The 144,179-nt window shown below is 42.8% G+C and overlaps 2 protein-coding genes and 1 pseudogene across 4 annotated transcripts; 2 read left to right on the top strand and 1 right to left on the bottom strand.

Annotated features, from left to right (window-relative positions):
- Nucleotides 1–10,660: 10,660 nt before the first annotated feature.
- LOC147451890 (uncharacterized) lies at nucleotides 10,661–11,592 on the top strand (annotated as a pseudogene).
- Nucleotides 11,593–38,460: 26,868 nt separating this feature from the next.
- On the bottom strand, nucleotides 38,461–117,024 carry LOC147451891 (P-loop containing nucleoside triphosphate hydrolases superfamily protein). Of its 3 annotated transcripts, none has more exons than XM_086517778.1 (10): nucleotides 116,716–117,024; nucleotides 104,105–104,198; nucleotides 103,270–103,383; nucleotides 103,035–103,172; nucleotides 78,396–78,500; nucleotides 41,534–41,692; nucleotides 41,095–41,163; nucleotides 40,871–40,960; nucleotides 40,594–40,746; nucleotides 38,461–38,758 (listed from the first exon to the last, which is right to left on the bottom strand). In XM_086517778.1, exons 1-10 carry the CDS (start codon nucleotides 116,967–116,969, stop codon nucleotides 38,663–38,665), a joined length of 1,272 nt encoding a protein of 423 aa, XP_086373904.1. In that variant the 5' UTR covers nucleotides 116,970–117,024; the 3' UTR covers nucleotides 38,461–38,662. The 3 variants fall into 3 exon arrangements, with proteins under 3 accessions (XP_086373904.1, XP_086373902.1, XP_086373903.1); XM_086517776.1 differs by lacking the exon at nucleotides 38,461–38,758 and adding an exon at nucleotides 39,485–39,890 and having other exon boundaries at nucleotides 116,716–117,022; XM_086517777.1 differs by lacking the exons at nucleotides 38,461–38,758; nucleotides 78,396–78,500 and adding an exon at nucleotides 39,485–39,890 and having other exon boundaries at nucleotides 116,716–117,023.
- Nucleotides 73,114–74,253, top strand: LOC147451892 (uncharacterized). The gene is made up of 3 exons (XM_086518738.1): nucleotides 73,114–73,413; nucleotides 73,504–73,665; nucleotides 73,786–74,253. Exons 1-3 carry the CDS (start codon nucleotides 73,114–73,116, stop codon nucleotides 74,251–74,253), a joined length of 930 nt encoding a protein of 309 aa, XP_086374864.1.
- Nucleotides 117,025–144,179: the final 27,155 nt, after the last annotated feature.

Genomic DNA, 144,179 nt, shown 5'->3' on the forward strand with positions numbered 1-144,179 from the left:
ACAATGCCTCAACGGCAGTAAAGCAAAGATGCAATCCCAACTGTCTAACTCACAGTCAATACATCCTAGCTGCCTATCTAAGGGTGCTCGAGGGATCGCTCCAAGACCTGTATCACCGAAAGGATCTCAACATTCGAGAATCCCCCAGCTCAATAAAACCTCACTCAACCCTCAACAAAGGCTATAGTAAATCTGACAGTACATAGACTTCCCACAAAGTCATACATCCACAAATTTCCCACTGTATGTTGTAACCGCTGCGGCGGTTGTTTGCTGCGTGACTCACACCCAGCAAACCCTCAACAGACATACATCATCTCTGACAATACATCCCATGTGGAAGTACCTGCAATGTGAGGATGAAATCTGGAATATCAAGCAGCAAACACAAGCTACCTGATGAACTAGTGGATGTCGCCTACAGTCTATGTGTAGATGGGCCCGTGTCGTATGTGACACGCCTCCAAGAACTGTGAGCCGTCCTTCGATGTGTAGACAGCCACAAATCAACACTCTGGGAGTGTCGATATCCTCAGCACCTGCAGTCGTAGGCCAAAAACCCCAAATTTGCAGAGTCGGATCTGCAGCTGCTGAGACCACGTAGTCGAAAATGGCATGCGTAGAACTTTGTCGAAGCCGAACGGTGGTCGAGATGACCTCAGAATGAAATTCTGATAACACCAAGCCTCTCGGGCCCTCCCACGAGATTTTGGGCCGTGTCTTCGCCTGTCTAATTTCACTCCAATCTGAGCTGGTGACTCTAGCTTCCTGCAGTGCTGCCCCGAGCTTCGATCTGAGCTCTGATACCAATTGAAGGAGTACGAGCGGAAGTGCGACACGAGAGAGAGTGCGAGAAGAAGAGCACGATGATATGGTGAACTTGCTCTACTGTAATGTGTAGAGCATAGTGAGTTCTTATTAGGTTTTAACAAAAGAATATGTGTACATACCTAGCGGTCCGCCCACTTACCTGGGCGACCACATTGGGCTTTATACCCCAACATTGTGTGTGTACAAAAAAAGTCTTTGCAATCCCTACATAGGAGGGGGCGAGCCTTGGGAGTAGGGGATGAGAGAGAAAGTCACACACGCACACACAAGCTCCCTTTACACAAAGGGAATGAGGGACACATGTCAGCTCCCTAGCCCAGATGCCCACAAGGTGTACCCAATTCCTATTGGATGGCCTTGGAGGTGGACCAATGAGAATTAGGCTAGAGTAAATCTAGTTTAATTAATTTAAAAACACTTAATAAAAGAACCAATGAGAATTAAGTCCTCTAAAAGACTATTGGACAGTCCCCCAAGGGGTCCAATGAGCATTCAGCAGCCCAATGGCTTGCCTGATTCCTATTGGCGAGGAGGCAAAGGGGTCCAATGAGAGTTTAGTTGAATTATTAAATTACCTAAAGCTCTCACAAAAGGGGAAAGGGGGACACATGTTAGAAGGCTATCACTTATGCTGCTTAATTGTCATTGGCTAGCTCTAGGGAGGTCCAACGGGAAGACAGCAAGAGCACATAGCAAGGGGGCTCGCCCAAGAGAGAGAGGGGGGGCTGATTTTTGCAAGGCATTATGACACACACACTCACACAATCTCATGTGTAAAGAAGACTCTCTCTCCTTCTCAAGCTTTAATGGAAAGCTTACCACCTACTCCAAGCTTGTGAGAAGGGAGGCCTACACCAACTACTCTTGGCTTTGTGATGCAAATCCAACCAAGAGCCAAGCTTCAATGCATGCTCATCTCCTCTACCATGCTAATTACTGAGCTAAGCTATGCTAATATGAGTGATTATGTGAGGAGATGTACATCTTTCTCGTAAGATACTCCTTCTTCCTCTCAATCTACTCTCATACCCTGCTAGCTCTCACCATCTTCGAAGGTGTGTGAGGTCTTGGGTCTGAGACCGGGGATAATTGATGTTTTGTTTGCTAAGTGTTTTGCTTAGTGCATGAAGCTTTCATCTTCATTGCACTAGCTAGTCTTGAAGGAACACAAAGAATTGTATTGTACAATGTCTCTCTTGATGGGAGAAACCATAATACAAAGCCTTTTGGAGGGGGGACCGGCTCCATGCAAATCCGGTCCTCAATTGTTGTCTTTAATAGCTTCATTTCTCTCTCTTTTGAGAGTATTGTTCATGCTATCTAACTAGGTGTTATGCTTTTTGTTGCTCTCTCCACCCAAGCACTCTTGTAATTCTCATTAGGAATCTATTCTAATGAAATGCCCACTATGTTCATGCTAATTTCTACTACACACAAGTTCTTAGGCCATTAAATGTTACATTGGTATCAGAGCACAAGGTTTCTCTTTTCTTGCGCAAGAAGGGAGGTCCTCAAGCTAGCTATAAATGGCTGGTATTATTAATTGCCTGTGAGTAAGTAGAATAGGGATTTTTCAGCCTTGCAGTGTGCCTGCCTTCATGCAGTTAACGGGGCATCACCGTCGAGAGCTATGGTCTTAATAGTGGAGTCCTACGGGGCTTGCCTACGGCTTAACCACTATTGAGCTATTAGAAGCTTGACAGGAGCCAATGCTGTTTTGGTGTTGAAAGACCCTCTCTTCTATTCCTTGCAATTAATGGTATTCGAGCCACGGGTACAATAGCTAGAGTGCTTTTTCTAAAGGGGTAAAGAGGAGTAGCAATTAGGGCTTGAAGTGCCAAAGTACACCTAAAAGCTGTTAGAATGGCTGACAATAGGCAAGAGAGTGAAATTAATGTTGATAACTTTGATTTTGCTAATGAGCAAGCTACTAATGATGCTCGGATGCTTGTTAACTATCTTGTTTCTAGGCTTCAACAAGCCATGGGTAATCCATCTCTCCAAAGTGAAGTGCGATGGTGGCAGCTACGTGATCACGAGATTCTCCAAGCTCATCACCATGACGAGAGAACACCTAGGAAGCCTCCTTGTGAGACTCCCAAAAGAGGTCTCTCTCCGATTCGGGAAGAAGACGAGAATCCATACGAAGGGCTCAAGAATTTACTTCTTGATGATGCATCTCCTTCCCAAAGGAGAACTCAAGAGCCTCCGCTGAAGAAACGAGAAAGAAGTGAGTCTCCCGCCACCTCGACGGAGATGACTCCACAAATAAGGCGGGCTAAACGCTCTCCATCACCACCAAAGCGGAGAAGACCATCGCACTCTTCTCCACACCATAATTCAAAGAGGGATGATACAAAGGAAGAGAAGAAAAAGGCGAGAAAGAGGACACCCTCTTCTCCATCTTCTTCATCCTCTTCCTCTTATGAAAGTGATGGTGAAGACGCCGAAGATCAAGACAAGAAAAAGGCGAGAAAGAGGTCACCCTCTTCTCCACCTTCTTCAAATTCTTCACCTTCTGAAGAAAGTGATGGTGCAACTTTTGAACCATCAAAAAGAAGAGGTCGTCCAAGCTGAAGAAATTCAAAGAGGGAGGGAAGAGCATCTCTTTCCTTACCTATGATGGTACCTTTGGTGCTACGGACAAAGTCTTGACCTTTATCCAGCAATTTGATGCGGCGTTTGGAGATGAGTGCTTCATGGAGTCCTCTAAGCTACGCCATGTAGCTATGCACTTTCAAAAGTCCGCCAGGCAATGGTGGTCTAGCCTACAAACCAACGGTGAAGCTCCACGAACATGGAAAGCTTTAAGAGCTTCCATTATGAAGCAGTTTTTGGCCACCGATGCCAAAGACAAAGTACTCACCGAATGGCGAAGCTTAAAGCTCTCTCCCTATGAATCCATCCACAAATATGTAGACAAGTTTTGGGACTTACACTCAAAGCCACTGTCTTCAAAAAGTTGGATTTTGGAGAGAAAAAGCAACAATTTTGTGCGGGCTTAACCGAAGAAATGGCGGAGTATGTTAACTCCCAAAGGCCACGTACCATATCGGTGGTAATACACCATACTATGGTGGCCTCTCGAATCAATTTCCAAACGGGGGCTAAAAGAAATAATAAGCCCACGGAAAACAAGGGTTCCAACAAGCCTAACAGGAAGGACAATGTCCAAAAGTCTCCTAAGGGCAACTCCAACAAAGCTAAAGAGAAGGGAGTTTAAAAAGGTAAAAACAAACTCTCTCCTGAAGAGCTTAAGCGTTATCGCAAGGATAACCGGTGTTTCAAGTGCGGCGAACAAGGGCATGGGTACCGCGCTTGTCCCCAAAAGAACAACCGCCAAGATCCTCCTAGAGCTTCCTTGGTTGAAATCCAAGAGGAGGAGACTCATCAAACTCACCACAAAGGATCTCCTCTATGCCATGCTTGGGGAAAGGTAAGAGAACATGATGCTTTTATTCTCTTTGACCCTGGTTCTACTCACAATTTTATATCTATAGAGTTGGCCACCAAGCTAGGCATACAAGCCTACGAGATGGGAGATGTCCTACCCGCCGCAGACAGTGCTTTCAAGGAGCAAGAAGCTTCAGTCACTCCCTTAATCGGGAAATTGAGGCTTCATTTTCAAAGCTATGTGGACAAAGAGGACTTCTTTATCTCTCCTCTCAAGCAGTAGGATGTAATCCTCGGGGCACCATGGTTTGATCGCCTGGCTGCCAATGTTAAATTTCCTGAAAGGAGAATCTCCTTTAAGTTCAGGGAAAAAGACATGTATATAGATGCTAAGGAAATGGGTAACACTATCCCCATTGTACATACACCAGCTTTCAACAAGTCAATAAAGAGCTCTATTTCCGTGTACATGATTTTTGTTAAAGATTCTCAAAATGAACCTAATGCTTTAGCAAAAGAAAATATAAGCAACCAAAAGGAATTATATTTATCCAATTTTCTCAAGGGGTTTCAAGATGTTTTTATTGACAACATCCCTTGTGAGCTACCTCCTAAACGAGGTAATGATGACCATGCAATTGAACTTCTTCCAGGAAGTTCACCGCCTAACAAACCTCCTTATAGAGTTTCTCAAGCTCAACAAGAGGAGATTATGCGGCAAGTGCATGAGTTAGTTGAGAAGGGCATGGTTAGGCCTAGCTCATCTCCATTTTGCTCACCTGTGCTATTAGTGCAAAAGAAAGACGGCACATATCGTATGTGTGTCGACTATAGAGCACTAAATAGGATCACTATCAAGAATAGGTTTCCCGTTCCATGGGTAGAAGACCTATTTAATAAGCTACACGGATCGACCTACTTCAGTAGGATTGACCTAAAAAGTGGCTATCATCAAATAAGGATAGTTGATCAAGACATTGTAAAGACCGCATTTCGCACCACATTTGGTCTTTACAAATACATTGTCATGCCTTTTGGCTTGACCAATGCACCAGCCACATTCAACTGCTTGATGGAGAAGCTGTTCAGGCCTCATCGAACCTTCACTGGAGTGTTCTTTGATAATATTATCATCTGCTCTAATTCATTAGATGAACACAAGCAACACCTCCAGGTAATATTTCAAATCTTAAGAGAGAATAAACTTTATGTTAATCGAAAGAAAAGTGAATTTTTCTTGCAAGAGATTCAGTATTTAGGTCACATTATCTCTCAAGATGGCATCCAAATGGATCCATCAAAGTTGGAGGTAATAAAAGGATGGCCTAAACCAAAGAATCTTCATGAACTAAGAAGCTTTATAGGTATGTGTGCATACTATAGACGCTTCATAGAAAAGTTCTCACAAATTGCGGGACCATTACATGACCTAACAAAGAAAAGCGTTAGGTATACATGGTCTGCTAAGGAGAACAATACTTTCAAAAAGCTTATCTCTCAACATGTGCTTACACTACCGGACCTCTCAAAACCATTTGGGGTCCAATGTGATGCTTGTGGTGATTGCCTTGGAGCTGTTTTGCTTCAAGAAGGGCACGCCATAGGCTATGAAAGTTGAAGGCTCGACCCTGTTGAGCAAGCTCTAGGCATATATGAAAAGGAACTCCTTGCAGTTCTACATGCCTTAGACTCATGGAAGCACTATTTATTGGGGACTCCTTTCATTCTACGAACGGATCACCAAAGTCTTAAGTACTTCATGACGCAGACCAAGCTCTCTGACAAACAAATGAGGTGGGAAAATTTCCTTTCGCAATTTCATTTTCATATTGCTCACATTGCTGGCAAGCATAATCAAGTAGCTGATGCACTCTCAAGACGACCGAGAGTGAATGTGGTTTCCATAGCAACTCACAATGATCTATCTTCAATGATAGATGAGTATGCTATTGATCCCGATTTTAGAGATGTGATTTCAGCCCTTGAATTAGGGAAGAAAGAAGAACCATTTACTTTACAAGATGGTTATCTTCTCTATGGCAATAGACTATGTGTTACTAACTCACTACGTGAGAAAGTAATGTATGAATCTCATGCTCCACCTTATGCGGGGCATAGAGGGATTCAGTCTACCTTAAAGGGAATTGAAACATATTTCTATTGGCCTACCATGAAAGTGAACATACAAGAGTATGTTTCTAAATGTGTGGTATGCCAAAAGACATAATTTGATAGAGGGAAGCAACTTGGATTGCTTCAACCCTTGCCAATCCCTAATTCACCATGGGAGAGCATATCCATGGATTTTATCTTTGGATTGCCTAAGTCTATCCATGGGAATACGGGAATATGGACCATAGTAGACAGGTTCAGCAAACAAGCTCATTTTATACCTGTCAAAAATACTAGCAAAGCCCATCAAATGGCAACCCTCTTCATTTCACAAATTTTCAAGTACCATGGCTTGCTAACGTCCATAGTGTCGGATAGAGATCCTAGAATGACCAGTAATTTCTGGGAGGGTCTCTTTGAGAATTTAGGGACAAGGCTAAACTTCTCTTCGGCCTATCATCCACAAACGGATGGCCAAAGTGAAATAGCTAACCTAACCATTCTCGATCTACTAAAAGCCTATGTAACGGAAGTAGATTAAAGATCCCAATGGGATAAGTACTTACCCTTAGTGGAGTATGCTTACAATAATACTGTACATACTTCCACGGGAAAAGCACCTTTCGAGGTAATTGAGGGGAGATCAAAAAGTCCCTTGCTACTTAAGGTACATGGAAAGATCTTCGCTACAGATGAGTATAGCCGGGACCTACAAGAATATTTTCAAAAGATTAAGGATGCTATCTCTATCTCACAGCAAAGGCAAAAGGCTGCTGCTTGACAAGCACAGAAGAGCCCAAGCCTTTAAATAAAATGATTGGGTCTTATTAAAGTTTCCCTAGGCTCGATTAAGGCACATGACGGGCAAGAATCCTACAGGACACCAAAAATACTATGCTAAACTAGCAAAAAGGTACTATGGTCCCTTCCAGATTCTTAGGCCAATCAATGAGATGGCCTATCAACTCAAGTTGCCCAATTCATACAAAATGCTTTCCATGTGAGCCTATTAAAGCCTTACAAAAGAGAGCCACCTCAAGAACCAACAATTGAAGACCCACCGGAGATTGAGGACCAAGAGGAGTTGCTACAGCCCAAGTCCATTCTTCGACATGAAGACAAGGTACTAAGAGGCGGTAAGACTATCCGACGATATCTTATTAAGTTTAAGAATGATCCTTTTGAAGATGCTAGATGGATGCAAGGCATACAATTAAAGGATAACCTAAACCTTGTCAATGCTTACAATGCTTCCCAAGAGTAAGCAAATGTACAAAATGTTAAAAATGAAAAAAAAAATTGTCTTATAAGACTCTCTTTTTCTTTATTGTGCACAAGAATGAAGTAGTATGCATGCTTAGATCAAGTTTGCGGAGAGGACGTCTCCCAAAAACCAAGTAGAGCTTGTCACTCTACTATGGAAGATTGATAGGACTAATGTGTAGACATGCTTGCGGCAGCCTCAGGCTCTCAAGCGCCAAATGGACTTGTCATCCATTGTGGAATGATGTCGTAGGGTAACATAGGGATCCTCTACCCGCTAAGAAAAGGACTCATGAATATGCTTTATCTTCTCTACACCATAGTCGAGGACGACTATGATTTCAAGAGAGAGGTAATGTCATAATAATCAATATCTAATTCTCCTAAATGATTTTCTCATGTTAAACTGATCATTAATATGGGGAAGTGCCAGGGGAGAAAAAGCTAGAATATTGGTTAAGCTAGCAGACCGGCCACGGTAGGGATCCACAGGAGGGAAAATAGGGATCCAAAGGGGGGGCCATCTGCAAAAGATACATGTGCAACAATGGGCTAAAAAGACCCTAAGGTTCAGCCCATTAAGACTTCCAAAATGCTAAGGTTCCAAAATTCAAAGGTTGTGTCCAAAGGTCAACCATAGGGGAATTGGATGCTTTGTGTGTGTACAAAAAAATTCTTTGCAATCCCTACATAGGAGGGGGCGAGCCTTAGGAGTAGGGGATGAGAGAGAAAGTCACACGCACAAGCTCCCTTTACACAAAGGGAATGAGGGACACATGTCAGCTCCCTAGCCCAGATGCCCACAAGGTGTACCCAATTCCTATTGGATGGCCTTGGAGGTGGACCAATGAGAATTAGGCTAGAGTAAATCTAGTTTAATTAATTTAAAAACACTTAATAAAATAACCAATGAGAATTAAGTCCTCCAGAAGACTATTGGACAGTCTCCCAAGGGGTCCAATGAGCATTCAGCAGCCCAATGGCTTGCCTGATTCCTATTGGCGAGGAGGCAAAAGGGTCCAATGAGAGTTTAGTTGAATTATTAAATTACCTAAAGCTCTCACAAAAGGGGAAAGGGGGACACATGTCAGAAGGCTATCACTTATGCTGCTTAATTGTCATTGGCTAGCTCTAGGGAGGTCCAACGGGAAGACAGCAAGAGCAAATAGCAAGGGGGCTTCGCCCAAGAGAGAGAGAGAGAGAGAGAGAGAGAGGGGGCTGATTTTTGCAAGGCATTATGACACACACACTCACACAATCTCATGTGTAAAGAAGACTCTCTCTCCTTCTCAAGCTTTAATGGAAAGCTTACCACCTACTCCAAGCTTGTGAGAAGGGAGGCCTACACCAACAACTCTTGGCTTTGTGATGCAAATCCAACCAAGAGCCAAGCTTCAATGCATGCTCATCTCCTCTACCATGCTAATTACTAAGCTAAGCTATGCTAATATGAGTGATTATGTGAGGAGATGTACATCTTTCTCGTAAGATACTCCTTCTTCCTCTCAATCTATCTCACACCCTGCTAGCTCTCACCATCTTCGAAGGTGTGTGAGGTCTTGGGTCTGAGACCGGGGATAATTGATGTTGTGTTTGCTAAGTGTTTTTCTTAGTGCATGAAGCTTTCATCTTCATTGCACTAGCTAGTCTTGAAGGAACACAAAGAATTGTATTGTACAATGTCTCTCTTGATGGGAGAAACCATAATACAAAGCCTTTTGGAGGGGGGACCGGCTCCATGCAAATCCGGTCCTCAATTGTTGTCTTTAATAGCTTAATTTCTCTCTCTTTTGAAAGTATTGTTCATGCTATCTAACTAGGTGTTATGCTTTTTGTTGCTCTCTCCACCCAAACACTCTTGTAATTCTCATTAGGAATATATTCTAATGAAATGCCCACTATGTTCATGCTAATTTCCGCTACACACAAGTTCTTAGGCCATTAAATGTTACAGGGGGTATACAAATTTTTGTATGTTGTTGCAAACTCTACTTCCAATGAAACAAACAAGACCTTTCTTTCCTTGCCATCACTTTGTTCGGGCCTCCAATGTATACAGTCCTTATCGCATGCCAATTTTCTTGAGCTTCATCAGTCATGAACCCTTTGAATTCAAGTTTGTTGTATCCTTCCTTTTTCATCACTTTATTTAGAAGGCTCCAAACTAATGTTTGTGCTTGTGTATCCTCTACTTTGATATCCCCAATAGCAATAGTTTGCAACTCTTGGACAAAAGCATTGTAAACATGGCAGGCCATTACATCGTCCAATCACTCATTCTTTTCACAAAATCAAAGCATAACCATGAATTTCCAAGTTCTCCTATTGGTCTCGTTTTGTTAACAAGTTCTACACCATTTCCAAGCCCCTGTGTGGACATTTTAAATATATGACATTTATCAAATCCTGAGAAGTCCAGCTGCCCACGAAAGGCCATTCTCTGATAGAAGCTGAACTACAATCCTCTTTTTAACTTGAAAATTCCATCATAATCTCCCATTGCTACCTCTATGAGAGCCTCCTTTGTCCATCGTGATAATCTTCTCTTGTCTAGCAAAGGTGCCAGCTTTGCTAACAAATCACTCAGATTCTTATCTAAAATTCTCTTTCCTTTTGAATGGTCTCCAATGCCTTGTTTTTAATGGTAGGAAAAGTGAAAAAAAGGATTATGAGTCGGTTTGTAACAAGATATCTCCAAATTTACCAAAGAATGAGTATTTGAGGGAAACTATTGCAACACAAAAAAGTGTGATAAAGACTTACAATAGAAAAATGACACAGGTTAGTTTTGATAAAGTGTGATAAAAACTTATAATAGGAAAATGACACGAGTGAGTTTTGAAGTTTTAAACTTGATAAGAATGCGTTTCTCAATTTATTGGAATGTTTGTTTTTTTTAATTGTAGAATCTCATAGTGGTTAATTCTGCTAATGGAAAGGAATGGTTTGAAATATTGTGGAAGCTTTCTTTTGGAGATGAGAGATTCAAAATTTCTATTGAAAGTTGTACTCCATTTCATCCACCTCATGTTCAATTGAGCTAAAATTGAGGATGCTAAAAATGTTGGGCCAAGATGATTTTTTTTTCAAAGCTACAGTATGCCACTTGGGGACCATCAATACATTTCTTAGCTGGCCAAAGAGGTATGGATGGATCAACTTTTAGAAGATGCCACTAGACTTTTGCAACAATTCTTGGATTCTACTATGGGAGCTAATAAACTATTTTATGACTTTCAAAAAGAGATGAATGTAGGAACCACTCCAAGTAAGCATGTAGATTTGAATAACTCTTCATGTCAATTGGTCTATAGGTATGTTTTACTTGTCTAAGCTTCACTAAGTGATGCTTGTTGAGATCTTGATTGGTAGGTGTCACTTGTAGGTTTTTGATGCACCTTTGGTTTACAAAAAAGATACAATGCTTGCCAAAAATTTGCAAAGCTTGGACAATCATCTCTCCACCCACGTATTGTATGTTTACATTGACCATATCTAGGGAGAATGGCTCACTTGATGGAGCCATCTTGGTGGATGCTTGGGAGCGTAAGCACTATCCTTGGTGGCTTGACATGAAAAAAAGAGAGTATTTGGAAGAGGAGTAAGAGGCATATCCTAAACATATTAAAGGGGAATGCAAATCAAATTTTGAGTCTATGGAAGAAATGACTCATGATAAAAGGAAAATGGTATATGAGGAATTAAAAGCACTCAAGGACAAAGAGGATCAATATGCTCAAACTGTAAGAAAGAAGGGTGGTCGTTCACCATCCAGAAGCAAAGTAGGAAGTTCTGTGAATGGTGAGTTCCCAACTATTCGAGAAAGATGATGACTAAGTTCTATTATATCTATCTATGCTTTGAGCATGCATATGTTACATATTGTGTTGTGTGATTTTTAGTAATTAACAATTTATGTTAAAATGTGTAATTGCTTTTTTGTGTAAACATGAAATGTTTGGTTGGTGGAAGCATTTCCACAAAGAAGACTAGCAAGGGCTCAACAATCGACATCTCACTTGCTAATTTTCATTCATTTGATAACAGAACTTCATTGAAAGAAGTAAAAGTATGGAACTACAATTTTATTGTGCTAGGAAAAGTGTCCATAAAAGGGAACTTCAACGAGGGTTTTGCAGTGATGCATGAGTTTTATATAAGCGTAGGAAGGGATGGAAAAATGAAAAATTCTAAACCATGTGCTTGGAGTGTGGATTTAAGTGTGATAGATCTTCCTACAGGTTTCTTTCAAACCTCCACTCGATGTTATTGTTTCTTTTTTTTTTCATGCCTATAAAAATTAAGATAACTTTTAGGTGACAACATTATTGGATTTGATGGCTGACCTACTTGGAATGCATTGTCTGAGGATCATGTCAAGTGCTCTTTTTTGGTGGCAATCACAATGGTGGATGACATGGGGTGGATATTAGTAATTTTCCCACTTTCATCCATTGCTTTGGTGGAGCGTAGGAGTTCACTTGCAAGCTTAGTGGTGGGATTGAGATGGATCTTAGATTGCTCGGAGCCATACATGAAATCTACAAAGTATAGTCATCCATTCAAGGTATGCTATTTTCTCATTTCATTATACACAAAAGCATTACATATGTATGGTAGGTGTTGAGGAATTTCAAGACGATTGTCATTGTCTTGTTTGGGTGACCACATTTCTTGTATTGGCATTGCATAAAATTGGAATGCCACCCTCTTTCAATATGGAAAGAGGAAATAAGGTGAATTGACATCTACAATTTCTAATTTATGCACTCTTTGAATAACTAAATTTCATTTGAGCACTAACATCTCAAAGGTGGGAAATGTGCTCCAACAAGATCTCTCTTTGGAGATTGTTGGTCATTACATGCCTTTGTCCATCAAGAGCACGATGTGAAGGGAAGAGTGGAGGATGGAGGGGTGTTCTTGAGAGGAGTGAATCTCATATGTTACTCATTTTAGAAGCATTGTGTCCCTGGAGATTGGTGGAGGCAAATGACCTATGTTGAAGGCTGCCATGCACACATGACGTCCTTGTTTGCTCATTGATAATGATGGACAGATATGTAAAAGATATCTTACTCCTTTGGTTACAAGTTTTTATGGCAATATGGGTGGAGTAAATATGCATGAAAGTGGAACTTTTACTAGTGATGATGATGATGATTTTGTTCTTAGTAAGTGACATTTTTTGTGTGCCCTTGAGATAGCATGAACTTTTTGTGTGAGAATTGTTTTTTTTGCTTTATCAAATCATAGTGAGTTTCCTTGTTATGCAGAGAGTATGGCAAGGTGTATGATATCAAGTTCATTTGATGGCCATTTACCAATACATCGACAACTTGCCAAGCAATGCATATACATCGATGATGAGGTGGACATTGCTTAGTTGCTTATTAGATGAGAAGGAAATATGGATATTTTTTGTTCCATCCATGTGAACTTTATTGGGTTTTGTTCTAAGTAGACTTATTTGGATTTTGCGAATAATGTTTTGGTGTGTCTTTGTACCTGTGATTTGGTAAACAAACTCAATTTGCTTATGCCTTAAGTGAATTGCACGATAAAAAAAGATTCTTCGTGATTTGACATAATGATGAGAAGGATATAGGAATATCTATTTCTATGTCCATGTAGACTTATTTGATGTTCTATCCATATGGACTTTTTTATCAACATGATTTTTTTTGGATTTTTCAATTATGACATTGTACTTCAGTTATCACTTATGCTTGAAGTGGATTGCACAATAAAATGAGATTTCTTTTGGTTTGACATTATGGGTGCACTATTGATTGTTTAATGGGTTGTTTGTTGCTTCATTATTATGCTTAAACTCAATGCGCGCGCGTGTGTGTGTGTGTGTATGATTTTGCTAACTTTTTGAATATGATGTGGGTGCACCATTTAGATGTTAGCCTAATATATTTCTCTATGAAATACTCTTAGAAAAGAAATTATATTCTCTCTCTTTTCCCATTCCTTGCTCATATCGCTCATACATTTTTGCTTGCCAGATTCATACGTTCCCTAGACACTACCTAATCCCTTGAGGTTGTGTCAAGGACGACCTAGTCTAGGAGGGGGGGAAATGTTAGCACATTGATAACATCGGGAGCCTGCATGCAGCCTTTGATGTAAATTTTTATGTAATTTTTCACTATTTCGATCATTCTAGACACCCATAGCCCTAAAGCACCAACTGATGTTGAGGATGAATTGCCGATTATGCATTTGTTTGGAGAAAAGTTTGGAGAAGATGTAATAGCTATAGAAAATATTCAAAGGGACAAAACCACTATGAATCTGACATGGTATGAGGAGATGATATTCTTTTGGTAAGAAGGCATCATGCCATCCCACAACTATGGATCCAAGAAAGAGGGTGGCATTGAACAGTAACAAGTTTGAAATTTTATTGGGCCAGCTATATTACAAAGATCTATGGGGAGTGCTATTGTAGTGTGTGCTTAAACTGGAACAAGGAATAGTCAAGGAAGATCATGAAGGCATTGGTGGCACACATTTGTTTGAGCCACTAAAAGCAAAGAAAGTGTTCCAACTGGGCTTTGGTGGCATACAATCCATGTGGATGCGATCAAATATTTAGTTCAATGAGATGTATATCAAAGAATCTGTTAGTCAGTAAATAAGGTTAGATTACTATTTAATCCAATAGCACCATTTGAACCATTTTCAAAATGGGGTTTGGACTTTATTATTCCAATCAAACCTACGATAAAATAGTCAAAATGTAGATGCATTTTGACTTGTATGGATTACTATACAAAATGGATAGAAGCTTGGGTATTAAAAGAAGATAATGCAGTTTCAGTTGTAGACTGTCTTTGTTGGGATGTGTTCCCCAAGTTTGGTTTGCCAATGGAGCTTGTCGATGATTGGGACACACATTTTTTGAATAAAGGGATTTCGGAGTTTCTCCAAAATTTTCAGATTATGCACAAAAAATTACCCCTTATTCTCTGCAAGAGAATGGATTGGCAAAATGTAGTAATAAGGTGATCATGCAGATGTTGACAATGTTAGTTACAAAATGGGATGATTGGGATTTAAAGCTCCCTACAGCACCTTGGACATATTGCATGTCATTTAAAGTTGCTACGAGGTGTACTCCCTTTAAGTTGGAAATTGGAATAGAAGTAATTTCCCCTTTGGAATTTTTGGTTCCCAACACAAGCGGATTGCGGTGTCTAAAAGAATGTTATCAGTGCATTTGATGGTCTATTAGATGGATCAATTGCTGAAGTTGGAAGAGGATAGATATACTAGTTTTATGTTGATGAGAGAGCTATAGGTGAGAAAGAAGAAATAGATGGATAGATGTATGCAGTTAAGATATTCAAAGAAGGCAATCTTGTCTTGATATTCAATTATTGGCAAGGGAAATATAAAGGAAAGTTGAAATTACAGTGGATAGGACCCTATGGTGTTCGTGAAAGTGCAAGGGAAAATGCGTTCTTTTTGTGGAACATGGACGAGACAATGGTTCCAAGTTCGGTCAATGGCTTCAAATTGTGGCATTACCTTGGGACAGTGCCCATTCATCATGATGAGGATATTGAGACAACATGTCAAATCTCAATAATTACATTAATAACTATGATGTAGGATTATGAACATGGTATAAAGTCTTGTGTGGAGTACTTGAGGCATGATGAGGAGGATCTTGTAATGAGTGGGTTAATTGTGACAAGATATGGCGGTTCATTGATTGTCACACATGTGAACCCGAGACCATATGCATGGTGTTCGAGTTTGGACATGCAAAAGGGTTACTATATAAGTGCAACGTTTACCTCGGTCCTACTTTTACTTACCATTTTCTCCTCTACTTCCTCCTCATACACTTCACTTAATTTTTCTCACCTCTTTTCATTGCCAAGCTTTGCACAGTCTGTTGATTTCTTTGGAAAAGCTTTCAACTTTGAGAGGGATGGCACCAATTGTGGGCTATGTGAGCACAAAGGATCTTACTCCGCTCAACCACCAAATCACTAAGGCAATGAAGGTGTGGTTGGAGTGCAGAGCATTTCTTGTGTACACGCTCATCGATTGGGCATAGGTACAACCTCATCCTCACACCCTATTAATACTATAAGAGTTAGCTACAAAGGATAACCATGACATTTTTCACATCCATGGCTAACCTAGGCAGCTGACTACACAATTGGTGCAAGAAAGATGTCACCTTCCCTACACAAGTGTTACAATTTTGACAAAAAAACGACCATGCAGGATATAGTAGCAGCATATGGTACTCTAACTAGTAATGAGTTTAAATTTCATGGTTGTGTGGATGCAAAAGTGCAAGAATTTATTCATTGGGTACCGAAAGATGTTTGGTTGATGGACAAGGCTTACAAGATTTACTAGGCTAAAGCAATGATTCAACAATTGTTCACTAAATCCAAGAGGGTAGTTAGCACTATGCATAGAGAGCATGCAATTAATACCAAAGTGGGGCAAAATTTGTTGCTTCTTTTTTTGGAGCTAGGCTTTGAAGGGCCTACCGTTTGGGTTTTCACTCCTACCACTCCGCATGTGCCCTTACCCCTTGTTGATGTGTCGATGACATCAATGTTGCTCACTTTGGGACTCAAAGATTTCATCTAGCTCAAAGCAACTGGCACAGCCCCAAGTTCTATTGCTACCCCAAGTACTTTGATTTTTATTGTCTCGAAGACAGTGGTATCTTCCAATGTAAAGGATGGGGTGCAGTAGCCTCTGTTGAAAAAATGGAAACTGGAGATGCTAGAGAGGAGGTTGCAGGCATTATCATCAAGCCAATCCATCGTAACTTCTACTGGTCATACTACAAATGTAGGTCAAATGGTGTTGGTACCCATTTTTGTTCCATCATTGACCCCTTGGTGACAATGCCAGTTACAATAAGACCTGTGCAAACTTTTGTTATTGTAGTGTTGACCCATTCAGCATCATGACTTATACCTTGTCAAACTACAGATGCAGGTTGGATGGTGTTGGTACCCGTTTTTGTTCTAGCATCGACTCCTTCGGTGACAATGCCAGTTACGATATGACCTGTGCAAAAATTTTCTATTTTGGTGTCAACCCATACAACATCATGGAAAGGAGCAATAAGTCAAGGAGGAGTACCAAACACTAGAGTGGCTACTTTTTTCTCAAAGTCAAGCTAGTTAGCCTCTCTTTCTTGTAGCAATACGTAGTATCCATGGTTGAAGACATGATACCAGTAGTAGGAGCAACATGTTGCATATTTCCTTTAATTTATGTAGTAATTCAATCTCCATTGGCATGAGCAAAGACAGTAGCTGCAAGTTATTTCGTGCCAGCAACAATAGATTTTTGATTTGAAAGCCTAGAACCAGTCCTTAATCAATAGGATTGCTGAACTAGAAGGACATTTACATCAAGCTAACATGCAAGCACTATCCACAAAGCAAAGGGAAGAGCAAGCCTAGGCGTTAGGTCCATGAGGCAATAGAGGTCATCCACTTTGGCCGAGGAGCACAAGTGAAGTTTGCACAAAGTGCCTCCGAGGAGCTGACTCATTATCGGGTGGACTATTATTTGAAAATGGCATACTGTTACCATACATAAGTGGTATGATGTGTGTGAACACATCACTACCACTTATGTGAACAAACTAAAGATTTTCGGGGAATTTTTCCCTCACTAGGAGGTTTTTTTTGCCGTGCATTGTATATACGACCATCACTCTAGAGTTAACTTATCTTTCATTGTGCACTAAGCAATGCTACTCTATGTTGCATGCCTTGAGCTTCCTTATCATTTCCAAGCTGTGTGTGTTTCCATACAACCCTATTTCCAACAATTGGTATCAGAGTAGGTTGTGTCCTCTCGGGCTTAGTCACCAGCAAACGGCCGCTCACTTTCTCAAATTTTGATTCGGGCTCATTTTGGCCTCCATTTCCACTACAAGCAGTACTACGCATGCAATTTCATCCTTTTGTGCAGAATTTTGATCTGTGCCATTTTTTACACAACAATTCCCTTATAGTCTTCTATGGGTTGTGCTACATAGCACATGTTGGTCTTGCTTTCTTTCTCCTCTTTTTGGCTAGTTTTCACATCAAGTGTGCGCACTCGCCATGGCTGATAACAACACAGATGTGTTCAAGATGTTTGCTATTGAGGATAAATTGGATGGGGACAATTACCCAATGTGGGCTTACATAATACAACATGTTCTTGTGTCAAAGGGAAATTAGAATGTTGTGCAAGGCATTGATCTACGGCCTAGTTCTTAGGATATAGGTGATATTGAGGATATTGCAGGTTTTGTAGTAGGGTTGTAGGTGCTAGAGTTATTTTGCCTACGACTGAGAAATCTTGTTGGGATATTAGAGATGTGCAAAGTCATGCACTGATTTTGTTATCTGTGAAGCGCACTATTACTCTAAAGAGGCAAAAGATGATAAGAATAAAGAGGCTAGTTTCACTACAATTGCAACAATTGTAGAATATTCTATGAAAGGAGATTGTGATGATGATGTAGAAACAGAATGGAATTTTAGTGCAGAGTACACTTATGATTCTTCTGTCCACAATGCATGTATGTCGATTGTTGTAGATTTTCATGCGTGGTACTTTGATAGTGGTGCACCTCTCATCATGACTTGTTTACCTCTCTCAAGAATGTCTCTCATGGGAATACAGTCACTTGTGCTAACAATGCCACTTAGCCACTCAAGGGAGTTAAACAGATTGTGTTGACTACTACGAATGGCAGTTCTTTCACACTTTTTGATGCACTTTATGTACCTTGGTTAAAAAAGAACCTTTTGTTTGTATTTGCACTTGCTAGACTTGATCTTGTTGTCAAATTTGTGGATGACAATACATGATCTTACTTTTGGTGATGAAATTATTGCATTTGGCATTTTATGCCGTGGGCTATATAAGTTCACTTTGTATGACAAGTGTGGGCTAAATTTTGCAAATGCATTTGTGGATTCAAAGTCTATTTCAGATGCAAAAGCATGCACATTTTGGGTATCTTTTTTCCACTTTACTGCGTTTGCAAAAAATCTGATATGGTTCCTTATTTGCCCCCTCTTGAAGCACCTGTGAAGCATCTCTATGAAGGCTGTATTTTGGATAAGATGCATCGTTCAAAGTTTCCGAAGGATGGTTGAATAAGGGCTACATGCATGTTGCAGCTTGTGCATAATGATGTTTGTAGGCCAATGCAAACTCCATCCTTGGGCAATTACCTTTACTTTGTGACTTTCATTCATGAATACTCTAGGCATGCATGGGTGTATTCGCTTATGTGCTTCAAGAAATTTTTGGCTATGGCTGAAAATGTCTCTAAATGTACTATGGGCACCCTCCATTCAAGTACATGTCTCATGCGTTTTAATGCATTTCTGGTTATGTGACAAAACACCAATATACTGTGCCATATTCACCTCAACAAAATGGTGTTGCTGAGAGGAAAAACAGGTCACTTACAAAAATGGCACGATGTATGGTCAAAAGTCAAGCTTTGCCACATTCTTTTTGGCTTGAGGCTATCATGTGGGCCGCTTATGTCCTTAACATGTGTCCTACAAAAGGTTTGCAGTCTATGACTCCTTATTAAGCATGGCATGATAAAAATCCATCTATTGATCACATGCATTTTTTTGGTTGTTTGGATTATGCTTTGGTGCCACAAATGCAACACAAAAAATTGGATGCTAAGGCTGTCAAATGCAATTTTGTTGGTTATAGTAATGAAAGAAAAGGCTACAAGTTGTACCATCTGCAAACAAAGCGTATCTTGTTTCACAGAATGTTGTGTTTGTGGAAGGTTTTGTTCAGTCTTTGTTGTCATGTACTAGAGACAGTAATGTAAGATCACATGACATTTATGGCAATTTTTTACCTCTTTTCAATTGTGGAAATTTGAATGTAAATTCTAATGAGGAAAATGTACAGCTCTTGGGTTTCAAAAAATGCTACGAATCAGCCTGTTTTACTGATGCATATGTACATGATGTACTTGATGTGGAAAGGGCTGAGAATGAGTAGGCTAGAGGTATGCCAAAATGGCTGGTGCATACTTTGTGTGACAGCAAATTGGATGCACGTTTTTCTAGTTGTACTTGTTCAGGTTCGCGCCATGCATCTTATGCATCAGATTGTTATGCCTTGGTTGTTTCTGGTTTATGTGACATTGAGGAGCCTTTGTCTTTTGATGAAGCACAAAATTTTGAGAATTGGATGGCTACCATGCAATCAAAATATGATGCACTTATAGAAAATGACACATGGACTTTATTTTATTTGCCTCTTTGCAAAAAGGCCATTGATACGAAGAGGGTTTACAAGTTGAAATGTAAGCCGGATGGTGAGAGTGATCGCTATAAGGCTCGACTTGTTGCAAAAGGTTATGCATAGAAGAAAAGCATAGATTATGAAGACACTTTTGCTCCCACTTTTTGTATGACTACTATACACTTTCTATGTCCATTGGTAGCTCATTTTGGATGGGATGTACATCAACCATATATTGGTACTGTTTTTTTGAATGGTGACATATTTGAGGAAGTTTATGTATCACAGCCTCATGGTTTGGTCAAGAAAGGACAAGAGGATATAGTGTGAAAATGTAAGAAGGCTTTGTGTGGGTTGAAGTAGTCTCCTTATGCTTAATATGAGAAAGTTGACAATCATTTAGTCAATCGAGGCTTTCGTAACAGTCTAACAGAGTGCACTTTGTATGTATAGCGTGAGGGTGCTATACTTCTCATTATTATTTTATATGTGTATGATTTGTTGATCATGGTCCAAATGAGACACACATTGCTAAGCTTAATACTAATTTGAATGTTGCTTTCAAGATGAAAGATTTGGGGTTGTTGCATCATTACGTGGGCATAAAGTTTAAATAGTGTGATGGTGGTATTGCCTTGTGTCAAATAAGATTCATAGAGACATTGCTACATATGTTTGGACTTGAGGACTACAAACCTATTGCTACCCCCATGGAAACAAGTTTGACGTTAAGTCTTCATGATGCTACTGATGTCACTCTTTACCAAACTGTTGTTGAATGCCTTATTTATGTATGCAATATGAGGCATGATATTAGGTTTGAAGTCTCATAGGTCAGCAAATTTATGCATGGACCAGGGTCTAGGCATTGGCAGGTTGTCAAGTGGATCTTTTGCTATTTTAGTGGAACTTTACATCTTGGTTGTTTATCCTAAGGGGGGATCATTGCCACCAGATCTACATGCTTTCTTGGACTCATATTGGGCTAAATGTTATGACACGCGAGTGTCCATGAGTGGTTTTTGTTTCATGCTTGACAATTCATGTATATCATGGTTGAGCAAGAAGCAACCAACTGTGGCCACTTATAGTTGTGAGGCTAGGTATAGGGCAGTATTCACAACTATGGCTGAGTGTATATGGTTTAGACGCCTTATGGATGATTTGGGTGTTGGACACAACAGTGGCAACATCATCCACACTATCAATTAGAGCGCATTGGCAGTTGCAAGGAGCCCAATTTTTCATGCTCTCACAAAGCAAATTGAGGTGCATTACCACCATGTCAAAGAGAGACTCTCAGCAAGAGAGATCAGCTTGGCTTATATGCCAACACAGGACAACCTTGCATATCTTTTCACAAAGGCATTATCTCGTGAGAAATTCGAAGCTTTTTGCAAATCTTTGGGCTTACTTTCCTTTCTGAATCGATCATGTCCTTAGGGCATGGAACTTTTTGATACTCTTTCCTACACAGAATTTGACTATGGCTTGCTTCAATTTTGACCAAAAAAACCCTTCTAAAACACCATGAAAACTTGTTACAATGTGGTTCCTTTGGCACGACCTCGATGAGCGCAACAAAACTTTGGCAGTCCTTGGCTTTGAAGACCTTTGTGTTTCTCTCCTCATAGAGAGATGCAAAAAAACCTCCTATTGGTGCCCTCGTTGGTCCCAAAGATGTCCAAAAATTCCTCCTCTGAGTGCTCCTCTGAGCCTCCTACAAGCTCTATTGAGAACCCCTCAAATTGGCAAAAAACTGGCCCTCTATGGGCGTGTGAGCCACCGCTCTATTTTTATTGACCCTTTTTCTATTTTTGACTTGCTCTTTGCATGTGAAGGTTCTCTTGCTATTCTCGACTTTGCCTTGAGGCCCAAACCACTGTGAGAGCAACCCCTCAGTAGGAGCGTGGACGGCGCCGTCGGCGCTTCTAAGTTTTCTTGTAAAAATAATTTTCCCCTTAGGACGTGTGACCGGCCTCTAGTGGGCATGCCATGTCACCAACCCACGGCACATTTGGATGCCACCATCAATGGCTATCACTACCCAAAACCTCCTCAAGCTCCACCCCTGGTGACAACCATAATAGCTGCGTGTGCGGAGCAGCACCACCGCCTCGCAGGCTCATCATTGTATCCATGGAGCTCTAAGCTCTCTCCACCACGTTGTCTTATGACCAGAGAGCCATCCACTATATCTACCATCATCTCCTTGTAAAAACACCCCATGTGGGTTTATTGAAGCTTCTATGTGGCAAGCCCTCATTACTTTCCCTTGAGGGCTTCCCTTTGAGCTTCAAAAAAAACACAAAAACTCTTTTTTTCCCCACACTTTAGAGTGCTACCATCTGCTGCTCACATCTGTTGTGAATGGACCGTAAAGACCATTCAAAACTCATATTAGCCGACTTCAAAGTGTGCATACCTCACCATGTTTGGGACTTCTTCAAACCCTTCGACCAAGCCGTCCAAAACGGATAAGATTCAGCTGGCACCCCCGGCTCATAACCGTCACCAACTTCAACCTTCAGTATCTTGCATATCCGATTGGACATGTTGTCAAATCCTTTGGCCTTCATACACCACATAATTCTCATACAAATCTTGGAGAGGCTCCAAAAATCTCAGATGAAACACCGATCGAGGCTACCAAAACTTGCACAGACTAGTCCCCCGTGAAACTTCAAGTGGCAATATCTTGGCAGCCAAGACTCCGATTGCCAATATGAAAAGACCATTATGCTCCACAAGATGAGAACTTTAGGCTTATGAATTCACTTCATCTCTGACCATCTGTCTCCACCTGCCCTATCTGTTTAGGATCTGCAAACCATTCCAGCTTCAAACAACCATAACTTTCACACCGTAGCTCCGTTTGAGGAGCCATCTAGACTAACTTGCATAACATCTCAAGCTCCACACTCCAATGCAAAAAACCAAAACTTTTGGACACCTTCACCTTCCATCCCATCTAGACCATTTTAATGGCCTTCTCCATCAGACATACATTTCCGCTACCAGGTCCTTCACTCCTAATTTAGCCCTTTGCCATGCACTTGTCAACATATATACCATTTCTTGTGCCCTGCTATGGTCGACACACTTTGGTTGCACCATCATTGCCCACCCCTCTTGTTGAACATTCATGTTCAGCAAAAAAAATCCTTTGATCACCTAGAAACTGCAAAACTAGACAAAACTGTGAACAAACAAAAAAATAATACCATATGTACAAGGCCCTACTCCTGTTTCTGGCCAAACCTCAAGTGGTTGCCCCGTCCCTTCCATAGTCTGACCTCCTAGATCAAATACCTAGCTTTTCTCTCTTCCATCCATCTGCACCAACCTCCAATAAATCTTTACCCATGCACATAGCCATCCATGCATACAATAGGCCCATAGCACCTTTGAACCTCTTCAAGCATTAGCCTGCTTCATCAACATACTTGACTCTACCAACACACCATTTGATCCAACAAACGTATCTGACCCTCCCTCCGAACCATGTAAAGTAGAGCTCCTCCCAAGGGAACCCCTTATCTGGTGGATAAGACACTGTACAGCTGCACTTAGAATCTTTCCGTTTAACCATGACTCACATACCTCCTTTGAGAGCAAAGTGGAACCCTAGAACTCTTCTTCATGAACAATGGAGCATACCTATTGCATTGGAAACTCTTCTACCTCCTATTCATCTCTTGCTTCTACATCTATAACGCACTCAATCCAAGCATCATCAAGCCCTTCCTCATCAACTTTCCCTTCAAGATCAATCAGGACCTCTGTCTTGTAAACTTTGGCTTCCTACTCTTCAAGCACTTTCTCTACCGCTTCATCTCTAGCCAATATTTCCCTATCTTTCATGGCGGAACTTTGTACATGTTGCACCTTTGTGGAAAATTCTATAGAAACTTTAACAAGCATAGCCATCAATATGGCACTGCATAGCATTTTACCTACATGTCTACCCCTGTAGGCATGCACTCCTCCAATTGGACTTCATCAAGAACATTGGTTTGCACCTTCTCCTGCTCCTCAAACACATCTTTCACCTCTTTATCCACATGCAAGAGATCAAACTTCTTATACATTGAGTGGGACGAATCCATTTCCCATGTCGCGTCGACATCCATAGAACTACTTTCATCTTCTTTTGCCTCTTCTTTTGTCTCAAGATCTGGAATTTACTCCACTTTTACAGCTTCAACCTCATCTGCAAACCGTACTCTTTGATTTCTAGCACACACCAATGGAGTTTGACCAACCATACTTGAGTTTTAACACGATATTAGAGAGTTTGAGACTTTAGAGCCAATTTTGGAATCAACAATGTTTAGAAGATTTGGCCATATGGACAAATCTCAAACTGTTTTTAAAGACCAAAGCCTTTAACAAGGTAGCACTTGAAAAGATCTTCCCAGTCATGCTCTTATAACACAACTCAGATGCCTCTCTATAGCCCAAGATGCTAACAACACCCCCGTCCACTAGAAATCACAATCAAAGTTGCACATCTTGGCAAGCACACCATCATTTAAATGCATACTAGCGTATGCATGCTTCGCACCACCAACAACTGACAAATGACCACACCAATTTTGCCCATTTACAATAATCTCACAACACACACTACATTCTCTTTTCCTCTCACACACATAGATGGTCCGGGGAGGCACACACATCTTACACAATCGGCACTAGATACTTGGCTGTGTCACACAATATGGATATGGCTTGCTTCAATTTTGACAAAAAAAACACCTTCTACAACACCATGAAAACTTGCTACAATGCGGCTCTGTTGACATGACCTCGACGAGCGCAACAAAAGTTTGGTAGTCCTTGGCTTCACCTTTGTGTTTCTGTCTTCGTTGAGAGCTACAAAAAAACCTTCTATTGGTGCCCTCGCTGGTCCAAAAGATGTCCAAAAACTCCTCCTCCAAGTGCTCGTTTGAGCCTCCTGCAAGCTCTGTTGAGAACCCCTCAAATTGGCAAAAAACTAGCCCTCTATGGATGTGTGAGCCACTTCTCTATTTTTATCGACATGTTTTCTATTTTTGACTCACTCTTTGCATGTGAAGGCAATCTTGCTATTCTTGGCTCTGCCTTGAGGCCCAAACCACCGCAAGAACAACCCCTCAATAGGAGCCCAGATGGCGCCATCGGTGCTTCTAAGTTTTCTTTCAAAAAGAATTTCCCCATAGGATGTGTGACCAGCCTCTCAAGGGCATGCCATGTCACCATTCCACAACGCATACGGAGGCCGTTGTCGATGGCTAGCACTACCCAAAATTTCCTCAGGATCCACCCTTGCAAACAACCACAACGGCCTTGTGCGCGGAGCAGCGCTATCACCCCTCAAAAGTCTCATCACCATGGCCTTGGAGCTCTAAAATATTGTTCCAACACGGGGTTGGACTCGACTAAAAAAGAACTATGATGCTTTAGTGTCTTGCAACCATGGTCTGCCATTGAGCAAAGGAAAGCCACCCTCTATCTAGGGAAGACGAACCACAACAAAATCCAAGTTAAAGGTGAAGTCCTACACCTGCAGAGGCACCTTATCTACTATGCCCAAGGGGTAGCTCGTTGTTTGATCGGCCAAAGTTACTGTGAATGGGGCAGGCATAGTAGACTAGAGACCTAGTGCTAGCATAGTGAACTCACGCATCAGGTTGATTCCAGGTACACCATCCACAATTACACCTGAGAATTGGCACCCTAGATTAGACACAGTGAGACGAGGACTCCTATAACCAGTGAGAGGAGCAATAATATAGGAGATCATGTAGGACGCAAAGAGCTACATTGGGAGGTGCCTACCATTGGACCTTGCATCAAGATATAGAGATTGAATGACTGTAAGGGTGTCACTTTGAAGATTTGCATCCAACCGGAGCATGTCGTAGAGTGAAACACTTGCTGAAAGGTGATCTTCAAGATAGTTTTTTTTGGACATAGGCTTTTCTCCTTCAATCAAGGCCGTATCTGGTACCTTGGTCTATTTCAAGTCAGCCACACTACTTCCAAGAAGGCCCCATCAATATCAGATAGCATGGAGGTAGGTCGGCCTCTCGCACCAGTGGATGGCTTGTCAATTGATGTATGTGGACTAGGTGGTGAAAGTGGGGATGGAAGAGTTGGAACTTCTAAAAGACTGAGGCCGAGGGCTGCCCTTTGTGCTTGGATGAGGACACCAACATGCTCCTCCTCTTGCTGCATTGTCCTAGGGGGTAACCACATGAGTAGCAGGATAGCTAAGGGATGGTGCTCACCACTATCGGGTTGATTTTTTGAAATGTGAACTCCGGTTGGTTGTGACTAGGGCTCAAACAAGTGAATGCTTGTTGCTTGGGACAATCCTTACTATAGTGATCCTTAGCCTCAAGGAAATGACAACAAGGAGAACCTTCAAGCAAGGGACATTTTCTTTGGTAATGCCCATATTCATAACATTTGAAGCACAAAATGGGCCAATTGGATGGGCGAGTTAGGGGTTGGGGAGCAAGGTGGTCTTTGATCTTGATGTATGGATGTAGAGGGTGAGGTGTAGAAGCTTTTAGGGGCCGAGGGAGCATTAGCATGATAAGAGCTCTGAGATGGAAAATTTCTTTGGATACCTTGCATAGGGGGGTGCATGTGATTTGAATGGCCATAAGGGAAATCCATATTGGATGCAGGTGCCAATCTTGGGTGGATAGGTGCCAAGCTTGTTGAAGCATAGGGGTGAGGCTCTGTTGTAATTTCCACAACCCCTTCAAATAGTAGCAATCTTTGTTGTCCTGTCCAAGCTTCTCACAGAAGTGGTAGTAAGCTCAAAGCGGTAATTCCTATGGAGGATTCCTCAAAGAACGACATGAGCTACACTAGACCATAGCCTTAGACTCCTACCGAGCCATGGGCTCTTCTAGCTCCCCCTTGATCTGGTCCAAAGTTTCTTGTTGTGGAGGCTTCTCCTCTCAAAGAGAGAAGGATCTCTGCTCTTGATGATATTGTTATAACTTCGGTGCTTCTAGTTCTCTATGTAAAGAATTCAAGGGGTCAAATGGACTTTTCAAGAGTATTGAGGCAGTCTCTACCTAAGGAGAGTCATTGAATAGCTTCCTTACCCCTTCTATCCTAGTAGCAGCAAAGACAAACTCCTCCAGAGTGGCTTCAGGTTGGAGACTCTCTCGGTGTTTTTGCTAAGAAATCTTGGGGAGAGTTCACCCAATCCTTGACCATGAATTCTCCTGGTTGTTGGGGAAGCTTGGCAAGAGACTTTTTTCGTGTCATAAGTTCTGCAAAAATATCATCTACCTAGAGCACTAGGTTTGCCAACTCATCCAAAACCTGCTCTTGGAAGTCGCCTAGTTGGTAAGCTTCACATAGCTGTTGCCTTAGTGTTTCCCAAGTACTAAAGTGGTTCTGATCAAATTGATTGTACCATTTATTTGCTAAGCCATCCAAGGTCAACAAGAAGAGCACGAGGTAGGCATCTTCTCTATTGAGGCCATGACTCAAGGAGAGGGAGAAAAATCTCCTAGCATGGTCTCTTGCATCCTCTATGGAGAGTTCTTTGAAAGTAGGAAACATTATGTTCACCTTAACCAGAACGCTTATCAGCACCCTCCATGGCTGCTTGCTTTGGAGCCAGCTGTTTAAGAGCTATTTTTGTAACACAGTGGGTGGGAAATGTACTGAGAAATGTGATCTAAGAGGTGAATAACTTGTTGAGGAAGTGGAGGTAGATGCGTGGGAGGGTAGAGATAATGGGTTTGGTGGACTTCTACTAGACACAAAAGGTTGACACTTTTTGTGATAGTACTTCAGAGGGTGCAATAATGGGCTTTGTCAAGATTTAGATTGCCTTGTATGGATCATGTAGTAGAAACAAACCCACCCAAGCTCTTGGTGCGGTGACCCTCAAACTTGTTGTGTATTCTAGACCCACTAGACCACACGTGACTAAACCAAGGCTAGACCTACTAGACCATTCCTGCTATATAAGGCCAAAAGAAACTAGACTAGGTAGACCAAGCTGGACAAGGCAAAGATAGACTGGACCAAGCTAGATGAGGGAAAATTTAGTCTAGACCATGCTGGACCACACAAGAAAACTAGACCCAGCGAGGGACTAAACCAACTAGCTCCTCAACATGTACACTGAATGGAGTGAGACTTCAGTTGAGGTCCCATCGGGCATGCCAAAAATGAGAGCACTTGTAGTAGGAAAGGTGTGTTGTCCTATCTATAGTGGGTGCTCCTCATATTGCAATATGCATGGAACCTCACTTTAGCAAAAAGAAAATATCACACAACAATGGATCAACAACTCAAAGCACAACGACAAACTCAAAACTCAATGGGACTTGATAAACTTATAGAACCATATAGACTCTGCCTGGCAACACACTCAACTTCAAGCCTAGGACTCACAAGTACAATGGGGGTGTCAAGGCTCTAATGTGCAAGGAGAGTGCAGATGTGCGGTGTTGGACACAAGACTCAAGACGCTAGACCATAGAAAGTAGATGATGCCCCTGAGGACTAGAGCCAACTACAAATACATACAATCATAAAGAGCCACCAATGGCTAGAAAATATCATAGTCCAGGTAATTTTATGTCCAAAATTGTGGTGGTGGTGGTATGACCATGAGTCCACTAGACCACCACCCGTATCGTTACCATGCGTCATTTCCAAAGCGAGAGTCCATCTAGTGTGAACACTCTAGACCAACTACAAGTAATTTCCTATTATGTGCAAGTGACATTGTAGCCCTGCTAGCCACTCTTTGTGAAAATATCTTGTTGGTTTAAGGGACATGAAGGTAGCTAGGAAATACTTAAAAGAGCAAAATTAAATATGCAACTTGTGGCCCCATGTTGATGAAGAGATAGGTCAAACCTTCACCATGTTTACTTATCTTCAAAGAGATTAACACGATCAATCACAAAATATGATCTATCTGAACATCCACAAGATATGGTGCTTCATTGAAAAACGTATTCACTATGGAGGACACGATCCTTTCAAACTTAAACACATGGTCAACATAATTTAATCAAGGTAACTCAAACCTTTTTCATCACAAAAAGTTGTTCTAACTAGATGACAACTAACTCCATGCCAATTGAGTCCAACATGCCAATCTTCTTGAGTCATCACAAGTCTTAAGCGCACCCATCTATGGTAGGCACATACTAATTACATTGATGTTGGACTCTCCCAGCCAGAATCAAGGTGCTTTACTCATAATCACACACAAGTGTAATAGTGCTCATAGCCCATAAACCTACTCACAACACAAGCACAATTAGGCACATGCTGACCCAACTACGAGAGTGTACCATATACTTCACTAATCAAGCTATTTACAGTTGATTAATGTTGTTTGGAGTACTCATGAGAAGATAAGAGTTGAAAATCAAAACGAGAAGTGATTAGTTTCTCAAATCTAGAATACGAATAACTAATTCTACTCCCTGACTCAATGAAGAATAAGATAATCAAGATTAAGATAAAATCAAGAACCACTCTATGTACAAGAGTTTAGCACTAGCGTTCAAAGCATAAGTTTGAAGTTCAACTCTAGGCCACTCAAAGAATGACCATTCAAGAGAATGAATCTCCCAAGAATAACCCCTCAAGAATACTTGTATCTACACAAGAGGATTTCTTTAATAGGCATGAAGTCCAAGCCCAACACAAAAAAAAATCCATGAATATTCAAAGATGATCAGAGGGTAAAAGATGATATATACTATAAGATTGAAAGAAGGAGGGGCATTTTTCAACCCAAAAGACATTCTTGTATAAATAAATATACCCCATGGAGTCACAAATGCAGTCTTGATCAAGTCGGCAAGATGGATGCCCAATTGATTGTAGACATTGAACCCATCCATGAAATTGTAAAGTTTGTGCCCCACCACATCTTCAAGCATGCATTTGATGAAAGGTGTTGGAAAACCATTTGCACTTGTCACCTTGTTTAGTGCATGGTAGTTGACACACAGGCAACTAATATTGGATTTCTTCTTGGACGTGAGGAACATGGGTGATAGCCACTTGGAGTGCTCTATGGGCACAATGATCCCTACTTCTTGCATTTTCTCTAGCTCTAGTTTGACAGCTTTTGCATAGTTGGGGTTGAGCTTGTAAGAACGGTCGTTGGATGGCTTAGTCCCCCTCAACCAGAGGGATAGTGTGGACACCCAGTTCTGGTGGGATTTATTCCAAATCTTTGTTAGACCATGCAAAAACATCCTTGAAAGAGTGCATAAAAGAAACTACTTGGTTGAGTAGTGTCGGGTGTTCCCACAACCAAGCTGCTAAGAGAATTGGATGAGGGTTGTTAGGGTCCCTAAGGTTGACTTCCTTGATAGCTCAAGAGGTTTGTTGGTGAGGAGGCATCAGAATTTGAAGAGTTTTCTGCCTATTGGAGCTTTGAGACATCATGAGATGGTGTTTGATCAATATTAAAATCAACATATTCTTCGGGTAACCATCCTTGTGGAAGTTTTTTAAAGGGGAGTTCATTAGGCACAAAAGAGAGCTTAGCCTTGGTTGGAAGTCAGACACAGAGGAGGTTGAGAGTTAGGGAAACTCTTGTAAAGAAGATTTATTACCTCGTTTGTGATCTTTGATAGGCTCACCAAGCCCATATGCCTTGACAATAGAAGCATTTGAGTTAACAATTATCATGAACTCAACACTTGTTTCTAGGCCAGGGGAGATGCGGTATCCTCAGGCAAAGATTGAATAAAAACTACATAACAAGGCATAGATTTTGTAGCTTCCAACCACTCAAACAGGTCCTCACCTGGTCCATCAGGTGGGGTAGGTTGTTCCAAGACGGGGTTGGACTCCACTGCCAAAGAACTATGATGCACTAAATCCATGCCTCCTTCAAGTCGAATGGGTTTCATTGGGGATCAAGGAGTATGTATCCACATTGCATTATTTCCCCAATCATGTAATGCTTTAGTCTGCTGCAACCATGGTCTATCGATGAGAAAAGGAAAGCTGCCCTCTATCTGGGAAAGACAAACCACAACAAAATCCAAGCTAAAGGTAAAGTCCTACACCTGTAGAGGCACCTTATCTACTATTCCCAAGTGATAAATAGTTCTCTGATCGTCCAAATTCAATGTGAATGGGGCGGGCATAGTAGGCTAGAGACCCAGTGCTAGCATAGTGAACTCAAGCATCATGTTGATCCCAGATAAATCACCCACAATTACACCTGAGAATTGGCACTCTAGAAGAGACACAGTGAGACGAGGAATCCTATAATCAGTGAGAGGAGCAACGATATAGGAGATCATGTAGGACTCAGAGAGCTACATTGAGAGGTACCTGGCATTGGACGTTGCATCGGGGTATAGAGATTGAATGATTGTAAGGGTGTCACTTTGAAGATTTGCATCTAGCTAGAGCATGTCGTAGAGTGACATACTTGCTGAAAGTGATCTTCAAGACAGTTTTTGTTGCACATAGGCTTTTCTCCTTCAATCAAGGCCTTCTTTGGTACCTTGATCTGTTGCAAGCCAGCCACTACTTCCAAGAAGGCCCCATCAATATCAGATAGCATAAAGGTAAGTCAACCTCTCACACCAGTGGATGGCTTGGAAATTGATGTATGTGGACTAGGTGGTGAAAGTGGGGATGGAAGGGTTGGAACTTCTAAAAGACTGAGGCCGAGGGCTGCCCTTTGTGCTTGGGTGAGGACACCAACATGCTCCTCCTCTTGCTGCATTTTGTCCTAGGGGGCAACCACATGAGTAGCAGGATAGTTGAGGGATGTTGCTCACCACTATCAGGTTGATCTTTTGAAATGTGAACTTTGATTTGTTCTGACTAGGGATCAAAGAAGTGCATTCCTGTTGCTTGGGACAATCCTTACTATATTGATTCTTAGCCTCATGGCAATGACAACAGAGAGAACCTTCAAGCAGGGGACATTTTCTTTGGTAATATCCATATTCTTTGCATTTGTAGCACAAAATGGGCCGATTGGGTGGGCGAGTTTTGGGGGTTTTGGGGGGGGGGGGGGGGGGGGGGGGAGCAAGGTGGTCTTTGATCTTGATGCATGGAGGTGGAGGCTGAGGTGTAGAAGCTTTCAGGGGTTGCAGGATAATTACCATGATAAGAGCTCTGAGATGGAAAATTTCTTTGAATACCTTGCATAGGGGGTGGGGTGCTTGTGATTTCCTGGAGAGGGAGACAAATCTCCTAGCATGGTGGTTTGCATCCTCTATAGAGAGTTCTTTCAAAGTAGGGAACTTTATGTTCACCTCAGTCAGAACGCTTGTCAGCTCCTCCATGGTTGCCTGATTCGGAGCCTATTGCTCAAGAGCTTTTCAGTAACACAGTAGGTGAGAATTGTACTGAGAAAGGTGACCCGGGAGGTGAAGAACTAGTTGAGTGAGAGGAGATAGATGCATGGGAGGGTAGAAGTAATGGGGTTGGTGGACTTCTACTCGGCACAAAAGGTTGACTCTTTTTGTGGTAGTACTTCAGAGGTCACAATAGTGGGTTTTGTCGATCTTTAGACTGCCTTGTATGGATCATGAAGTAGAAACAAACCCACCCAAGCTCTGGGCGTGATGACCCTCGAACATGTTGTGTAGTCTAGACCCACTGGACCAGACCCGACTAAACCAAGTCTAGACAGGCTAGACTACTCCTGCTATATAGGGCCAAGAGAGACTACACTAGCTAGACCAAGCTCGACAAGGCAAAGATGGACTAGATCAAGCTATATGAGGGCGAATCTAGTCTAGACCATGCTGGACCACACAAGAAAACTAGAGCAGACGAGGGGCTGAACCAGCTAGCTCCTCAACATGAACGCTCAACGGAGTGAGACTCCGTTGAGGTCCCATCGGGCATGCCAAAAATGAGAGCACTTGTAGTAGGAAACGTGTGTTGTCCTCTCTATAGTGGGTTATCCTCAGTGAAATATGCATGAAACCTCACTCCATCAGAAATAAAATATCACACAACAATGGATCAACAACTCAAAGCACAACAAAAAAATCAAAACTCAATGGGACTTGATAAACTTATAGAACCATACAGACTCTGGTTGGCAACACACTCAACTTCAAGCCTAGGACTCACAAGTACAATGGGAGTGTCAAGGCTCTAATGTGCAGGGAGAGTGCATATGTGTGGTCCTTGACACAAGAGTCAAGATGCTAGACCATAGAAAGTAGATGATGCCCCTGAGGACTAGAACCAACTACAAATACATACAATCATAAAGAGCCACCAATGGCTAGAAAATATCCTAGTCCAAGTAAGTTTATCTCTGAAGTTGTGGTGGTGGTGATCTAACTACAATGTCCACTAGGCCACCACCCGTATATTTCCATGTGTCATTTCCCAACCGAGAGTCCGTCCAGTGTGAACTCTAGACCAACTACTAAGTGATTGCATATCCTATGTAAGTGACACTATATCCCTGCTACATAAGAAACTCTTTGTGAAAATATCTTGTTGGTTTACAGGACATGAAGGTAGCTAGGAAATACTTGAAAGAGCAAAATTAAAAGTGCATCTTGTGGCCCCATGTTGATGAAGAGATAGGTCAAACGTACACCATGCTTACTTACCTTTGAAGAGATTAACACGATTAATCACAAAATATGATCTATCTGAACATCCACAAGATACGGTGCTTCATTGAAGAACATATTCACTTTGGAAGACACAATCTTTTCAAACATAAAGACACATGGTCGGCATAACTTAATCAAGGTAACTCAAACCTTTTTTATCACAACAAGTTGTTTTAACTAGATGATAACTAACTCCATGCCAATTGAGTCCAACTTGCCAATCTTCTTGAGTCATCACAAGTCTTAAGGACACCCATCTATGGTAGGAACATAATATTGGTCTTTGCAAGGACAATGAGTCTTAGAACCAACAAAAAAATCGAGCATGTCAATGATGATGTAGGTAGATTGGTCAAGAAGCTCCAAACAGCTAGGCAAAATGCTTGCTATCATTGCTTTCCAAAGAGACATAAAGCTTGAGGGTCATAACTACCTCCCTCTTCCCAAGGGGGGTAGTTAAAAATATTATACATAGAAGTTCCCATTGAACAAGCACCCATCAAGGGTTAGAGTACAAAAAGAATCCAAGTGATGGGTTTTTGTAGAGGGAGGATGAGCAAAATCAAATAATAAATAGTATTATACAATATGGTTGGCAAGTATGCAAGTTCAATGGAGAACAAACGGCTATGTAGTCCCAGATTTGGTGGGGAGAAATTAGCAAAGCCCGAGGATCATGGTAAATTTAGTAAGCACAAGTGCATGTATCTGTGTGTTTATGTGTGCAAGGTAAAGACACTTGGTAATTAACCATAAGACAATATATCCATCAGCTCCATCATGCATAAGCCATACAGTGCCACCTGAAGTGACAAAGTGAGTGTGTATAGTAGTAAGGCCACTAGAAGATTATAGCTGGATAAATCAATCACAACCAAGTATAGTGACTAAGTGTGTGTGTGTGTGTGTGTGTGTGTGTGTGTGTGTGTGTGTGTGTGTGTGTGTGTGTGTGTGTGTGTGTGTGTGTGTGTGTGTGTGTGTGTGTGTGTGTGTGTGTGTGTGTGTGTGTACATTGGCTGAATTCAACATCCAGCACAGGGAGATAACATGTTGGTGCATATTCCTTGAGGATGCTAGTCTTAGGCAACGAATATTTGAGCAACCCAAGTTTTACATGAAGTAGATATTGGAATGGCTAACTCAAGGACTCGAAAAGTTTCATATGGCTATGATGATCATAACTAAATCTAATGGCAAATATTATTATTTTTTTGGTTTTGATCTTTTGCAATCAAAAAGTGCACCCAAAGTTAAAGAAGGGAAAACTAACGTTCAGAGAGTGATTCTCGCAACATGAACTGTTGCTACTAAGGTTGGTTGTTGGTTTTCTATTGTACTAGGAGCCTAGAGCAAATTTTTGCTCTACTACCTTGAAGATATTTGAGGCATAATACAATGCCCCAATGGAATTTTTTATTGAGACAATTCTGATCCTCTTCTAGAAAATCTCATATAAATGCACATTTGCTTTTTGCTTGGAATATTCTTGACTCTTAGATCAAGTTATAAACACCTTGTTTAGTCTCCTTGACTTGAGAGTTTACACATGTTCAGAATTATACTTATTTCATTAAGATTCTGGTAGGGTTTGAAATACTTAGCTGGCTAAGTGCTTCCATTGGTTGATACTCTTTGGATTGTATTGCACTTAGACTAAACTTGGGGTTTTTTTAGGGTTCATTTATTGGCTCAAAAATGATTATTAAACTAAGGTTTTAGTTGTTGCTTCACTTAGCAAGATTTGTCCTCGATAAATATCTCCAATGGCATAAGTTTCTACACTAAATATGTATGTTTGAATTATAAAAGATCCATACAATAGGGATTTAGTTGCAAAACATGGCTTCTCAAATCACTATGAAAGTGTGATTATAAGTTGTGATTGGCTTATAGATGGTTATACAAGTTTTAACTCTTTGATAAGGTAAAAGGATACTTTAAAGTAAGGCTTTCAAGATCATATGGATACAATTGAGAATGCAGTTTTGTCTTGGAAAGTTCCACTCGAAAAAAAATGGGTATTACTTGAGATTGGACCATACTTTTATATCTTAATTATTATGTAGGATTGTAGCTAGTCTAATAATTTTTAAGTATGACATGGATAAAAACTGATAGGTTCTTTGACACTTGCCATACATAGCCAAGTCTAATAAAATCTGTTGTTTTGTCTATATGGATGCAGGTGAGAATTCTATCTTTCCTTTAAAAAATCTCGCTTTGCTACAATCCGTCGACCTTGGAGATGAAGGCGTAGTTCATCCTCATATAATGGTTAAAATCCTGATGTAAAGGAAAACTGGAATTTTAGTTCATTATGGTCATATTGTACAAAAATGAGTCTAACGCCGTTTCTGTGCAAATCACCTTCCTAATGTCTAAACCTAGTTGTTCTTTGAACAAAATGTTCTTTTCTGTATAAGTAATATCTTAATACAACAACACACACATCCTAAACGCAAGAACTTCCTAGGCAACTAGGTTGGTCGAGATATTGGCTTTGGACTAATGAAGTGTTTGTTATCTCTGGCAGACACATTGTCAGTAAATTCTTTTTGGTTGACAGGTAGGGGTTCATATTCACAGCCTTTGTGGTCCTTTGACCTAGCTCGTTGGATGAAATAGGAGCTACCAAATATACTTCTTGTGGTTAGATTTTATATTCAATGTGGAAGTCTTTTGTTTCAGGTAAAGACTATGAAAGTCATCCACACTATTTTCTAATGGCTGACAAAGCCTTAAAACTCCTACCGGGGTATAATGGTCTCTCAATACATTATCAAATATTGTTAAGAATCCACTACTGTGATGAGACTCTAAAGAATGAATTATTTTATACTATCTTCATGGATTTTGAGTGTCACAACTTGTTTGGCTACAAACTTCACATATTTACTATCGACTTGATGAGGCAGGAGGCCCATAATCAATGGGCCTACTACCTTAACATTGAGTATGGTGCCTTGGCAAGGGTGGGCATACACACACACACACACTTAGGCAGGATTTATTCTATACTATCTTCATGGATTTTGAGTGCCAGAACTTGTTTGGCTACAAAATTCACATTTTTACTATCAACTTGATGAGGCAGTAGAGGCCAATAATCAATGGGCCTATTACCTTAACATTGAGTATGGTGCCTGAGTAAGGGTGGGTGCGCACACACACACACACACACACTTAGTCACTGTACTTGGCTATGATTTGTTTATTAAGCTATAATGTTTTGGTGGCCTTACTACTACACACGCTCACTTTGTCACTTCAGGTGGCACTATCTGGCTTATGCATGATGGAGGTGTTGGTTATATTCTCTTATGGGTGATTACCATGAGTCTTTACTTTGCACATACATACATGCACTTGTGTTTAATAAATTTACCATGATCCTCGGCATTTGCTAATTTCTCCCCACCAAATCTAGGACTACAAAGCGGTTTTCTCTCTATTGAACTTTCATACTTGCCGACCTTATTGTGTAATCCTATCTATAATTTGATTTTTCTCATCCTCTTCCCTTTGCAAAAACCCATCACCTAGATGCTTTTTTAACTCCAACCCTTGAAGGGTGCTTGTTTAGTGGGAACTTTTACTTATACTATTTTTGACTACTCCCCTTGGGATGAGGGAGGTAGTTAATACCCTCAAGCTCTCTGTCTCTTTGGGAAGCGATGATAGCAAGCGTTCTGCCTGGCTATCTACAGCTTCTTGTCGTTTCTTCACCTACTACATTGCTAGTAGGCTCGGTTTCCTTGCTAGTTCTAAGACACATCGTCCTCGCAAAGACTACTTATCGACCAAAGCCTCGAGTAATGGGTGTGCCATCTCGGTTTTTGTAAAACCTCTAAAATGGGATGCAATTATATCTTAACGATTCCTCCCCCATCTGGCTTAAAGATGCATAAAGCTTCATCTACTTTCACCAATTGCCCTGAGACTTTGGGATTCTACTTTCCATTTATGGTCACTCAGCACCATTGTGTGTCCCCTCCTGGCTTGTTGACCGGATCTCTACCCCCGGCATTTAGTTGTGCCTCACTCAATCTTGGCGGATGTCAATCACCTAGTGAGCTGGCTGTTTTGTCTACTTATCTGTCATGGCTTGTTGCTACGAGATAGACCTGCAAGGTTATGCCCCATTCCATATACTCCATACAATATTTAAGGTTATGAATGTGCTAATTCAGACCTACATAAGGTTACGGGGGCATTATTTAACCTCTCAATATTGGAAAAATCTCCTAACATCATCTTACCTATGTAGATCAAAAGGTTTTCATGTTGTCGTTATCTTAGCAATACTGCCAAAAATTCTCCAAATGGGTCATCTTGGTTTCTTGAGACTTGACATGCCTATTTGACCATGTCAACCCCTCTCTTGTGAGGTGTATCCTTTCAAGACCACAGCTAAATTCCTAGCATGATTCGCAAAAAATGTTATATGCTTCCACAACTTAACAAGGAGTGTGTGTTGAGCTCCTTTTAGAGCTCCCACTCCAGAATGCCTTATGTTATGAGTCCTCACAATCAATCCTTCAACCGCTCCCTCTCAGCAATGCCTTACAATCAAAATCCACAGAGTCTTTGTCTCTTAAGCTTACTTTGCACAATAGAGTACACAAACACAACCAAACAACCCACGAACTTTGTTATACTCCAAGTATAAAAAGAGTCAAGAACACACTGCAAGCCTCACAGCAAAATTCCATAGCTGAGACACAAAACACGAAATGTGCTAGATTGGAGCCAAAACTGCAAAAATCATATTAGACCCCCAACTTCCATGTTAGGGTATCCATACCAATCTAAGTGCACATTGCCTTTCCACTTTTTGCACTTTCACACAAACAAGTGCGCATAATGATGGGCCACACATCTTGGCCATTCCTCAACAAACAAGAATGGGAGATTGAAACTTACACAATATCCAAGCGGAATGAACAAAATAACTATAAACCACAAATCATAAATGAGTGGCTCTTATTGGCCAACATTTTTTTTTTCATAGCCAACAGATGAGCACTTGTTTCAAATGCTTAGTAGAGTTTTCCAAGGATCAAAATCCCAATCTAATCTTGACAAGCGATTACCATATTACAATAAAAATATGTGATGATATTCTCTCTCATTGTCTGATGCCAAGCGTGCTCAACATCGGTGGATGCTCATGTGCACAATATGTGACTAAGCTTCAACCATTCTTTCATCATGCCCCACACATATATGAACACAATCGAGCAACCTATTTGTGATTGAATTACCTAAAAAGAAAATTAATCACCACATCAGAATATCTATTAGTCACGTGCTATGTTTGGGAAAAACTTTTCAGCCAATTCTTAAGCAGAAATTTTGAAGAATTGAAATTTATTCTAAGCTGTATTTGCACTATTTTCTTGTGAATTCCAAGTGGCATTTCGCCTTCTCTCTCCTCTCAACCGATTGTCTTGAATTCCTAAGTGCCTCAAGGTAAGCTGAGACACATTTTTCCCGAGCTGAAGACCAAATTTGTTACTACTGATTACTATATAATGAAAAGCAATTCACAACAAAGAAAAGCCCAATATCATGAATTTAATACATTCCGAACGCGTTCAACGGACTCCAAGTGGACGAATCAATACTAGACTTTCTAGTAAAGTATGGCTAAGAGTGGTACCAAGGAGTAGCCAAGGAGGTCAAAAAGGGTTTCAAAGGTTTCTGGAGGTTTCAGTCCATGACTAAAACTCGGTTTGAGAGGTTTCATATAAAACTTCCTGTTAAATGTTGGCAAACTTACATGGACACTAAATGATCATGCACATCGCACAACATGCCGAAGTAAGACGTGGATTAAGTGTATTATGTGCTAGAGAACTCATGGCTTACTTAAAACTTGAAACTTAAAATAGAATAAATGTCAATCAAACAAGTTAGAATTTAGGTCTTCAAAGAAACGCAGAGTTTTAGAAACGTTTCCCCAAAACCTTATGTTGAACAAATGAATCTCTTTGCAACTCTTGAATCACTTTCCCCAAAACCCTCATAACTTTCATTGTACAAAATATTTCCTGTCCATTCTACACTTACGGGAGTTTGAACCTAACCCTTCCCCTGAAAAACCAGAAGCAACATGGGATTAACTTAAAGATTGTCTATTAAATGCTGTTGACTCTGAAACATAATCTCATTCTGATATCTCTCATAAACAAACAATTCCTTCTTTGTTAGAAAAGTTGTCACAATACAATGACTGCAATCAAAGGGTTTGCGAGCTGTTCGCCCACCACGGTGAATATACGCATACGCTGTTGGAGGAAGATCAAAATTATAGACATGGGTAACCTCCGGTATGTCTAGACCTCGGCCTGCCAAGTCTGTTGCAATAAGGAGGTTCTTCTCGTCCGGAAACTCCTGTTTTTTGAATTGAAGAAAGGCTTTATAAGAGCATGATAATGGTCCAAGTGCCTTCAAGTTTGTGCGCCACATTTCCACATGTTAAATTTAAAATAGGCGTGCCTATTTGATAGGTGGGCCAATGAGCACCAATTTTTCACATTTGATTGTTCCTGGTGCTAGGTGGAGTATGATAATGAGCTTGGTTGGAGAAACGAGTTCTAGATCTCCCAGCCCAAACTAGGCGCGCCTATTTTGAACTTGGAAACTTTTGGTCAGATGCAAATCTTTTAAGCACAGATGCAACACTGACAGTATTTTACTTGTCATCGGCATAAGGTTATACACTTGAGATACTGCAAGTTAAAGTAATCTATACATATGTTGCGATCTTAGTTTCTTCCAAAGGTTATTTTGTTGAGAAAAGAACAGCATTTTTTATGGTGCAATTGGCTATGGTGAATAAGCCAATGTACCATTCATAATAGAATCATAGTTAAAGAGATTAGAGAGAGACTAATTACACAGTAATGACTCAATGCAATGGAAAGCATAAACTTGACATAAACACAAGATTATTGAATTATTAGAAGCGTGTAACAATTTTAAGAGCCAATGGAAACAAAGAAAATCAAGGAGCATTAAGCAACTTGACTTCAATTTCCAGTCATGCTCAAAAAGACACAAAAAGACAAATGAAAGAAGATTCAGTGCAACTTACAGCCAGTGTAAATGTTCTTGCATTTATATTTGCATCCTCTCGTAAAACCAGAGGGTTTAACTTGTTATCCATATCTTGTTTAAAACTCAATGCTAGATAGCCAAAAACTGTATCTGCTGCTGGTAAATCACCTTTCCGTTTTGATGCTTCAGACTGTTAGGTATGAACATGACACAAGGCATCACGCGACAGCTTAGTTTGAAGAGATCATATTTGCTCCAAACTAGACATTTTAGAGAAGAAAAAGAGTCCAAAGAACTCAAGAGAATAAACTTACTTGCTCATTGACAAAGATGATGGCTGCCTGAGGCAATTCAGCACGAAGCACAGCATTTAACATCTTAAGTTTCTCATCTTTCTCGCATATCTGGGTTCCAAACAGAAACGACTTTCAAGTGATGAATCGTATAATAGAAAATATGCGTGCCATTCTTATCTTCATCAAATAAATTGGAGTATAATACTCCATAAGAGAGTGTGTATGTCTAAATAGGACCATACCAGATGCCGATGAACAAGGGTTTCTGGCATTTTTTTTATTTGATTGGCTTGCACATGAATCACATTTCCCTGTACACATGCACAAAGTCAGCCTTTTCTGTCTCACATCATCAATCAACCTAAACTTGAGTGCATAGGCAACTGCTTAATAATCTGCACCATGCCAGGCTTAATGCATTGCAGAGAATTGAAGAATGAAAGCATATTGTTTGGAAAAGAATCTTCCTGCAGGCAAATTTCTAACACCTGATTCCTTTGATGATTAATGAACTTGCACATCTATCTTTAATGACTCTAAACTTATCTCTTTGCAACAACTTTATTCATTTAAACAGAAAAGCAAATGCCTCCATACAAACAAGCACCTCTACTTTCTTATGGGGCCTTTCATATTTCACAACCTGCTTGTCTGTGGGAACACTGAGTTTCAGCAGTTTACCTTTACCCATTTTTCACTGATGCATTTTCGGATAAACTGACCATGCTGCGGGATTGTAGCACTGGCAAAGATAGTTTGTCGATTTTGAGCTGAAGTAAGCGCGCTTAAAAGAGCTCTCAAAAGTGCAACATGTTGTGACATTCCAAACATTGCATCCACCTGGACATTGAAATATTGACACTTCAATTGCATGATGAGCTATGCAAGAGCACACAAACAAATGGCAAAGAGAACAGTGGAGCAATTGTAATATTACATGGAAGAATTCCTTAGCTACAAAATCAGCATAAGCATAAACTTTGGTTGGAGAATTGATCCAGAACCTGACTATTGCAAGCCAAACAGAAAAGAAAGAAAACCACTCCAACTTGCTGAGGGCTGAACTTGAAAGCAGGAGGAATCACCATAATACACGGAGCATCTAGCTTGCCATATATAAACCTCCTCCACTTAGGACCTCCATCTTCCATGGGTCAAGCAGCTCTACACCTCATAGCTTTCTATCCCTCTGATTTTTGTTCCACCTGTCTTTCACCTACCCCACCTACCTGCTTTTAAAAATCCTTTTGTTGAATTGTCGTAGTAGCCGATCCAAGGATATTTTTCATCAAATGAACTTAAGAATCTACATTATTGGATGAAGAACGCCCTCTACAATATTTCTCATCTGTGGATTGTGGGAAAAACTTCAAAGTTGATGGGGATATAAACAACACAGAACCATCTTTAGCAACTTGTGCGGTCGCAATAGTTTACTCAAAGAGCCAGATTCATGAGCCTGTCTGATATAACAAACCATCACAAAATCTGCAATACTCTCTGCAAGCATCTTATTGACCCACTCTTAAGTCTTGAGCCTACTCTAGAACACCCTTCCTTAATGCGGAGACATTTACAATCTTTAAAATATATCATCTATCAATCTTGCATTAATCTTGCTGGTCTGCTACCAAAACTTCGCAAACAGAAAACGAGAGTAGACTCTTATCGATTATCGAATGGTACACATGTTTCTCATAAGAGCATTATGCCATCAGTGGGACTCTCAATTTCCACAGCTCTTTTTTATTTGAGAAAAAATGGGGCTTGAACCCTTGATGTTACTTGCAAAATTACAAAGAGCTGAACGGCATTACAAAAGCCCATAGGCATTACAGATAACCTATGCTAGCAGTGAAAAAACCCTGGGATGTAACAAGGTTACAAAACCAAAGGGGAAAACTAGATACATCAAAAAATGGAGACAAGGGAGCAGGGGAAGACTGTAGAAGAGAGCTGCAGTAGAAACAGGCCACCTACAATGTTTCTATTCTTAAGCACTGAAAACCACAAAAGGGTCTCCGAAAGCAAGCTCCAAATCTCCATGGCCAACACGCGCACTCCAAACCAGAGAACATATCACCACCACATACCAACCCTGTATCAAAAATCTGAAGGACCAGAGGAGAGAGAAGCCTCGGCCATCTCTTGCAGAAATCCCAAGCTATGGCAGCCTGCAACCTGCGAATAATGTTCAAGAATTCAGGGCAAAAAGCTGCAGACGACGCTGGAACCCCACCCTCCAGAACCATCACCTTCAAGTTGTACCCCAAAAAAGAATGTAGATCTACGGCACAACCATACTGTAAGAGAGGCAAAGGGGACCCACTTGTCATCGACCGAGGGAAGGTACCAAGATGCACATCTCTATGACCAAACCATCTTCCCCAAGGCATCGCTAAACCGACTCTCAGACTGTCTGATATCCATGTTTCGACCATCGTCTGCTCCTATATGATCTCATAGATAGCCTCCCTCGTCCAAACAATATCCTCATGTAAAACCTGCACTCTAAATCCGATCGTGGTGCATTCTCTAGATCAAGAAAGATTTGATATCCTCCTCACAACTGCAAGAAAAACATAACGACACGTAGTGGCCCACTCCTCAAAGAAACATCTTGAAATCTCCATGGACCACACGAAAAGAAATGGGCAGGTAAGATCTCAGTGCGGTTGATGCAAAACCTGCTGAATAGTACTCCTCATCAAAGTGAGGAGACTCGCTCTTTTGCTCACCCCCAATAGTGCCTGCTGTAAGAGGCACCTGTGATTGGATCTCCAGAGAATCCAAAGGCTGCTGAACTGGCCTATCCTAGGGCATCTCAGGCTGATCTTGAGTTGCCTTCAACTGTCGGTCCTGCTCTGTCTGTTTATCCAGCTGGTCTGGAACATCCTCTCGAACTGGATCTTCTAACCTCACCTCAGGACATCTCTCTGGGGGACTGCTCTAGCTCATCCACCTTCTATCTCACTACCCGTCTATAAAAAAGAATAGGCTATGCCTGCCCCTGTCTATTTACCTATCTCGAGGTCTGTCTCTGTGTTTGATCAACATTGTGTTGCTCCTGAGCACTCTACTGCTTCTGACTGTGCCCCCCCTGATCTCTATCATGCTGTCGTGCAAGGTCCTACTGCTATGCAGAACACTGCTTGGTCGGCTGTGGCTGTGAGGGCCGTTCCCTCCTGCAACAAATCCGTCTCTGCTGTCGCCCTCTCGGGCATTCCCTCACCAGATACCCCATCTCATGAAATTGAAGGGACTGGTTCGCTCTGCCTGTAATCATGATCTCTACGAGTGTAGCGCCCCTTTTCACTCAGAAGTGATGGATCTGGAAACTCTGTGGAGGGGGTAATAGCCACCTTTATAGATGGCACAAAGGTCTGGGTCTCTATTGAGCATATAAATGATACGTCAAAAATAGAACATACGGGCCTCAACATCTGGCAACAATTTTTACAAGATGCTTCAGGACCTGGCATATGTTCTTGAAAGCAGCTATTGAAAAATCCATACCACGGATGCAGATTAATCAATCTGCCCCAAAAGCGAGGAGTGCGATCAATGGCCCGAGGCAAGCTCTTGTGATGGAGAAGATAGCAATGAGAGTACCTCTACCTCGTAGGATGATATCCTCCACTATGCCTTCATCCAAAGCAGCTAGACTTCACTTCAGCCACTCTCGGATCTTGACTGAGCGTAGGTACATCCGACCAAATGGCTAACGCCACCTCTTTGAGGGAGAACCTCAATACCGCCACCAATCTTGTGCTTTAGATCTTTTGAGATGACTCGGTTTAGGGTCGCCCGTAGTGGGCTGAGTTGATGTATACACTCGCATCGGGGGGTCTGCCGAGCTGAGAAGGATACACCCTCGCTCGCCTATCCTTGTTTTTTGGATAGGTTTCTAGTGTGCCCTGTCCGCATGGACTCAGCCAAGCCAGAGCATCGAGCTATATCCGCATCGTCAATGGAGGCCATGAGCGCTTCGCCAGTGGAGACCATGAGCGCTTCGCCAATAGAGGCCATGATCATTTCGCCGATATGAAAGCCCCATACGAAGGCAACTTTTGCGCTAACGAACAAGAGGATAACACAAATGGAAAGGGAGATGGAAGAATGGAAAGCAGAGACGGAGGGATGGTGGAAAGAGAAGGCCAACCTTCCTCAAATGTTTCTTAATGAAAGCGCGCAATGGAAGAAGGAGAAAGAGGAAACACGCAGAGCTACAAGCATTTAAGGCGGATTCGCAGGCACTTAGAGAAGAGGTCACAGCCCTCAAAGCGAGAACTTGCAGATAGAGTAAGCAGTGGACTGGAAGAAGGGGAATTTCAGCCCTCAGTGATAGACAAGATCAAGGTCATCAAGGAGCAGGTACGGATGATCACAGAAGAGGAGAAACAGAAGGTGGTAAAGACGTCTTCGTGGATGGATGTGATCACGAAGACACAGAAGAAGGCGGATGAGGCGAGAAATGGATAGAAGTCGCTAAGAAAGAGAAAGGGAAAGAAACCACATCCGTCCCCACTCCTACAATCATCAACATGACTCTAGAAGAAGAGCAACGAAGGAAAACTAGAGCATTGCATATAAGAGTGACCGGTCTCAAAGACCGAGATGATGTGGAAGGGGAAGTTGAAGAACTTCTCCGCATGATGGGTAGTGAGGCTTCTCATACAAAGGCATGGAGGGTAGGGAAGAAGACACAAGGCAATGGGGAGACTTCAAAAAGGAGAGCTTTAATCATCCGTTTCCCATCCATGGAGGCAAAGAAGGACTTCTTGAAGAAGCGCCCTACACTAAAGAAAACGGGCATATTCCTTGGAGATGACCTCACTCTCACACAGTTGGCGCATATGAGAGAGGTAATGCCAGAGATTCAAGCGGCAAGGGAGAAGGGAAAGACGGCCTTCTACAGAGATGGCCGAGTGGTGATTATAGAGCGGCGCTCCACATGAAGGTGCGAGACCTATGGGACCACACTCAAAGTTGCCACCTGGAATTGCAATGGATCTACACTCAAAGTTGCCACCTGGAATTGCAATGGATCTATGCGCCTTGATGTGGGTGCCTTTGAGGATAGTTTTGCGGGAAGAGACATCGTCTTCTACTCTGAGACACATCAGGCACCGGGGCAATCTATGCCTCATATTAGTGGATATAGATGGGAGACAGCCTGTAGACAGGAGACACGATCAGAACACAGAGGGCAGGGCTCAGGAGGAGTGGCAGTGTTATTCAGGGAGGAGTTGCAGCCATTGATACATATAGCCCGCAGGGATGAGCAAGCTAGGTACATGTGGGTGAGATTGAGAGCAGAGACAGGCAGATATCTTTACATTGCTATTTGCTACTTTCCCCCGAGTACGTCAGTTTATGCACCACCCAGAGGACAGTCCCCCTTCTCTATTCTGGATGATGACATATGGGAGTTCTCTAGAGATGGTGACATCATCATTCTAGGGGATTTCAATGCTAGGACTGCCCATCATTAGACAATATTTTATGATACTTCAGAGGAGATGCTGAGAGAGTTGGATGTTGCAGAGACGGGCCTATCCAGACTATCACAGGATGGAGAACACACTGAGTATGGACAACACTTGATAGACATGGGGACTGCACATGGATTGGCCATCTTGAATGGCCTACGCCGATTTCCCGTTGCCGGGGGTTTTACGTGCTTTCCACACAGACATGGAGCCAGCACAGTGGATTATGTCATGGCGCAGCCGAGCCTCATCTCTAGTATCCAGGACCTTACGGTTGGACCCAGACCTGTTGGTGTGGCAGTGGATCATGCTCGTGTCGCTGACCATTTCTTTTCAGTTTAGTGTAGCACACAGGCGACGGGCAGCAGCCCCTACTCGCTACACCTTTACACGGGAGACGGACTCTGTATACATAGATGGGATCTACAGACGCCTGTGCAAAGAGGATCCAAGGCGACCTCTGGAGGAGCTTACTACTATACTGACACAGACACTACATGATGCAGCAGCAGAGGCATACCCACATACCCAGCCTGAGCAAAGAAGCCATTCGGGAAGCATGCCCCAGAACAGCTGGTATGATGAGGAATGCCGGGACACTAGAGCTAGACTTCAGAAGGAGGTGCTTTTGGGGGACATCACTCACAGGCAATCACACAGATTGACTTCCGACGCCTAGTGCGGCGGAAGAAGAGGGCTTTTTTGGCTCGCCTAGAGCAGGATCTATACCAGTTATTCTCGAGTCAGGACTCACGTGAGGCATGGAGGCTCTTCCATGAGCACTCCCACCCCCCTGCCATCACTTCTACAAAGGCTTGGGGCCAGTATGCATCATCTTTGTACACAGTTCCTGAGCAGCCCCCCCTTCCCGACCCCCCCGATCCATGCCCACACACATGTGCTTTTTTAACCGCTGAGATGGTGAGGAAGGCCATTGACAGGATGAGGACTGGGAGAGCATATGATCATGATGGCCTAGTGGCTGAGCATTTCACGCATGCCAGAGATTTACTAACAGAGCTTCTAGCAATTATGTTTAACCGTGCCATGTGTGAGGGCTTGCCTGATACTTGGAGCCTATCTACTATTGTACCTATCTTCAAGTCGGGAGACCCCATGGAGCCTAGGAACTATCGCACTATCATGATTGGACACACATTGGCACAATTGTACGCATCTATTCTTCAGCAGCAGCTGAGTAGATGGGCAGAGAGGGAGGTGATACACGCAGCCGGGCAGGCAGGTTTCAGGAGGGGTTTTTTTTTGTTTCTACTCTTGACCATATCTTGACACTCAGAGCCATCATTGAAGAGGGCACAGCTCATGGGAGACGGATCTATTGTAGCTTTGTGAATTTCCGCAAAGCATTTGACATAGTGCCCAGAGCTAGATTGATGAGCAGATTACAGCAGATGGGAGTACCCAAAGAGCTCATTTGGGGGGTCATGGCATTATACAAGTCAGTAGTGGGGCATGTACACACCCCAGAGGGTCTATGCACACCGGTTTACTCCACTATTGGGGTGAAACAGGGCTGCCCGCTCTCTCCTACTCTATTTGGTATGTATGTAGATGAGGCTTCTGACTACATTGAGAGAGATGGTGATAGAGGTGCACAGCTGGCAGGGACATGGATTCCACTATTGTTATATGCTGATGATATTGTGTTGATCTCCGACTCTCCGGAGGGGATGCAACGTCACTTGGATGCTTTGCATAGGTTTGCCCAAGAAAGTGGTTTGTCTGTAAACCTTGGTAAAACCAAGGTCATGGTATTTAATACCACCCCACAGTGTGCTGCTAATTGGACTATTTTCTTATTCTTAATGATTAATCTCTTTTTTAGGATATTTTATTGTGTGCACTAAGAACTGTTAAAAGATTGTAGCTACAGGAACTGCCATCAAGAACGGACAACTCTGATGTGTCATTTGATGGGTGACGGTAAACATCGCCAAGGAGTTTCCGTAAGTTCGGTGGAAAGAGCCGGGTTACGAGTGCCCCTGATGCGTCACATGATGGGTGACGGGTGCATCAGTAAGGGGGCATCCCGTAGGCTAAGGAGGAAATCCGAACTGAGTAAGAAAATACGCGTAAGAACGCAAGCACAAGCATAAAGATGGGTTCAATGAAGCTTTTTACGAAAAGCAGGAACAATCGCGGGAAGGCAGACGCTTTCCCGCAAGGAATCTATGTTTGCATTGCATTCGTGCATGTGGTTGCATCTAGGGACGCCTGGGAAGTGTTGTTAAATGCATTGGTTTTAACTTATAAGGTTTCATTGAGTTTTTGGGCAGGTTCAGACCAATTTTAAAATATGCTGGCCGCACACTTAATAAGTGGGCAGCCACTTAGAAGATAAAGCAACAAAACCAACCAGCGAATTCTCTCTCCCTATTTCGGATAGAACAGAGCAAAAAAAAAATTAAAAAAATTAAAAATTAAAAAAAAAAACGGCCGCGATCTCTACGCGAGCAGTTATTCGTGCCGTGGCCAGGGAGCTATAAAAGCACCACATGCCCTCACTCACGGGAGGTACCAGCATCAGCAAGAGAAGACTCTGCCGCAAGAGATCGCGAGACTACGAAGCACAGAAGTCGCTTTTCCCGCGCAAGAGCGACAAGTATCTATTGTGGATTCGCCATATGAATTGTTGTCGCGTGTTTGTGTGGTTTGTTTTGCAGGAATCTCCCGTCTTACGGGAAGGCCCTTCACGGGAAGTACGGCTTCACGCCTAAGTCCCTTACGGGAAAGTACGGCTTCGCGCCTAAGTCCCTTACGGGAAGGAACGGCCTTGTGCCCAAGCCCTTTACAGGAAAGCACGACCTTCGGGTCTAAGATTACAGAACGGAGGGGTTTCCTCGGGTTCTCGTGCTTGTATAAGAATTCTCCCTGAATAAAAGAATACTCTTAACGGGGGGGGGGGGGGGGGGGGGGGGCAGCCCATCTTCTGGTCCCCAATACTGTGGCGATCTTCTCCCTTCTCTCATGTTTTCAAAGAATTATAAATTTCAGATTTTCAAGTGCTCGTGTACGCTCCCGTTTTGTGACAGTGGTATCAGAGCTCGGACTCCTCTCTTTCTCTGCAAAGAAGGACGATTCCGGGAAGAGCGCGAAGAACCATGTCGAGCCAAGGGAGAAGCGTTGAAGAGGAGCTTCAACAAGTGCAAGCTCAGCTTGCGGAGTTGCAACAAATTTTACTGTTGCCAGACGTCCAAAAGCTTTTGGGCGGAATGAAGAAAACGAATGGAACTGATGCAGCCAAGCATCCAGACAACACTGTTGGCTTGAGACCACAGGAGGCAAGAGAAGAAGCACGTGCCGAGGTGAACAAAGGATCTTCGGATCGGAATGAACGGCCTACTTCAAGGAAAGGCCAGGAAAAAGCGCTCTCCCTGCTAGACGAGAGCAAGGACATCTCTATCTCATCTCCATCTTACTCTCCTGATTATACTTCTACTTCTCGATCATCTCGTCAACAGAAGGAAGCAGCTACTCCCGCCACTACCATACATCAACCTAAAGATAAGCCTCGATTCAAGAAGCAAGGTCGCAAGTCTCAACATTGCATGAGAGTCTTCAAATCAGGCGACAAGGACATCAAGTTCGAAACCTACAACGGACGGAGAGACATCTCCAAAGCACTGTCCTTCATCAGACAGTTTGAAGTCGCCTTTACCAATGGGCACTTCACAGAAAAATCCAAATTACGCCATGTGGGGATGCACCTCAAGGAAACGGCAAGTAATTGGTGGTTAGCCAAGATTCTGGAAGGTTCTCAGGCCAGAACTTGGGAGAGCTTTAAATCTGAATTTTATGAACAATTTCTTCCGCCTGACTTCGAGCAGGACATACGGAAGGAATGGGACTGGCTTGCCCAGAAGGAACATGAAAGAGTAACGACTTATGTGGACAAGTATTGGTCGGTTCTTCTGAAGGTCACTCCCTTCATGAAGATTGCCAACGAGGAAAAGAAACGAAAGTTCGAAGCGGGTCTCCAACCGCAGCTTCGAAAGAGTATGAAGGTGTATCCGCATGATACTCTTCAGAGGATGGAGTCAGCAATCGTTGTTGAGGATTTGCACTCAACTGGGACGCCCAGAAAGATGGAGCATAGCACTTACCGTGCAAGACAAAGAGGGGTCTACGATGACCAAGGGGGCCAAGGAAGAAAACGTCCTCCATCTAGAGACGATGATCATTCTAAGAAGCCAGAGGGCACTGGCAAGCGAACTAAGTATCTTTCTCCTAGTCAACTTCAAACTTTCAGAGAGGAAGGAAGATGCTTCTACTGTGGCGAGAAAGGACATCTGAAACCGGATTGCCCGCTAAAGCAGCAACGGCAAGAGCAAGCCTCTACGAGGCAAGAGAAAGCAAGGAAGGAACCCGCACCACCAAGCTCGAACTCAATTCCAGATGTTCAAGGAAACACAGAAACGGAGAAAGGGAAGCAAGTCAACGAGCTTCTAGAGAAAGGGTTAGAACGGCCAAGTGCTTCACCCTACTGCTCTCCAGTTCTACTGGTGCAGAAGAAAGGTGGCACGTTTCGAATGTGCATAGACTATCGGTCTTTAAACAAGATCACAATCAAGAATCGCTTTCCGATCCCTCGGATTGATGATATACTTGATAAGTTGCAGGGTGCAAGTGTCTTTAGTCGCATAGACTTAAAGAGTGGGTATCACCAGATACGGATCGCCCCTGAGGATGTCCATAAGACTGCTTTCCGCACAACCTTTGGACTATATGAATTTTTGGTAATGCCTTTCGGCTTGCCCAATGCTCCTGCGACATTCAATCGCATGATGGACCGCATTTTCAGCCCGTATCGAGCTTTTACGGGAGTATTCTTTGACGACATACTCATCTTCTCTAAGTCAGAAGAGGAACATCGGAAGCACTTAGACTTAGTGTTTCAAGAATTGCGAAAGCATGAGTTGCATGTGAATGCAAAGAAGAGCGAGTTCTCACTATCTCGGCCATATAGTCTCTCACAATCAAGTGAGTATGGATCCTCCCAAGATCCGAGTGGTAGAAGATTGGCCTATTCCCACTACGGTACATGATGTACGTAGTTTCCTCGGATTATGTTCGTATTATCGAAGGTTTGTCCGAGGATTTGCTCATGTAGCAGGACCACTTCATGACTTGACAAAGAAGAAGATTCCTTTCAAATGGGGATCGAGACAACAAGCAGCTTTTGATCGGCTCAAGTACTCGCTAAGCCATGGGCCTATTTTGATAGTGCCTGACTTAAGAAAACCATTTGAGGTTCACTACGATGCTTCAGGCGATTGCATCGGAGCAGTGTTAAACCAAGAAGGCCATGCAGTGGCCTACGAAAGCAGATGGCTTAAGGATGCAGAGTTGCATGCATCAATCTACGAAAAGGAACTCACGGCTGTGATTCACGCCTTATCCAACTGGAAGCACTATCTTCTAGGAGCGGATTTTGTGATCAACACTGATCACAAGAGTTTGCGGTATTTTCTTACGCAAAGGAAACTATCTGAGAAGCAGATGAGATGGGCAAACTTTTTGTCTATGTTTCACTTCCAGATCCTTCACACGGCTGGGAGTAAGAATGTGGTCGCAGACGCATTGTCTAGGCGGCCAAGGGTGAACGCTATCACTTCGGTGTATCACCAAGAATTAGAAGCACTACCGGATTTGTATCCGAATGATCCAGACTTCTCCACTATTTGGGAAAAGCTACATCGTGGAGAGAATGAGTTTCCCTATTCCATTCGGGACGGTTATCTCTACCACCATCAAGCCATATGTGTGGCGGAACCATTAAGAAAGAAGATCATGGATGAAGCACACGCTTCGCCTTATGCGGGTCATCGGGGTATTCTCCCTACGACCTTAGCAATGGAAAGATATTTCTTTTGGCCTAGCCTTAAAGCAGACATTGATAAGTATGTCAGGGAATGTTTGGTTTGCCAAAAAGTGAAGTATGATCGGCATAAGACGCCTGGGTTGCTACAACCTTTGTCTGTGCCTAATGAACCTTGGGAAATTATTGCCATGGACTTCATCATGGACCTCCCTAGAACTCAGACTGGAAATGACGCGATCTGGACCATTGTGGACAGGTTTAGCAAGCAAGCATACTTTATACCAGTCAAGAAAACGATAAAAGCAGATCATATGGCTAGGGTCTTTCTGGCACAGATCTTTAAGCATCATGGAATGCCTAAGTCTATTGTGAGTGATCGAGATCCTCGCATGACAGGAAATTTTTGGCGTGCCTTGATAGATAATCTTGGTACGAAGCTGAATTTTTCATCTGCCTACCATCCTCAAGCGGACGGGCAAAGTGAGATAGCCAATTCCACAATATTGGATATGTTAAAAGCTTATGTGTCAGACCGGCAATCTGACTGGGAGAAATATTTGCACTCATCGATAGGGAAAGCACCTTTTGAGATTCTATATGGTAAGCCTTTGCTTCCACCCATCCTTTTAACTAAGGATAAGATCTTTGCAGCAGATGAATTTGTCCGGGACTTGGACACAACCTACAGGCAAGTTAGGAGAGCTATTCTACGCTCTTAGGAAAAGCATAAGAAAGCTGCAGACAAGCACAGAAGGAATCTAGACTTAACAGTCGGACAGTTAGTCTTACTCAAGTTTGAGAAGGCAAGACTTAAGAAACAAGCGTATCATAAGGGGAAGGTGGTAAAACTTTCTACCCGTTATTATGGGCCGTTTAAGATCATTGAGCAAGTAAATGATGTCACGTTCCAATTAGCGCTACCGCCTAATTGGAAGATCCATAATGCTTTCCATGTCAGTTTACTCCGGCCGTATGTGGGACCGCCTCCAAGCCAGCCTAGTGCTGAGGAACCTCCTGAGGTTGAGGAAATGGAAGAAATACTCCAACCGGAGCAGATAGTTAGTCATCAGAAGCGGTCTCTCAAATCCGGAAAGATAACACGGAAGTATTTGGTTAACTTTAAGAACTATTCGAATCTAGATGCTCAGTGGATGACGCAGGAGGAATTAGCAGCTTATCCCGAGATACTGGAGGTATATGTCCAAAGCACTATAGTTGAGGTCAACTGTTTAGAAGCCAGAGGGATGTTGCTAATTGGACTATTTTCTTATTCTTAATGATTAATCTCTTTTTTAGGATATTTTATTGTGTGCACTAAGAACTGTTAAAAGATTGTAGCTACAGGAACTGCCATCAAGAATGGACAACTCTGATGTGTCATTTGATGGGTGACGGTAAACATCGCCAAGGAGTTTCCGTAAGTTCAGTGGAAAGGGCCGGGTTACGAGTGCCCCTGATGCGTCACATGATGGGTGACGGGTGCATCAGTAAGGGGGCATCCCGTAGGCTAAGGAGGAAATCCGAACTGAGTAAGAAAATACGCGTAAGAACGCAAGCACAAGAATAAAGATGGGTTCAATGAAGCTTTTTACGAAAAGCAGGAACAATCGCGGGAAGGCAGACACTTTCCCGCGAGGAATCTATGTTTGCATTGCATTCGTGCATGTGGTTGCATCCAGGGACGCCTGGGAAGTGTTGTTAAATGCATTGGTTTTAACTTATAAGGTTTTATTGAGTCTTTGGGCAGGTTCAGACCAATTTTAAAATATGCTGGCCGCCCACTTAATAAGTGGGCAACCACTTAGAAGATAAAGCAACAAAACCAGCCAGCGAATTCTCTCTCCCTATTTCGGGTAGAACAATGCAAAAAAAAAAAAAAAGCCCGCGATCTCTACGCGAGCAGTTATTCGTGCCGTGGCCAGGTTGAAACATTTGGGTAATCTCGGATGTCTAGTGATTTTGTATTGGCCATTGAGTTTACTATGGTTACTTGCTTTTACTATTTGAAGGGCTCGACTTTGGCCTATACATTATGGTTATAGTTACAAAACAAAACTTCTAAAATCACTTTATGCATACAAGTTTTTGGGTAACATATGGAGGGTTTGACATTTTTTACAATAAAAGGTTTTTAAGATCATATGGTGCATTTTGGCAGGATTACTTTAACAAAAATGTGTGGGAAATTCTTGAGATTTGTTAAAAACTTTTATATTTAGGACAGTAGTTAGTCTAATAATTTTTAAGTTTGACATGCATAATAACTGATGGGTTCTTTGAATCCTGCCATACATAGCCAAGTGTAATAAATCTATTGTCTTGACTATATGGATGCAAGTGAGAATTCTATCTTGACTTAAAAAGGTTTAGCGTGCTGCAGTCCGACTCTGAAGAGACCTAATGATTCAACCAAGATGACCTCAACAATTCTACTACTTTTGTACAAATTCATTAGAATGATACCTCATTCTTATAATGTTGTATATTACAAAGACCAAGCCATTTCTGTACAAATCCTTTCCTAGTAAAGTCAGTCGTCTTTTGACCGTTATGTTCTTTTGTGTATATGTATTTAGTTTGATACAGCAACACACGTCCTAAACACAAGGCCCTCCCAGACAACTGGGTGGACCGGGGCGCTAACTTTAGATTATTCTTGTCTATAGGCTTTGATTGACCCACTGTCTATAATTCCTTCTTAGGTTGACAGGTGATAGGTGGTCTTTCCTTGACTATAGACTAGGTTCCTGCTCACGGCTATTGTACTCTTTTGACTCGGTCAGTTTTAGGTTGCAGGTTAATCCAAATCTACTCACCCATGCTCAATTAACTTAATTCTTGTGATTTCAAGTACATGCTATTATTAAACAGACTGCACATAAGTGGTTTTTCCGTGATCCTGAGCAAAAATCATAGAATACATCATCTAAAGACTATGAATGACAACCATACTTTTTTCTCATAGCTGTCATCTAAAGACTATGAATGACAACCATACTTTTTTCTCATGGCTGTCAAATCCTTAATACTCCTATTGGAGTACAGTCTTCTTTGAAGACATTATCAGATATTGTGTTGATAAGATGTACTTTATTCAGAGGCACTTTGATGTGGTACATAACCGCTAAGCTTCATACTCGACTATTTTACTCTCATTGTCACAAGGCGGGCACCACGTGCCAATAGAAAAGAACAGACTGAGCAGACTTTTAGCACTTCAATAACAACAGAACTCTGAGAGAGAGAGAGAGAGAGAGAGAGAGAGAGAGAGAGACGACACGTGACACGGAGTGGCGGAATTCCACCCTAGAGAGTATTGGCCCCAAACCTTGGCGCCCCTTTCGGTATTTCTTTATATTGCATCATCACAGTACAAGCCGTTACTCCAAACTCTGCACCTTCTCCGGGAAGCATGCAAAAGAATGAGCCCGAGCCTCATATTTAAAGGCCCTTGGCCTAAAAAGTAGTTTACATGAAAAGCTTTCACAATCAAAAGCTTCTGATCCAAAACGCAGTTAAAAAAAAGCTTTCAAACTCAAAAGCTTCTGGTCCAAAAAGCAATCCCAAAAGCTGCAAGCGTAAATCATGGAATCCGTACAACCTGCCACGTCATCATGCCAGCGCAATTTTCGGAAATCAGCCACGCTGTTGCAGCTTTAGGGTTAGGGTTTTCAGAATTAGGGTTTGCAGGTTTTAGGGTTAGGGTTTTCAGAATTAGGGTTTCAGGCAGAAATTAGGGTTAGGGTTTTTTGCACTCGGGCAACCACGTCTTGAAAGAGAGTAATCATCCGCGATTACAGCATATCTGCAAAACAACTCAAGTTAGCTCAAAAATTTCCGAGGGACAATCAATTTGCTCTTTTTATTAAGGAGTTAGCTTCTCCTTTCTGCTCTTTTGATCAAGGAGTTAGCTGCTCCTATTGGCCGTTTTGATCAAGGAGTTAGCTTCTCCTTTCGTCCAGATCGGAACTCTTGATATTCCGGCGTAGTAAAATTAGCCATCACACCCATACCATACTGATCTTCCTCGGGTGTCTTGATGCACTAAAATTACATACCCAGGCAATCTCATCCAATTAGGAATATTCGCTGGATGGCACATCACAATGCAACACAAATGCTCACATATGCATGTTACAAGACATAGAAACATAAAGCCGCCGATGAACACTCCTCCCACATAACCTAACAAGGTCCGGACCGAGAGATATTCAACGACTCCCTCATCACTCCTCCCGCATAACCTAAAAAGGTCATGGCCGGGAGATATAGAGGCCTTTTACAACCAAACGCCCCCCAAACCGTAGCCTGCGTCGTTTGGAGGTGCTCAGAGTAACCACTACTCAGACTTCTTAATACTCCTCCCACATAACCATCCAGGTCCCGGCCGGGAGTCACAACAACAATTATTTTACAAGCATACAACCAAACGCTCCCCAGGCATCGGCCTGCGTCGTTCGGAGGTTTTCAAACATACAACGAAACGCTCCCCAGGCATCAGCCTGCATCGTTCCGAGGTTCAAACAATACCAAAACAGTATTTCTCACTTCTCCACCCGGGAGTAAAATCACCAATCATTGAAACCAGTATCAAACCAGAGTCAAACAATTCAAATCGGCACCAAAACAGGTTCAAAACAGATACCATCCATTTCAAACAAATTCCAAACAGGATCACCAAACAAGCTCAAACAGAACTCAAACTTAAAAAGCAATCTCGACATCAGTCGAGCTCGAAAAGTCAACTGACTTTCCATCCTGAAACCTGCACCAAAAATTAGGGTTAGGTTTCTTCCATAAGGTCGTAGCGGAGCACAGCATGGTCCATCAGCTCTTGGACAAACAGTGTTTCTTTGGTGGCGATGGTAGTCCCAAGATAGCAATCGCACTCCGTCTCCAAGTTCATCTGCTCGTGAAGAGACATCTACTGGGAGATGTCGAGAAACTTCAAGTTATAATCTGCTAGGGTTTCCATGGCAAGCATTTCAGGATACCCCACTTTGCCAGAAGTTGCACTCCAAAGGAAGATGTCAGAAACCATATAACTTCGGGCAAAAATTTTCTTGAAAGCTTGCCAAGTACTTGGAGTATGCTGCTTGGTAGCTGTAGACATCAACATCTGCATGGCACTGCTTCTAAGAAAAACAGACTTGAAACAAATCTGGATCCTTCTCTTGCAAGTGATCTTAATTGGCTTATGCCCTGTAAGACACTGCGGTGAAGACGGGAGTGCGCCCGATGCGCGATGAAGAAGGGTGGGAGTGGTTAATAAGTCCGGGTTGGAGGGAGAAGATACCTCGAATCAAATTCCAATAGCTCTGTCTGCTCTTTTGTAGGACCGGTATGCTTTTAGAAAAGCACACGCCTGATGCTCTGATACCACTGTCACAAGGCGGGCACCACGTGCCAATAGAAAAGAACAAACTGAGCAGACTTTTAGCACTTCAATAACAACAGAACTCTGAGAGAGAGAGAGAGAGAGAGAGAGAGAGAGAGAGACGACACGCGACACGGAGTGGCGGAATTCCACCCTAGAGAGTATTGGCCCCAAACCTTGGCGCCCCTTTCGGTATTTCTTTATATTGCATCATCAAAGTACAAGCCGGTACTCCAGACTCTGCACCTTCTCCAAGATGTCTGGACACATATAAGCAACAAGATAGCAAATTTGATCGAGGGGGAAGCATGCCAGAGAATGAGCCCTAGCCTCATATTTAAAGGCCCTTGGCCTAAAAAGTAGTTTACATGAAAAGCTTTCAAAATCAAAAGCTTCTGATCCAAAAAGCAGTTAAAAAAAAGCTTTCAAACAAAAAAGCTTCTGGTCCAAAAAGCAATGCCAAAAGCTGCAAGCGTAAATCACAGAAATCCGTACAACCTGCCACGTCATCATGCCAGTGCAATTTTCGGAAATCAGCCACGCTGTTGCAGTTTTAGGGTTAGGGTTTCCAGAATTAGGGTTTGCAGGTTTTAGGGTTAGGGTTTTCAGAATTAGGGTTTCAGCAGAATTAGGGTTTCAGCAATTAGGGTTTCCAAAATTAGGGTTTCAGCAATTAGGGTTTCTGGCAGAAATTAGGGTTAGGGTTTTTTGCACTCGGCAACCACGTCATCACTCTGTGACACTTCTTCTGTTGCTTGTTCTTCTTAGGGTTTAGGCCCCTCGGCCGGCATCTGTAAGTTGGCTCCATTCTTTAGGCTTTGACACGTCAGCAGTTTGTTACACTCATCAACTTGATGAGGCAGTAGGCCCATACTCAATTGGCCTACTGCCTTAACATTGAGTATGGTGCCTGGGTAAGGGTGGGCACACACACACACACACTTGGTCACTTCATCTGATTATGCCTGCTTCATCTAGCTACACAACAAACACTTGAGCTACTAATGTAGCAAAGTAGGTATCTTGTTCTGTGGGTGAGTGCGTTGAAGTCTATACCTTGCTATACTTCATCTGCCTAGGATTGATACATCTAGATACACACACTTACACTTACTGATGTAGCTGATGGTTATTTTGTCTTATGGGTGATCACCTTGAGTCTGTACTTTGCGCACCTCTCAATGATTAATTCTAGCTTTTGCAATGCATAATTGAGATAATGAATGTAGCGTCTTATGGGTGTTTACCATGCGGTTGTGGGACTCCAGACAGCCGAGGAGAGTCACTTTGTTCCAGCAGCTAGTTGCACATAGAGCTACAGCAGTGGGGATCTAGCTAATACATAGTGGCTTGTCAGCAGCCTGTGCAGCTTGTGACCATCCTTTAGAAAGTCAGCGTCATTGTCTGTGGGACTGCCCCACAACACAGCAGGTTTGCTTCGAGTACTTCGACTAGTGCCTGCTCTTTCCACAGCATGATAGTACACTTGGGGTGTTGTAACCTGGTCCACCCTCACGAGCCCTGCACCCCAAGGCAAGATGAGAGTGATCCAGGAGGGTCCACCTACACTTCAGCCTGCCCCACAGAGCTTACCCCCTCAAGAGTGGTGCAGCGAGAGAGAGGTGTGTTGGGAGCTCGTATGTGGCCTGAGACCGGTTCATTTGGCGGGCCCATTGCTTCACCCATAAGACAAAATAACCATCAGCTACATCAGTAAGTGATCACCTTGAGTCTGTACTTTGCGCACCTCTCAATGAGTAATTCTAGCTTTAGCAATGCATAATTGAGCTAATGAATGTAGCGTCTTATGGGTGTTTACCATGCGGTTGTGGGACTCCAGACAGCCGAGGAGAGTCACTTTGTTCCAGCAGCTAGTTGCACACAGAGCTACAGCACTGGGGATCTGGCTAATACATAGTGGCTTGTCGGCAGCCTGTGCAGCTTGTGACCATCCTTTAGAAAGTCAGCGTCATTGTCTGTGGGACTGCCCCACAACACAGCAGGTTTGGCTTCGAGTACTTCGACTAGTGCCAGCTCTTTCCACAGCGCGACAGTACACTTGGGGTGTTGTAACCTGGTCCACCCTCACGAGCCCCGCACCCCAAGGCAAGATGAGAGTGATCCAGGAGGGTCCACCTACACTTCAGCCTGCCACAGAGCTTACCCCCTCAAGAGTGATGCAGTGAGAGAGGGGTGTTGGGAGCTCGTATGTGGCCTGAGACTGGTTCATTTGGCGGGCCCATTGCTTTTGCATCTTCGAGGCTCACTCTGTCCCACTGGCGGAGACTGTTCGTGACTTTTGGTTGGAGCTGATTCATACTCTCAGGGGTCAGTTGGAGAGACTTCACGGCAACTCCGAACGCATGCGGGAGCGCAAAGAGGCTTTCCTGCGACTCTGGCGCCCAAGGCCTTTCTTCACCATGGTCCAAGGTGCATCCAAATGGCACTACCGGCCACCTGTGTGGCTCTTTCCTCCTCCCATTTTATGATTTAGCCCCATTGTACATATTTTGTTTACTCAGTGGGAGAGTCTCCCCATGCTTTTGATGTAGCCCTCTCTAGTAGAGGTCGTTTGTAGCCTTATGGGCAGCTTTATTAACTAATAGAAGGATCTTTTTTTTGGAAAGAAAAAAAAAAGTTTGATCATATGGCACAAACCTTTTTGGCACATATTTTCAAGCATCATGAAATGTTGTCACAAAGTGATGACATGGCATGGCCCAAGGATACAGCCCACCCGACCGAGGGGTCCGAAACCCTACTGAAATGAAGCAAAAGTTGTTCCATTTTACAACTTATTGCCGAGTGGCCTAGAGGGATTAGGGATTAAAACCTAACCCTCCCAACTTATGGAACCCAGCCGAGCAGCCTAAAACCTTAAAAAATAAAGCAAGGCCCAAGAATTGCGTAGAGCTGGATGACTGGCATGCCGTATGGACTGGGCCATGACTTGCAACGAGATTTGCGGAAGATTGATCATGTGCCCACGTGTACAGACAGCCCACTAGGCGCTTGACTTTGGGGCCTAATGTATTTGGAACTTACAGCTTTTCATGTAACTGCTTTTGGATAGGCCAAGGGCCCTTATAAGTGTGTCCAATGTAACAGGACGGGCACCACACGCCAACTGAAAAGAATAGACCGAGAAACATTTAGCACTACAAACAACTGAACAAAAAGACGGAGAGAATCCACACGAGACACAGAGTGACGGAATTCCACTCCTAGACTGCAATGGCCCCAAATGATGGCGCCCCTTTCGTTATTTCTTTATATTGTTTCAACCGGGTACAATCCTATGGCATCTACAAGGTACAACTTTGTGGCTTGACACATCAGCAGTTTGTGACATCTCCCCTTCTTAACAGCAGAGTAATCGTCCACGATTATATCTACAAAACAACTCATGTTAGATAAAGAATATGGTCATCTGAGAGTCAATCCGGAGGGTCATTTGGTTTTCTCATTCCATATCGGAGCTCTTTATATTCTGGCATAGCAAGAATAGCCATCCCACCCAGATCGCGCTAATCTTTAAAGGGATGTCTTGATGCACTAAAGTTACATACAGAGGCAATCTCACCCAATTAGGAATATTCAGTGGTTGGCACATCATGATGCAACACAGATGCTTGCATATGCATGTTACAAGACATAATAAACAGAGCCGTTGAGCACTCCTCACAAATAGACAATCTTAGGCATGAAGATACTCAACGACTACCACCTCACCCCCCCCCGCAAATAACCTAAAAAGGCCGGGCCACGAGCTTAGAGGACTGATACAACCATACGCTCAGTAAAAATCCTTTCTTCCATTGAGGTAACCTATGACAAAGGAGCGCAGTAACTCCCCTCTTGTGCAGCCCGCATCGCACCAGATTCAACCTGCTGATTCATCAGAAACTCTTGGAATAGTCGATGCTAAACCAAAAGCTTCAAGGTAAAGCTCTAATATCTGAGGAGTATCTATCAGGTCCTCCTCCTCCATCCACTTGGCATCAAGAGCCAGATAATTCTTGAACTTAACCAAATACCGTCGTGTCAGCTTACCTTTCACTTTCCTTGTGAGCCAGGACCTGTTCGGGAATGATAATCTCCTTTGTCATCTCTTCCACTTCGGGCTGCTCATGTGGCTCCCTGTCCACTGGCACTTCAGCTTTGAAAGATCTCAATAGACTCACATGAGATGCATTGTGAATCTTACAAGTATCTGGTAACTTTAGTCTGAAGGATACATCATTAATCTTTTCTTGGATCTGGAAAGGTCCATAGTATAGCATACTTAGCTTTGGAAAAAGCCTCTCCTTACCCTTTCGTTTCCGTAAGTTGCCTTCTCATACCCTAGTTAGCATCTTCCTTCAGCTGCGACTCATGTCGATGCTTGTCTACCGTCTTCTTATGCCGTGCTTGAGACTTCTTCAAAGCCTCCTGTACCTTGGCAAAAGTGTAGTGTCCGAATTTATGTATACTATTCTGCTTCAAAAATCTTATCTTTGGTGCTCAGAATGGGTGGATCAAATGGTGCCTTCCCCGTAGACGTATGAACCGTGATCAAAGATGTACCACTTTAACAAGTTCAAGACCATTGAATTGGCTATCTCCGACTGGCCATTTGTCTGTGGGTGAAAAGAGGACGAGAATTTAAGCCTTGTGCATATATTCTCTTAGATTGCCCTTCAAAATAAACTCGTGAAACAGGGTCTCTATCTGAAACTATAGAATCACGCATACATGAAATCTGAAAATCTGTGAGACAAACGGCTTAGCCAAATAGTCCGCTTTAACAGTCTTCTTTACCGGAATAAAGTGGGTCTGTTTGTTGAATCAGTCAATATTGTCCGAATGCATCATGCCCACTATGAGTCTTGTGAAGATAAAAAATGAAGTCCATTGCTATACTCTCCCAAGGTCGGTTAGGAATGGACCAAGTGCCTTACACCGATCAAACTTGACCTTTTGGCATACCCAACAACTGCGAACAAACTCGTCCACATCCTTTTTGAGCCTTGGCCAAAAAATATACTTCTCCACACCTTTCAAGGTGGTGTCAATGCCGCAATGGCCCGCAAAAGGTGGACAATAGCACTTTGTCAAAACCTTGCTCCTCAACCCCTTGAGTAACACACAACATTGTCTTCCGCATTAAATAACCTTCCTTCAGAGGATAGCCTGCAATTGTCTCGCCACTCTGCAACCGGTCAACGATGTCTGCAAAATCTCGGTTTGTCGCATACTGATCAACCATATCCTTTAAATTCTAAAGGTGAATCACGGAAATAGCCGCTATGTGTGGCTTGCGAGACAATACGTTTTCTCCTCCCCTACTTCTTGGGTTCGCCCCCTCCTTTGTAGGCACCTTTTTTACTTCAAGCACCTCAAGCTCCTCAAGCATCTTAGTCATCAAGCATCTCAAGCACCTTAGTTATCAAGCACCTCAAGCACCTTAAGCACCTTAGTCATGAAGCACGACAAGCACCTCAAGCCTCAAGCACCTTAGCCATCTCAAGCATGACAAGCACCTCAAGCACAGGCCTAGCTTGTCTAAGGTCTAAAGTACCTAAGGGCTAAAGGTCCTAGGTCTAAGGACTTGTAACACTAACCTTTGGAGGTCTTTAATGAAGCTAACCCTAAGGTTTTTTAAGGTCCATTATTTGCTCATTGCTCTTTGATAGACCATCTCCCTTTTGCACCCTTCATGAGATGTAGCCTTCTCTCCCTTTGGTCCCGCGCTGAGATAGGTTTAAGAGCACATATCTATATTCTAACTCTTGTTCCCATTTATTTTCCCACAATAAATGATCAGTTCCATATGAGAAAATCATTTGGGATAGTTAGATATTAGATTTTATGACAGTTGATATTACCAAATTTACAGAAGCCATTTGAGGTTTACTGTGATGCGTGTGGTTGAAGTCTTAGGGCGGTCTTAATGCAAGAGGGACATGTAGCTTATGAGAGTTGAATGTTCTCGTGACACGAGTGGGTTGCACACATTTATCAAAAGGAGCTATTGACAGTCATCCATGCTCTTACTCAGTGGTGCCATTTTCTACTCAGAGCATATTTTACAATGTTCACCAATCTAGAAAGTTTCAGATACTTCTTGTCCCAGAAAAAACTCTCGGACAAAAGATGAGATGGACAAATATTTTGTCGCATTTTTATTTTCAGATTATCCATGTTAAGAGAAAGAAGAACTTGGTGGCACCCTCTCAAGAGTCACCCCTTCCACAAGAGGCATATAGGACACATGTCAAGCTCCTAACAAGGTTGCCCTCACAATGTGCCTAAAGCCTATTGAATTGTTGGGGGTAAAGGCCCCCTGTGGCCCCCCTTCTTGTATAGTGTACACATACTTATACTTAAAACTCACTTATAAAAGTGAGTACACACATTTTTTATTAAGTGTCCGGCCACTTTGGCCGGACAACTTATAAGTGTACTTAAATAAAACAAAGAACCCTCAAAATGACAATCGTGGGTTTCTTACGTTTGAGCTCTCTCTCTCTCTCTCTCTCTCTCTCTCTCTCTCTCTCTCTCTCTCTCTCTCTCTCTCTCTCTCTCTCTCTGCTGCGCATCCTACTTCTTGCAGTGTGTTCCCATCTCCTCCTGCTCTCACACACTCCCTGCGCTCAACAAACTGGTATCAGAGCGAGGCTACGTGCCTTGGGCGAATCTCTCGCACGTAGGAAGGAGTTTCTCTCTCCTGTGCAAATTTTCTCTCTCTAGAAACAACAACACAGCAACTTTCTCTCTCTTCTCCAAGTACGGTACGTCGACTACCATTGCTTACACGCTGAAAACAGGGAATTACAGGTCCAAAACAGGTGTTTTTGGGCTGTTTTTGGCTAAAAACATGCCATTTTCTACATATTCAGGTGTAAAAACAACAAAAACAGGTTTACAGGCTATCATAGGGCACTTTGGGAACCCAATTTCACGTTTGGAATTGGGACTTTTAACCACTTTGCTGAAATTTGTCAAATTTCAACAATTATTCATAACAAAACTTGGGGCTTTTGCTAATTTCAGCAAAAACTACCAAGTTTACTCCTTACAAGTGCAGGTGGCAAAGCTACAGTGGAGAATTGAGCGGTGAGAATTTGGGTTCTTGCTGAATTTTTAAAAATTCGGCAAAATTTCACTTATGTACTTACATTTGTGGTCAATTTGAGCAGAGAGATTGAGGCTTGTGGAGCCTACAAGTGTTTATTCAATTATTTGAGCAACTTTCACTACTTATGTCTATTGCCAAATGTACTTTATGCAGTGAAACTATGGCATGTACAACATTGGGGTCATTGCAAATGCATTTGGTGATGTATACTTGATGTGAGGTTGTTCTATGCGTTGAGTTTGACATACTCAATATGTCATCTTGCTGAAAATTTTACTTTTGAAGTAAATTACAGCATTATATTTGCTCTTGCAGACACTTTTACAGTGTATATTTGCATTTGCTTTTGCGGTACAGTGATTGTACTTCTTGGCTGAAAATTATCAGTTTTTGTTTTGCCTCATTATGGCTGACACTTCGTCATCCTCGGACTCTAAGAGCCTCTTTGAGATCCGTAGGTTTGATGGTACAGGTTTTGATTTGTGGAAGGATCGCATACAAGGCATTCTTTTCTTGAAAGAGTGCGATGATGCATTGTCTGCAAATAAGCTAGAGGGTATGTCAGATGCAGATTGGACTAAGCTTAATAGGAAAGCCATTACTTACATCAAGATGGCTGTGACTGATGATATCCTTGTTGACATCAAGGGACTTGACACAGCTATGGCTGTGTGGGATAAGCTTAAAGCAACTTATGAGAATACGACTCCTGTAAATCAGGTCCATCTCATGAGAAAGCTTGTAAGCTTAGAGCTTGATGAGTCCAAATCTGTCTCTGATAACTTGAATGCCTTTGGTGGGATTTTGAGTCAATTGAGTGATTCAGGTTTGCAGGGTTTTGAGGATGATAAGCTCAAGGCTATCTTTCTACTTATGGCACTGCCAGAGTCTTGGGAAGCATTGGTTGTTTCTTTGAGCAACAACTCCAACTTGACCTATGATGGTGTGCGTGGTTCTATCCTCAATGAGGACATTAGACGCAAGTCAAGTGGGAGTGGCAGTGGATCAGCCTATAATGTGCGTGGACGCAATGAAAAAAGGCAAAATGTTGCAAATAAGCAAAGAAATCGCAGCAAAAGCAAGGAAAAACAGCAAGACATCACTTGCTATCAATGCGGAAGAAAGGGGCATAAAAAGCCCGATTGCAGGTATTTTAAGAAAGAGGAAGAGCGCAAAAAGCAAATGAATGCAAAAGGCAAGAAAAATGACAAAGAGGACAGCTCTAACCCTAAGGAAAGTGAGCCTGAAAAGGCAAATGTGATCTCTAGTGTTGTCATTAAAGAGATTGATGAAAATGAAGACACTAGTGATCTTATGTTGCATCTTTAGATCCACATGTCATGACTGTTGAGGATATGCATATCACTAAGCATGATGTGATAGATGCTTTGCTTTCTACTCATGATGGCCTGTCACAATCTTGGATTGTTGACAGTGGTGCCTCTTTTCATGTAACTCCCTCTTTGGAGTGTTTTGCCTCATACACTGCAGGAAACCTTGAAAAGGTGTATTTGGGCAATAACTATGCTTGTGACATTGAGGGAGTTGGCACTATACACCTGGCACTTGATAATGGCCAGGAACTCACTCTTCCTGATGTTAGATATGTGCCTGGTATCAAGAAGAGTTTGCTTTCAGTTGGGCAGTTGGATAGCAGAAGCTTCTTCACTACATTTGGTGGTGGCATGTGGAAGATCCAAAAGGGATCTATGCTTGTGACTAGAGGCAGTAAGAAGGGTACTTTATATTATCTGCATTGCAAGGCATTACCTGGTCGTTTTGTTGCAATTGCAGAAGTGCAATCACACATGGAGCTTTGGCATAAGCGTCTTGGACATATGAGTCATAAGGGACTGCAGACTCTTTCCTCCCTTGGTAGGATTGATGTAAAAAGCTCTAAACTTGATTTTTGTGATGATTGTGTACTTGGGAAGCATGTAAAAGCTTCTTACTCTCATGGAGTCTCTAAAAAGGCTAGTATTTTGGATCTTGTACATTCTGATGTATGCACAATGCCAATAAAAACTCATGGTGGTTCTCGTTACTTTGAGTCTTTCATTGATGATTGTTCACAAAAGCTATGGGTTTATTTGCTCAAGGACAAGAGTGAGGTTTTAAATGCATTTAAAAAGTTTTATGCCTTTGTTTGTACTCAAAAGGGTTTGAAACTTAAATACATACGTACAGATAATGGGGGGGAGTATGTTTCTAAAGATTTTAATGGTTTTTGTGATGAGAATGGGATTAAAAGGGAGCTCACTGCCCCTTATAATCCATCTTTAAATGGTGTGACTGAGCGTATGAATCGCACGTTATGTGAGAAGATTCGGTGCATGTTGTCTACAGCTAATCTCTCGCAATTGTTTTGGGGAGAGGCACTTAAAACCGCGGTGCATATATGCAACCGATCTCCACATCGTGCACTTGATGGTGGCATCCTTGAAGAGGTTTGGTCTGGCAAACCGGCTTCATATGACCACTTGAAAGTCTTTGGTTGTGAATGCTCTATGTACATGTGCCTGTTGACTTGAGGACCAAACTCGATATGAAATCATTGAAAGGCATCTTCTTGGGTTATGGAGATGAAGGTGAAATGGGATATAGAGTTTGGATTCCGGGGTCACATAAGGTAATTCGCAGCCGGGATGTGGTATTTAATGAACCTAAGCTGCTGAAAAATGCCACATCCAATGACTTTGATAAGAAAAAGGTGAAATTTCAGCATGATCAATCACTTTCACAGCCATTTTCTACTGAAAATTCAGCTCCTTTTGATGCTGGTCATGAGGGTCAGTGTGTTATCATTGAGCCAGATGATAATGGACAGCAAAGGGATGCTGAAATTCAACTTGAGGGTCAAAATCAGCATGCTGAAAATCAATTACAACATGGTATAAATGCTGAAAATCAACCTCTAATTGATGGGGTTAATGTTCCGCATGATGTAGAACCCTTGCCGGTTAATGTAGATCATTGGGTGAGGCGGTCTACACGTGTAAGAAGACAACCAGAGAGGTTTCAGCCCTCTTTGGATTGTGTCTTGTTGACGGATGAGGGAGAGCCTCTTACATACAAAGAGGCCCATTCATGTGAAGATAAAAGTAGGAGCTTGCTATGAAATCTGAGATGCAATCATTGTATGCAAATAATACATGGGAGCTTGTGCCTTTGCCCAAAGGAAGGAAAGCTATTCCTAACAAGTGGGTTTATAAGGTCAAATGTGTTGATGACAAACCCAAGTACAAAGCACGTCTAGTTGCTAAGGGTTATGCACAAAAGGAAGGCATTGATTTCTAGGAGATTTTTTCACCTGTGGTGAAGATGTCCACTCTCCGTGTGCTGTTTGCTTTATGTGCTATCTTGGATTTGGAGCTGGATCAAATGGATGTGATCACTGCTTTCTTACATGGTGACTTGGATGAGGAGCTGTATATGCAACAGCCTGAGGGCTTTGTCATTCCAGGGAAAGAGCATTTGGTATGCAAATAGAAACGTAGCTTGTATGGGTTGAAACAATCCCCTAGACAGTGGTACAAGAAGTTTGATACTTTTATGCTCAACCATGGGTTCAAACGCAGTCATGCAGATCACTCTCTTTACACTAAAAAGGCTGAGGATGGAAGCCTTATTGTGTTGGTCCTTTATGTGGATGATATGCTACTTGCAGGAAAGCATAGAGAGACATTAGATGCATTGAAGAAAGAGCTGAATTCAGCCTTTTCTATGAAGGATTTGGGTGCAGCTGAAAATATTTTGGGCATGCGCATTAAGCGAGATAGAAAGAAACGATTGTTGTTTCTCTCACAGGACAAGTACATCAAGAAGGTACTTGAACGTTTTCATATGGCCGATGCTAAGCCTCTTGGTGTGCCTTTACCGCCACACACAAAGCTTAGCAAGCTTGATTGCCCAAAAGATGATGATGCCAAACAAGTCATGAAAGGGATTCCTTATGCATCCGCCTGTGGTTCTTTGATGTATGCCATGGTTGCTACACGTCCAGACATTGCTCATGCAGTGGGAGTTGTTAGCCGGTTTATGTCCAACCCTGGCAAACCACATTGGGAGGCAGTGAAATGCATCTTTAGATATTTGAAAGGTACACAGGACATATGTATATGCTATAGTGGGAGTACACTTGCGCTGCGGGGTTATTGTGATTCGGACATGGTAGGTGATCTTGACACTAGGAAATCTACCAGTGGGTATGTTTTCACACTTGCTGGAGGTGCTATTTCTTGGTGTTCAAGGTTGCAAAAGATTGACGCACTGAGCACTACAGAGGCTGAATATATTTCAGCCACAGAGGCTTCTAAGGAAGCCATATGGCTTGGCAGGTTGGTTAGGGATTTTGGTCTTCCTGCACATGCTCCAGTGCTTGCTTGTGATAGTCAGAGTGCTGTATGCCTGGCTAAGAATGCCATGTTTCATGCTCGTACCAAACACATAGATGTGCGGTACCACTTTATACGACAAGTCTTGGATGATGGTCTTGTCTCATTGAAAAAGATCAAAACACAAGACAACCCTGCAGATGTCCTCACTAAAAGTCTTGCAAAGTCTCAACATGAGCATTGCATACGCTTAGTGGAAGTTGCTTAAAGGTACCACATTGGGCCTTTAAGTGGGAGGTTGTTGGGGGTAAAGGCCCCCTGTGGCCCCCCTTCTTGTATAGTGTACACATACTTATACTTAAAACTCACTTATAAGTGAGTACACACATTTTTTATTAAGTGTCCGGCCACTTTGGCCAGACAACTTATAAGTGTACTTAAATAAAACAAAGAACCCTCAAAATGACAATCGTGGGTTTCTTACGTTTGAGCTCTCTCTCTCTCTCTTTCGATCTGCTGTGCATCCTACTTCTTGCAGTGTGTGCCCATCTCCTCCTCCTCTCACACACTCCCTGCGCTCAACATGAATGACCTTTAGAGAGGTCCAATGAGAATTTAGATTAATTAAATAATTACCCAAGCATTGTTCAAGCCCTATCTCTTAAAGAGGAAAGAAGGACACTTGTCCAAATGCTACCCCTATTGCTAGTTATGACCAAGACTACTGATTGGCTAAGCTTGGCAAGGGCCAATGAGGTGCAAGCATGAGCTAGGAGGGGGGGTCAACCAAGGCTTGTAGGGGGCTTGCTTTTTGCATTCTCTCCTACACACACTCGCTCACACTCTCTCATTATGTTGAGCAAGATCTCCATCTCCTTCTCCAAGCTTAAGAAGTTGAGAGCCTACACCAACACCTCTTGGCTATGGAATGAAAATCCAACCAAGAGCCAAGCTTCAATGGCATGCTCATCTTCTCTACCATCTATATTACTATGCTAAGCTAAAGCTCCAAGGCATGAAGTTTACCATCTTCATTGCATCAACAAGGTCTTAAGGAACACAAAGCATGTATTGTACCAAGTCTCTCTTTATGGGAGAATCTATAATACAAAAGCCTTTTAGAGGGGGGACCGGCTCCAAGTAAATCCGGTCCTCAATTGTTGTCAATTTCTCTAATTCTCTCTCTCTTTTACAAATATTGTTCATGCCAAGCTAGCTAGGTATAATGTTCATTTTGCTACCTTTAATCAAATACTCTCCTTATGCTCTTTCAGAATTCTCTTAAGGAAATGCTCATTATTGTTACTTTAATTCCGCTACAATCAATGTTATAGCCATATTCCGTTACATCAACACTCCACCAGTCGTCAACTTCTCTTTTAGAGTCTTGAATGCTGCAATTTCTGATGGTCCACAAGAAAAAAGAACCCCTTTTTGAGTCAAATTGTTCAACGACAAAGCTATCGCCACAAACTTTTGAATGAACCACTTGTAGTACGAACAAAAGCATGTACATTCTTCAAATCTAGCCAATCTCTAATGGTTTCAACCTTGACCGGGTCCATTTCTACATCCTCTGCAAAGACAATGTGTCGCAAGAAGTGAATCTCTGGCAAGAAACACTCACTCTTTTTCCCATTAACCGCCAATGTCTATTGCCGCAGCTTGGACAACCTATAATAGATGGTGTCTATGCCAGGGTAGTTTTCGTACGTCGAACGGAACCTCTCGTTCCGTCCGGCCGGACCCGTCCCGTCCCGTGCGTTCCGTTCGTTCCGTCCGGTCACTTTTTTCGGCAGATTATGACCGTTGGCAGGTTTTTGACCGTTTGCAACGTCCACTTTGTAGGCCTTTTGGAGCCGTTTACAGGCAGTTTTGAAGCCAAATGCAAGCCCATGGCCCATGGGCCATTGCCATGCTTATTGCCCAAGGGCCAATGCCCATTGCTCAAGAGTCAAGCCTCACATGCTCTTCCTCTCCTATTTAAGCAACCCTTCCCCTTTGTTATCCAACACAACCTACAACTACAAGCTACAAGCTTTAGCCCTAAGCCTCTCAATGCTCTACCCTCTCATCTCCATGTGCTTCCATTGAAGCTCTCAAGTGGGCTCAAGCTCTCGAGTCTCCATTGGGTCTACCATCTCTCTCCTTCAAGCTCCCTTGGGTGACGGGTCTCTCCTTCAAGCTTCCTTGGGTCTCTCTCTCTCTCTCTCTCTCTCTCTCTCTCTCTCTCTCTCTCTCTCTCTCTCTCTCTCTCTCTCTCTAATCTATTGATACATCATACATCATACTAGTAGCTACTAGCTACATACTACATAATGCCGCCTCCTCTTCATGAAGCCTTTGAGAAGCATTGCCGATATTTTGAGCGGGTGGGGGGCAAGCAAAACTCTTGCAAGTGGTGGTGCAAATATTGCCCAAAAGCTATGACCTCTTCCGTCACCCGTCTCATCATCCACTTGACAAAGATGGGAGGACAAGCGGGGCCATGTCCTAATATCCCCGAAGATATCCTTGCGGAATGCAAGAGAAAGTATCTTCCATTGAAGACACGCAAGGGTAGAGTCACCTCGGATGAGTTCGTGTCGCCGGATGTTGATAGCTCCGATTCGGAGGAAGAGGCCTCTCCAACTATGTCCATGGCTACCGGTGCCACCGCGGCCTCATGTGATGGTAGTGCCTCCTCCAAGAAGTCCAAGAAGTCCAAGGGGTCTTCAAGTGATGGTGGCCGGCCTCCGAAGATGGCAAAGCAAACTTCTCTTGCGAAATCGGTGGGTGGATGCTCCGGCCCCTTGTCTTTCCTCAAGGAGAGACAAAGAATCGCGGAAATAGAGATTGCCCGCACGGTGATTGAATGCAATCTCTCCTTCAAACATTCTTCGGTTGGAGCGATGGAAGAGGATGATCATAGCAATTGCGGCGGTTGGTCCATGCGAAGGGTGGACAGGTGTGTCATACCATGACATGAGAACAAAGAAGCTTGATGAAGAGAGGGCAAGGATTGACAAGTCACTTGAGCCCGTACGTGCGGGTTGGGCAAAGTATGGATGCTCTATCCTCTCCGACGGATGGAGCGACCGCAAGAAGAGGGGCATCATCAACATTCTTGTTTCTTGTCCTCTTGGCACGTACTTCTTGCGGGCGGTGGATGCGGGTTCGAGAGGGAAGAAAGTGACCGGGGCATTCATTTGGAAGCACATCCGCCAAGCCATTCTTGAGGTAAAACCGTAAATCGAGCCTTTATGTCTTGAGCAATTGCCAATGAGTCCTATGTTTTAATTTTTAAGTTTTAACTCTTCTTGTCACAAATGCCTCTTGTGTAGGTTGGTGCGGAGCATGTCGTGCAAGTGATTACCGACAATGCTTCAAATTGCAAGGCAATGAGTAAGAGGCTAGAGAAGGAATTTCCATCCATAGTATGGACTCCATGTGCCTCTCATTGCCTTGACCTTCTCTTTGAAGACATAGGGGAGCTAGGTTGGGTGAAAGATATCCTCAACCAAGCACTCTCCATCATCAATTTCATCAATGGCAAAGTGAGGGTGCTTGCCATTTACCGCACCTACTCCGACCTGGAGTTGAAGAAGCCATCGGCCACTCGCTTTGCCGCCATGTGGCTACTTCTAGAGCGGCTCTATGATGTGCAAAACAAAATACAAAAGACCATGGTCTCCGATGAGTTTAAGGAGTGGATGAATGGAGAGTCCGCCGCTTCCCAACAAGATGCAAAAGCCATCCAACGGCTTTGCTTGCGGGAGGAGTTTTGGCAAGAAATTAAGGGTCTTGTCGTGCGATCTTGCCCTTGTACAAGGCACTCCGCACGACCGACATGGAAGGGGCAACTATTAGGCTTCTATGGCACTTCATGGAGGAAGCTTACAAGGAGATTGAGAAGTCTACAATCCTAGATGGGGCTCCCGATGGAACACGGTATAACTACATATTTATTATTACATATGTCATTCTCTATATATCTAAATTCTACATGCTTGTTTCTCTACTTAGTACATTTCCTCTCTCTTCTTGTAGTGATTACCTCGAGGACTCTCCCAAGAGAGACGACATTCTCCTCCTAATCACAAAGCGGTGGGATTGGATGAAGAGACCTATCCATTACTTTGCGGCTCTCTTGCATCCAACTTACAAGAAGCCCGAACTCTTTGCAAATCAAGAGCTTATTGAGGAGCGCAACAATTACCTCTTTAAGGTGCTAAAAGAAGAGGACATTGGAGCATTTCTCCAAGAGGTAATCAACTATAGAGACCAACGAGGCACCGCATTTACTTCCAACTTGTGTTGGAAGCGGCAATCATTGGTGAAGCCTTTATTTTGGTGGGAGAGCTTTGGCTATCAATTGCCTACTCTCAAACGACTTGCTTTGAGGATTCTTGGCAAAGTAAGCGACAAGCCTCAAACTTTTACATTTTGTGCTTAATCTCTTCAACTATAGTCTCTTATAGCTTATGCCTCTCTTGATGTGTTTTAGGATTGCTCATCAAGAGCATGTGAGCGTAATTGGTCCGCATACTCCCTCATCCACACCAAAATCCGAAACAAGCTCTCAACGAAGCAATTAGAGCGACTTATCTATTGTCGCTCCAATTTACGCATGTTGCGCTCTATGCATGAGATGCCTATGGCTCGACAGGTATAAATTATAAATTATAATCACTACTCACTCCATTTTCTATACTCTAGAGTCTAGTCTTTAATTAGTTTGAATATACTAATTATGTTTTCATTTTCCAATGTTGTAAATGTCAAATAGGTCAACGTGGATGAGCTCACACTTACGATTGACACTCTAAAGAGTGTCAATAAAGAGCAAGACCCTGAGGAGCAAATGATTTTTCGTGAGCTCTACTTGGAGCTTGAGGAGATTGATCGCCGGGTTTCTCGCACACGATCACGCAAGAAGGTCGTCATCCATGGAGTTACATCAGCTACAAGAGGCAGAGGTGCCAGGGCTACAAGAGGTAGAGGCAAAGCATCAACAACACCCACGGAGGCTCCTAGGACCTATGTGCGGCGAGGCTCCGAAAGCGGCTCTTGTGCGGCAGCCATCACTTCCGAGGATAGAGAGCCTCGAGAGATAGAGTATGATGATGAAGGCAACCTCATTAGTGATGGAGATTATGAGCTGTCATCCTTCGACTCTTGTGAGGAAGAGGATGATGTTGATGAGCAAGGCTCAGAAGAGGAAGATGAGGAAGATGATGAGAGCACTAGTGACTAGCGACTTTACTATTTAGTCTCTCTATTATGGTGTGCCACTTTTTGAGTACTTTGTAGCCCTTGCCACTTGGTCTCTACTTATCAAATTTCAATGATCATTTTGGTTTATGTAATGCTCATTCTCTTTAGTCTTTGAGTCTTGACTCTTTACATTGTACTATGTAGTATTGTAACTACTAACTTGTAATCTATACAAATGTCAAGTTTCTATAAGTAAGTATTAAGGCCTAAGCCTTAGGCCCTTAGACTTGAGAATTATTTGTTTTTTTAAATTTGAACGTACATAACGTCATCGTACATCATAAATTTTTTTAGTTCGTTTAGTACCGCACATCATTGTACACGTACAAAACGTACGGGACCGTACGAGACTACTATGGTCTATGCTCTACCTCACTCTTGGAGAATATGATAATGTCGTCCGAAAAGGTGCCCACAAATGACCGGTACTCTCTAAAAAACTTGTCTATCATCCTATTGAACGTTTCAGGAGCATACGTGAGACCGAAAGGCATCAACAAATACGTACAATCGAAAGGGCGTTCTAAACGCAGTCTTGTATATACATCTCCAAGAGAGATCCTGATCTAATGATAGCCACTTTTCAAGTCGATTTTGCTAAAGCAAGTAGAACCCTGTAACCTGTCTAGTATATCATCAATCCTGGGTATTGGAAAATAGATTTAGAAGCTTATCAGGATCTACCTATGGTTTGCCAGAGAGGGGCAGCTTGCACATGCCAAAGTTGTATGGCAAGGTGGTCTTGGGCTCATTCATCCAGCCTCATAGAGTAGTATCCCGCCAGGAAAGCTCATTGTTTGTGGACTCCTTCCGGGTGCTAAGCAATCGAAGGAGCTTCTTTAGACTCAAGTTCCCTTAGCAAACCGTGGCAGCAAGAGACGCGCTCGATTTTCACAGAGATGCGCAAAATTGGATTGAGTTGGCGATGGGAGGACGGATTTTTCATGAGTCTGCTCATGGCTGGGAGACGTGCACATGCCTGAGTCAGAGTCAATCAGCTTGTATGGAGGAGCGCCTTCGACAGCCTTTGATTTCGAACCCTTTGCTTCGCGCAGAGCGTGGACATATGTTGAGTACTAGACCTCATGTAGCTTGGGAGCTTATGGCAGCTGGCCCGGCTCAATGGATGCAGTTTTGTAGCATGCCTGAGGAGATGCCAAGAGACAAATTGAGCATCATCCGGGGAGACTTGACTATGCATCTGGATATACAACCTCCGCTCTCAGCTGACTGGCATGCCCATTTTGAGTTGCAGGCCCCAATGTGGATGGGAGCTTTCACGCAGCAAGAGACTCTGATTGCAGTCAAAGCTCGCACAAATTACGGCGACTGTTTATCTTTGAGGTGCAAGAGGAGGTCAGCTCTCTCCCATTCAATGCGAAGCAGATGTGGTCTCGGAGTGCACATTTCAGATGATTAGACTGCTCATTGCATCTGGAAGACGATGGTTGTATGACCCAGACCCAGAGGAGGCAATCAAAATTGACTAGAGGTCATCTGCTTTTGGAACTCAATCTCTAGCTTAGCTGAAGTGGGACCCTCGCGAGTGGTCCTTTTGCCTCTCCCACCAACCCCAAGATCCCCTTTTTTCAATATGCTGCCTGGCTTGGCAAACATATATAGATATCAAGGTGGTGTCCACCATGTATAAGCCAGAGCCCCACTGCAATCCCCCTGTGCACGACCAATCACTAACAGACAGTAATCCACTGAGCTTGGTTGCTAGCTCAAAGCCGAGTTCAAAAGTCTGTCAAGATCTCATCTGTGATCCCTAGTCAGCTCCTCAGTTTTCCCTAGGTGTGAGCATCCTTTAGATAGTATGAGATACTGCCTATGGGTTTCACAACAAGTCCAGCATATTTGCCTCAAGATTCTTTCGGTGATGGCGTCCCCTGGTTTTCACGATAGAATGGTCAGCCTGTTCGGGACCATCACTTGGATATGAGACAAAGAATAACAGTTTCAGGAATAGCCTCCTGGCAGGTAGTCTTCAACACTGTTCGCTGCCTGACTTCTCATCAGCGCTTAGACACAGAGGAGACACTGCACATGGGAGCTGATCAGTGGCCTGGGACACTAGTATGTATGGCGAGCCCACTGCTACAGAGTTTTTGCAAGCAGACTTGAGCCTTCTGGTTGGAGCTGATGCACACATTTGGCGGGCAAACATGATAGGATATATGGTAGCCCCGATAGAGCGGAGACAAAGCACAAGGGTTTCGTACAATTGTAGCAACCAGAGCCTTTCTTCATTGTGGGCCAGGGTATCCAGTGGGACTATCAGCCAACCACATGGCTTCTTCTCCCTTCCATTTTGTGATTTAGCCGTTGTATATTTATTTCTTCTGCATGTGAGTCTCCTCTCTTTTTCTCTTGTACCATGTACCCTATTGCTAGGGGAGATGTACCCCATAGGGAAGTTTCCCATAACAAAGAAAAACACGCAAGGCTTTTAAGAGTAGAGTTCTACTTCTGTTTTGAAGCATCAAATGAGCCCTTCTTGAGAGTTACGACTATTGCAGCAACCACAAGGCTACAAGCAATACAAATGGAGTGTTTTGCCAAATATTTCGGCTAAATAATCTTCAACTCTCCTCTTTGATAAGTGCTAGTTTTTACAATTCCAAGTCGAATTGAGTTTCTTTTTTACACATCCTAATTCCCGTTGTCATCTGTCCCACTCATCTATAGCTATGTATGTCATAATCTTGTTGAATGGTGCTGATATGAAGACACACATCTTGTAAAGGAGCAAGACACTGCCCAATCTATTCTATATTGTGGTACCACCTCTCCTCACTCACCATCGGCCTCTTGTACACATGGGGAGAGACACATTAAAAGAGTTTAATGACTATGGCTTCCACACATGGAATGAAGAAGGGTTTTGGGGAGTTATCAAGCATGCAGGAGATACATTTGCAAGTAGGGCAGCTTTAGCACAAATTTCAAGCCAAGGATAAACGATCTTTAGGCATCCTTGCCACTTCTCTTGATGATAACTATCTACACTTGCTTGATAAGGCCTCTTAGGAGAAGATCTTTCAAGCCTTATCAATAGGCTTTAAGAGTTTATGTATTCAGCAGAGTCTCCAACCAAGCTCGAGTGGAGAATGAAGACAAAGTTGTTGTTTCGCTTGGTGTATCCTGCTCGCCAGCAAACAATATAGTGACCTGGGAGAACAATGAAGAGAATTCTCTGAAGAATGTCCCCTCCATCAATCATTAGAAGAGAGAGGAATCAAGGATGATTCTTCACGGGTGAGGAATAACCCAAAAAGTGGGGGTGAATGCAGCGCCTGATCCCCCCTCGATACAACTCCCAGGAAATTACCAATCTCTGAGATATGCCGCTGAAACTATGGTGATAAGCTTGCCCAAAGTAGCAAGATCCATCCCCTGTTTCCATCTATATAAATAGAAATAAGCTTTGCAAAGTCAAGGGGATTATGTAAAAGAGCTTCAGTAGCCTGGTCCAATGTCTCAAAATTAACCCTAAAGCAACCTCTCTCCAGTGGAGAGACAATCACAATCCTGGGAATGGATCCTGTGAAAGAAGCTACCTAGAGATAGTCCCATCAGCTGTCTCCCTTGCAGCCTAAATCCCACCGCCTTGCTAACTAAGCAACATTCTCCAATGAAACCACCAAACTGTGAATGGAGCGGAGGCTATATGCACCGGCTTTAGAAATTGGTGGATTAATTGTTAGCAGAAATTGTGTAGTGTTAACACCATGCTCCATAGGGGATTGCTAGTTCCCTTCACCCAAAAAATTCATTTTCACCTGATGGGAAGATTGTAATTAGTGGGTGTATGTCTCACCTACAATTTGTGAAACCAAAATTTTGAAAAAATACATTTTATAATTGGATGTGGGAGTTGCATCCAAAATGAGATTTACAATGTACTGACTTCAGCTTAAACACCTACTCTTCAAGAAAATGCTTGCAATCCTTTCAGCTCAACTAACACACAATCTCAAATTATACCTACAAGATTGTACACCAACTATCAATGTGAAATATACCTTTGCTTTACCTGCTTTCTAGTAGTCAAAAGCCAAAAACTCTTAACATATTCAAATTCCATAAGGCAAAGTAAAACCAGTTCCCATAAGTCACCTCATCAATCACTAAAGTGTTGATAGCATTTGTCTTCAAATTCTTGGTTTCAATCATTTTGTGTATGCAAGTCAAGGTCCCAACAATTATTTGCGGTGGGTCTGCCTACACATCGAAGGAAAATTTAACAGATTTTTTCCACTCAAATTACAAACACTCTCTCTCTCTCTCTCTCTCTCTCTCTCTCTCTCTCTCTCTCTCTCTACGTAATCAAAATTAGACTCCCGTGAAGGGGATCGGGGAGCACCACAGACGGAGAGTGAGAGAGAGAAGGAGACACACGACACACAGATATGGGTGGGGAGACTCAAAGAGTGAGCAGCCCCCTATACACTTATGCTATGTATAAGGTATACAAGTCAGTGGGCGCCCAGACTCTGGGCGGCCGGGCAAGGCACAGACGCCTATACCCCAACAACCTCCCACTTAAAGGCGATTGTGCCTTTAAGCAAGAGAACCTAGTCTAAAGACTACAAAAGGTGAGAGAAAACCGCTCTCAATCGATGCCCACTGGCTGGCTGTGATCGTGTGCATCCGGCTGTCCTGCTCCCGTGTAAGTCCATACACCACCAGACGTACCGCACACGTACTGCAAGTATGTACGCAATATCTGCATATCTCCCTCGTGTACTATGCCATCATCAGTCAACAAACGACTGACAACCCCAACTGCAAATGCTCCCACTGCAGCTGCGATATCCGGTCTCAAGATCAACATCTCATACATGAGACCACCGAACGTTGATGCAACCCTGGCAACCTCTGCCACCTCCAACTCAGAACTCAACTCATGGCAATCCTGCCCCCTATCATAGAGACCATGGCACTCTGACTCCGAGCTCTGGAGTGACTCCTCGTGCCCACCACATATCACATGTGTACCAAGAGTATCCATCTGTCTTGAATCTGCATCAAGCTCTGGCATAAGCATATCAAGAAATGACTCCACAATAGCCGACATCTCAGCATCCATGTGAGTCATCTCTGTCATCACCTCTGATGACTCATCCTGCTGTGACTCACTAGAGCTATCCCGCTCTACCTGTGCATCCGTAGACGCAACCTGCACAACAAGGTCACTGCTCTGCACTCCATGCAAAGCATCCTGCAACCCACAAGCAAAAGAGACTCGCCTGCTCTCTCGCTCTCTACCTGGCTGCATGATCACAGAGACAGCACCGTCTCTCGCGTGATCCACATGCAATGGGTAACCTGTACCACTCCTGGCACCTCTCGCAATCACTAGCGAACCCAAATGCATCACAAAATCTCGCTCTCGTAGCGAAATCTGACATCCACGATCTCTAAGCTGACCAATCGAGATCAAACTCGCTATCAAATCTGGTACATAGCGCACATGTCGTAACAAGTAAGATGCACCACTCGGTAATGACAGTCTCACATCTCCTGCACCTGCTATCGCATGCACCGATCCATCGGTCAAACGTACACTGCCAAGCATCCCGCTAGAATAGCTACAAAACCATGCACGATGCGGCGTGACATGAAACATAGCATCTGCGTCTAGCAACCACTGCGAAGGGAGTGCACTATCCACATGTATAGCATCTCGTGCATAGCTCGAGGTAAAAGTGACATCCCTGTCACTAGTATACTCCGACACTACATCTGCCTCAACTGTCAAAGCAACTGAGTCCATGGCATCACTACATACATCTCTGAGACTGCCATGTCTCCTACGATGTCGCATACGACGAAAACAACGCCGTCTAACGTGTCCAGCAATACCAACATGTCACCTGTCGGCGTGCTCGTGAATGTACATGTCTCACACGAGTCCGTGATGACTCAGATCTATCATACATATCATGTAATCTTCGCCAAAGTGCTCTCGAAGTAGTCTCATACATAACAAGAGCATATACAGATTCCGCAAGGTGCAAAGAGAGCGTAGATAGTGCCATCTCCTCTAGCTCCTGCCACTGATCGTCAGACATGTTTGAAGGTCTACCTGCATCACCACTCAATGGTCGATGCAACCCTCACTGTGTCAATGCATCAAGCATACACTCTCTCCATGCCGCAAAGTCTGACCCATCAAACACGCGCATCTGTGAGAGGTCACAATCTGATCGATCACCTGTCTCTGCCATGAGCACAATGTAGCAAACTAGAAAGCAAAACCACCTCACCAACAACACCTGGAAACTGTCTACAAATATGGCCAGAAACACAATGTAAAACCAGTGAGACACACTCCAAAATAGAGCTCCCGCAATGTCAATACAAGCCTCGCATGCTCTAGTAGCACACTGCAATATGTGAGCTAATCACCAAGCCCACACTATGCGGTATCGATGCATACACACGCACAAGTCTCCCACCTGCAGAGAACACCGCACGCAAATGCTGAGTGCAACCCGCAATCTCTACCTAGATCACATAAATGATACGCATAAAACTCCTGGGAAAATTTCGTCAGAGTTTCGACGCACAATGGCTGTCAACACAAAATAACCATTGTCCTACAAGCTCAATACAATGAGCAATCAATGCGCATCAAACTACACTCAACATACATGCATAAGCTCTGCAAAACTATGGCAAACAATGCTCGAGATCACAAGACTCTCCCACCCGAGAGCAAACCACTGTCTCAAACAAAGAAAGATACACAACTCCTCACTCTTGCGAGAGTGGATACAAAAACACAAAACTGTGTACAAACTGACAAAACCTGTCAAAGTGAGAGTAAACACTCGATCACAAGCTATGGCGAGAATCTGGGAAAAATCCGACAGAATTTCTCCTCAAAACTGAGCAAAAAACTCAAGTACAATCTCTACCATAAACCATAACACTACTCAATGCCAATGAGTAGAAATGCCAAAATGGTTCCACATTTTCACATACAATGGCAATCCGCACTCAACGTACATCAACGGAGTGACTGCGCATAAGCAAGCGCCAAAAGATTTGCAATCCGGAAACTTGATCAATGCGAAAACAATGCTCTCAAGAGAGCTCACCGGCACTTGAAAGTGCTAGTCAAAATGCATGTATAATGGGCATCAACCATGCGCCATAACCATATGCAAACCATCCGCAAAGACCATGAATCCAAGCACAAAATCACTGCCAAAGTATCCTGTGAAAACCAGTGAAAGAAGCTCCACCTGTGTGCTCCAAAAAACTGCGTCTCTCAAGAGACCGCCTCGATGGTGTGTAAACGCCTCCGTACTTCGTTGCCCAAGTCTACCAAAAAACCCTCAAACCACAAGCTTAACACAAGCTGCAATTGCATCTTCAGCTCAGAATTTATGCACTCAACTTCAAGCATCTCCCGTGCTTCCAAAAGTGCATCAAACTCGCACACAATGCGACAACAGAAAATCTGGGATTTCTGTATACAGTCAGTCTGAGCTGAATATCAGCAAAACGGTGAGGAATTTGCAAAAAGTTTCTTCTGCAAAGTTGTAGACCACGTCGAAATGGATCTGCATTCTACAAGGAGAAAAACGAATCTGAAAATAGTGCTGCTGCGCACACAGTTTTAGGGCAGCACCTTCACTTACACACAGTCTTCCACACTCCTTTCTGAGCTTCCACAAGAGCATATATCACGCTCAACTGAGCTCACAAGCTCCCATTGCATTCTCACAGCAAGTCTTCTGCTTTCTTAATCTCTCTACCGTCGAGAGAGAGCGAGCTATCGCCTTGAAGCTCTCAAAGCCGTCGTGCTCTCCGCGATCACCATAGCTCTGATACCAATTGAAGGGGATCGGGGAGCACCACAGACGGAGAGTGAGAGAGAGAAGGAGACACACGACACACAGATATGGGTGGGGAGACTCAAAGAGTGAGCAGCCCCCTATACACTTATGCTATGTATAAGGTATACAAGTCAGTGGACGCCTAGACTCTGGGCGGCCGGGCAAGGCACAGACGCCAACTTGTGCGTGTGTATGCATCGATACCGCACAGTGTGGGCTTGGTGATTAGCTCACAGATTGCAGTGTGATACTAGAGCATGCGAGGCTTGTATTGACATTGCGGGAGCTCTATTTTGGAGTGTGTCTCACTGGTTTTACATTGTGTTTCTGACCATATTTGTAGACAGTTTCCAGGTGTTGTTGGTGAGGTGGTTTTGCTTTCTAGTTTGCTACATTGTGCTCATGGCAGAGACAGGTGATCGATCAGATTGTGACCTCTCACAGATGCGCGTGTTTGATGGGTCAGACTTTGCGGCATGGAGAGAGTGTATGCTTGATGCATTGACACAGCGAGGGTTGCATCGACCATTGAGTGGTGATGCAGGTAGACCTTCAAACATGTCTGACGATCAGTGGCAAGAGCTAGAGGAGATGGCACTATCTACGCTCTCTTTGCACCTTGCGGAATCTGTATATGCTCTTGTTATGTATGAGACTACTTCGAGAGCACTTTGGCGCAGATTACATGATATGTATGATAGATCTGAGTCATCACGAACTCGTGTGAGACAGATCGGGGAGCACCACAGACGGAGAGTGAGAGAGAGAGAAGGAGACACACACACGATGTGGGTGGGGAGACTCAAAGAGTGAGCAGCCCCCTATACACTTATGCTATGTATAAGGTATACAAGTCAGTGGGCGCCCAGACTCTGGGCGGCCGGGCAAGGCACAGACGCCTATACCCCAACAGCCCGAAGGCATTACATCAGCCCGTAGGCATACAAGGATCTCATAGTGAAAAAATCCCTCAGATATTCAATGATTATTAACCATAAGGGAAAAAATACCAGTGATGCAAAGATGGGTGATACAACAAAAGCTAGGCACATGGGAGTGAGGGAAGAAAGTGGAAAAGAGCTGAAGCAGAAATAGACCACCATGACGTTGAGAGGAGGCCGAAAACTCCACCAAAGAATAACATCCATCAAGACGCTCCAGCCATCTGGCTGCCCCCCTGAATCCCCATGAGTAGCAGACCAAACGCCGGAATGTGCCAAGCATCTGTAAAGTGTGTCGAAAAATAACCACTTCCATGCCTACTACTCCAAAGGTAAAAAAGATGACAATACTGGCCTATGTGCAAAACACCAATGCCCACCAGACGCAATGTTGTTGAAATCACCACCAATAACCAAGTATCAACAAGAGGCACTGTGACGGGTTTTAGGGTTGGGAATTATGCGTCGAGGTCATAGACGCATCGGCCAAATGCGTTCGTTTGGCCCGCCCCAGACTCACTCTCCCTAGGAAGGTGGTCCACGCCAATCTTTTGATCAACGCCGGAATCCTATGTGCCGTGATCAATGTCATCTGCATGATGTTGGGACATCTAAGTCGTGACTAACTTGATTGAGTTTTGCAAGAACCAGCCTAGGGGCCTATAAAGTTCCATCGAGAAGCCTACTTTAAGAGGACACTCTCACACACAAGGGCTCACATAAAATATGATGACGTGGTACATCAGTACGGACGCCCATGATCTGCGTTGCTGCCATGTGTCAACCTGTACAGATGCTCTGCAACTTGCGTTGGCTTGCTGACATGGCACAGCTATACGAACACTCCGCTTTTTACACTGACTGATGACGTGGCACTACTGTACGGAAATCCCCCTTTTTATGCTAGCTGTGGGCAGATTATATGTGAGTTTGGAGCCAGAACTTTTAAAATTAAGTGCTTCTTGATATGATACTTTGGGGGGCTCTACTATTGGTGTCACAAGGCTGTGGCAACCACTAACCTTAGTTGTTGGTTTCTTTCCCTTGATTTTTATTTAATTTTTGGGACCCTCTTTTTGAAGTCACAAATGGCAGGACATTGTGTGGCTAGTGACACGGCCGACGGCCGAGAGTTTCACCCGTAGTCGGGAAGGGCAGGTCGCCACGAGAAGGTCGAGCCAGTCAGCACTAGAATCTGAGTAGTAAAAGGGTGTCTAGGCTAAGTTCAAAGTCATTTAGGCCCCTCGCTACACGTATAAGTTGGTAGGTACTAGGAAATTAACTCAAAAGAGGCATAAGGGACATTTGGCGGCTCCAGATGACTTTGCCAAGTCCAGCTGAAGAGGGGGTGCCCAAACTGAGAGAGGGGGCTGATTTGACATTGTTGTGAACTACTATGTGTGTGAGTAGTGGGTGCAGGTGATCACAACTTTAATGGAAAGCTTGCCTTCTCCCTTGCTCTATGTAGCACGATAATTCCGCTCTCGTGCATCTCTCCCCCCCTTTGAATACAGAAATCTGATGGGCCGCTCGAGGGCTTTTCATCTGTATGTACAGTTGTTAGGGTTCATGTTGCTAATTGGACTATTTTCTTATTTTTAATGATTAATCTCTTTTTTATGATATTTTATGTGCACTAAGAACTGTTAAAAGATTGTAGCTACAGGAACTGCCATCAGGAACGGACAACTCTGATGTGTCATTTGATGGGTGACGATAAACATCGCGAAGGAGTTTCCGTAAGCTCGGTGGAAAGGGCCGGGTTACGAGTGCCCCTGATGCGTCACATGATGGGTGACGGGTGCATCAGTAAGGGGGCATCCCGTAGGCTAAGGAGGAAATCCGAACTGAGTAAGAAAATACGCGTAAGAACGCAAGCACAAGAATAAAGATGGGTTCAATGAAGCTTTTTACGAAAAGCAGGAACAATCGCGGGAAGGCAGACACTTTCCCGCGAGGAATCTATGTTTTGATAGTGCCTAACTTAAGGAAACCATTTGAGGTTCACTGCGATGCTTCAGGCGATTGCATCGGAGCAGTGTTAAACCAAGAAGGCCATGCAATGGCTTATGAAAGCAGACAGCTTAAGGATGCAAAGTTGCATGCATCAATCTACGAAAACGAACTCTCGGCTGTGATTCACGCCTTATCCAACTGGAAGCACTATCTTCTAGAAGCGGATTTTGTGATCAAGAATGATCACCAGAGTTTGCGGTATTTTCTTACGCAACGGAAACTATCTGAGAAGCAGATAAGATGGGCAAACTTTTTGTCTATGTTTCACTTCCAGATCCTTCACACGGCTGGGAGTAAGAATGTGGTCGCAGACGCATTGTCCAGGCGGCCAAGGGTGAACGCTATCACTTCGGTGTATCACCAAGAATTAGAAGCACTACCGGATTTGTATCCGAATGATCCAGACTTCTCCACTATTTGGGAAAAGCTACATCGTGGAGAGAATGAGTTTCCCTATTCCATTCGGGACGGTTATCTCTACCACCATCAAGCCATATGTGTGGCGGAACCATTAAGAAAGAAGATCATGGATGAAGCACACGCTTCGCCTTATGCGGGTCATCGGGGTATTCTCCCTACGACCTTAGCAATGGAAAGATATTTCTTTTGGCCTAGCCTTAAAGCAGACATTGATAAGTATGTCAGGGAATGTTTGGTTTGCCAAAAAGTGAAGTATGATCGGCATAAGACGCCTGGGTTGCTACAACCTTTGTCTGTGCCTAATGAACCTTGGGAAATTATTGCCATGGACTTCATCATGGACCTCCCTAGAACTCAGACTGGAAATGACGCGATCTGGACCATTGTGGACAGGTTTAGCAAGCAAGCATACTTTATACCAGTCAAGAAAACGATAAAAGCAGATCATATGGCTAGGGTCTTTCTGGCACAGATCTTTAAGCATCATGGAATGCCTAAGTCTATTGTGAGTGATCGAGATCCTCGCATGACAGGAAATTTTTGGCGTGCCTTGATAGATAATCTTGGTACGAAGCTGAATTTTTCATCTGCCTACCATCCTCAAGCGGACGGGCAAAGTGAGATAGCCAATTCCACAATATTGGATATGTTAAAAGCTTATGTGTCAGACCGGCAATCTGACTGGGAGAAATATTTGCACTCATCGATAGGGAAAGCACCTTTTGAGATTCTATATGGTAAGCCTTTGCTTCCACCCATCCTTTTAACTAAGGATAAGATCTTTGCAGCAGATGAATTTGTCCGAGACTTGGACACAACCTACAGGCAAGTTAGGAGAGCTATTCTACGCTCTTAGGAAAAGCATAAGAAAGCTGCAGACAAGCACAGAAGGAATCTAGACTTAACAGTCGGACAGTTAGTCTTACTCAAGTTTGAGAAGGCAAGACTTAAGAAACAAGCGTATCATAAGGGGAAGGTGGTAAAACTTTCTACCCGTTATTATGGGCCGTTTAAGATCATTGAGCAAGTAAATGATGTCACGTTCCAATTAGCGCTACCGCCTAATTGGAAGATCCATAATGCTTTCCATGTCAGTTTACTCCGGCCGTATGTGGGACCGCCTCCAAGCCAGCCTAGTGCTGAGGAACCTCCTGAGGTTGAGGAAATGGAAGAAATACTCCAACCGGAGCAGATAGTTAGTCATCAGAAGCGGTCTCTCAAATCCGGAAAGATAACACGGAAGTATTTGGTTAACTTTAAGAACTATTCGAATCTAGATGCTCAGTGGATGACGCAGGAGGAATTAGCAGCTTATCCCGAGATACTGGAGGTATATGTCCAAAGCACTATAGTTGAGGTCAACTGTTTAGAAGCCAGAGGGATGTTGCTAATTGGACTATTTTCTTATTCTTAATGATTAATCTCTTTTTTAGGATATTTTATTGTGTGCACTAAGAACTGTTAAAAGATTGTAGCTACAGGAACTGCCATCAAGAATGGACAACTCTGATGTGTCATTTGATGGGTGACGGTAAACATCGCCAAGGAGTTTCCGTAAGTTCAGTGGAAAGGGCCGGGTTACGAGTGCCCCTGATGCGTCACATGATGGGTGACGGGTGCATCAGTAAGGGGGCATCCCGTAGGCTAAGGAGGAAATCCGAACTGAGTAAGAAAATACGCGTAAGAACGCAAGCACAAGAATAAAGATGGGTTCAATGAAGCTTTTTACGAAAAGCAGGAACAATCGCGGGAAGGCAGACACTTTCCCGCGAGGAATCTATGTTTGCATTGCATTCGTGCATGTGGTTGCATCCAGGGACGCCTGGGAAGTGTTGTTAAATGCATTGGTTTTAACTTATAAGGTTTTATTGAGTTTTTGGGCAGGTTCAGACCAATTTTAAAATATGCCGGCCGCCCACTCAATAAGTGGGCAGCCACTTAGAAGATAAAGCAACAAAACCAGCCAGCGAATTCTCTCTCCCTATTTCGGGTAGAACAACGCAAAAATTATATATATATATATATATAAATAAATAAAACTCTACGCGAGCAGTTATTCGTGCCGTGGCAAGGGAGCTATAAAAGCACCACATGCCCTCACTCACGGGAGGTACCAACATCAGCAAGAAAAGACTCTGCCGCAAGAGATCGCGAGACTACGAAGCACGGAAGTCGCTTTTCCCGCACAAGAGCGACAGGTATCTATTGTGGATTCGCCATACGAATTGTTGTCGCGTGTTTGTGTGGTTTGTTTTGCAGGAATCTCTCGTCTTACGGGAAGGCCCTTCACGGGAAGTACGGCTTCACGCCTGAGTCCCTTACGGGAAAGTACGGCTTCACGCCTAAGTCCCTTACAGGAAAGTACGGCTTCGCGCCTAAGTCCCTTACGGGAAGGACGGCCTTGTGCCCAAGCCCTTTACGGGAAAGCACGACCCTCGGGTCTAAGATTACAAAACGGAGGGGTTTCCTCGGGTTCTCGTGCTTGTATAAGAATTCTCCCTGAATAAAAGAATACTCTTAACAGGGGGGGGGACCAGCCCATCTTCTGGTCCCCAATACTGTGTCGATCTTCTCCCTTCTCTCCCTTTTGCAAAGTATATTATTTTTCAGATTTTCAAGTGCTCGTGTACGCTCCCGTCTTGTGACAGTTCATGCGCGATTGCCGAGGCAAGAGCCTCTTGCACAGGTACTTGATTAGCTAGTTGTTAATCCCCCACATATATAGGTGAGTTCGGAGAGATTTCACGCAAGAAATCTCGTCCGATTCAAAGGGCAAGTAGCCCTACATGTGCGGGAGCTCGAGGGCTCGCTACGGATGTGACCGGCACGCGAAATGGAGCCCAAAACAGAAAAATACAGCCTGCTGTGTATTTTTGCAGGTTTAGGGTTTTGGCCCTAATCGATCCCTAATACCCCCCGGAGGTCTGGGGAAGCGAGGGGATCGTTGTACACGTGATCTATTTTCCCGGTGCATACGGGTACTTCCCCAAACTTAGCGAGAATATGCGCATGCTGAATTCTCTGTTTTCTGCCTCACAAATGCACCCACTCATTGCGTGGGGATTTTGTCTGTGAAGCTTCCTAGTACGCCACCTTTCAAAATCCACATGTTGTATTAAATGGACAGGGAACCAATTTCCAGGCAATGCATCAAGTTTTTCCACCACCCACAGTACATCCTGGGTATTTCAGAGGTGGATCTGTTCCAAAGTATGGCTGGTTATGCGCCTAGAAACTAGCATTATATGCCAGGAACAATGTTTGGGGGTATACAAGGTATGATGCCAAACCCCATGTATGGTAGTATTGGCATGCAGCAAGGGTTTCAATGCAATCATGGCCAGTTTGGGGTGCCACAGGGCAATTTTGGCATGGCTGGTTTTTCTGGACAGCAGCCAGATATGGCACCAACAACTCAAAATGTCAATGGCCAAGGGACGCCGATGATCCCTATTACAACGCCCATGTTGCAGACACTTCCCTAGGACAATTTGGGAGTATTGGAAAATCCAAAGACATACAAAGAAGGTGGTGCAGCGGTAAAGTTTGATACCTTCAGTGGTTTCCAAGACAAGACAAAGGCTCTTACCTTCCTCTAGCAGTTTGATACAGCTTATGCAGGGGGGAATTTTACAAAGGCCTCCAATGTCAGGAAAGATGCAACCTTTTTGAAAGGAAATGCACGTTCATGGTGGTGGACGACATTTTTGATGCAAGGACAGTCACCCGCCACGTGGGTATACTTTAAGAAAATGTTTCCATCTGCGTGACTGTCAAACGAATTTGAAGCCAATGTCACGACGGATTGGCACCAACTTACTGCCGCTACTTGCAAGAGCTTAGAGGAGTACAATTGGAAGTTTTGTAAAGCGTTGCTCTCAGTAACTTCCTACAAGTTCGTGCCATTGACAGAGCAGATAGAGAAATATTGTTGCGGGCTACCTAAAGGGCTCAGAAACTATTGCACAGAACAGGGTGGCTACCCTTACTCAGCTTATGGGAGTAGGAAGAATCCGATCGAGCCGCAAGAGAAGTGATGAGATCACGCATGGCTGCCCTCTCCTACCGTCTAGCCTCCACGTCTACCTCGCGCTCCCGTCTACGAGCCTCGGCTTCGGCCGCCAATCAACGTTCCTCTTGCTCCGCCGCTTCCACACTCTCGTCGCCGTGCCTCATTCCATTCTTTCTTTACTTCTTCCTCATAGTCTGGAGGAAGGAATTGTGCATAGAACTCCTTGAAAGGAGTCCAATCTTGGGGCTTGCGTTTTTCTAGGATCAGGGTCACCCACCAACTGATGGCAGTGCCTTTCAGGTACATACTAACATGGTGAAGCTTGGATCTTTCCTTAAAGTTCTCTTCTGGAAATGCAACTTCAAATTGGCGGATGAAAGCCAAAGCTTTGTCATTATCCCGCCGTCCGTTGTAGGTGTCAAATTTTACATCTTTGTCACCTGACTTGAATGTTTTCTACTTGTGGTGCTTCTTCTTATGATGCTCCTTCTTTTTATGCTTAGACTCCTTATGGACAGGAGTCCTTTCCCTCGACTGCACTTCCTGCTGCAGCGGATTGACAAAGAACATGTCCTCTGGAGCGACTATGTCCTCCAGATCCTTCATGAAAGAAAACTGAGGAGAATCGGATCCTGCTCTTGAACCTTTGGATTAAACCGCACATCACGTTCTGGAGGTTTCTTATGTCTCTCATGCATGTGGGAGGTTCCACTTAAAGGATCTTTCTTTGGTTCTTGTGTCTGTGGGTTCTGCGTGCTTTCTCCCGACCCCATCGGCACTTTCTCCTTCCCTTTCTGGGTATGGAGAATCTTCTGGACTTCTGGATGGGAGAGAGCTTTTTGCAACTCTACCACCTGTTGTTGAAGGATAGTGAACTCTATCTCACGTCCTTCCAATTCTGCAGTCTGCCAAGAGTCATCAATCCCTTGAGAAAGACAGAGATGACCTTGCTCTGATACCATTGTCACAAAAAATAGGAAGCGTAAACTGACTTTTAATTTTGCACTTCAAATACTCAAGAGAATTGTGGAGAGAGAGAGAGAGAGAGAGAGAGAGAGAGAGAGAGAGAGAGAGAGAAGCTTGACACTTCATTGGGGACTAGAAGATGGGTTGGTCCCCCCCCATAAAGAGATTATCTTTATTTCCTAGGGAGAATCTTTACAAGCACATGAACGGGGCAACCGCCGGTCCTCTATTTCTTTCCTTGTTCAGTTCTGACTACTGACTGAGAGAGCGTTTCCACTCTCTTTCTGCTAAGAGGACTTCCCCTCTTCTACAAGTTTTGTTGGAAGCTCTCACCAGGAGAGTCTAGCTTCCAAAAAGCTTGTCGGAATCTCTCACAACCGAGAGTCCATCTTCCGCTATGTGTGGCACTTCATGCGCAATCATTCATGCATCGAACTCAAGAGAAAAAAAAGCAAAATGCACACAAACATGCTTGCTGTAATTTTCTGCACATAACCTAAAATTCTTACCAATGCGTACTCCTACGCCGAAACAGAGGCCTTCTTTGCGATGGAATCGCACCAAAACTTGCGTAGGCATAGGATAAGAAGTGTGGAGTGAAATTCTATGAGTGCTCCGCTGAAAACAGCACTAATCGAGATGATTAGGGGCTGAAAACAAAGAATTTTCAGCAGCCAAGCGCGAGAGGAAGAGAGTTTCCTACTGCTTTTCGCGATGAATCTTCCCCCGCAGCAGCTTATGATCAAGTGAAACCTTGTTCTAGGTGATAGGAGCTCTAGGACTCCGCATACACCACAAGGTGTGATTCTCAAGCTTCAATGGAGAGCTCTGGTGCATAGAGCACGCTCACTTTAGGGGGGGTAGATGAACTGCCAACCTCTAAAGAGGGGGAGAGGGTGCTCTTATAAAGCCAGCCAGAGAGAGGCGCTTGGAGATGAGGGAGGGTGAGATTGAGAGAGAGAGAGTCATTTTGCATGGGCAAGTGTGCCACTTAGTACACTTACTTTATAACTTAAAAACCTTTCAACTTTTGACTTTAAAAGTTCCTAGGCTATTAATGAAATGTGCAATTTAAGTCACAACTACACACATGAATGCTTCTTATGAAAACGTTGGCTGCTTCCCGACACAATGTTGTACCAGCACTGCTCTGGTATTACCTGTTTGAACTTGTCCGGCCATTTGACCCGGCACAAACAATTAAAATTAGTTTAACTGACTTATCCTAAGGCCTTAAAAATAATCTAGGCCGTAGGAATACTGTTCTAAGGACCCCATCTCATTCCTGTGCTCGCACTAACACGCGTAATTTTCTGAGCCTGAAATCTGAGCCTACTGTCTACCCCTTACTGAAGACCCGATTTCCCAATCACTAGGACTTAAATGTATTTTCTGCTAGGGTCTCCCTGAGGTGCTCTGGCCCAAGTTTGGGTGCACCTGAGGCCCTAGAACTGCTAGTTCTATTCTGATGTGCACACAACTAATTAGATAACTACTTTCTCGTAAATAAATTAATTATTACAAAGTCTGACATTGTTACATCAATTCCTTTGTCAACTATAAGAGCTCCTCACTACTCCTCTGACATCCTAGTGATTGGAAGAATTCGCAATCATGAGCTCTGTCACTACTGAAAATTCATTCCAATAACTAGCTTCCCTAACTTTTGGAGATAGTGGTCTTGAACGTAGGAGTGTATACCAATAAACATATGACCTCTCTTCCTTGTGACCTGAATAAGCAAAACATCTATCTCTAAAAGCCCAGGTCTAATCCTCTCCTTTGGTGTCCTCCAAGGTCCACCAAGCAAAAAACCAAGGGGTAACAGTTGCAGGTGGGGGAGGCAAGTCTGACATAGCCTCCTCTCCTGACACATGGATCTCTGAAGGACCCCCAACCTCCAAATCCGGTGCCTCTATTGAGAGACTCCACCTGGTTGTCTACAAATCGCTGAAGTGAAGGCCTTCCTGTAAAAATTGTCTCTCATCTGATGGACTGTCCTGTTGTGGCACTGATACAACAAGCACCTCTCTCCTCTTGTAGGCCACGGTACAACGCCTAGAACCACTGCTCTGCCTATGAGCATCTCTCTAACTCTGCTCCTACTGCTGCAATCTCTGTCCTAGGTCTCTATGTCTCTCTATATGTTGTTGCTGCTGCTCATTAGAGTCTCTATGTCTCGGTCTTTGTCTCTGTCTTGCTCGTGCCTGAGTGCCTTTCGGACAATCTCTGATAAGATGTCCCAAGGCATGACAATAATGGCACTTGTTCGGATGACTAGTGCCAGATAATCTCTAGAACCTAACTACATCCCACTCAAAATGGAATGACTCTAGAAATGTCCGCCTGGAGTAGTGGAGTTTTACCAAACACCGAGCAAAGTTTTTCGAGCAACCTATAGTCCGAGCGAGTCTCTTAATTGGTGAGCCTCCTATATAATACCATTATGCTTTTACGCTTCCCATCAGCCTATGTAAACATTTTGTTGGTAAGGTCACACGAGACCTCCCTCTAAGTCCCAGCCTCTTGCAACATTTATAGTTCATGATGGCTTACCTTTGGACGATTGTGAGCTACAATTAGTCCTACACATCGTTAACAAAAATTTGAGATGTATTGTATTTCTAACAAGCTAAACTTGAGAAAATCCAAAGGCTAGATTTGGGCTTTCGATTAGGAAACCATTCAAATTTTACAAGTGTTAGTGTAAAAGTCAGCTAATGCTTTAAATTTAACCTTAAATTGGGAGGATTTCAAACAGTATTTATAAAAGCTGGTGGTGTACTTTATTCTTAATGGCCTCAATTGAGAAATCCCGACTGTTGCCCTTGAGAAAAGTGCTAAAAATTTACGAGTTTTAGTGTAAAACCGGGAAAATGCTTCAGGTTTTAACTTAAAACTCGAAGCGTTTCAAGTGTGCCTTTTCTATATCAATGGGGAATGTGCCTTCTTTTGACCCTGTAATTTTGAAGTATTCCCTTTTTCAAATTGGTTGATTTTTTCTTTTGGGAAAATTCTAGAACTACCACAATAGTTTTAATGAAAACTATCTTTAGGAGCATGCACCGGCGCGCTCAGCTAAAGTGAGAGCACGTGATAGAGAGAGAGAGAGAGAGAGAGAGAGAGAGAGAGAGAGAGAGAGAGAGAGAGAGAGGGAGGGAGAGAGGGAGTGTGTGTGTGTGTGTGTGATAATTTCAACATGACTCGAGAAAAGCTAGGTTCAGTTTATCCAAGCCTCCTCAAGCGTGCTTTTGGGGGGGGGGGGGGGGGGGGATTCTCAAAAATAAGGGAGAAGGTTAGTGAAACCTTCTCAAATTTTTGCCTAGAAGGTTTTAAAGCATGTTCACTTCAATCGCAAAAGGAAAAGAATAAGCTCTATATACCTTGAGCAAGCTTATACATATATACATATATATAAGGAGTGCAGGCCTCAGCGGGACTCCATATTCAAATGTTTTTTCAAAGTAATTGTCCAATGGCAAGAGGCTGACAAATTAGAATGCTTTAGAATCCTTCAATCTAGATAACGTACACTATGTGTGTGCATGTGTGTTTTCTCATGTGCCTCGAGAGGCGTTCACAAGATGCAGTTGCAACAAATCTACACACTAGCAAGTTACGACAGAACGTGAGGCGATGTCCCCCTCACAAAAAAAAAAAAAACTCTTGCAAGTTCCATCCTCTAGTTTGAATAAACCTGCTCGTATCAAGGTTTTCTTCCTCAAACCTTAATTTAAAAAGGTTCTTTTATTCTTTTATGCTAGGCGTATTGAGTTACTACCGCCCTTGTGTGAACAGGAGAGTGGAATGTAGTGTTCGAGAAAAGTTTACCTCAGCTTAGCCTTATAATAGAGAAGGAGAAAATCCACTTGAAAAGTTTAAGAAAATAGAGTTAAATTGCAAAAAATATAGGTTAAATTTACTCAATGGATTTACCCAAACACTGGTGGAATGCAAGGATAGGGGACTCGTCAAAAACTGGCTCTCCTTGCACTCAGCATTGGTCATGCGTTGCCAACTTCCCAGCACACCCGTGTTGCAGCTCATCTTCCCCAGCAATTTGTATTCGGCAGTGTTTCTATCGCGACACATGGCTTCCATCTAAACTGCCTTCAAGGGTGCACGCCGGCGTGTGTGGAGAGAGAGAGAGAGAGAGAGAGAGAGAGAGAGAGAGAGATGAAATGAAATGAAATGATATATTAACGTCTTCAAAAGGCCAAAATGACCTATGAGACCATCAGATACAAAGTGGTGAATCTAATACAATGTCTGAAGTACAAGTACAAAAAGTACTGAATGTAAAAAATGAAAACTGAAAATGAAGTGTGAAATGTGAAATGTGAAAATGTAGAATAGGCCCTCAATGACACTCTGGGTGTCGTGCTAGAATGCCTCTGATCCTCTGCTGGAGTCTCCGTCGATGGAGTGTGCTCCTGTGTCTCGGTCGTGGTCGTCTCGATCTCCCGAGCTCAGTCGCCCTGTCAATGAGGGTGCCTTTGGTATGAATGTGGGTACAACCCTGTGCTCTAGTATATCTGCCTCTATGTGTATCCCATAGACTATGCATAAAGGACACTGATATGGTAAGAGCCTCAATCTCTATAGGAGGGGCGGCTACCTCCGCTCGAATAATCGCATGTGGTACGGAGGCCTTGGCTCTAATCATCCGGGATATCATAAATACCAAGGGTCTCTCCATGCTCCTCCAACTGTCATGATTCACGGATGGTCCCCAAACCTGGACCCCATAAAGCAAAGCTGAAGCAACCAAAGTATCAAAGAGCCATAGCTTTGTTCGTGGTTCTTGAAACTGAACCTGCGAACACATCCTCTCTAGCCCTCCCAATGCCGCATAGGCTCTGGAAAATCTAGTCTTTGCTGCTCTCCTCAGAGTAAGCCTCGGTCCCGTGAATACCACCCCCCGATATGTATATTCATCTGTATACTCCACAGTGTCCTGACCATATACGAGTGTAGGTGCCGATCTCTTGACCCACTCTGGTGTGGTGTTAAACACCATAACCTTGGTTTTACCAAGGTTCACAGACAATCCACTATCCTCTGCAAAGCTGTGCAATGCATCCAACTGTCTCTGCATGCCCTCTGGTGACTCTGATATCAACACAATATCCTCAGCATATAATAATAAAGGGATCCATGTCCCTGCTAGCTGAGCGCCTCTGTCGCCCTCTCTGTCAATGTAGTCAGAGACCTCATCTACATACATACCAAAAAAGTGTAGGGGACAAAGGACACCCTTGTTTCACTCCAATAGTGGAATGAACAATGTCAGAAATCCCCTCAAGAGTGTGTACCTGGCCAGTCACTGAGCCGTATAAAGCCATGATCCCCCATATGATCTCTGTGGGTACTCCCAACTTCAATAGCCTGCGCATCAATCTGGCCCTCAGCATTGTGTCAAATGCTTTGCGGAAGTCCACAAAGCAACAATGCATCTGTCTCCCATGTGCCCGACCCTCCTCAATAATGGCTCTGAGTGTAAGAATATGGTCCAAAGTGGAGAAACCCCTCCTGAATCCAGCCTGTCCTGCTACTCGTATGCCCTCATTTTTTGCCCATTTACTCAGTTTCTGTTCAAGAATGGATGCATACAACCGTGCCAATGTGTGCCCTATCATAATAGTACGGTAGTTCCCTGGCACCGTGGGGTCCCCTACCTTGAAGAGAGGTACAATAGTAGATAATCTCCAAGACTCGGGTAGTCCCTCACACATGACACGGTTAAACAACCGCGCAAGAACCTCTGACAATAAATCTCTAGCATGTATCAAGTGCTCTGCCACCAAACCATCCTAATCATATGCTCTCCTAGTCCTCATCCTGTCAATGGCGTTCTTCACCATCTCAGTGGTAAAGAAGGTACTAGTGGCTAGTGGTAAAGAAGGTACTAGTGGCTAGACATGGCTCTAGAGGGTCTGGTAATGGTGGTTGCCCAGGTACTGTATATAATGATGCTGCATACTGACCCCAAATCTCGGGAGAAGTAATCACTGGAGGAGGTGAGTGCCCATGGAAGAGACGCCAGGCCTCACCTGAATCTCGACTCAAAAAGAGCTGATACAAATCATGTTCCATCTGGGTTAAAAAGGCCCGCTTCTTCCGTCGCACTAAATGCCGAAGGGCAATCCGAGACTATCTATATGTAATGACTCCAAGTATAAGCTCGCTCTGAATCTGAACTCTCATCTCTCTGCACTCCTCATCATACCAACTATTCTAAGGCATGTTCCCAGAACGTCTTCTCTGATCTGGTTGAGTGTGTGGGTATGCCTCTGTTGCTGCCCCATGCAAGGTCTCTGTCAATAGAGTGGTGATCTCCTGCACGGTATATACAGGCTCGGCTGCCCACATCCGCCTGTAAATCTCCTCCACATAAACTGAGTCCGTCTCTAGTGTAAAAGTAGACCGTGTGTGTGCAATCCTCCGTGGTGTCTGAGAGGCACTATACTGGAAAGAGACTGAAAAAGTCAGGAGAGCATGGTCCGCTGCTACTCCAACAGGTCTAGGTCCCACACTGAGATCCTGAACACTAGAGATGAATCTCGGTGAAGTCATGACATAGTCCATTGTACTGGCCCCATGTCTATGTGGAAAGCATGTGAATCCCCCAGACGAAGGAAAAATCTCTAGATCATTAAGTATGGCCAAACCATGTGTAGTCGTCATCTCCATGAAATATCTCCCATACTCTGTGTGCTCTCTATCCTGTGAGTGTCTGTCAAGCCCCATCTCCGATATATCCATCTCTCTAAGCATCTCCTCAGAGGTATCATAAAATACCGTTTGGGAGTTGGCCATCCTGGCATTAAAGTCTCCCAAGAGAATGATATCTCCATCTCTAGAGAACTCCCATAGGTCATCATCAAGTATAGAGAAAGGGGATTGCCCTCTAGGTGAGGTATAGACTGATGTGCTAGGGGGAAAGTAACATATAGCAATGTATAAGAATCTGCCCGTCTTAGCTCTCAGTCTCACCCACATGTATCTCGCCTAGTCATCTCTCCGAACAATCTGTAATAGCGACTACAACTCCTCCCTGAATAAGACTGCTACCCCTCCAGAACCTCGACTCCAATGCTGGGAACTAGTGTCTAGCCGACAAGCTGTCATCCCCGACGGTTTGTATTCGGCAGCGTTTCTATTGCGATACCTAGCTGCCATCTAACTGCCTTCAAGGGTGCACGTTGGTGTGTGATGCTAGAGAGAGAGAGAGAGAGAGAGAGAGGCTCTCGTGGCGGTTTGTGTATTCTGCAACGTTTTTGCCGCAACACCTGGTTGGCATCTAAATTGCCTTCAAGAATGGCACGTCGGCGTGCAGCGGTAGAGAGAGAGAGAAAGAAAGGAGGAGGCGGCATTGGGCAAGCAGAAGCAGAAGAAATGGAGCAAGGGAAAGCATAAGGAGAAGGTCCACAATATTATGGTTTTGTTTGATGAGGTTACCATAAGCTTCTTTTTGATGTTCCAAAGTACAAACTTATTACCCCATCCATCCTGTCAAATCGACTAAGGATGAATGGGTCACTTTCTTGCAAAGCTATTAGGGACTTGATGGCCATAGGCACCATATTTAGGCTTGTAGCTACTCATCAATGTTCAGGAAAAATCATTTTTTGAAACATACAAAAAAAAATTCCTTGACTTTCTGAAGAAAGTTTTTTAGCAAATTAGGTTATCTTTTTGAGTTTTTGCACTACTTTTCTCTATTTTGGGGCGGAATTTCTCCTTGTCCTCTTGCTCTCAACCGGCATTTTTGGAATTGAAAACGGCACGATATTAAGCTGAGACACGTTTTTCTGAATCGACGAGGAGAGTTGAACTCAAGACCTTTTATTCAAGAGGAAAATGGCATAACCAATCTACCACACTTGGGTGATTGAAAAGCTAAAAACAAGAGAATTTTAATGTCGTAGGAAACTATCCCAAGAGACCTTAAAGATCTATCCGACGAGGAGAGTTGAACCTACCTTGAACAGTAAACTGCCATAAACTGAGAGAGAGAGAGAGAGAGAACCTGCCCTTGAACTGCCATAAAGTGCGCACACCGGCGCGCTTTTTGTGCGAGAGAGAGAGAGAGAGAGAGAGAGAGAGAGAGAGAGAGAGATTACGTCTTGCTGACAGCGGCGGTACAAAGCAGGTTATGGATCAGCCCACGCCATCTCATTTTCCCTTTGACTTTTGCAGGACGACGGCCCTTTGCTTCTCTTCCTGCGCAATGAATGCCTATGCGGTCCTACGAACAAGACTATGCAAGGGCATTAGTAGGATCTTTCCCTCGGTCCTGCGGCCACCTTCACTTGCTTTTTCAAGTCTGAGGACCTCCCGTTCGATAGTTCGTCGCCTGCAGGAAACAAGTATGATTCGGATTGGTAGTGTAGATACATTGATGGATCTCATTAATCTATTCCATGCAGTTGGCAAACGTGAGGGTCTGATAAACAAAAGCATATGCAGCTTGTTTACCACGCAATACAGAATAAAGAAATGCATTCAAGCCAGGATTAAGAGAGAGCATGTGATAGAGATAAAAATCGAGATTAGCCAGAGAGAGTATGCCTAAAAAAAGGCAAGGACAGGAAGGAGAAGGATGGGGAAGGTGGTGGACTTGGGTCGACACTGCAATGTGGGAGGTTTGGTTTGTGCATGGGCAGCAGTAGAGCTGTCCTTCAAGCCATGGCTGAAGCAGGTAGGGCAAGAATCAAGAAGTCTCCTGATCTCGACTATGATGTCAATGACAAGCTTGACAACAGCAACAATGCCACCTCCCCTATCCCTCCTCAACCTAATGACAAAAACCCACAATCCAAGAAGGCTGCACCCGCAGATGATGATCCTGCTTATTGAGCCTAGTGCAATAATTCAATGTTGTTCTTCATTCACAGGGGGTTCCATAATTCTTTGGCAAGCCTAAAACGTCCGAATTTTGTGGCCTTTGTTGCCACAACCAGCTACTGTCATCAGACATTCCTAAGTTGAGGAAGCTGCCTTTTGACAAATCACGCCCTCCACTTCTTTGTTGGTGTTGGAAATTGGAATCATGGGTAACTTTGTACTTTAATTGTTCAAGAACTTTTTGTCTTACGTATATAAGTATCGGTGCAATTTGTTTTAAAAAAGAGAGAGAGAGGGAGAGAGAGAAATTGAGTGTGTGTGTGTGTGTGTGTGTGTGTGTTTTCTCATGTGCCTTGAACTACCGTCAAGGGCGCACACCGACATGTGGTGCTAGAAAGAGAGAGAGAGAGTCTCCAACATGACACTGAAAGAAGAGCAACAATATGCCAGTGACTTGCCAGGATGTATGCCGCATGCGGATCCACCAAGAAGATTCTGAAAGATTTACACTATCATCGAGATTATTCATTCCCATAGTGATCGTGATAACACAATCTCAACACAGTGAGCTTTGAAGGTAGGAGGTGTTATAGTTTTGGAATGATATGTGGCTTCATGAAGAATCTCCACTAGCTTCACGAAGGCATTGCAAGTGGTGAATCCTAAGGGGCACAGGGCAAAAGAATAAACAATCCAAAGGGGCACAATTGGCACAAAGGGTGAAGAATCCTAAGGGGCATAAGTCGTAAGAGAGGGAAGAATCCAAAGGGATACAAATTAATTCCATAGCTATATCTCCTAGCAGATGGTGTCTCTTGCTAGTGTTAGCAGATGGGAAAGCACTATGTGCATGGCTACATCACAACAAATAAGGGGGGTGCCCCACAATCACTGTGATGGTCCCCTCTCCTTGCAACCAGCCTACAGATGACCTACTCCTACAAATATGACGAAGGCATCAAACGAAAGCTTGATGAAAATCAAAGATTGTTTACCTACTCTACACGCATGGTCAAGTCGTGCATCTTGAGCCCTTGATCAACCTCCAAACTGGAGGAAAGTTCAAGCTAAAAGTAGACACCTACGAGTTGGAATTACAACACTCTAGCTAGATTTTGAGCATGGTTTGAAGAATAAGAAAACTAGGAATGCTTCAAATTTTGACCTAACAGTCGATTAGTTTTTAGTATGCCCTTATTTTCTTCAATACAAAAGTGTTTTTGGCAAGCCCTGGTTGGGACGCCATCTGAAAACAAAACAGGAAATTAGAAACAGTCAAAGTAGAGCTCGTAATGACCGGGGGGAGCTCATCCAAGTCATAGGCAACTCAAAGAGACAATTGGAGAGAAGTCTTGATGAAGAAAACATACTCTACTTGAATCTGCTGAAACGTAAGAAAATTGCGTGCTCTCCACACTGTCCATAACACCCAGAATCTAAACCAGCCGAAAAAGTATGCATACGGCCGAAGCAATGGCGGAAGCACTCCAAAGATCCAGAACGATCTACCGAACTGCATGCCAGGGAAACGTGTGCGAAGGGCTGCAGAGATGCAATCCACAAACTGTTGCGTACGAGAACAAGACCACAATAATCATCGAATGTTCTCAATGGCTGCACCACAGCGACACATTGCAACGAGGCCAATCTTCGAGATCGCAAAAATTTGCCAGTCGAGAGAACCCCAACAATGCATCTCCACATAAACAGTCGCTCTTTCGAAGGAAGCTTAGCATGCCACACTTTCATAACTTTACTTTGTCACCATGTAACACTCTTGTTCATACTCCATACCTTATTACATTGTTGTTGAATCCAGGAAGATGACTGCAAAATGGCAATACACTTTCTCTACATAAATTGAACGCATCGAAGAACCAACGTAGATCCAATCACAAATTCGATTCTCGGCAACCAGTGGCGAAGCAAAAGATACCAAATCAACCAAATCCTTAATGGTGCCCCACATGCACCTGTAGTGCATCCCAAGCCCGAAGGTAAGAGCAGCCTGTCTGAATGAGAGCGCCTATCCATCAACGTTGAACAAGAGTTTGATCAAAAACTCAACTCCAATGTAAACTCTCCAATCGGAGTGAGTTTCCACAAGCCTCATCTCTAAGTTTCCAATCCGCTACAAGACTGGAAGCAAAGGGGCATCCAGGTATTGTGGCTTCAAACTTACCAAAAACCAGATCCCAATACGACGGCTGCCAATGACCAAAGGCCGGTGTAGAAACCGCATGAGAGCACAGAAATACAAACATCTGCGTCAACGGCTGCTTTTGCTCAATCAGCAATAACAACAAAGTAGCCTTTCTTGTTGTACCATGATAACACAAATGCAGAATATTCAGACCACCACAACGCTTTGGAGTACATAACTTATCCATCGAGAGCAAACGCAGGCCTTTTTCTAGGAACTAGACCAGAAGTGCTCCAGAATCTCAAACATGAAGGCGCGAAGACAACAGGGTGGCCAATGCAACATCGGCTGGAAAAATTGCATGGATGTTACCAAGATGGACTGCACTATTCAAAGTCCTACATGTAGCGGCCAAGTAGACAATTTCCAATAGTGTAATTTAGACCTCAATTTATTCTTGACCCAATCCAACAATTTTGCATTGTTAACTGACCAAGCCATTGGATAGGCCAAGATGCCTCACAATTTGATCAGGCTTCACTATCTCACTTGGCCATAATACAGAGTGCCAATCCATTTGATGCAATGGTAACAATTTAGATTTGCCAAAACATGCAATCATCCGCATACGCTTGCGCCACAAAATGATCACGAGATAGCAGTTCCAATCCATGTAAATGGCCAGATGTCGTTAAGGAGTCCAGATACAACAACAGGGGATGTGTAGCAATAGCATACAACATAGCACTCAAAGGGCATCCCTGCCTGACCGATCTACCAAGATCCCATAACAGAGTCAACTCACCATCAAGAATTCCAGCAAACTGACTATGCTCATAGAGATTTCACACACACACACACACACACACACACACACGTGCGCACAGGTTTTCTTAATACATGTCATACAAGTTTCAGTTTTTCTTTGCATAACTCAGAGACGTTTTTTTAATTTTCTTGGCACACACCTCTCTCTCCCCCCTCATACACCCAAATTAACATACACACCCACACACAGCCCCGGCATATCGCATTGGGCATGCTCCTTCCTGAGCACGATGATCCATGCAGGGTAATTGCATGACCCCAAGGCCGAGGAAGCCATGCACAATGACTACCATGGAGTCAAGGGTGGATAACATAGAAAAAATACTAGCTGTCTATGAAAGAATTTAGAAACCATAATGCAAGGGACGCCACACTTGCAGCAAGCATCACATAAAGGGGGAGAAGAGTAAATATATTGTGCATCTATAGGAGTCTCAAAAGAAGTAGTAGATATTGACTAGGTTTTTATAAGAACAGTGTAGGTCACAATTGAGAAACCTAAAGGTTGATTGCTTATATGCATGCTGAAAGCGGATGGTTTAGCCCTGTGAATCTCAAATTGAGATAGCACTACAGGATTTTCTTTAGACACTGTCAATGCTTCATAATGCCTCATAAAGAGCATTCCAGATACTTCTGTAGTATGAGCCACATACTCCACCAAAAAATGTAAGACTTCAAGGGTAATATGGGTGGACTAGATAGCGTGAGTAGCAGATGCCTGTATACCTTAAGCCAGCTTTTTTGCCTGCTTAATGATCCACCATCAAGTAATGACATAATATTTAGAGTCTCCCTACTGGTCGTAGTTGTGGTGTTGTCCTCCAGATCACTTAGCTTACCTAACTTCCGAGCCTCCCGTACTACCTGAAAGTAAAATGAACGCAATAATAAGCACCTCATCATGTTCTTACGGCTTGCATAGCCCCAAAAAAGATATTAAGAGCCCACCACTACTTTGCACCTGCATGCCCAACTCCCTGGTAGGAACTACCACAATGGCTTGAACTGCTGCTCTGGTCTTTTTTACTTTTGCTAGTATGGCAAAAAGATAGCACAGTGTTTTTCCAGATCCTGTCTGCAAGACATCGAGAAAGTAGCTCCTTTAAACAACCTGAACTTCATGAAAGCAGTGTTACAATAACCAACAAAAACTGTGCCTCGAAAAGAAATGAACAAAAAAAATCAGTAAAATCAAACATCGCAAAGTCATTCGCTGATGCTGAAGATAAAATGACACAAATCTCACTACCACACTGCAAAAGGCAAGGAAAGATGAGGGTTGCATTCATGACAATCAAATCGTACAAGAACCATAAGATTTGATGGAAGCTCAAGACAAAGTTCATGCATTCATTTCCAGGCATTTGCAGATTTTTCGTTCAGTATTGGTTCTTCCAATGCCAGCACTGGGATAATCATGAGCCTACTCTCAATTTCTCACACCAGTTTTGTGAACAATGACAACTACAAGGCAATCTGCTTTCATTATACATTGATAGTATCTGGACTTAACGCTGACATACATGAATTTATTCTAGCTCTGTCTAGTAAAGTTCTCTATGCTGACCAGGCTATCTTGATTCTTATCAGGGAAAAGACATATTTTGCTGACCCCTGCACATCTTTCATCTGGTGCACAAATACTGAAGTGCTGCCAGCTTTGAAATTGGTCAATGCTTGATGATACACCTGTTCCTGAACTTACCCTCTTCAAGACCTAGCACAAGGGTGACAAGATTGCTCCTGCAGTTGTGACCATCTCCACTAATATGATATCAAAGATCAGTTAGCAATACCTGGGATTGAAGTATGCAATCTTGCCCTGCCAGAAGTGCCGGCAATGCTTCAGCTTGTACATTTGTCGGGTGAATGAAACCCAGCTGTTCCGCCCTGGACAAAAGGACAATAAAATACAATAAGCTAGTATACACAGGAGTAAATACAAGACTTGAAGCCAACACATGGCCATCTAAGGCTACACAAGCCACTCTAATCTCTCCTCTTCCTCTTCCCTTTGCTCCCTCCTGTTTGCTATCTTTCATGCCTTTATTTTGTCCCCAAAAACATCCTTTTTTCTTAGAAGACATAACCTTACTAACCTTTGCCAAACACATATCCACATGCAGTGGAAGACTGGTGCTCGCAAGCACACGAGGGACAAACCAAGGAAGGAGAGGAAGGGGAGGGGGACAAGGTGCTCCCAGGTAAAGCGACTGAATAACTGCAAGGGCGTCATTTCAACAACCTGCATCTAGTCGGAGCATGTCGTAGAGCGATACTTGCTGAAAGGTATTCTTCAAGATAATTTCGGCTGTAGGTTTTTCTCTTTGGATCAGTGCATACTACATATTGTCACGTCATCAATAGCATCGGGACCATGGAGCATAGGTGGCACGCGCAGGTAGGGTGCCTAGTGCACACTGCTCGTGCATAGCTTGGGGGTGGAGTCCACACGGAATCTCAGGAGGCCTAGGATGGCCATACAGGTGTGTAGCCCGCCCGGCACACCAAAGCCTTGGGTCTTGTCCGGCCAAGAGTAAACGGGGAGGGCCTATTTTATAAAGAGGACTCCTATGGTTGGGTGGTAATTCAGAAGCAATGCTCCTATGCAGAGAGTACACTCTAGAGCTCTTCAAGAGAGGGGTATGATGCCCACGTTTCACTGGTATCAAAGCAGATTGTAGGTGCCAACCCTTGTGGAAGAGTAGGAGCAAGGCTCCGCTGTAGTTGTCACAATCTCTTTAGGTAGTAGCAATCCTTGTCTTCATGTCCACATTTTTCACACAGGTGGCAATAAGCCCGAAGGGGGCATTCGTGTGGAGGATGCCCTGGAGAGCTACATGAGCTACACCAGACCACAGCCTTGAGCTCCTGTTGAGCCTTGGGCTCTTCTAGCTTGCTTTATTTTAATTCCTTTATGTCACTTGGGCCCCATCGAACGGGGTCCCATAAGTTGGTAGGACTTCTTCTTCTTCTTCTATTGTTGTTTGTTCTTCTTAGGTTTAGGCCCCTTTTCTGTTATATGAAGGTTGGCTCTGTTCTTCAGTGACTTGACACGTCAGCAGTTTGTGACGACAACAATATATAGTTTTGGTAGACACACAACCGAAAGAATAGATTTGGGTTTTTTCTCATGCAAAAAAATTGATATTTTCTTTTTTTCTTTTTTTCTTTCCCCAAGCTTCAAGACAATGGGCACTCGATCTCTCTATCTCTAACTTCCTTTATCGCTCTAATTGTATACGTGTCTATGCATATTTGAGAGTGTGTGCATGTGTAGAAAGAAATAAATGTATATGTATGTATGTGCATGTACCTATACTTACTGATACGTGCATTCACATACCTATATATTTGCGCTTATGAATATAGATGTGGGCGTGCTTTGTGTACAGACACGCATACATATACATGTACACATATGTGTATCTGTGTTTGTATTACATATATTTATGAAATAAAAACTATATATATACACATTATTACAAAACACGTTTCACTTTTTTCTTGCTCTGAAACAAAATGTTTCAAAACCTTAAAACCCTGAAATGGACAAAACCTTGAGATGTTTTATGTCACACTATCCGCAATCAACTTGGATCTGGTAGATTTGGTTTCCTATCGCCAAATTCTTCTGCTTGTGTGGTCCAGCTTCACCCTCATCCAGCTTGGTCTAGTCCATCTTCGACTCGTCCAGCTAGGTCTAGCTGGTCTAGTCTCTCAAGCCTCTATCTAGCAGGAGTGGTCTAGCCAGATCTAGCCTGGTCTAGTCGATTATGGTCCAATATTCTAGACTATCCAGCAAGTTCAAGGGTCTTTGCGCCTAGAGCTTGGCTGGGTACACACACACAGACTTGCGCAGCAACTGATGACGTGGCAGTTGAATGGACAGCCCGAAAATTACGCTGACGTGCTGACGTGTGGCAGCCTGTATGGATTTCCGCGATTTGCGTTGCTGACGTGGCAGTTGTTTGGATTTCCGTAAATTACGCTGGCAATTTTTTTTGGGCATTGCTTTTGGACCACATGCTTTTGAGTTTGAAGGCTTTTCATGTAAACTGGTTTCGGGCCTAGGGCCTTTAAATATGAGGCCATGGGCTCATTCTCTGGCATGCTTCCTGGAGAAGGTGCAAAGTCTAGAGTACCAGCTTGTACTGAGATAATGCAATATAAAGAAATACCGAAAGGGGCGCCAAGGTTTGGGGCCAATACTCTCTGGGGTGGAATTCCATCACTCCGTGTCTGGGGTGGAATTCCGATACTCCGTCTCTCTCTCTCTCTCTCTCTCTCTCTCTCTCTCTCTCTCTCTCTCTCTCTCTCTCTCTCTCTCTCTCTCTCTCTCTCTCTCTCTCTCTCAGTTCAGTTGTTATTGAAGTGCTCAAAGTCTGTTCAGTCTGTTCTTTTCTATTGGCACGCGGTGCCCGTCTTGTGACAGTCGTATCATTATGTCACTAAATAGTATCCAAAACTAGTGAATACAAAGCCCTTGGTACAAAGGTTGAAACCTCAAAATCTCGATTGTTTCAACAAGAATCGCAATTCGGCTGTATTACTGAAATGTTTCAAGGTTTTGAGGTTTCAGGGTTTCAGAGCTACGAAACCTGTGACCTAAAGCAAGTTTCGTATTTTGGCCGTCTCGTCAAAACGTTTCACAAGTTTCATGGTTTAAGAGCTATGAATCACGTTTTTATCACATTAATTGCGGAACATAAATCCGAATAGTTCAAGCACAATGTTCTACCAAGGGGGAAGACAAAGAGGTAGAAGAAAGAAAATCCAAGAAGGCACGAGCAAGAATAAGTACCTTAAACACAACTTAGTCACTTATGATATTTGCACAATCTCTTAGTAACCTTCTTTTCAGTTATAAAAAGACAGATATTAAAAACATACAAACTTTTAATTTGTACAAGGTAGAAAAGTTGCATGATTTGCAAGCACTTTTTGAAAAAGGTTACAAATCAGGCTTGAACAAGTATAGGATCGAGACAGTTGACTATGGAATGAAATTCTAGATTGAAGACAGATTCTTTTGAAAGGGTCAAGACAAATTCTAGATTGTGATCAAGTGAAAATAATTCACCTAGTGAGATACTTGTATTTATCATTCAAGATAGGTTCAGAGAGGGATCTTCTAGATTTTTATTTGAAAGCAGCCAGAAGGGTTCCTCGAAGTTTGGGCTGGAGGGGGACGAGCTGGCAAATAGTCCTCGATGGGAAAAGATCTTGTCTTTGAATCTATAGATTTCAAGAGCTTCTCTATGTATAGCTCACTCCACGTATTCAGTCGTTGAGTCTTTGTGCAATGTTATCTGTTGCATAGAAAGCCACTCCAGTCTCCATAACAAACGAAAGGATTGTGATTAGAAGTCTTACGGTTATGTGTTTTTAGCATAATCATGGGTATTGTGGCTGACGGTAAAGCCTTATATGAGAAGAATGGTTGTAGCATTTTGTCTCAAGAAAACTCACCACTGCACCAGTGAGGTGATTTTATTTCATCAGTGACATCTATATAAGGGCATTACCGTCCATCTCTTGTCCTTTAGTTGTTGCCGACAGACTTCTAAGAGACTGTTCCTGAATTCACCATTCCTTCGCCCTTTTCTTGAATTTTGGCATCAACTAAGATTTACTTCTAATTTAAGATTTCTCCCAATCTCGATTCTTATCTCGGGTCTGAGCTATTCATTACTCGACCAAAATTTACTTCAATTTTAAGATTTCTCCCGATGCTTGAATCTGAGCTGCTCATTACTCGCTTGAAGCAGTGCCATTTTGTCTCACATGAGCTTGAAGTTTGGAACATACCCCTCTCTTAGATCGTACACTAACGTAGCACCACATACCAGTAGACAATGTTAGCATGCCATATGCATAATGTGTCGAAGTCGACGATGCGGAAGCATAGAGCAATGGGGAGAATACACGAGAGAGAGAGAGAGAGAGAGAGAGAGAGAGAGAGAGAGAGAGAGAGAGAGAGAGAGAGACTGCTGAAACAGCCAACCTTGGCAATAAATTGATACTTATACAATGGGGGCAAGGCGTACTTATATAGTCACCTTAGCAAAATTGCCATACCTAGACTTTGACAAATAAGTTAAATAAATACCTAAAAGCCAAAATAGATATTGGAATCACATTGGGCAAGTTACTTGAGATGCCATAACTTTTAACACCCTCTCTGCAACTCATAGTGGACATAAGCAGTGAGACCAAGTTGATGAAGAAGCTACCATGGAAACCCCAGCACCGGCCGAGATACGCCTCGGTTATGCTGCCCTCAACTTTTTACCTTAGAAGAATGCCAACTTGAGCATCGGTTACATTTAGAAAATTGAACTGTAGATCCACCCCCCTTTGCGAACTTTGAACACATTACATCCAAACTTTCCAGACAATGAACTTTGAAACACATCCTGTCCATAATCTGACCAACAACAATGGATTAGCGCACTCATCCATAGTGTTTTAGATACGTCTGATTGGTTCCCTCCCAGATGCATGAACCTTGAACTCTGACCCACGGGTTCAGACACCGATAACTTGAACTCCAACACAAGGGTCCAAATTATTTGTAGGGAGCACTACATGCCTCTCTCTGCCACTCACAAGCCTCTCTTTCGCTGAAGCTAGTGGCGGCAAACTGCCTCATGACTAGAAATCTGGCCTCGTGGCCACTCTCAAATCTTTATCACCATTATCTCTATCCAGCTTGCCTTTGCCTTTGTCCTTTTGTGAGTTCTGGCTTTTGCCTTTGGCTTTGCATTTCCAAGCCAGACATAGCGTCGTGTCACATTTATAGCAACAGTTGTCGGACCTCGTGAGTACCGAGGCAGCTAACTGGGTATTGGTATTGTTGTCCTTGTCAAGCTTGCCTTTGCCTCTATCCTCTAGTGAACTCGTGCATTTGCTTTTGGCTTCAAAATCCTGAGCCAAACAAAATCGACGGCTTCCTTGAGAACTTCGTCCATGCATAGGCCGCTAATAACTCGGTGGTGGACGATCTTTCCATAGCCTTTAGTTGGTGTTAGTCTTGGTTCATCTTTGCCGAGGCTTCTCAAGAATGACCCTCAAAACTTGGAACATGATTTGCATTCAAAACTTGCAGAGGTCCGATGCCATAGTTGCATATCAAAACGCTCATGGTGAAGCTTGTGCTGTTGGGACAGCATCTCAAGACGCCCATCAAAATGGTGCCCTAAGCAAGCAGCATTTCAAAACGTCCTTAAAACGAGCCGCAAATCTCCTACGGGTCGAGTCACCTTCAAGATGGTGCCTCTCAATACGCTGCGCAAATGCATTAAGGTCTAGCAGTGCCTTTCAAAATGTTGTGCCTGAGGACATTGGATGCCGCTGATCAAGGATCCCTCCGCTACAAGCGTTTTAGAATGCCACCGGTGAAGCCTCCCTTTGCCTTGGGCTTGCATAGTTCCTTGGAGGAATCCAAAGCAGCCATGACTCCATAAACATCCACTACAAGTCCAATAGCTGCAGCCGGCTGGTAGAGAATTTGTATGCTCGGGACAGCGGATAAGAGTATCAATCGTCTTGAAACATCCAAATCAGCTACCTTCTTGTCAAAGAGTTTCCTTTTGTTTTGGGGTGAGTCGAGGATGTTGAGATGCCAGACTCAGCAGTTCTCCAGTGATACTTTTTTTATTGGATTGGTCAATGGGAGGTTCCTTGGTCTTCTCGGGTTCAAAGGTAAGTTCACCTTTTCTTAACTTATAACCGACCGGTGCAAAGTGCATAAGTTCTTGCATGGTGGTGACTTGCTTGGACAGGCAATACTCCTGCAATGGTGATGGTAAAACTGTCACAAGGCGGGTACCACGTGCCAATAGAAAAGAACAGACTGAACAGACTTCTAGCACTTCAATAACAACTGAACTGAAAGAGAGACGACACGCGACACGGAGTGGCGGAATTCCACCCAAGAGAGTATTGGCCCCAAACCTTGGCGCCCCTTTCGGTATTTCTTTATATTGCATCAACACAATACAAGCCGGTACTCCAGACTCTGCACCTTCGCTAGGAAGCATGCCAGAGAATGAGCCCTAGCCTCATATTTAAAGGCCCTTGGCCTAAAAAGCAGTTACAGTAAAAAGCTTTTAAAACTCAAAAGCTTCTGGTCCAAAAGCAAAGCCAAAAGCTGCCAGCGTAAATTATGAAAATCCGTACAGCCTGCCACGTCATCAATCAGTGCAAAACGCGGAAATCTGCCCTTAGGGTTAGGGTTAGGGTTTTTGCAGTTTTAGGGTTTCTGGCAACAGAATTAGGGTTTGCAGATTTTAGGGTTAGGGTTTCAATAGTTAGGGTTTCTGGCAAAAATTAGGGTTTGCAAGTTTTAGGGTTAGGGTTTCCAGAATTAGGGTTTCTGCTCTCGCGCAACCACGTCATCACTTTGTGACACTTCTTTTGTTACTTGTTCTTCTTAGGGTTTAGGCCCCTTGGCCGGTAGCTTCGTTCTTCAGTAGGTCGACACGTCAGCAGTTTGTTACATCTCCCCTTCTTGAAAGAAAGTAATCGTCCTCGATTACAGCATATCTGCAAAAACAACTCAAGTTAGCTCAAAAATTTCCGAGGGAAAATCAGTTTGCTCTTTTTATTAAGGAGTGAGCTTCTCCTTTCTGCTCTTTTGATCAAGGAATTAGTTTCTCCTTTTGGCTATTTTGATCAAGGAGTTAGCTTCTCCTTTCGTCCATATCGGAACTCTTGATATTCCGGCGTAGTAAAATTAGCCATCACACCTAGACCGTACTGATCTTCCACGGGTATCTTGATGCACTAAAATTACATACCCAAGCAATCTCATCCAATTAGGAATATTCAGTAGTTGGCACATCACAATGCAACACAAATGCTCACATATGCATGTTACAAGACATAGAAACATAAAGCCGCCAATGAACACTCCCCCCGCAAATAACCATCCAGGTCCGGGCCATGAGTTGTTCAACGACTCCCTCATCACTCCTCCCGCAAATAACCTAAAAAGGTCCGGGCCATGAGATATAGAGGCCTTTTACAACCAAACGCCCCCAGACCGCAGCCTGCGTCGTTTGGAGGTGCTGAGAGTAGCGACTGCTCAGACTTCTTAATACTCCTCCCGGTTTGGAGGTGCTGAGAGTAGCCACTGCTCAGACTTCTTAATACTCCTCCCGCATAACCATCCAGGTCCGGGCCATGAGTAACAACAACAATACTCCCCCCGTAAATAACCACAAGGGTCCGGGCCATGAGTAAAAACAACACTTTTCAATCATTCAATACTCTCCCTGCAAAGAATCACAAGGGTCCGGTGTCACAAACGGGAGCGCATAACAATATAAAATACATTCGGATAAATAGGATTTATCACTTATTACTGAAGCCAGAGGATATAGAGAGAAATAAATAGAGAGAGAGATAGAGAGTGAGAAGATCGACACAGTACTGGGGACCAGAAGATGGGCTGGTCCCCCCCCCCGTAATAGTATCTTTATTACTGAGGAGAAGTCTATACAAGCACTTGAACCGAACGTATTACCACGTTCGTTCTAGAATAAGACTTGATGGTTCCTGGAAGCCTCAGCTTCCGATTCCTAGGGCAAAACCCTATTCCAAGGAACTTACGTTCCTTATTCCAATTCCTCGAGAATCAAGGTTCTCGCCTCTGAATCTCACCTTCCAGACTCAAGGCATGGCATCCCTGCAACTCTTTTCCAACTCTCTTTCCAGAGTCCTCTTCCCACAGAACAACTCTGCTTTTCCAGACGCGAAGTCCTTACTTGGGAATCCCAACTTTCGGATCACAACTTGAGAGACTACCTCTCTCCGATCCGTGGATCTACTTCCCAAACTCGGGTACAAAACCCTTGGGCTGATCTGGCTCTAGTTCCTCAAAGCGCTTTTCTCCTACAGAGGCTCATGCCTTCCTCTGCTCCTACTCCCTCATGAAGAGGAAGTACACCTACAATCAAATACTCAAAGATCAGAACATGAAAATCGTTACCTTCGAAGTCTCGACGCTCGAAACGCAACTCGATTCTCGAAAAGCAATTCCTGGGAAGAGATCTCTCCATAGAAAATCCTCTCTTCCAATCCTACACACAAAAGAGGTGTGTTCTCAGGTTCCTTCTCGTAAATCAGCCCCGTCTACGACTTTTATGGGCTGAAAACAGAGAAAAACAGCAACTTGTCGCGATGGAAACACGCTTCGTAGGCACTTCTTCGCGAGGGAACTCGCGCACTGGGTCTTGGAGACATCTGGTACACTTGGGACAGCCATGGGCATCACCGGCAACGTCTTCTTTACGGCTGAAATCTGCAGCAGCATCTCCTCCTTGTAAAGATTAGTCCTCTCCCTCTGAGTGAGGGCATGTGATGCTTTTATAGCTCCTAGCCACGGGCACGAATAGCTGCTCGCGTAGAGATCGCGGCCGGGTTTTTTTTTTTTTTTTTTTTTCCCTCTACTGTTCTACCAGAAAAAGAGAGAGAGAAAACGCTGGCTGATCTGTTGCCTTATTTATTAGATGGCTGCCCACTTATTAAGTGGGCGGCCGGCATATTTTAAAAATAGTCTGAACCTGCCCAAAAACTCAATAAAACCTTATAAGTTAAAAACAATGCTTCAACAGCACTTCCCAGGCGTCCCTGGATGCAATCACACGCACAATTGCAATGCAAACATAAACTTCCTCGCGGGAAAGCATCTGCTTTCCCGAAAAGCAATCCTGCTTTCTCAGAAAGCATCTGTTTTTCCTCAAAGTTTCCTCTGAACCCATCTTCATTCAAGTGCTTGCTTTTCCTTGTGCACAATTCTAACACAATTCGGAATTTCCTCCCGACTATGGATATTCCCTTTCCGATGCACCCGTCACCCACCTTGTGACCCATCAGGAATACCCATCACCTAGTCCTTTCCTACCAAACTTACGGTACAATCTCCTTTACGATGCTCTATGTCACCCATCCTATGACGCATCAAAGATGTCCGTTCCCGGATGGTCGGATACTTCTTTCCGATGCTCCCTGTCACCCATCCGATGTGACACATCAGAAGTACCCGTTCCTGGTGGCCTTACAGATATTCCCGTTCTCAGTGCTTCCGTCATTACTTTGAACTACGCACTAGGAATACTCTGTACTCGGATGTCTCCAGTGAGAAAAACCCTCTCACTTAAAATTCCAATAATTCATTTAGAATTATTTTTCCTGTTGTTCCAAGAGAGAAAACCCTCTCACTTATAAATCCAATAATTCATTTAGAATTATTTTCTTCCCAGTTTAGCAACATCCGGGCCATGAGTATGAACAAGCATTTTCAAACATCATTTCTCACTTCTCCACCCGGGAGTAAAATCACCAATCATTGAAACCAGTATCAAACCAGAGTCGAACAATTCAAATCGGCACCAAAACAGGTTCAAAACAGATAGCATCCACTTCAAACAAATTCCAAACAGGGTCACCAAACAAGTTCTCAAACAGATTTGAAACTTTAAAAAAGCAATCTCGACATCAGCCGAGCTCGAAAAGTCGACCGACTTTCCATCCTGGAACCTGCACCAAAAATTAGGGTTAGGTTCATTCCATAGGGTCGTAGCCAAGCACAACATGGTCCATCAGCTCTTGGACAAACAGTGTTTCTTTGGCGGCGATGGTAGTCCCAATATAGCAATCGCACTAGACCTCCAAGGTCATCTGATCGTGAAGGGACATCTACTGAAAGATGTCAAGAAATTTCAAGTTATAATTTGCTAGGGTTTCCATAGCAAGCATTCCACGATACTCCACTCAGCCAAAAGTTGCACTCCAAAGGAAGATGACAGAAACCATACAACTTCGGGCAAAAATTTTCTTGAAAGCTTGCCAAGTACTTGGAGTATGCTGCTTGGTAGCTGTAGACATCAGCATCTGCATGGCACTGCTTCTGAGAAAAGCAGTGACTTGAAACAAATCTGGATCCTTCTCTTGCAAGTGATCTTAATTGGCTTATGCCCTGTAAGACATGAGCGGTGAAGACGGGAGCGCGCCCAATGCGCGATGAAGTAAGGGTGGGAGTGGCTAATAAGTCCGGGTTCGAGGGCTAATAAGTCCGGGTTGGAGGGCAAAGATACCTCAAATAAAGCTTTGTCTGCTCTTTTGTGGGACCGGTATGCTTTCAGAAAAGCACACGCCTGATGCTCTGATACCACTGTCATAAGGCGGACACCACGTGCCAATAGAAAAGAACAAATTAAACAGACTTTTAGCACTTCAATAACAACTGAACTGAAAGAGAGACGACACGTGACACGGAGTGGCGGAATTCCACCCCAGAGAGTATTGGCCCCAAACCTTGGCGCCCCTTTTGGTATTTCTTTATATTGCATCAACACAATACAAGCCGGTACTCCAGACTCTGCACCTTCGTTAGGAAGCATGCCAGAGAATGAGCCCTAGCCTCATATTTAAAGGCCCTTGGCCTAAAAAGCAGTTACAGTAAAAAGCTTTTAAAACTCAAAAGCTTCTGGTCCAAAAGCAAAGCCAAAAGCTGCCAGTGTAAATTACGGAAATCCGTACAGCCTGCCACGTCATCAACCAACGCAAAACACGAAAATCTGCCCTTAGGGTTAGGGTTAGGGTTTCTACAATTTTAGGGTTTTTGGTAGCAAAATTAGGGTTTGCAGGTTTTAGGGTTAGGGTTTCCAGAAGTAGGGTTTTTGGCAAAAATTAGGGTTTGCAGGTTTTAGGGTTAGGGTTTCCAGAATTAGGGTTTCAGCAGTTAGGGTTTCTGGCAGAAATTAGGGTTAGGGTTTTTGCTCTAGGGCAACCGCGTCATCACTTTGTGACACTTCTTCTGTTACTTGTTCTTCTTAGGGTTTAAGCCCCTCGGCCGGTAGCTCCGTTCTTCAGTAGGTCGACACGTCAGCAGTTTGTTACAAAAACAATAGTGTAACACTCATAGTAATCTTACAAGGATAGGCCCTTTAAGAAAGATTCCCGTAAATACACATCCCAAAATCTATGATTAAAACCTTCCAAAGTGTCGATGGAGATCATCTTAAGGTTGCCCCATGCTTCAAGCAATTGTACTTCAAAGAAGGATGTTACAGAAGTGCAAAGTTTGAAGCTTTGCCATCTCCTCCGAGCACGAGGTTTGATAGATAACGCATTGCACCACTGCAGGGCGCAGCTCAAGAAATCTTGAATTATTCTATGTGATTGTTGAGAGAGTAGCTATTGTCAAACTATTGAAGAATATGAAGAGCTTTCTTTCTGTTTTAAACACCAGAGAAGTTGAAGAACTTTACTTTAGACCCAACATCCATGGAAGCCTTCCACTGAGGAGGGGCCACTTGCTGCAAATAATATGAATAATGATCATAGTTGTGCCAGTTCTCAAATTGTCTGGGGAGGTAGTGAACGCAGGGCCAAATGTAGGTCCCACAACCGTCTAACGAAAAACACCACCAAGAAGAATAGTAATAGAGTCTCCCGGATTCCTTATTGAAGCTCTTGAGCTACCCATTGGATTAGGCAGTAAAACCGGTTGCATAACTAGAGGACTCAATCAGTTCAAAGACTGTTGAAATTTCGGTTAAATGCCTTGAGGATGTTTGAAAAAAAGCTCTTGAAATTTTTTGACCAGAAATCGAGTACATCGTTCAAACTCCATAACAATTCCCGTAGTAAATATGTAAGAGAGTAGGACCAGTTTGCTTGGTAAAAAAGCAAACCATTGATCTCTTAATGCCACTGAAATGGGCCGGCACCACATGCCAATGGGAAATCCGCTGGAACACACTTTAGCAACTCCAAAACAAACTGAAAAGAACAAAGAGCTGCACACTTGGTCACTTTTAGGTGCAACACTGAAAAGACTGGGTTCCCCTTCAAAGTGTTGGACCCGAAATTGGCACCCCTAGCAGTATTCCTTTATTTTTTTGATAATTCTTGAATCACAACTGGTGTGTCTGAGACCACCCATAAAATCTGAGTTCAACTGAACCCTCAGTCTTTAATTTATAGGCTCACTTCACCTAAAATCACCTGTTAATAAATATAGCAGCTCACTTTGGAACCGAGTGCATTTAGCACTCGAAAATTATCTGTTATCTGGTAACTGGCAGTCCAAAATGCAAGGACAAGCATAAAAACTACAATGCTGCTGCCACGTCATCCTTCCATACTGTCACAACTTGGTGACATGGAATGCTAACACCCGACCGGAAGAGAGGAAGAAGAGTAGACTCGAGCCGGCACCTGACAGCCGTAATTCGTGGTGGGATGTTCAGGGGATGTTGCAGCATGAAACACGGGCTGCCGTGGCAGCTTATGTGTGTGTGTGTGTGTGTGTGTGTGTGTGTGTGTGTGTGTGTGAGAGAGAGAGAGAGAGAGAGAGAGAGAGAGAGAGAGAGAGACCGACCAATCATTTTACCTTTGCAGGAACTCCTCGGGAATCATGTGCTTGCAGATGTCTCTGATGGTAGTGCCATTCGCTGACGACTCGTTGCCGCTAACTGTTTGCTCTGTTTGATCGAGGCCCGTGTACGCTACAACTCGCAGGCTCTTGCGTCTTAAAGAGCACAGCCTGCGCTGCTGGGAAGCACAAAGCTTCAAACCTGCTGGGGCGTTGCATGGTGCGAGGCCACGATACGATGGGCACGACGCTGTTAAGCAAGTTGACAGCATCACACTCTTCACCGGAATGGATTGCTTTGTTGAAGAGACAAATTGAAATACAGACTACCTAGTATTAAAAGTCTTACAATTTAAAGAGGATGTAGTAGGTGTTACACTTTCTGAAAAAGAAATGGGAGAGAGAATCGTCAAAGATGCTCTCAACTTTGGGAGTTGGAGGTTCATTGGAGGTTCAGTGGAACTGAGGTCCGTGCAGGACTTACTATGAAGGAACTGGAGAGAGAGAGAGAGAGAGAGAGAGAGATTGTTTTGATAAATGCAAAATGATGAGATTATGTCTTCACGTGCAGATTATGCCTTTGTGAAGATTAACGTGCTGCTTGTTCCTATTGCCTGCATTTTATATAGCCGCTCATGCATGGTCCACACTTGTGTTTTATTTTCTCTCTCTCTCTCTCTCTCTCTCTCTCTCTCTCTCTCTCTCTCTCTCTCTCTCTCTCTGGTCGATGTACGCAAAGCGGCAAAACCTAGGACTAGTTGGAAAGGGTATGCCATGGACTCGCCGATGCTCTCACCTGAAGCCCTGAAGGCAGACGTGCATGATCAGAGCTCTCTCTCTCTCTCTCTCTCTCTCTCTCTCTCTCTCTCTCTCTCTCTCTCTCTCTCTCTCTCTCTCTCTCTCTCTCTCTCTCTCTCTCTCTCTCTCGTTTCTAGGGCTACACAGATGCGAAGGGAACGCCTTTCTCCTAATGATGCTTTCTCCTTGAAGGCATGTGGCCTTAAGCAAGATGCTGACCCTAGTGAGAAATTTCAGGGCTTCATCAATAGCTGAAGAAAGTTGTCATGCTTTGGCGATACTTTGATCTGTAAGCATTTTTCTTGTGTGTGTGTGTGTGGGGGGGGGGGGGGGGGGGGGGTATTGACAGGAGGAGGCAAGGAGGGCAGAAGGCGGAGAGAGCGGCGACTTGACAAGAAGAAGAGAGTCGACAAATCTGTCAACTAATTCATTTTATTTTTAAACAACCCGGTATGAAAGAGGAAGTGCCATCTTCGTGCAGAGACATAGAAGGTGGCCGAGGTGCAAGAGAGGAGGTTGCACGGACCAATGGAGATGGGCGGAAGAGAGGTCTTCGTGTAGAGATACAGAGATGGAGAAGTTGGGCAAGGTGCAGGGGAGGAGGCTGCTCAGCCTACCTTCGCCATGTGCATCCTTGCCTGCATTTTCCACCTTCCCCATCCCCCCCCAATATCCTTTCTTTTGCTTCGTCATTGCCTGTCGTTACATGCTATAGATTAACGCATCGTTTTTCTTGTTTTTGAGTGGAATCTTTGAACTAAGAGCACCTTTTAATTTTTTTGAAGCCATTAGGAATACCTTTTAAAGAGGATGTAGTAGAGGACCACAATAACTGATAATGAAAGAACAGTAAGGTAACTGAACACTGGTATACAATATGTGTGTGTGTGTGTGTATACACCTCCACACACAAATGCATGTATACATGCGTGCGTGTGTGTGTGTGTGTGTATGTGTGTTTTGATTGTTATGAAATCTGACGACTAATTATCTAGCTCTTTTAATGAAGAACCAGGGCGGGAAAATTGGGTGACCAAGCCCAAGCTCTAAAGTAGCTTGGCTTCTTTTATTTTTGAGGCAAGGAGAGATTTATTACAATTGCTCGTTGTCACAAAAACCGCAATAAACTCATCGAAACACAGGCAAAACTCCCCTCAAAGTCCTTAATTGTGTATCATTTGAATCAATTGATTATGCATGGGAAGTAAACTCGGATGAACCTAGATGGAATATGACAAATGCAAAAACAGAGCAGGAATCAAAGACTAGTTCAAATGCTATAATGGAATCTTTCAACAATTGACTACTTCCATGAAGAATCAGTTTACAATGGTCTACAGCTAGAATGCGTTCTCAATGACATCCCATCTCCTCCTTTCATTGATTATGATATAAATGATCCATGTGAATCAAAAATAGAAGAAGAACCTCAAGTTCCATTAAACATGGAGAAAGATGATCCAACGAAAGAAACATCAACCCGCTCTAACAGCTTATTAAAGAGTTTGGGACTTTAGAGTCACAAATCTTGGTCATTATAATTCCTTGAAAAAATCAGTCCCCCCCTCTCTCTCTTGGTCGACCCCTCTTGCTATTTGCTCATGCTCACACCCTATTGGCCCATGCCAGGCTTAGCCAATGAAATTTAAGCAACATAAGTGATAGACTTCTGACATGTCCCCCTTCCCCTTTTGTGAGAGATTTTGCTAATTAATTAATGCAACTAAACTCTCATTGGACCCCTTTGTCTCGTGGCCAATAGGAATCAGGCAAGCCATTGGGCTGCTGAATGCTCATTGGACCCCTTGGGAGACTGTCGAATAGTCTTCTAGAGAGCTTAATTCCTATTGGTTCTTTTATTAAGTGTTTTTAAATTAATTAAACTAGATTTACTCTAGCCTAATTCTCATCGGTCCACCTCCACGGCCATCTAATAGGGATTGAGTACACCTTGTGGGCATCTGGGCTAGGGAGTTGACATGTGTCCCTCTTTCCCCTTGTGTGTAAAGGAAGCTTGTGAGTGTGTGTGTGTGTGTGTATTTCTCTCTCATCCCCTACTTCTTGGGCTCGCCCCCTCCTTTGTAGGACTTGGGAAGACCTTTTTACACACATACAAAGCATCCAAATTTCCTAAGCTTAACCATTGTACACAACCTTTGAATTTTGAAACCTTAGCATTTTGGAAGTCGTAATGGGTTGAACCTTAGGGTCTTTTAAGCCCATTGTTGTACATTGCTCTTTTGCAGATGGCCCCCCCTTTGGATCCCTATTTTTCCTCCTTTGGATCCCTATTGTGGCCGGTCTGCGAGCTTAACCAATATTCTAGCTTTTTCTCCCCTGGCACTTCCCCATATTAAATGATCAGTTTAACATGAGAAAATCATTTAGGAGAATTAGATATTAGTTATTATGACACTCTCTTTCTCTCTCTCTACCCTTGAATTTTGTCCACATTTATGAAATTTTAGTTGAAGTGTTTTTCTTCTCCTTAAGTCAGCAATCTATCCCCCACCCCCTTCTCACTCTCTATCTCTGTCTCTCTTCCTCTCTTTTTTTGGGACTATCTTAGCTCTCTCTCCGCCCTTTGTCGATAGCTTCCTCATTCTCCTTTATCACACTATCTTCTCCCTCTGACCGCTCTGTCTCTCATTAGCTCTATGTACCTCCCTCTCTTACTCTCTCCTCAAGCCCTTTATTTTGTTCATCTGATCAAACCTTTAGTAAAGATGTTTCTCTTCACACTGATTTAGTGAGTGAGCTTGGTCCTCTCTCTCTCTCTCTATCCCTTTCTCTCTCTTTTGGTTTATATGTCTCCCTCTCTATTTCTCTCTCCTCCCTCCTTGTGATTGGTCCTCTCTCTCTCTCTCTCTCTCTCTCTCTCTCTCTCTCTCTCTCTCTCTTCTCTCTCTCTCTCTCTCTCTCTCTCCATCCTTGACTTTTGCTACCTCTCACCATCTTTGAAGGTGTGTGAGGTCTTGGGTCTGAGACCGTGAGGAAATTGATGTTGTGTTGTATAAGTGATTTGCTTACTGCTTGAAGTTTCCATCTTCATTGCACTAGCTACTATTGAAGGAACACTAAGAATTGTATTGTGAAATGTCTCTCTTCATGGGAGAAATCATAATACAAAGCCTTTTGGAGGGGGGACTGGCTCCATGCAAATCCGGTCCTCAACTGTTGTCAATAGCTTTATTTCTCTCTCTTTTGAAGCATTGTTCATGCTATCTAACTAGGTGTTATACTTGTTGTTGCTCTCTCCACCCAAGCACTCTTGTTGATCTCATTAGGAATCTATTCTAATGAAATGCTCACTATGTTCATGCTATTTTCCGCTACACACAAGTTACTAGGCCACTAAATGTTACATTGGCATCAGAGCACAAGGTTTCTCTTTTTTTGCTCAAGAAGGGAGGTCCTCAAGCTAGCTATAAATGGTTGATACTATTAATTGCATGTGAGTAAGTAGAATAGGGACTTTTCAGCCTTGCAGTGCGCTTGCCTTCGTGCAGATAACGGGGCATTACTGTCAAGAGCTATGGTCTTAATAGTGGAGTCCTACGGGGCTTGCCTACGGCTTAACCACTATTGAGCTATTAGAAGCTTGACAGGAGCCAATGTTGTTTTGGCGTTGAAAGACCCTCTCTTCTATTCCTTGCAATTAATGGTATTCGGGCCACGGGTACAGTAGCTTGAGTGCTTTTTCTAAATGGGGTAAAGAGGAGTAGTAACTAGGGCTTGACGTGCCAAAGTACACCTAAAAAGTTTACACCTAAAAGTTGTTAGAATGGCTGACAATAGTAAAGAGAGTGAAATTAATGTTGATAACTTTGATTTTGCTAATGAGAAGGCTACTAATGATGCCCCTATGCTTGTTAACTATCTTGTTTCTAGGCTTCAACAAGACATGGGCAATCCATCCCTCCAAAGTGAAGTTCAACGGCAGCTTCGTGCTCATGGGATTCTCCAAGCTCCTCACCATGAAGAGAGAGCACCTAGGAAGCCTCCTTGTGAGACTTCCAAAAGAGGCCTCTCTCCGATTCGGAAAAAAGAAGAGGATCCATACGAAGGGCTCATAAATTTGCTTCTTGATGATGCATCTCCTTCCCAAAGGAGAACTCAAGAGCCTCCACTGAAGGAACGAAAAAGAAGTGAGTCTCCTGCCACCTCGGTGGAGATGGCTCCACGAAGACGACGGGCTAAACGCTATCCATCACCTCCAAAATAGAGAAGACCATCGCACACTTCTCCACACCATAATTCAAAGAGGGATGATACAAAGCAAGAGAAGAATGTGATAAGCATAGAAGAGCCCAAGCCTTTAAAGAAAATGATTGGGTCTTACTCAAATTTCCCAAGGCTCGATTAAGGCATACGATGGGAAAGAATCCTACGGGACACCAAAAGGACTATGCTAAGTAAGGAAAAAGGTACTATGGTCCCTTCCAGATTCTTAGGCCAATCAATGAGATGGCCTATCAACTCAAGTTGCCTAGCCATTGGCTCATACACAATGCTTTCCATGTGAGCCTACTAAAGCCTTACAAAGGAGAGCCACCTCAAGAATCAACTATTGAAGACCCATCGGAGATCAAGGACCAAGAAGAGGTGTTGCAGCCCGAGTCCATCCTCCGACATGAAGACAAGGTACTAAGAGGTGGTAAGACTATCCGACAATATCTTATTAAATTTAAGAATTATCCTTTTGAAGATGCTAGATGGATGCAAGGCATACAATTAAAGGATAACCTAAACCTTGTCAATGCTTACAATGCTTCCCTAGAGTAATCAAATGTATAAATGTTAAAGATGAATAAAGTTTTTGTCTTATAAGACTCTCTTTTTATTTATTGTGCACAAAAATGAAGTAGTATGCATGCTTAGATCAAGTTTGCGAAGACGACATCTCCCAAACACCAAGTAGAGCTTGTTAGTCTAGTATGGAAGATTGACAGGACTAATGTGCAACATGCTTGCGGCCCCTTAGGCTCTCAAGCTCCAAATGGACTAGTCATCTAGTTTGGAATGATGTCCTAGGGTAACATAGGGATCCTCTACCCGCTAGGAAAAGGACTAAGGAATATGCTTTATCTTCTCTACCCCATTGTCGAGGACGACTATGATTTCAAGAGAGAGGTAATGTCATAATAACTAATATCTAATTCTCCTAAATGATTTTCTCATGTTAAACTGCTCATTTAATATGGCGAAGTGCCAGGGGAGAAAAAGCGAGAATATTGGTTAAGCTAGCAAACCGTCCACACTAGGGATCCAAAGGAGGGAAAATAGGGATCCAAAGGGGGGGCCATCTACAAATAGCAATGTGCAACAATGGGCTTAAAAGACCCTAAGGTTCAACCCATTAAGACTTCCAAAATGCTAAGGTTCCAAAATTCAAAGGTTGTGTCCAATGGTTAAGCTTAGGAAATTTGGATCCTTTGTATGTCTGTAAAAATGTTTTCCCAAGTCCTACAAAGGAGGGGGCGAGCCCAAGAAGTAGGGGATGAGAGAGAAATACACATACACACACTCACAAGCTTCCTTTACACAGAAGGGGAAAGAGGAACACATGTCAGCTCCCTAGCCCAGATGCCCACAAGGTGTACTCAATCCCTATTGGATGGCCATGGAGGTGGACCAATGAGAATTAGGCTAGAGTAAATCTAGTTTAATTAATTTAAAAACACTTAATAAAAGAACCAGTAGGAATTAAGCTCTCTAGAGGACTATTGGACAGTCTCCTAAGGGGTCCAATGAGCATTCAGCAGCCCAATGGCTTGCCTGATTCCTATTGGCCAAGAGATAAAGGGGTCCAATGAGAGTTTAGTTGCATTAATTAATTAGCAAAAGCTCTCACAAAAGGGGAAAGGGAGACACAAGTCAGAAGGCTATCACTTATGCTACTTAAATTTCATTGGCTAAGCCTGGCATGGGCCAATAGGGTGTGAGCATGAGCAAATAGCAAGAGGGGTCGACCGAGAGAGAGAGAGAGAGAGAGAGAGAGAGAGAGAGAGAGAGAGAGAGAGAGAGAGGCTGATTTTTCAAAGGCATTATTGCATACTCACACACACAAGTCCATGTGTGGAGTAAGAAGACTCTCTCTCTCCTTCTCAAGCTTTAATGGAAAGCTTATCACCTACTCCAAGCTTGGAGAAGGGAGGCCTACACCAACAACTCTTGGCTTTGTGATGCAAATCCAACCAAGATCCAAGCTTCAATGCATGCTCTTCTCCTCTACCATGCTAATTACTAAGCTAAGCTATGCTAATATGAGTGATCATGTGAGGAGATATACATCTTTCTCGTAAGACTACTCCTTCTTCCTCTCAATCTACTCTCATAGCCCGCCAGCTCTCACTATCTTCAAAGGTGTGTGAGGTCTTGGGTCAGAGACCGTGAGGGGATTGATGTTGTCTTTTTATACGTGTTTTGCTTAGTGCTTGAAGTTTCCATCTTCATTGCACTAGCTAGTATTGAAGGAACACAAAGAATTTTATTGTAAAATGTCTCTCTTGATGGGAGAAACCATAATACAAAGCCTTTTGGAGGGGGGACCGGCTCCATGCAAATCCGGTCCTAAACTGTTGTCAATAGCTTAATATCTCTCTCTTTTGAATTATTGTTCATGCTATCTAACTAGGTGTTATACTTGTTGTTGCTCTCCCCCCCCAAGCACTCTTGTTGTTCTCATTAGGAATCTATTCTAATGAAATGCTCACTATGTTCATGCTATTTTCCGCTACACACAAGTTACGGGGGGGGGGGGAGTTGGGGGAGATTGACGAAGACTTTAACGCGGAGGGAGAGAGAGGGGACAAGGGGGGGGGGGGGGGGGGGGGGGGGAGAGAGAGAGAGAGAGAGAGAGAGATTTAGGAAGAAATGGACAATTAGAGGGGAGAAAAGATGAACCACACACAAAGACACACACACACACACACACAAAGAGAGAGAGAGAGAGAGAGAGAGAGAGAGAGAGAGAGAGAGAGAGAGAGAGAGAGAGAGGACCAAGTTCATTGACTTAGGTAATATTAGAAAAAATATCATTAAGTCTAACCATTTGACCATTTGGACAAAATTGAGAGAAGAGAGAGAGAGAGAGAGAGAGAGAGAGAGAGAGAGAGAGATGGAGGGAGACCAAACTCACTTAGGGAGGGTGAGGAAAAATTTCTTCCCATAGTTTTCACCATGTGGACAAAACAGAGGGCTAGAGAGATAAGAGAGAGAGACGAAAAGGATGAGGGAGCCATTGACGAGAGAGAGAGAGAGAGAGAGAGAGTGAGAGAGAGAGAGAGAGAGAGAGAGAGAGAGAAGAGAGAGAGGAGAGGGGGGGGGGGATTAAACTCACTAACTTAGAGAGTGAATCAAAACATCCACATTGAAGAATTCACAAAGTGGATAAAATAGAGAGAGAGAGAGAGAGAGAGAGAGAGAGAGAGAGAGAGAGAGAGAGAGAGAGAGAGAGAGAGAGAGAGAGAGAGAGAGAGGACCAAGCTCATTAACTAAGCGAGATTGAGGAGATGCATCTTCGCTTAAATTTGACCATGTGGACAAAAATCAGGGATTAAGAGGGAGATAGATAAATAGAGAGAGAATCATGAGAAGAATCAGACAACCATTGACAAGGGAAGAAGAGAGAGAGTCAGAACATCCACACTAAAGGTTTGACCATGTACATAGAATAGGTTGAGAGAGAGAGAGAGAGAGAGAGAGAGAGAGAGAGTTATAAGAAGAATGAAATGGCCATTGACAAGAGGGAGAGAGAGTGTATGAGAGAGAGGGAGGGGGAACCAAACTCGTTGGCTTAGGGTGTGAGTGAAAATATCCACAGTAGAGATTTGACCACATGGACAAAACAAAGGGTTGGAGGAGGATGAGAGAGAGAGAGAGAGAGAGAGAGGCCAAGCTCACTAACTTAGAGAGAGTGAGGAGAAGCATTCTCATTAATGTTTTGACCTTGTAGGAAAATTTGAGAGAGAGAGAGAGAGAGAGAGAGAGAGAGAGAGAGAGAGAGAGAGAGAGAGATGTTGGTACTTTAGGGAAAGAATGAGTTAGCCATTGTGACAAAGAAGAGATGAGAGAGGAGGGGGGGGGGGGGGGGGGGGGGGGGGTATAAAACTCACTCGCGTAGAGAAAGTGAGGGGAATTATCCTCACAAAAGTTTGACCGGGGATGGACATAAGTGAGGGTTAGTTAGAGAGAGAGAGAGAGAGAGAGAGAGAGAGAGAGAGAGAGAGAGAGAGACATATATATATGCACACATATGTTTTTGATATGGTAATATATATAAATAGATATCGAAAAACATATATACTAATGTTTTTACAAACATGTGTATTATAATATACATAATTATATATGTATATATAGCTATATGTATATCACACTAGCTCATATGTATATGTAGACACCCTCACACTAGCTCATATACATATGTACACACACATACATACATACGGGATAATACACACACACACGTGTATATACACACATATGTATGTGTTATGTAGTACAAAAACACACAAGTATATACATTATACAATTATAGTACAATAATTACATATATATGTATATAGTTTATATAGTCACAAACATATGTATTATAAGGCCTCTGTCACACACATCCACCCGGACGTGTGTGCAAGTGAGATGGCTTGGTCTTGTTGTCAGACTCTGTGTGTGTGTGTGTGTGTGTGTGTGTGTGTGCGCGCGCGCTGAAAGACTACCTCGCCCACCATTGTAATGTGAGAATATGGGAGTTTGAATGGGCAGTCCCATTGTGACTATAAGGTGCATACCTGGGTCCACAAGCTGCAACCATGCCAGAGTGACGCATGATGGGCTGATGATTAGGGCCATGCTTAGCCGCAGACTAAATTTGTGAGGAGGGGTAGAATTAAGGTTAGGGTTCGAGTTAGGGGTCAGGAAAGTAGTATTAATGGTACTGCATGGAGGGTACAGAGGCAAACATTAAAGCTAGACTATCGCAAGGGAGAAGCGGGAGGCTCACAAGGAAGATATCGACTTCTTATTTTTCTCCAGACCGCTAAAGGCCGCAAGAGGATCTTTGTAGAATCAAAACGTGGTGATGGCGTCTTGGAGGGCTGCTGTAAAGACCCTAGACTTGCAGGACTAGAAAAAAACCGAGGTCCAGTGTATTTCAGCCGGTTGAAATTGTAAAATCCCAGTTAGATTTTGAGCTTGCCTTTAAGAAAACCGAGAAATTTACACAATTTTTAGTATAATTACCAACAAAAGCCTCAAATTTTATTTTTACCAGTAAGTTAAATGTATTTCTCTAGCCCTACAAGGCTAGGGTCTTTCACCACCTGAAGACTTTAACGTCCTCACGCTTAACACCTGTAGTTAGAAAAAAACCGAGGTCCAGTGTATTTTAACTAGTCAAAATTTTAAAATTGCGGTGAGATTTTAAGCTTGCCTTTAAGAAAACCGGCAAATTTACACAAGTTTTTCTGTAATCACTAGCAAAAGATTCAAATTTTGACCTAAAAAGCGAGAGAATTTTAGATTTCTTCTTGTTTTGACCGATTAGCAGTGTTCGGGAAAACTGTGTCTCGGACTCTCAGCTTAACATCGTGCCATTTTCAATTTCAAAAATGTCGGTTGAGGGCAAGGGGAAAGGGAGAAATTCCGCCCCAAAATAAAGAAAAATAGAGTAACAACCCGCAAAATAATTCTAATTTTCTAAAATTTCCTCTTGGCAAATTCAAGGAATGGAATTTTGTACGTTTGGGAAAATGATTTTTCCCGAACACTTGTCTCAGCTTAATATCGTGCCATTTTCAATTTCAAAAATGTTGATTGAGGGCAAGGGGAAGGGGAGAAATTTTGCCTCAAACTAGAGAAAAATATAGTAAAAACGAGCAAAATAAGCCTAATTATCTAAAATTTCCTCTTGGTAAATTCAAGGAAAGGAATTTTGTATGTTTGGGAAAATGATTTCTCCCAAACACTACCAGTTAGGGAAAATGTATTTTACTCGCCCTACATGTGGTACCTGGAGCCAATCGCCTTTGAAATTGGCAACAAAATCTACTATATGTTGTCTTTATAATGATCACACATGTAACACTTGCTTGTATGATTATTGAAATACATTGTATGTACTCAAAAATCAATGTGGATTTTTTTCTTATAGCCATATCTTATAGTGGTTTATATATTGTCTAGTCTGTTCAATTGTATGATTCAATAGATTGTATGATTCAATCTATTGTTGGATATTCATACAAACACACACACATTTTTTTCCAGCTAGGACTAACATCATACAATGGACACGGGCTGAGACTCATTATACTATTATACTTGACCCAGCCATTCCAAACGGAAGGGTTGGTACTCTTGGGAACCAAACTTGGTCAAGTACACCTAAAAGATTTAGTTATGTATCATCTCCAAAAAGGGATATGATACTGATTACCAAATCATTGAGCAACAATATAGCTTTTGCCAATTTACAGGATTGTTTAAGTCTATACTACCTTTCTTACTAGCAATGGAATGAACCCTTCCATACAAGACTCAAGTTGTGGAGTGGTAACCACCTATATAATCCTCTCTCCGTTATCATTTACTTGTGCGTATGCACAAAATTCCTGTGGTAAGGTTTTTTTTACTCAGTACCTTTGTTTTTTCCATTGACTCTATCTTCTCAGTGAATCTCTATATGTAGAACTAGATCTAGTGTTGATAGTCTTGATTTTATAAGCCCTATGGGCTCCACTTTACCGCAAGGTTTCCTTTTTATAGCTTACTTCTAAACTCCGTTTTAACACTCTTAAAGTTCATATCTGTCATTTGACAATATTTGGTTGGGGGTAGGGTTCCACATGGTGGGCCCTACCTCTCACCATGTGGACCTTCTCCGAGGGTTGGGGGAGGTCCACACACACACACAACCACACATTATCCCTTGGAAGATATCTAATTTGCTCCATCTAGATCTAATGTGTATGGGAGGGTTTCCTGCATTATATGGTTTAGAAAACTTTTAATTCAATGTTGTATACAAATAACTATGCCCAGATTTGGTGGTTTAAAAATGTGCAATTTATTTCTCCACCTCCTCTTGGTTGGCACCTAATGATGCAGCTATATATAGGCTCTCTTTAAAGCAAAGCACACATATACACACAACTATCTATAGCCTTGATATTGAATACTCACACGACCACATGACTTACATATAGGGCGCTTCAAACTTTGATCATCTCCCTCTGGCTCACTCACGACTTTTTGCATACGAGTTTACACATGCAGCACCCAAACATGAAATTTTCACTTGCGGTATGAGCCCAGATGGTGCTCCTTTGATGCATTCTCAACCTACACACACACCACACACACACACACACACACACACACACACACACACATTGCATGGCGAAACTTGGTAAGTCACTCTCGTGCACACACACATGCCCTTATCTCGTTAACCACTATTATCTGGGAGTGACTTCATGCTTGTAAGGTTCTGCTCTTCTCATGCGCATGTATACACACACACAGCCTTGTCATGGTAGACCTCCAGGATGAGGTGTACATCTTCAAGCTTCTGCAAGCATATTTACAAACTACTCTGGCTCGTCTTGCGGGACTCATGTGTTGGCATACCACACATACACAATAAGCATGATGGAATACACGGTTATTGGTTTGGTAAACAGGGATCTTCAATTCCTCCCACAATCATCCCACATATCTAATACATGGAGAATAACATATTCTAGGTAAGTGCAACAGCACCTACTCAGTACTTCATTTGCTTTGAAATTTTCTTAGTTCTTGATTTGGATTGGTTTTTTGGCATACTATGGCCTCGTACATATACATATACACGATGGATTTTTGCAGGTTTTGTAGGCTCGACTATAGTAATGTAGACATACTTGTTTTGCTAGGTGATCTTGGCAATAAACTTTTTTTCAACAGTTACTCGGATGATTGTTGAACTGATAATGGTAACAAATGGAGGGTATTTACTTTGAAAGAATAAAACTACAAGAACATTATACATTTTGACATAATACCCTACATTTTGACAAATGCAGGGTATTTACTTTGAAAGAATAAAACTACAAGAACAATATACATTTTGACATAATGTAAATTGATTGAAGCTACTTGTTTTTCTTATTTTTTGACGCCGTTAACCTCCTGTGAGGGTCTCGTAAGAGACGGCAAACACTGGGATTTTTCAAAAGAGTATCAAAATACAAACAAGATGCTGGCAAAATTTTGGAAAATTGGACAAGTGCACACTTACAAAAAACCAAATCTGGACATAATCGTTTCTTGGATCTTATATACACTACATGAATGTTGAACCTCACAAAAAACTTGAAAAACATGTTGACAGATTGTAATTGCTATGCATAAGTGTTAGCCTCACCATTTTGACTTGAGTGTTAGCTTCATGGTTTGTGACTTGAAAGTAACATAGTTACATTGTTTTACCTTTGAATATTTTAGCTTTCGATTGGCTGCTAGAAGCCTTAAACCTCATGTGAGGGTCTCAACAGAGATGGCATAGATTGGATATTTGAGAAATTGTCCGTTTTACAAAGGAAATGCTGCCCAAATTTCTACTTTTTAGAGATTGGTAAACAAGAGGATGGAATGGCACATAAGTGTAGGTAAATTCCTGACATTTGCCTAATGTGGGGACCTTGGCTGATAAGAACACCTCATAACATAGAAGTAAGAAGAGTTTTGAGTAGAAATTGATATGCATACTGATTCTTAAAAAACACAAAAAAATGGGGTTCAATTTCTCTTTTTCCATAAATCTAATCGGTGCTTGGTTGTTAGTTTCTTTGTAATTTTAGATACCAATAACAAGGGGAAGGGCTCATTGATACCTGTCTTCCCAATTAATGCTAGTACTGACGTGCTTGTGTTCTTGGATGGTGGCAAGTAACAGATTTCTTCCTTGGGATTACTAAGCAAACCACAGGTGTAGCAGCAAATTTGATTTGGGTCAACAAAATCTACTATTGTTGTCTTTATAATGATCACACATGTATCACTTGTTTGTATGATTATTGAAATACATTTTATGTACTCAAAAATCAATGTGGATTTTTTTCTTATAGCCATATTTATAGTGGTTTATATATTGTCTAGTATGTTCCATTGTATGATTCAATCTGTTGTTGGATATTCAATACAAACACACACACACATTTTATCCAGCTAGTAGTCCTTGGTCAGACTAGCATCATACAATGGACATGGGCTGAGACTCATTATACTATTATACTTGACCCAGCCATTCCAAACGAAAGGGTTGGTACTCTTGGGAACCAAACTTGGTCAAGTACACATAAAATATTTAGTGATGTATCATCTCCAAAAAGGGATATGATAGTGATTACCAAATCATTGAGCAACAATATAGCTTTTGCCAATGTATAGGACTATTAAAGTCTATACTACCTTTCTTACTAACAATGGAATGAACCCTTCCATACAGGACTCAAGTTGTGGAGTGGTAACCACCTATATAATTCTCTCTCCGTTATCATTTACTTGTGCGTATGCACAAAATTCCTGTGGGAAGTTTTTTTTTAATTCAGTACCTTTGTTTTCTCCATTGATGATATCTTCTCACTGAATCTCTATATGTAGAATTAGATCTAGTGTTGATAGTTTTGATTTTATAAGCCCTATGGGCTGCACTTTACCGCAAGGTTTCCTTTTGATAGCTTACTTATAAACTCCTTTTTAACACTCTTAATATTCATATCTGTCATTTGACAGTATTTGGTTGGGGGTAGGGTTCCACATGGTGGACCCTACCTCTCACCATGTGGACCTCTCCCAAGGTTGGGGGAGGGCCACACACACACACACACACACACACACACACACACACACACATTATCCCTTGGAAGATATTTAAATTTCTCCATCTGGATCTAATGTGTATGGGAGGGTTTCCTGCATTATATGGTTTAGAAAACTTTTAATTCAATGTTGTATACAAATAACTATGCCCACATTCGGTGGCTTAAAATGTGCAATTTATTTCTGCATCTCCTCTTGGTTGGCACCTAATGATGCAACTATATATAGGCTCTCTTTAAAGCAAGTCACACACACACGCACACACACACACACACACACACACACACACACACACACACACACACACAACTATCTTTAGCCTTGATATTGAATACTCACACAACCACATGACTTACATAAATGTAGGAGGGCGCTTCAAACTTTGATCATCTCCCTCTGGCTCACTCACGGATTTCTGCACACGAGTTTACACATGCAGCACGCAAACTGGGAATTTGCACCTGCGGAATGAGCCTAGTATGGTGCTCCTTTGATGCATTCTCAACCTATTCTCTGAATACACACACACACACACACACACACTCTCTCTTTTATGGCGAAACTTGCTAAGTCACTCGCGTGCACACACACATGCCCTTATCTTGTTAACCAACATTATCTGGGAGTGACTCCATGCTTGTAAGGTTCTGCTCTTCTTATACGGATGTATACACACACACACACAGCCTTGTCGTGGTAGACCTCCAGGATGAGGTGTACATCTTTAAGCTTCTGCAAGCATAATCACAAACTACTCAGGCTCGTCTCTCGGGAATCATGTGTCGGCATACCATACATACACAATAAGCATAATGGAATACACAGTTATTGGGGTGGTAAACAGGGATATTCCATTCCTCCCACCATTATCCCACATGTCTGATACTTGGAGGATAACATATTCCAAGTAGGTGCAACTGCACCTATTCAGTACTTCATTTGCTTCGTAGTTCTTGATTTGGTCAGGTTTTTTGGCATAATATGGCCTTGTATATATACAAATACACGATGGATTTTGTAGGTTTTGCAAGCTCAAATTTAGTAATTTAGACATACTTGTAGTTACTCGGATGATTGTTGAATTGATAATGGTAACAAATGCAAAGTATTTACTTTCAAAGAATAAAACTACAAGAACATTAAACATTTCATAATACCCTGCATTTTGACAAATGCAGGGTATTTACTATGAAAGAATAAAACTACAAGAACAATATACATTTTGACATAATGTAAATTGATTGAAGCTACTTGTTTTTCTTCTTTTTTTGACGTCGTTAATCTCCTGTAAGGGTCTCGTAAGAGACGGCAAGCACTGGGATTTTTCAAAAGAGTATCAAAATACAAACAAGATGTTGGCAAAATTTTGAAAAATTGGACAGGTGCACACTTACAAAAAACCAAATTTGGCCATAATCGTTTCTTGGATCTTATATACACTACATGAATGTTGAACCTCACAAAAAACTTGAAAAACATGTTGACAAATTGTAATTGCTATGCATAAGTGTTAGCGTCAGCATTTTGACTTGAGTGTTAGCTTGATGGTTTGTGACTCTAAAGTAACATAGTTACATTGTTTTATCTTTGTATATTTTAGCTTTGGATTGGCTGCTAGAAGCCTTAAACCTCATGTGAGGGTCTCAAGAGAGATGACATAGATTGGATATTTGAGAAATTGACCGTTTTACAAAGGAAATGTTGCCCAAATTTCTACTTTTTAGATATTGGTAAACAAGAAGATGGAATAACACATAAGTGTAGGTAAACTCTTGACATTCGCCTAATGTGGGGACCTTGACCAATAAGAACACCTCATAACATAGAAGTAAGAAGAGTTTTGAGTAGAAATTGATATGCATACTGATTCCTAAAAAACATCAAAAAATGGGGTTCAAGTTCTCTTTTGCCAAAAATGTAATCGGTGCTTGGTTGTTAGTTTCTTTATAATTTTAGACACCAATAACAAGGGGAAGGGCTCATTGATACATGTCTTCCCAACTAAAGCCAGTACTGACATGCTCGTGTTCTTGGATGGTGGCAAGTAACAGATTTCTTCCTTGGGATTACTTAGCAAACCACAGGTGTAGCAACAGATTTGATTTGGATCAACAATATCTACTATTGTTGTCTTTATAATGATCACACATGTATCACTTGTTTGTATGATCATTGAAATATATTGTATGTACTCAAAAAATCAATGTGGGATTTTTTCTTATAGCCATATCTTATAGTGGTTTATATATTGTCTAGTCTATTCCATTGTATGATTCAATAGATTGCATGTTTCAATCTATTGTTGGATATTCAATACAAACACACACACATTTTTTCCCATCTAGTCCTTGGTCGGACTAGCATCATACAATGGACATGGGCTGAGACTCATTATACTATTATACTTGACCCACCCATTCCAAACGGAAGGGTTGGTACTCTTGGGCACCAAACTTGGTCAAGTACACATAAAATATTTAGTGATGTATCATCTCCAAAAGGGATATGATACTGATTACCAAATCATTGAGCAACAATATAGCTTTTGCCAATATACTGATTACCAAATCATTGAGCAACAATATAGCTTGTTTAAGTCTATACTACCTTTCTTACTAGCAATGGAATGAACCCTTCCATACAGGACTCAAGTTGTGGAGTGGTAACCACCTATATAATCCTCTCTTCATTATCATTTACTTGTGCGTATGCACAAAATTCATGTCGTAAGGTTTTTTTAACTCAGTACCTTGGTTTTTTCCATTGACGCTATCTTCTCAGTGAATCTCTATATGTAGAATTAGATCTAGTGTTGATAGTTCTTATTTTTATAAGCCCTATGTGCTCCACCTTATTGCAAGGTTTCCTTTTTATAACTTACTTATAAACTCATTTTTAACACTCTTAATGTTCATATCTGTCATTTGAAAATATTTGGTTGGGGTTTGTGTTCCACATGGTGGGCCCTACCTCTCACCATGTGGACCTTCTCCCAGGGTTGGGGGAGGGCCACACACACACATTATCCCTTGGAAGATATTTAATTTTCTCCATCTAGATCTAATGTGTATGGGAGGGTTTCCTGCATTATATGGTTTAGAAAACTTTTAATTCAATGTTGTATACAAATAGCTATGCCCAGATTTGGTGTTTAAAAATTGCAATTTATTTGTCCACCTCCTCTTGGTTGGCACCTAATGATGCAGCTATATATAGGGCACCTAATGATGCAGCTATATATAGGCTCTCTTTAAAGCAAGTCACACACGCACACACGACTATCTTTAGCCTTGATATTGAATACTCACACAACCACATGACTTACATAAACGTAGGGCACTTCAAACTTTGATAATCTCCCTCTGGCTCACTCATGGATTTTTGCATACGAGTTTACACATGCAACACCCAAACTGGGAATTTGCACTTGCAGAATGAGCCCAATTTGGTACTCCTGTGATGCATTCTCAACCTATTCTCTGAACACACACACACACACACACACACACACACACACACACACACTTTGCATGGTGAAACCTGCTAAGTCACTCGCGTGCACACACATATGCCCTTATCTCATTAACCAGCATTATCTAGGAGTGACTCCATGCTTGAAAGATTTTGCTCTTCTCATACGGATGTATACACACACACACAACCTTGGAGTGGTAAACCTCCAGAATGAGGTGTACGTATTCAAGCTTCTGCAAGCGTAATCACAAACCAGTCTGGCTTGTCTCACGGGAATCGTGTGTCGGCATACCACACATACACAATAAGCATGATGGAATACGCAGTTATTGGGGTGGTAAACAGGGATCTTCCATTCCTCCCACCATCATCCCACATGTCTGATACTTGGAGATTAACATATTCCAGGTAGGTGAAATTGCACCTACTTGGTACTTCATTTGCTTCGGAGTTTGCTTAGTTCTTGATCTGGTCTGGTTTTTTGGCATACTATGGCCTCGTACATATACATATACACAATGGATTTTGTAGGTTTTGCACGCTCAAATTTAGTAATTCAGGTATACTTGTTTTGCCAAGTGATCTTGGCAATAAACTTTTTTTCAATAGTTACTCGGATGATTGTTGAATTGATATTGGTAACGAATGCAGGGTATTTACTTTAAAAGAAGAAAACTACAAGAACATTATACATTTTGACATAATACCCTGCATTTTGAAAAATGCAAGGTATTTACTTTGAAAGAATAAAACTACAAGAACATTACGCATTTTGACATAATGTAAATTGATTGAAGCTACTTGTTTTTCTTCTTTTTGACGCCGTTAACCTCCTATGAGGGTCTCGTAAGAGATGGCAGACACTGGGATTTTTCAAAATAGTATCAAAATACAAACAGGATGCTGGCAAAATTTTGGAAAATTGGATAGGTGCACACTTACAAAAAACTAAATCTCGACATAATTGTTTCTTAGATCTTATATACACTACATGAATGTTGAACCTCACGAAAACCTTGAAAAACATTTGGCAGATTGTAATTGCTATACATAAATGTTAGCCTCAGCATTTTGACTTGAGTGTTAGCTTTATGGTTTGTGACTTGAAAGTAACACAGTTACATTGTTTTACCTTTGAATATTTTAGCTTTGGATTGGCTGCTAGAAGCCTTAAACCTCATGCGAGGGTCTCAACATAGATGGCATAGATTGGATATTTGAGAAATTGACCGTTTTTGAAGGAAATGCTGCCCAAATTTCTACTTTTTAGAGATTCGTAAACAAGAAGATGGAACAAAACATAAGTGTAGGTAAATTCTTGACATTCACCTAATGTGGGGACCTTGGCTGATAAGAACACCTCATAACATAGAAGTAAGAAGAGTTTCGAGTAGAAATTGATATGCATATTTATTCTTGAAAAACATCAAAAAATGGGGTTCAATTTCTCTTTTTCCATAAATCTAATCGGTGCTCGGTTGTTAGTTTCTTTGTAATTTTAGACACCGATAACAAGGGGAAGGGCTCATTGACACCTGACTTCCCAAGTAATGCCAGTACTAATGTGCTTGTGTTCTTGGATGGTGGCAGGTAACAGATTTTTTCCTTGGAATTATTTAGCAAATTACAGATGTAGCAACAAATTTGATTTGGCTCAACAATATCTACTATTTTTGTCTTTATAATGATCACACATGTATCACTTGTTTGTATGATTATTGAAATACATTGTATGTACTCAAAAATCACTGTGTATTTTTTTCTTGTATCCATATCTTATAGTGGTTTATATATTGTCTAGTCTGTTCCATTGTATGATTCAATAGATTGTATGATTCAATCTATTGTTGGATATTCACAATACAAACACACACACACACACACACACACACACACACACACACACACACAACACGATGAGCTTACAATGTCAAAAGATTTGAAACCCGCATACCTCTCTAATGTTAGGACACTGAGCTTCTTCGCACACAGTATTGAGCTTGAGGGTAGAAAGAGAATTTTTAAGCTCAATATGTCTCTCTCCATGGGGAGCTTTTTGACATAGCCATGCAGGCTTCTTCTCTCTCTCTCTCTCTCTCTCTCTCTCTCTCTCTCTCTCTCTCTCACACACACACACACACACACACACACACACACACACATTACCAACAAGGGAGGCTACGCTCATATCTGCTTCGATATCAACAATATTGTATGTGGCCTTATATATGGCAAGAAGGGCTTGCAATGTCGTCTGCTACAAGGGTTTGTGCCCGGTTGCGAGGAATGCTAGGTTGGAAGATGATGCGGGAGCAGAACTGAGGGCACTACCTTGGAGCATCAATAGATTGGTGTGACATGAGTATGACAGCTAGTGCAGGTGTGAAATTAGGTAGGTATAACGTATTGTTCGTCATCTACCAAAACAAGAGCATTCCCAAGAGGTGGGCGACCCTGCAAGGTATCAAGCAAGGCTACCTTGGCTGCAAAGAGGGACGACGCTGCTAAAGTGTCACTCTCTCAACTGGATTGAATATACGGCAAGGTCAATGTTCTCATCAAGAGCACAGTTTGAAGCGGGCGCATGTGCCAGGCATATTGGCATGGCGTCAAGGGGTAGGCCATTGCAGATTGGTTGAACCATAGAAGGATCTGTAGGAATTAGGTTTCCTAGACCTCAATGATGGTGGCGTCACCGCTGGTATTGGCATGTACATTAGGTGGAACAAGCTTGTCAGAAGGTGGTGTGGCAGTAGCAAGGTTGACGGTTGTCTTGGCCCAGGAGGCATGCAAGTATGCATGGTGAGTAGGAAAAACCTTGGTTCCAATATGGGCAGCAGGAGACGAAGTGTTCGCATGCAGAGGCTCGCCATTCACAGGTCGAATGTGGAGTCTGTGCTTCATGAGGGGATCTCTTTCTCTCTCTCTCCTCCCTCCCAAACCTGAGGCTTCTCGATCATACCTAGCTCAAAGGCTTGTGGAAATCTTGAAGGCCCTAGAAGTTGAGCTTCGTTGTGACTCTCCTCGTCAAATAGACCTTTAAGGTCTCTTAGGATAGTTGATATTTCGAAAGAGTTTTGTGGTAGATCATTTTAACAAGAGACTGGTAATCTAGGTTTGATTTTTTTGGTTCTTCTCAACATGGACAACACCTAGGTTTTAATTACCGGGTTTTCTCCACGTGGAAAAATCTTGAGTTCTTGTAATAAGTAAATGGCAGAAGGCTCTATTGCCTCTCTCTCTCTCTCTCTCTCTCTCTCTCTCTCTCTCTCTCTCTCTCTCTCTCTCTCTCTCTCTCTAATACATCGAAGTTGGTAAGAAGTGAATGGTCAAGTCTTGATCTTTGTCTTGTCTATACACGACATTGAGAGGTCCTTTGCAAGACAAGCACAACACTCGATACAAAATCTGGAGGCCTTGTTTGTGAAATTAGTTTGCAAGAAATCAATGCTCTACTTTTAGATTTTATCCACATGGGCAAATCTAGAGGCATTGCTCGCATTGTGGTTTGCAAGAGATCAATGATCTAAGTTTGAATTTGTTGGGTTTTGTCCACATGGACAAATCTTAAGTACTTGGAGGACATGAATTGCACCCATGTCAAACCTATATAGATTTCTTTCCTTGATCTCTCTTTCTCTTTCTCTTTGTCCCCCCCCCCCCCCCCCCCCCCCCGGCTCTCTCTCATTCTTGTAGATTGGTGGCAAAAGGTGGATGACTTTGGTTTGAATTTTTTTGGTTTGGTCTACATGCACAAAACCTAAGTCGATGAACTAGGTCTGAATTTTTTTGGTGTGTTAAGATGTACAACACCTAGGTCGAGGACCTATGTTTGAATTGGTTAAGTTTAGTCCACATGGACAAATCTTGTATTGGGGCTGAGCAATACAAGAATTACACCCATACCAAAATCTACATGACACTCTTTAGTTTCTCTCTCTTCCTCTCATTTTCTCCCTAGTACTCCCAAGTAGTCAATGACCAAGTACTATTGTTTTGTCTATATAAGATATTGAGACTTCAAGATACACATATCACTCCATATAGGTTCAAGAGGCCTCGATTGCATCCGCTCTCTCCTCTCTCTTGGCCTTGCTTGCATCTCTCTCTCTCTCTCTCTCTCTCTCTCTCTCTCTCTCTCTCTCTCCCTCCCCCCCCCCCCCCCCCCCCTTCCCTTTCCCCTCCATCCTTCATTTTTGTTTACATTGACAAAAATTTAGTGAGAGTGGTTCTTACTCACTCTCCTTAAATGAGTGAGTTTAGACCTCTCCCTTTTTCTTTCCTTGTCTCCCTATGATGCCGTCCTTGTCCTCGGCTTACTTGTTCCCCCCAACATAATCTCTCCCCCATTCCCACACACCCCCTCTCCCTCTCTATACTAGATACAAGGACATGAGCATGCATCATACCTCACGCGTAGCTATTGGCCAGCTCAAGGTAGCACCACATAGGCTATGGATTGAGAAAGGACGAGTTGTTGATACTCCCAACAAAGAGAGAGTTTGTAAGCTATGCAAAGAGGAGGTTGAGTGGAAGGAGCACTCTTTTGCATATGAGGATGCGAGATAGATAGTAGACCTTGTATAGAGGGTAGTCTACTCTCCAAGAGATCATGGATTCTAAACATCACATAAGTTGGGTCACTTCTCACTTGAGATATCTTATTGTAGCTTTTGAGGTGACAAAACCAAGATGATGATAGTCTCAACTCATAGACTTGGTTTAGAGGACCATGTTCCCTCTCTTTCTTGCTATGGAGGTGTCACAGCTAGGATGAGGATAGTCACAACTCAAAGACTTCTTTCAAAGGACCATCTACCTCTCTATTTTGCTTTCTTTTGTTCACTCCCGTAATGAGTGAGCTTGGTCCTCTCTCTCTCTCTCTCTCTCTCTCTCTCTCTCTCTCTCTCTCTCTCTCTCTCTCTCTCTCTCTCTCTCTCTCTTCTCCTCTCCTTGCTATCTTCCTCATTCTCCCCCCCCCCCCCCCCCCTCCCCCCCCCCCCTTCTCTCTCCCCCTTTCCCCTCCTCTATCCCTCCTTGAGTTTTTTCCACATGGTGAAAACATTAGTGTCGTTATGTATCCTAGCTCACATGAAGTGATGAAGTTTAGTCCCCCCCCCCCCCCCCCTCTCTCTCTCTCTCTCTCTCTCTCTCTCTCTCTCTCAATCCCTCTGTTAGATGGTGAAATCTTTTGTGAGATGATTCTCTTCACTCTCTTATGTCAAAGTGCTTGGTCTCCCCCCTCTCTCCCTCTCTCTCTCTCTTCCTTCAACCCATAATTTTGTCCACCTGGCCAATCCTTAGTGAGGATGTTTCTCCTCACTCCCCCTAAGTCAATGAGAAATATTCCCTCTCTCTCTCTCTCTCTCTCTCTCTCTCTCTCTCTCTCTCTCTCTCTCTCTCTCTCTCTCTCTCTATTATATATATATATATTATATATATATATATATATATATATATATATATTATATATATATATATATATGTCTCCTTGTCAATGGCTGTCGCATTTTTCTCTCTAACACACACATCCTCTCTCTCTTTGTGCCTCTATCTCCGTCTAGTTCTTGCTCATACTCTCTCTCTCTCTCTCTCTCTCTCTCTCTCTCTCTCTTTTGAAACTTTTTCCACATTGAACTGCCATCCTTAGAAGTGGATTTACCTACTCCAACAGTCACATACTCAACACTTAAGAACTTCCACATTCATGCAAATTTAGAGAAAAAACCTAGCAACTAGGGCTACACTCTCTTGCAACTAGTGTTCCACTCTCGTGCTCTCAAAGTTTCTTTCTAAATTTGCACACTCGTGCAAATTTAGAAAGAAAACCTAGTAGCTAGGGTTACACTCTCTTGCAACTAGGGTTCCACTCTCGTGCTCTCACTCACTCAATTGCAATCTTGTGCATATTTAATCAAATACCTAGAAACTAGGGGTTCCTCTCTCTCTCTCTCTCTCTCTCTCTCTCTCTCTCTCTCTCTCTCTCTCTCTCTCTCTCTCTCTCTCTCCATACCTCAATTTTGGCAAGATTGTCAAAACTTTGACAAGGATGTTTCTCTTCACTCTCCCTAAGAGAGCTTGGTCATCTCTCTCTCCCTCCCTCCCTCCCTCTCTCTCTCTCTCTCTCTCTCTCTCCCCCCCCCCCCCCCCCTCCATCCTTTAGTTTGTCCATATGGACAAAACTTTAGTCAAGGTGATTTCGATCACTCTCCTTAAGTGCAAGTTTCTCTCTCTCTCTCTCTCTCTCTCTCTCTCTCTCTCTCTCTCTCTCTCCCCCCCCCCCTCCATCCTTTAGTTTGTCCATATGGACAAAAATTTAGTCAAGGTGATTTCGATCACTCTCCTTAAGTGCAAGTTTCTCTCTCTCTCTCTCTCTCTCTCTCTCTCTCTCTCTCTCTCTCTCTCTCTCTCTCTCTCTCTCTCATAAATGGCTACCACAATATTTCCCTTACACCATAGGCACACACTCTATGTCTCTCGCTAGATATCTCTTGTCCTCTCTCTCTCTCTCTCTCTCTCTCTCTCTCTCTCTCTCACACACACACACACACACACACACACAGCTTATAAATGGCTACCACAATATTTCCCTTACACCATAGGGGCACACTCTATGTCTCTCGCTAGATATCTCTTGTCCTCTGTGTGTGTGTGTGTGTTTCTATCTCCATCTCATGCTCTAGCTCTCTATGGGTTTTGAAGTTGTTTCATTTTTTAGAAAACCATGACGTTCATATCAAATCTTTACATATGCCATGTTGTCAAATCTAGAGATTTTGAAGTCAAGTATTAGCTGAAATAATTTATGTTCATTTTCAATGCAAAAAAGAGGATGATCAAAAAACTAAATTTCTATCGACATGGCCAAATGCCAAAGCCTATACATGCTAAGAGAATCCTCTCTCTCTCTCTCTCTCTCTCCACACGTGACACCATCCCTCCCCACTAGGAGAACCATATGTTGGCCATGTGGTTCAATTTCCAGGCTTCCTAGGACCATAATCAATATGACATGTTCACTTTGCATTGTAAAATGTTAGGATGCTTAGCAATTAGACAAACTTAAGTTTATACTCTCATGTTTTGTCTTTGTGATCAAAAGATAATTCTTCCCCATGAGATAATATGACATAAAGATGCCCATCAATGGGGCCCTCTTTAAGTTACCCCAAGAGAAAACTAGGTTTGAGCTCTCAAGCTTCCCAATCCCCCCCTTAAAACTACTCATAAGGAATTTACTAATTTTGAGATTGCAAAAGTTGACCAAAGGGTCAAATTGAAATGCTTTCTAGAAGACAATTTGGCCCATCCAAGGTAAATCTATGGTGGTATATTATTGTGAGCACGAGCATGAAAGTTATGTGCCATTTGTACCTCCCCCCCCCCCTCTTTCTCTCTCCGTGTCCCTCCTTCTGTCCCCCTTGTTTGTATTGCCCTCATGATGAGAAAATTCACAACCTGTTATTCAAAGACTCAAATTTTGGCCATTTGGTAGATTGAAAATGCTTCATAAGATGTATAAATCATGTAGATGAGACATGTGTGCATTGTTCATAGTAAAACGACTTGCAAAAATTAAAATCAAATTCTTGTCAAATCTTTAGTATGTTCTAAACATAGTGGCACAATGATAGAATGCTGAAATTTCTTTTGACTTTAATGATGCCATGATCCTCTCAACTTGATGATTTTCATATTTGAGAGTATTCCTACAAGGTCTTTTAGATTGATAAGAAGGTTTCTTAAATGTCTTTTTTGTAATATAACTACTTGAATTTTCTACCTTCCTCTCTTTATGTCTGCCTCTCTCTACCTTTATTTATAGCAACTATATGGGATATAAGTATTATCAAAGTCCTTTAATACATTACTATAATATGATCACTCCAAATTTTCATCCTCCTCTTTGTCTAATGTTATGCTTAGGTTTCATCTCTCTTTGTCCTCCCACACTCTACCTCTCCTTGAAGAAACCATCGAAGTGCATTTTTTGTAATTCTTATAAAAACTTACTAGTTAGCAAACATTGTTTAAAACTAGAGTACTATGTATATCTTGAGTCCAAGTAAATGATAGAAGTCATTAGTGCTTCAACTATAATAAGTTGAGAGGTCTAAGTCCTACCTTAAAATATAATTTCCATTAATCTTCATTTGTATGTGGATGTGAGGATACATGTTTCTTTTAGAAGTGAGTAAAAACTACAAAAAAATATCACATTTAAAGCTATGATTGAGTCAATCACTAAAGCACACATACACGTCATGTATCATATGATACACGTCATGTATCATATGTTTGCAACAGAAATAAATGAATGTTTTAGGAACTCTCTATTTTGGATTTTAAAGGATATTCTCTTGGTGTTTCTAAACACCACCATTTCTATGGAGAAAATCTACTCATTGTGCCTTTTCTTGTTAAAGTGTATCTTGGATTTCAAGAGTGATTTGCGAGTGCTTCAACTCAAAGTTTGACATCAAACACTGATTGTCATGTATTAAGACTTTTTTGGGTGATCATATATTTGTGGAGAAGACAACAAGGGGTCTTTTTGATGGGAAAGTAACAAAAGGTTTAAAAGTATGGCATGTTTAACATCTCTTAGTCATTAAAGCAGCCAATAAACTTTGAGAATTCAAGTTTCACAACAATGGTATATGTCATGGTATCGGCCTATGTGTACAACTATATTGGGCTAGTCACATTCTTCATTGTGATAAGACTCGATCTATTGAAACAATGTAAGCTCACATTTAACTTCAAGTATAACATGCCTTATGCTTATCTAACCTGAAAAAGCTTCACGCGAGCTTGGAAAATTCTTAATATAGTGTTTTATCTTGACATGATCTCCACGCACCTAAAGATTGTACCTTTGTGTAAGTATTTATTGAAATGAACAATCATATGCAGAATTGAAGCAACATGAGTGCACATATATTTTGATTTAACACGAATCAGTAGCATTATGAGTGGCACATTGGCATCTCATAATATAAGTACAAAAAAGCATCTAGATACTCTGTGTTCAAGTTGTTCTTTGAAATGTTTCATTGTGTAATACCATACAACTTTAGTCATCACATATATACTGAAGTAAGGTCGAATAGAAATTGTATAAACTAAACATTTATCAAGTTGATTGGTTAAGTACCCAATTTACATTTGATTGTTGAACACCAACTACTATAAGAAGCTACCCTTGTGGCTATCAAAGTCTACCTTCTAGAATCGAGACCTAGTACAAAGAAAGTTGTCACCCAAATTTGTAGGTAGCGGTATTTGCACATCTTCAAGACTTAGTATGCATTATATAGCATGTGATATTCCAAGTAAATAGT

The sequence above is a fragment of the Adiantum capillus-veneris genome, chromosome 8 (genome assembly GCF_014529385.1).
Source record: "Adiantum capillus-veneris isolate H3 chromosome 8, ASM1452938v2, whole genome shotgun sequence".
Classification (NCBI taxonomy): Eukaryota; Viridiplantae; Streptophyta; class Polypodiopsida; order Polypodiales; family Pteridaceae; genus Adiantum; species Adiantum capillus-veneris.

Excerpts from the sequence above, each read along its gene's own strand:
- LOC147451892 (XM_086518738.1), top strand. The coding sequence starts at position 73,114 with ATGAAGAGACCTATCCATTACTTTGCGGCTCTCTTGCATCCAACTTAC. Across the intron at positions 73,414-73,503 it reads CTTTGAGGATTCTTGGCAAA|GATTGCTCATCAAGAGCATG; the intron begins GTAAGCGACAAG and ends GATGTGTTTTAG. Across the intron at positions 73,666-73,785 it reads AGATGCCTATGGCTCGACAG|GTCAACGTGGATGAGCTCAC; the intron begins GTATAAATTATA and ends AATGTCAAATAG.
- LOC147451891 (XM_086517776.1), bottom strand. The coding sequence starts at position 116,969 with ATGCTGTCAACTTGCTTAACAGCGTCGTGCCCATCGTATCGTGGCCTC. Across the intron at positions 104,199-116,715 it reads CCCGAGGAGTTCCTGCAAAG|GGCGGAACAGCTGGGTTTCA; the intron begins GTAAAATGATTG and ends CCTTTTGTCCAG. Across the intron at positions 41,693-78,395 it reads ACACTTTAGTGATTGATGAG|GTGGATGCAATGTTTGGAAT; the intron begins GTGACTTATGGG and ends TTCAATGTCCAG.